The sequence below is a fragment of the Tachysurus fulvidraco genome, chromosome 14 (genome assembly GCF_022655615.1).
Source record: "Tachysurus fulvidraco isolate hzauxx_2018 chromosome 14, HZAU_PFXX_2.0, whole genome shotgun sequence".
Lineage (NCBI taxonomy): Eukaryota > Metazoa > Chordata > Actinopteri > Siluriformes > Bagridae > Tachysurus > Tachysurus fulvidraco.
Genome location: NC_062531.1, coordinates 8,356,817 through 8,500,995, shown reverse-complemented (window position 1 = coordinate 8,500,995; position 144,179 = coordinate 8,356,817). Strand labels below are relative to the sequence as shown.

General features: G+C 36.6%; 7 protein-coding genes across 19 annotated transcripts in view; 5 read left to right on the top strand and 2 right to left on the bottom strand.

Moving 5' to 3' along the window:
- Window positions 1-1,937, top strand: part of LOC113655742 (osteoclast stimulatory transmembrane protein) — a 4,070-nt gene extending 2,133 nt beyond the window's left edge. Inside the window, exons 2-3 of the mRNA XM_027166453.2 lie at window positions 113-1,121; window positions 1,242-1,937. Of these exons, the coding sequence (XP_027022254.2) occupies window positions 113-1,121; window positions 1,242-1,709 (1,477 nt within the window). The 3' untranslated portion in view covers window positions 1,710-1,937. The remainder of the gene's footprint in view (window positions 1-112; window positions 1,122-1,241) is intronic.
- A 3,759-nt stretch (window positions 1,938-5,696) lies between these two features.
- On the top strand, window positions 5,697-13,146 carry LOC113655809 (thyrotropin-releasing hormone receptor). Its single transcript, XM_027166585.2, has 3 exons — window positions 5,697-6,103; window positions 6,277-7,177; window positions 8,701-13,146. The coding sequence occupies exons 2-3, from the start codon at window positions 6,368-6,370 to the stop codon at window positions 9,115-9,117; spliced, it is 1,227 nt and encodes a 408-aa protein (XP_027022386.1). The 5' UTR covers window positions 5,697-6,103; window positions 6,277-6,367; the 3' UTR covers window positions 9,118-13,146.
- Window positions 13,147-42,085: 28,939 nt separating this feature from the next.
- LOC113655787 (transmembrane protein 198-like) lies at window positions 42,086-58,026 on the top strand. Of its 4 annotated transcripts, none has more exons than XM_047800031.1 (5): window positions 42,086-42,108; window positions 50,918-51,203; window positions 53,219-53,797; window positions 55,256-55,389; window positions 56,825-58,026. In XM_047800031.1, the coding sequence occupies exons 2-5, from the start codon at window positions 51,050-51,052 to the stop codon at window positions 56,975-56,977; spliced, it is 1,020 nt and encodes a 339-aa protein (XP_047655987.1). In that variant the 5' UTR covers window positions 42,086-42,108; window positions 50,918-51,049; the 3' UTR covers window positions 56,978-58,026. The 4 variants fall into 4 exon arrangements, with proteins under 4 accessions (XP_047655987.1, XP_027022342.1, XP_027022341.1 ...); XM_027166541.2 differs by lacking the exon at window positions 42,086-42,108 and adding an exon at window positions 44,402-44,529; XM_027166540.2 differs by lacking the exon at window positions 42,086-42,108 and adding an exon at window positions 44,485-44,703.
- Window positions 58,027-59,250: 1,224 nt separating this feature from the next.
- LOC113655786 (matrix metalloproteinase-19-like) lies at window positions 59,251-64,747 on the bottom strand. Of its 2 annotated transcripts, XM_027166538.2 has the most exons (10): window positions 64,673-64,747; window positions 64,442-64,541; window positions 64,248-64,330; window positions 63,367-63,497; window positions 62,844-63,056; window positions 61,758-62,003; window positions 61,537-61,620; window positions 60,544-60,708; window positions 60,100-60,224; window positions 59,251-59,490 (listed from the first exon to the last, which is right to left on the bottom strand). In XM_027166538.2, the coding sequence occupies exons 2-10, from the start codon at window positions 64,523-64,525 to the stop codon at window positions 59,251-59,253; spliced, it is 1,371 nt and encodes a 456-aa protein (XP_027022339.2). In that variant the 5' UTR covers window positions 64,526-64,541; window positions 64,673-64,747. The 2 variants fall into 2 exon arrangements, with proteins under 2 accessions (XP_027022339.2, XP_027022338.2); XM_027166537.2 differs by having other exon boundaries at window positions 64,442-64,741.
- A 3,601-nt stretch (window positions 64,748-68,348) lies between these two features.
- On the bottom strand, window positions 68,349-71,332 carry pym1 (PYM homolog 1, exon junction complex associated factor). Its single transcript, XM_027166428.2, has 3 exons — window positions 71,242-71,332; window positions 70,085-70,178; window positions 68,349-69,667 (listed from the first exon to the last, which is right to left on the bottom strand). The coding sequence occupies exons 1-3, from the start codon at window positions 71,270-71,272 to the stop codon at window positions 69,172-69,174; spliced, it is 621 nt and encodes a 206-aa protein (XP_027022229.1). The 5' UTR covers window positions 71,273-71,332; the 3' UTR covers window positions 68,349-69,171.
- Window positions 71,333-76,671: 5,339 nt separating this feature from the next.
- On the top strand, window positions 76,672-98,160 carry spats2 (spermatogenesis associated serine rich 2). 5 transcript variants are annotated; one of them, XM_027166468.2, is made up of 13 exons: window positions 76,672-76,957; window positions 80,727-80,806; window positions 86,231-86,310; window positions 86,901-87,009; window positions 87,475-87,524; window positions 87,746-87,983; window positions 88,590-88,775; window positions 91,936-92,071; window positions 93,013-93,071; window positions 95,286-95,395; window positions 95,493-95,595; window positions 95,686-95,840; window positions 95,971-98,160. In XM_027166468.2, the coding sequence occupies exons 2-13, from the start codon at window positions 80,782-80,784 to the stop codon at window positions 96,244-96,246; spliced, it is 1,527 nt and encodes a 508-aa protein (XP_027022269.1). In that variant the 5' UTR covers window positions 76,672-76,957; window positions 80,727-80,781; the 3' UTR covers window positions 96,247-98,160. The 5 variants fall into 5 exon arrangements, with proteins under 5 accessions (XP_027022269.1, XP_027022267.1, XP_027022270.1 ...); XM_027166466.2 differs by having other exon boundaries at window positions 76,673-76,896; XM_027166469.2 differs by lacking the exon at window positions 76,672-76,957 and adding an exon at window positions 77,315-77,333.
- Window positions 98,161-101,850: 3,690 nt separating this feature from the next.
- Window positions 101,851-109,183, top strand: zgc:136971 (S9 family peptidase). Of its 5 annotated transcripts, none has more exons than XM_027166629.2 (22): window positions 101,851-101,999; window positions 102,454-102,589; window positions 103,265-103,391; window positions 103,573-103,648; window positions 103,754-103,829; window positions 103,936-104,054; window positions 104,228-104,362; window positions 104,705-104,796; window positions 104,883-104,920; window positions 105,070-105,191; window positions 105,782-105,842; window positions 105,963-106,057; window positions 106,164-106,221; window positions 106,323-106,411; window positions 107,035-107,173; window positions 107,309-107,392; window positions 107,504-107,584; window positions 107,710-107,798; window positions 107,977-108,170; window positions 108,485-108,587; window positions 108,746-108,852; window positions 109,040-109,183. In XM_027166629.2, exons 2-22 carry the CDS (start codon window positions 102,454-102,456, stop codon window positions 109,146-109,148), a joined length of 2,130 nt encoding a protein of 709 aa, XP_027022430.1. In that variant the 5' UTR covers window positions 101,851-101,999; the 3' UTR covers window positions 109,149-109,183. The 5 variants fall into 5 exon arrangements, with proteins under 5 accessions (XP_027022430.1, XP_027022429.1, XP_027022431.1 ...); XM_027166628.2 differs by having other exon boundaries at window positions 101,904-102,075; XM_027166630.1 differs by lacking the exons at window positions 101,851-101,999; window positions 102,454-102,589 and having other exon boundaries at window positions 103,285-103,426.
- Window positions 109,184-144,179: the final 34,996 nt, after the last annotated feature.

Below are 144,179 nucleotides of genomic sequence, written 5' to 3'. Positions count from 1 at the left end.
TTATTGGTTTTTACTGCTGTTAACTCTAATTAGAAGTTTTGTGAAGAGGGCAGCTCTACAGTGTAAGATTAACATTGCAATCACATCCTAACCTTTAAATTTTGCTTCTCAGAGTGTCATTGAGGAATGGCCTGGAGTTCATCTGGTACTCTTACTCAACTCCTTCTCCACAGAGCACCAAACAAGTCTTCACCCTCCTGCTCTTCTGTTTGATTATCTCCACAAGCACTGGTGCTCTACTCTTCCACTGGCTAAGTGGGCTCTTAAGGTACCACCCCCAGACTGCGGGCATCGCCACAGGCATCTACACAATAGCCATCTTGCTCTTCTTAGTTCTTGTACATCCTTTTCGTTGTGCATTCACACTGATGTTTCCAACGCTGGGAACCCAACAGGGACGCAAACTTGTTCTCTCATTGTGCGTGATGATTGTGCTGATTTATGTTCTGCCGAACATTGGCACTAACATAGTTGAACTTGCACACCTCGTGAAGTGCACATCAGAGAACGTCGCTCACAGTGTCCTAAATTTATCAGAATTCTTTAACATTATAAAGAGAGAACTTGTTTCTAAAGTAAAAAATATTCAAGATTCAAGTTTTGGAAATGTTGTGGAGCAGCTAACTAGTTTTAACCACCAAACAGACATTGACGTGACTGGTCTAAAAGAAAATCTGAAAAATTTAAGCAAACACGTCGGGCAGGATTTTTTCAAAGCTATACATCAACTAGATGAACTTAAGCTCCTTTTAAGCAGAATATTGGCTGCTGGATTGGTGATTTACCTGTTTATGGATTCATCCATTTACCTGAAGTCATACTTGACATCTGTGAGATTTGATAATGTCTACATTACTGGGCTGCTCAAGAAAAATGCAGAGAGTAAAGGAATCAAAGTGAAAGCAAAGGATGTAAAAAATGGAGTGAACGTCACCAGTTTCAGACTGTCAAAAAAAGAACTCCTTAAGTGTTTACTTCCCATTCTCATGATCACTTTGTATCTGTTGATGACGATCATGCTCCTAGTTCTTGACTATATAGTGCATTATGCTGTGGTAACAGGTGGGCCTTGGCTTTTGGACATTCCACCCACTGACATTTCCATGAACGTTCATTTTAAGGTATGGTTTGTATTTCTTAAAACTGGTGCTAGTAAGCATGTTTTTAATTAAGCAAGAACTGCCATTATCTATTGAAGTTAATGTAAAAACTGTAATTTTTCATATCTTTTGTCTTTTTAGGTTGATTATAAGCATAGCACCTGTGTTATATTGCAGTGTAAAAGCATTAACACAATGAACTTCATCAAAAGGTATAATGCCACCATTAGCTCTGATGTGACTCAGTGCAAGACCAGGCCAAGCAAGCTGAATGCGGGAGTGATTCTTTTACTGTTCCTGCTCTACTTCCTCAGCTACTGTCTCACATTCGTGGAGGTCTACGCTCGACGCCTTCGTAGAAAAGTGGCCTCTTCTTTCTTCCAGGTGCAGGAAGAGAAAAGAATTACATTTCTTATTGATCAAATTATGACCAAGAAGAGGAAAATGCTGGCCAAACAAGCAGAAACTGAAAGCACCGAGAGCAGGAAGCAGGGAAATGATAAGAGTATATTAAAGATTTTACCACTTGCTAGATTATATGCTTGTTTGCCTGCAAGAAAAGATAATGTGGTCAAACACACTGAGGAAAGCCAGAAGGCAGATCTCTGACCACTGATTGAAAATGACAAGTTGGCCTCATTTTATTTAAACATTTAACTGCAAATTATTTTATGCTGACTTGGTTATGGTAGGAGTGGCACAGGGATGCAGGGTTGCTTACTCTACATTACTCTTTGGTTTGAAATAGTATGCAAATGCAATGACGCGGTGTTCTGTCTCGAGTGTGTTCATTCTTCATGCCCACTGTAGCTTTAGAAAAGAAAGGAAAGAAAAGAATACAGATTTATGCTTGACAAAAGTCAATTTCGTATATTTAAAATATTCTAATTTTATCTAATGATATCCATCCATATATTAATTTTCTGTATAAGTGCAAAGAAAAAATGCCACTTCTAATTAAATGGCCAATGCTATTATTGTTATTATTATGATCAATGATATTATAAAAATTATTATTATTATTATTATTATTATTATTATTATTATTATTAATGATGATGATGATGATGATGATGATGATGATGATAAAATTATAATATGAATTAATATAGTTATTATTTATTATTAATAATAAATAATAATTATATTATGAATTTATGACATGCATATCAATGATAATGAAATAAATTATGAAATAAATTTATTGCTTTTTTTATTACTATTAAATGATAATCATTATTCACAATTGGATACTGAGAATTAAAACATAATACTGTATGTCCTGTAATTTTCAAATCTCTGTAGAACAAGGCAAGGATGATATGTCTCTAAATGTCCACTTGATGTCAGTAGGCTAACAGAATTAAATCCGCTCGGCCGTGCACAAATAATGGTGTCTAGCACTTAGACAAAAATGTAAAAAAACACACACACACACACACACACACACACACACACACACACACACACACACACACACACACACACACACACACACACACACACACATAAATCTATTAGGATTAACAATTAAGAGATAAAACGCTTGTCATTACTGAACAATAATGAAACTACTGTTTTCAATGTTAAACATATAGATACAGTATTTATGTCTGTATGATTGAACAGAAATTAATTGGCTTGTACACACAGACTTTTCAATTTTGTAAAGTATCATCTCTCTGTTCTTTAGCACAGACCTGATACCTTATTGTTAATCATGTTTTATAAAATAAAATCTCAGGTTGCTAATTACTGCCATTATGTAACAGTGAAAGAGAAGCAAGCCTTGTGCAAAGAACTGTACCTGTTCACATGAAGCAGAATAAAAGGATCAGAGAAAGCAGGATATTAATGCAAAGATAATCATGCATTTTTACAGGTTATTTAGTTAATTAAGAAGATGGATTGAATTATTTTTGTAGAGTAGAGGTCACATGGTGGATAGCTGTTTTGATAATGGGTTAGACTGGAGCAGGGGTATTTCCAGTGTTTGATCACTACAGGACCAAACCCACCAAAAATGTAACACTTCAGGGTCTATAGGTGGGTCTGGGGGTTTGCCAGAAAGTTTTAGCAGATGCAGCACCAAAGCATTCAATTCTGGTCACTTCAGGAGTAGATTCACAAAAATATGTGTTCATTTTTTTATGGGTATGCTGGTTTATTGCCTTTGCCATGCCTTTGCCATCCTTTAAAAATCCAGTTTTAAAACGTTCAATAATTTTTCTGCTTTCTGAATGTGAATATTAATGCATGCTTCCTAAAGTTGAGTATCAAGGCCTGGTTTCTAAGATTAACCAATTGAGTTTTGCTTCACAGAGAGATTTGTATATGTAACTTAATGGGATATATAAGATAAGACATATTATAGCCTATATATATATATATATATATAATCATATATATATGATTATATATATAATCAAATCATATGATCATTTAATATATATATATTAAAATTAGATATTATTTTAAATGAACCATGATATTCCACCAAGACAATACTTTCTAAATCTACATAAGATTTGCAGCAATTTTATTCAATGTCTATTAGTCATCATGTTTTATGTCTCAAATGACTGCATGTCTTATTTGTGGTTGTTTAATAATCTTTCTAAGCCACAATAGACAGACATTTGTAGGTTGATTAATTTGATTATTAACAAGAATATGTTCTTGTGTAAATGTGTAAAGCTAAAATGTAGCTTTGTACATCTATAAACAGTTCACATGATCACACAGCATTTAATTGGACTGTTTGGAAGTGAAGACTCTCAACACTTAAGTTCAGATGTTTTTGTCTGGTACTAATGGTACTAAAGACAGAAGAACTCTCTATCTCTCTACCAGACAAAGGTTTATTTATATAGTTAACTCCTAAAAATAACCTTTCAAAAAAGTTCTTGAAACATGCTTAAAAAGATATTCTGTTTCTCTGTATAAAGATTTTTTTTTGGATGCATCCACCAGCTAATTCCCATCACATGACAGCTGAGACGGTGACACATAGTTCCTCCGAGGCACATGAAGTCACTGCATCATTTCAAATGGCTGCTCATGCAATGTCAGAGGACAGCCAGACTTTTTTTTTTAGAATAAATATTTGGACCAATGCACCGATCAGAATCCCTTATTAGCATGATTTGACAGCTACAATTCAGTCCACTTAGTTTATTCATGTTTGTAAATCTGAAACTCGATTTTAGATTAATCTTGAGTTTAGCTTAATATAAGATCTTCTTTGGTTTGAACAACCCTGTCAAACTTTATTAATATCACAGATGGAGGTGGTAACAGAAGCAATTTCAGTTAGTTTCACTTTTAATGAAAGCGAGGCAGAAAGAATCAAAAATGACAGGCAGGTTCAAAGTCAAAAACAGGGTCAGGAGATCAACAAACAATGTTTCAGTAAACATATATTCAATTTTTGTCTCCATAATAGACACCAACAAACCTCTTTTCAACCCACAATGCAATTTTTGGTAAAAGAAAACATTCCACATAACATTTCTCTCATCTTCTTGTGTCCTTCACTCTCTCTCACAAATAGCCTTTCTCTCACTGTCTTTCATATGATGTGTCTGGCTGGGTATCTCACTTGGTTTCCCTCTAATTTTCTATGTGTCTGTTTCTCTCAGAACTGATCCATTGCTGTAATTTACAGCGGTTGTAAATTGTCTATTTCAGAGCTCTGAGTGCAATAAACCAGCAGTCAATTGCACAAAGAGCTCTCTTATTTTATATCAGAGTTGTTTGTAAACAATAGAGTGACATTGTCTGCCCCTCTCTCATCTCTCATTTGGGGTAAGTGTATGTGTGTTAGTTGTGTGGTGTTTCAGGAGAAAAGATACAAGATAAATGGAATTGGCGAGGGCAAATGAAAGGAATCTTGTCATGTCTTATCACTACCAGCTCACACTAAATTACAAACAAAAGTGGTGGCTGGTAGCACAGGGACCCAGAAATTAAAGCAAAATAGAAAGCAAGGGAGACCCACACTGAAGAATAAGGGATAAGAGAATGGAGAGAGAGAGAGAGAGAGAGAGAGAGAGAGAGAGAGAGAGAGAGAGAGAGAGAGAGAAGTAGAAGAAGAAGAAGTAGAAGAAGAAGAAAAAGAAAAAGAAGTTGAAGAAGACAAGAAGAAGAAGAAGAAGAAGAAGAAGAAGAAGAAGAAGAAGAAGAAGAAGAAGAAGAAGGGGACATAAATGAGCTGTAGATGTTGATAAATTAATTGATTCATCATTTACCAAAAAAATCGATTTACATTTCCATTTACAAGGTTCAAATGTGCGATCGGATTTTGGATCATTTACATCAGCTTATAATGATTAATAACTGTGATTACAAAAGAGTGAAAGTACTACAAAAAAGTATATGTAATACATCTTTGCTGTCAAAGGCGTAATGAACTGAAGGTGTCTCTGGCTCACAAATTAGGGTAGATCTTCTGTTCTTCTCTGATGACTGACAATTACATTGGCACAGACTTGGCTCACTGGAAACGAAAGCTGGAGCCAAACTCATTATCTGAATGATCTCAGTTCTTTCAAAGCTATACATTTTCCCTTTGGGATCTGAAATAAAGTCAAAACAATTATATTAATATTATGCTTGAGGTGTATAGTATGTTTAGAGTTTATAGGCTGAGAGTGTTCGGTATACTTGTGATAGAGAGGTTATAATAAGGCAAGAAAATGAGTACAGCTATTAAAGAGGGAAAGGGTGCTGACGGTAAAGGAGTGTGAGGGTGATGAGCAAGAGAGATGGGGTAAAAAGGGGGGCTGGCTATTGGACTGTGAGAGATCGAGAGAGAAGGAGGGAGGAAGGAAAAGGGAAGGCTGTTAGAGAGTCCTGGCACTCTGCAGCGTTCTGCCACCTTATTAGATGCTGAGGAGTGCTGGTTTGAAAGAAATATCTGCATGCACACGTATACATACACAGACTAGTCTGTTCCACAGGACCAAAGGAAGCCGGGTTCTATTAATCAAAATGTAATCATGGTAAGTCATTATTTTCTTCTTAATTACCGTAGAAAATGCATGTAGAAAATTGCAGATTTTTGTTTCTACAGAACAATCTAGATACAGGAGAATATTTTATATTATATAAGAAATTACTATAAGACTTCTGAATAAGATTTTTTTCCCCCTCTCTGGCTGTGTATGATTTACAGGATTTCTGTCACGTCAACTGATACAGAAAAAAAATCAAAAATCAAAGATACCAAGTGATCATTCGCATTTATCCAGTGAATTTAAAAGTGTATGAGGCATAGTCACATAACAATGGAGAATGTGACTCCTAGTGCAATCACTAACTTAACCAATACCGAACCTCTGAGCAATATGCCAGAGAACTCACTGGAAGTCCAAATTATCACCATATTACTGTCCCTGCTCATCTGTGGGGTAGGAATAGCTGGCAACATCATGGTCGTTCTGGTGGTTCTCCGAACCAAACACATGATGACTCCGACTAACTGTTATCTGGTCAGCTTGGCCATTGCAGATCTCATCGTTCTCTTAGCAGCTGGACTGCCGAACATCTCTGAAGTGGTTTCTTCTTGGATCTATGGCTACACTGGCTGCTTATGTATCACTTACCTGCAGTATCTGGGCATCAATGTTTCCTCTTGCTCCATCACAGCTTTCACTGTTGAGCGCTACATCGCTATATGTCACTCCATCAAGGCACAGTTTATATGTACTGTATCCAGAGCCAAAAAGATCATCGCTTGTGTTTGGATTTTCACCTCACTTTATTGCATCATGTGGTTTTTTCTCGTCGATATACACGAGATGGTTTACGCCAATGGTGTCGTTGTGAGATGTGGTTATCGGGTGTCAAGGAACCTCTACATGCCAATTTACTTTTTGGACTTCACACTGTTTTATGTCATTCCGCTGGTTGTGGCCACAGTGCTTTATGGGTTGATTGCTAGAATATTGTTCATGAACCCTTTGCCAGCAAATTTTTCTGAAAGAGGAAATGACTCAATCCACCAGGGACGGACAAACAGCACGGTGAAGGTCTCCTGCAAGCCAAATAAGGGCGCAGTTTCCTCCAGAAAACAGGTGCGTTGATTTTTTATATTATTACTAACATCATAATAGCCTGAAACATTACAGTAAATAGAGTCACAAAGTTGGAATTATTGACAAACCTTTTTAATCATCAGCTGTCATGTGAATAGCTGGTGTTCAGCTTTTCATAAGAAGACTTAACTTAACTTTTTAAAAATAACTTTTATCAAATTATTTGTTGCTTTACTTCTGTCCGTACAGTGATGTCAATGATTTGGTTATAGAGAATTTTTTATTTTTACATGAAAATCCACTTCTGACATTATTTAAATGATATTGTTGACCCATCTCATAATTATCCAATGCATGCAGTGTGATAAAAATATCGATCTCAAGACGATGCAAAGTTCTCTATACACAGCGACACTGAAGTTACCTAATGAATGCAACGTAGACAACATTTTATAAAAAATAAAGCAGAGCAGGTTTTGAGGCAAAGACACAAAATGATGCACTATTCCATCAAGAGCTGCAAGTGTGAGACAAGTATGATCTCGATTTGTTGCCAATTAAAGGAGTACCCATAATACACTTGCAAACCATGAAACACTCAATTTAGCCAGAGATTGAAAGGCTTGCTCTCTGACAAAGAGTCTTTAAAATTACACTGCATCTAACACCACACTTTTAGCTTAATCGTAGAAAATTTTCCACCCAGTGCTTCTATAATTGTGGGTTTTTCCTGTAATTCAATCAGTGAACCCTAAAGCATCATTGCAGTATTCACCCACCTATGAACTTCACTAATTGCTCTGAAATAACAGATGATTTGGTTTGCAGAGTAATAAAAATGCATCATGTTACGAAATTCATAAGGAGCTAATGCCTTTTTATTAGCTTAACCACTACAAATTGTGTGTTCATGAGGCAAAAAAAAAGATGCACAGTGAACATCCATCAGATACCCATTTAATAGAAAACTGATAGATATATCTTTATTTAAAGTATTGCGAATCATACTGAGGCAAACACTTTAGTATTTATTGTCCTAATAAAATCTGAGGAAGCAAGGTGGCACAGCAGGTATTGTCACCACTTCACAGCTCTTGCTTTAATCCTGAGCTTTGGTTACTGTCTGTGAACTGCTTCTGGGTTTCATGATTTCCTATTTTCCTCTCAAAAGCATGACGATAGTCGAGTGACAGGTTTAAATTTCCCTTAAGTGTGAACATGTGTGTAAAGTGCCTTGTGTTGATCTGACTTGCATCCCATCCAGGCTGTATTCCTTTCTCTCAGGACATTTTCCTTAGATAGGCTCTAATTCCACTGCTAACCTGACCAGGATAAATCAGTTAGTGAAGATGAATAAATGAAAAATAAAAAATAAGTCTAGCTCATCCTCATGGGAAATGATCTCATGAAGTAATTTATGGCCTGAAACTGAACCAGGCTCATTTAGTGTTAAGATAAGATACACAACAACCAACCAGTTTATTTCTAGTCTTAGGCACCTTCGATATCGATATTATGTGTACTGTAAGCTGGTGTTAAGTTCCTGTCCTTTCTTATTGTAGGTGACTAAGATGCTAGCAGTGGTGGTTGTATTGTTCGCTCTGCTCTGGATGCCCTATCGTACTCTGGTGGTGGTGAATTCGCTCATGGACCCTCCATACCTCAACACTTGGTTTCTGCTCTTCTGCCGCATGAGCATCTACACCAACAGTGCCATTAACCCCATCATATACAACGCCATGTCACAAAAATTCCGCACGGCTTTTAAGAAGCTGTGCCACTGCAAGGGAGCCACCAGTAAGGAGAAGGCATCAAAACATAATGCTCCAGTCTACTACAGTGTCATCAAAGACTCCTCAAGTCCTGAATACGAGACAGAACAGGAGGATGTTAGCACTTACAATGTCAGTGCCAAGAGGGTGAACTTTTCAACCCAGACTGGAAGAGAAACCACTCCAGGGATGTTCACTATTGCTTGAGTTAAGCTGAGAAAAAGACTCTAACTTTTGTTAGGGTATACATTATGTGAATATAATCAACTGTTTGATATTTCAGTGTCTCAGTGGTCCAAATGTTCCTTTTGAAGCAAGAACAAAATATTAAAGATTTACACAAGCTTCTTGAAGGTGCCAGTAAATATGTTGACAAGCTGACAAGTGTTTTGAGGTTATATACTGTTGAGTGGGCTGTAGAAATATCTGCCAGCTAGGCAGAGCTCTTTCGCTGGCTAACTGCCTGCCTGAATTAACGTGCATGCATGGGAGTCACTCAAGGCATCCATATAGTATTTAAATGTTTAACAAAGCTATCCTCTTGTTTTTTTAGTTCATTTGCTAATTACAATGTAAACCATGGCCACATTTTTTAGTTAAAAAGACAAATATAACTAGCCATGAGCAAATTAATATTTTACATAAATAAATCTGCTGCTGTAACGAACTAAAGTTAGCAAACTGGAGCACTAGACACGACATATACTAGTTTTTCTACTAATTTTACCTCAGGTAAACTTGTTTGGAAAAAATGGATCTTCGAATATCCTTGGTTAGCATCCAACAACAATCCACCTAGTACTGTAGCTTGTGTAGTAGCCTGTAGTCCCTCCAGGATTTTGTGGAGGTTTTTTTTTGTGATTGTTTCAGCCAAAAATGCTTGATTTGCTGCAGGTTTTTTTTTTTTAAACAAAATTTGCAACAAAACTTGTTGGAGACTTTTGTGTGTTTGCAAACTACTTGAATTCTCTTTTAAACTACTATCAGTGAAGACACAGATGTTATTTCTTTCTGTGATAGCTGGATTCATGTTTGACATACATGAATCAAAGAGACTGAATCTTTGGCTGAATGTGTATTGATATCACATGACTTTTTTTAGCCCAAATCTGCAGAAAATCTGCGGTAATTTTTGCAAATCCTGGAGAAACTGCTATATGCATAAGCATCCATTCAGTTTCCCACTAGCAACATTTCTATATATATATCATATTTAGACACTTCAGTTTATAATCAGTGCATTAAAATTATATACATTTTATTAACTGGTATATGACTTCAGAGAACATATTTCATTTTTCAGTAACAGGAAGGTGTATCTGTGAAAGAAATGCTAGGTATTATAGGTACAGAACATAAACAACAAAATAAACATGAAATCTATAAAATGATAGAGATTTGTATGTGATTTCTATGTAAAAACACAAACAAAACTGTAATGTACTGAAGTCAGATGCTGTAGGATCTGTAAAGTTAGTGCTGGCTGTATTAAATTAGCTTCCACCTGCATGACAGGGAACAAATCAGCATGGGATCACCCTATGCTGTTTCTCACATAGTGGTGGAAAAAGATTGCACAGCTTAAAATGTTCACAAAATATTACCTTGAACCTGTGAAGGGAAAAAATCTGAAGGGAACCCAGAGTGAAAAAGCGATGATCAGTATCAATAATCATGAGGAAGCATTTTTATGTTACACATGGCAACAGTAGAAAATACTTTTATTAGTAACTTTCTTTTTTATTATTATTTATTTATTTATTTATTTATGATTTTTAACTGTTATAAATACTCAGTTGGGAAATTTGTACTTTGCTCATGAAGTAGGAACTGACTTGTAGTCTTACTCAAGTTCATCTCAAAGTAAAAATAATCTCTTTTTTACACTTTAGTAAGGTCTTTTCTGATATCTATTTTTTGAGTTATTAATTCATACAGGATGAGATGCCTCTGTTTGCCTTCCATGCAAAATCATCAGCATGTAAAATCCACCATTAAGTTTTATTTAGCTAGCTAGTAAGCTAATAAAGTTTTGTACGTAGGTTTGTTACATTAACTAGCTAGTTATTGTTTGTAATTGGTTTCTTGATTTAGCTAGTTAGCTAAGTTTTGTTTTGTTGATAATATGCTTGGCATTTTATTGCAAATGGTTTTTAAACATTAGCCAAATCAATGACCCAAATGCTTGAAATACCTGCAAATAATCATTAAGACCAATTGCTTAACAAACAAACTAGCTAGTTACAGTATACAGGGTCAGATATGATGCACTTGTCAGTGTTTTTGTTTATTATTGTTTAATTTTATTATTGTGTACACGAGGGTTTATAACTGTGGTTCTTTTTGGCATCCTTGATTTACTTTTGTTGTCTTTGTGAATTTCATCAGATTTCAAGCAGTGAACCTCAGCAGTCCAAAAAGCACTTACACTTAAAAGTTTGCAGTCTGTCTTTTTTTTTAATTATATTTAGTTGTTTATTTATTTTTAAATTATGCTTTGGGGCTGTGTATGACAGTCTTGTAATTCACAGCTGAAATGATATTAAAGTAGGTTCTGTAAAAATCGCTCAGTTTTTAATATTTATGGAAAACATAACGTTTCCATCATTTGGTATTGTTCAGATTCGTATCATTTCTTGAACACTTGTGAAACTGGTGTAAATATTGTGTTACTTAATGAAAATATGATTTTATTTACAAGTACGTATATTTTCATCATTATGAATTGTTTTTAGAGCTAACAAAACTCTCTATAAAATGTCAGTCTGATATCAGAAAAAGATTTATATCATCAGATTAGTTTACATGCTGAAATCACCGTCTTTCTAACAAAGAGGACATTGTTAAGTTTTGGTTGAAACAAATGCAACATAGCATTCAGAATGTAATTATTGACAACAGAACTAAAGAGAACAGCAAAGCCATTAGAGAAGACAAAATCATCATTACAATTATTTGCAATTTTGTTTTAATAAATAAATAAATAGATAGATAGATAGATAGATAGATAGATAGATAGATAGATAGATAGATAGATAGATAGATAGATAGATAGATAGATAGATAGATAAATAAATACCTTTTGGACCATCACTTTTGTACAATCGGCACTTGGGACTCTTCGTGAATCTGTTGAATATGGATTTAATATGCTGTTTTATTTTTGACAATGCCTAAGTGTGTTCATGTGAAATGAAATCTCTCACAATTTCCGCACTGTGCAATATAAACAAAATGAATATGTGGCTAGTTATGTTGCATGAATATTACTTTGTGTTGTGCAACATGTATTTTTATATGCTCACAAAATATCAAATGGTAACCAAATAATCATGCTTAGATGTCAGTAACGAACACTTAATTCTTAGTTAGTTGAGCATTTTTCTGGTTTACTTTAATTATCACTTTGAACTGAATTTTCAATCACAATGAATAATAATAAATAATATACAGTAATGATGGCTTAGTGTTTATCATGTTTGCTTAATACCTCCAGTGTTGGGAGTTTAATTCCCAATTCCTGCTCTGTGGGCAAAGTTTGCATGTCCTTCACATGTTTTGAGGGTTTCCTGTAGGTACTCACAGTTTCCTGTAACCTTTACTAGAATAAGAGTGGATATGCATAAAATGGATGGGATGATGGATGCTCTTTTGGTACACAGACTTTAAGATGCACATATTAGTGATATGACAGTCTATAGGTTGCTTGTTCCAAGCAAATTGGATGCGTATCCCTGCAATAAACTAAATGTATTACATAAAAGGACAAACGAATCCTATAAGCCACCTCACTAACCCGCTCTATCTGCTTTTGAAATAAAGACTAAATGATTTTCTTTACAGTCTATGAAGCCAGTAAGGAGCAATGCAATTGGAGTAATGGATAAATATTAGAATTACCTGTACCTGTTTTGTGATCATGTTGGATTTTAGTTACAGCCTGAATTTTTTTCTTTGCTATAGCCTGAAATCCTGCAATAATTACTAATTTTTATGTTTAAGACTTGTTTCTTTCACTGGTCTTTTCATGTGGTGGGAAGTAAATATTGAATAAAACGTTCAATTTCTGTTTGAAAGAGCACTAACACTGTAATAGTATTATAAAAGGGTGGGACAGATTGGCTTTGAAAATACTTCAAAAATGGCAAGAAGACAAAAACAATGCAGAAAACAGGGATATTTATTATGTCTTATTTGTGGGATATTTGTTCAATATGACCGAATAAAAGAGTTGAAGTAAGTGCTATTTTCAACAATCCTATAAACAAGAGCTTTGCTGTGTAACATTTTTATCTGCAATGTCCCTTGATTTTACAAAAAAATGAAAGTCTTTCTATTAAGATAAAACTGTATACTCAGTAACTTCATTTAAAACATGTTTTATTATAAGAATGGTTATTGTTAGTCATTCATTAGCTTCTTGGTAGAAACTGGCTTTAGTGTGGGCATTCATTATATATTTATAATGTAATTTAGGCAAAAATATTTTTGTTTTCTTTCTATTCTATTCATTCACTTGATCTATTCACTGAAAAAGGCTTTCAGGTTCCTTTTTCCATCTCTGTAACAGGTCTGGAGTTGGAGTGTAAATTAGGCCTCCATTCAAACTGATTATTATTCATTAAGAACATCAAAAAGTACATAGCATCATTTTGCTAATTAGTGGATAGTCAAAAATAATTATTCTACAAGACGTGTGGTCAATCTGTGAATCTGGATGAAGCTAAAGATGGGAGCCAGGTACTGCTTCAGTATATTGGTCCTCTCAAATATATTGTTTCTGACTTGGACACCCACCATGCTCAATGTGGCACCATGGCACACCATGGCTCAGGGATGAATTCGGCACAAACAGCCTGCTGGTTGCAAATGCCCAGGCCTGGCAACCAGAAAGCATGAGAAAGCCTAGAGTTACTCTGAAGACAAATCTATGACTTTGTGACAGACATGGCTCAGTTGAAACCAATAATATACATGATAAGACTTTAAGACCGTGGACTTGAAGAGGCTTTTATTTTTCCCACAGCCTTCTGTTCAATGGCCAGATATCTTTCTCACCCCTTATTAAAAAAAAGGATGCTATGTCTACATTTCCTTGGACTATACTGATTCCCCATTATTTAAACAGAGAGCCCAATCAATTCTGAGACCAATTGGTCATTAGTTATAGAGGAAATACACAGAGACCCTGATGTTTAGGATGGGTTTAAATAAAGCACTACATACATAAATGGTTTTATGAAACTTGGAAAATGTATATTCCAGCAATGTTATGTGGAATATGTGCTGAATCTGCTGGAAGGTCTAATGAAAGATGGTTGGATGGTACATTTTATTTCATATAGTGTTGTGGAAGATTTCAGCATGCACTGTTGTCATGTTCAATTATTTACTAAATGAATTTTATCAAAGTACATTTTAAAAACAGACCTACTGCATTTGCCTGTATTTGCTTTTTTTTTTTAATTGCTGTTATGGGGGTCTCTTTAACCATAGTGAAATTGGTAAAAAAAAAATTTCCCCATTCAGAGTTTTATGCTGCTCCTCATGAAGTAAATGGTCTTGGAAAAGCCAAACACACAATATTACCCATTATATAGAGTCTAATTCATGCCTCCATATATCATATAACTGTCTGTGTTTTTAATGGTGTGTGTCACTTGAAAAGAATATCATGCAGCTACTTTTTTGACATGCCAGTTTGTCAGAGAGCATATCAGAGAGCTGACTCTAAATTAATAAATAAATATATACAAAATATAACAAATGTGTGACAGAAATTATATAGACATCTATATCTATCGCAGCAGCCTTGTATTGCCCAGCCCCATGCACTAAATCATAATTATAAAGTGGTCAGATGAGAGCTATATTATATTGGACAGTTTGTTGAAAATTATTAATTTGGTCATGTATGAAATCTCTCCTACAAAATAATTACAGTCCTGCTCAAAGCACAGGATGTTACTATATATCTGTTTACTAGACACTAGTAAAAAATGGAGATTTTAATCTTTCTTCTTTTGATTCACATTTGCATTATTCTGTAAGCCATAGTGTCTATAGTTTTTCTCTTTCCTGTTAACCTTTGTGCTATGTTCATTCTTTGGACCCTTTGTTTTTTTGTTTTTTTTAATAAAACCCCAGACCGTCCTGCTTGCTTACAAAAATGCAAACATGGAAAAAAAATAGCAAGGGCATTTAAACAGATAATATTATAAGGAAAAATGTACTTCAATCAGTGTAATGATGCCCCCCCATAAAAAAACTAGGAAGCTGGATTTCTGAAACCTATTGGCCAAATGAGCTCTAGTTCTCCTGGACAGTTAGATAAGCCTGGTCAGGGTTGCAGTGGATTCCCAGCCTATCCCAGGAACTTTGGGCACCCTGGATAGATGCCAGTACGGCACTATGCACACACACATTCACACCTAAACTCTTAAAATGTGATGTGCTAGCCTAGCATTTAAGGTGTTGGGCTACCAATCAGAAGGTTGTGAGTTAAATTCCTAAATCCACCAGGTTCCCACTGCTGGGCCCCTGAGGAAGGCCCTGAACACTCAGTTGTATAAAAATGTAAGTTGCTCTTGATAAGGGCATCTGCTTAAATGTTAAAAATAAAGATGCAAGAAAGAACCCCAAAAAACATTTTCACAGTGATGCCATAGAAGAACCATTTTTGTTTCCTCCAAAAACCTTCTTAAAATAACCCCCTTTTTTTTTTTTTTTTGCTATCCCCATTTTTTTTATATATATATCCATTTGATTTGCATCTGGATTTTGTTCCTATGAAGGCACCTGTTTCCTGATAAATATAATTTATATAGCAAAAAATACTATAATACTTTGGTGGCATAAATGTAGAAAGACATTGAAATAGAGCAATGTTTAAATGAATGTTTATTATTTACTATTGCAGTTACAATACTGGCTATAAAACACATCTCTCGAAAATGTATCTGCAAATGCAGATGATTGACAACAAATGCAAAACACTTAGTAAATATATAAAATGGGTCACTTCAACCCAGACACCACACAGGAGTAAAGGATATTTTAAAAATGTATTTGTTTGTTTATTTCGCAAATTAGTGTTTCCACACATTCACACATTTGGCACCAACTGTGAAGGCTGTGCTTGCTACCAGGAACGGCTCTCAGGTCCACCTGAACATGTTTGTGTGTGAAACATACACTCCAAGACTAGGCAGGGAATTAATTTATTGGTGGTTATGTAACATAGTATACTATTGGTGTTTTAAGTTCCAAAACAGCACGGGAAGATTCTGTAAGCCAGTAAATTTATTTAAAAGGCTTCATTTGAGCATGCAATAATGACACATTCCAGCAATCAAATTCCTCTGTACTCCAAGACCAAGTGTGAATACGAATTCATAATTAGTAAAACAATAACGTCAGCTACCTCTTTACCTCGTCCTATTCAGCTCACTCAGCTCTTTGTGGGTCAGTGGCTGCGACTGAAACTCTATCTAGCACCTTTTTGTGCATTTTTTAGTGCTGGAGTTTACACATTGTCATAGCAAGTAGTTCCTAATAGGATTTTTCATAAACTGACCAGGAATCAGTACAGAGACTGGGCTGCAACAAGTGCTGTAAAAGAGCTAGCGATGAGAATTTTGCCTAAATCCACAGTGGAGCCATCAGTATGATAACTGGAAGTGGATAACTTGAAATATGAGCACAGAAAAAGTTCATCCCAGACACACTAAATGTGCCACTTCGGCTCTATTGCAACCTAAAATACAGTTCTATTGTAATCAGTGTACCTCATTTGTTGCTGAGTTGTATAGCACTCAGTCCAGCTCATATATCATTCTATATCATACTTTTTTCCTTTCCTCTTGTCTGATTTTTTTATAGTGCTGGGTAGATTACACCAGGAATTGCTTATATAAATGTGCTTTATGTATATTTATAAATGTCCCTGTTTGCTGATAGACATTTGTTTGCTGTTTACAAATGTGACTATTTTGGATTTTTTGTGATATGAAGAAGCAAGGATGTGGAGGAGTTCTTTCTAGCGCAGACTGTAGATTTCTATCAGTGACAGTCATGTCAGGTTATTACACATCTGATTGAGATATAGAATACAGCTATGAGATTAATAAACCCAAACAAGTTGGATTGTTGACTTACAGTATTCATTTATGCACAAAATGAATGGAAAAGAAATCAAAGTAGACAGATTTTGTCTAGGGTTACAAACGTATGCAAAGGAATGGATGACCGAATTTAGTTTAGAGTATAGCTTTAAATGAAAGGGTTAGAAGTTCTGCTTGCCATATTGGTTATCAGAGGAAACCTTTAAAATCTAACTGCCTTTAAGTGTGTGTGTAATTGTTCACCTCACTCAATTGTTACTACACCATTAATGAATCCTCTTGATATAATGCATTGCTCAACCCTAACAGTTTCATTGTCAAGATCTTGATTAATCCTCACGTCTAATATCATGGCCAGCCATCATTAACTCTCCCACACACTTGCACTTGAGCAGAAAATGTTAGGTTTTTGTAGTGATTAGCTATAATTAATATGTAGTTAAAAACATACCGTAGTTCTTATTTATCTTGATAAGTGTTTATTATGTAGCAAATCTTTTTTTAACATGATGACAAAAAAATTCATTTTCCTCATTTTCCACAACAGATATCATAATGCCAGCAGTGACCAGAGCAGTGAATAGGGACTGACGATCTATTCAGTAAACCTTGTACACACTTATATATAATATAAACTTCTTATATAATTCATCTTTATATAACCTGGAACACAGTGAGAGTTTTCCCTGCTTGAATTGTTATCCTTTTTTCAACAACCCTAACCATTTGCTGTTTCGCTCTTTGTTTTGTCTCTTTATGCGCATCTGCCAGAAAAATGGTACAGAGTAAATAGCGGTTGCCACTGCAGGAGGTTTCGCTCTCTTATACTCGCCTGCGCAGGACTTCTAATGAAGAGTGGTCTGAATGCCCGTGCATGACCCGCTCTCCCTCCTACAGTAATTCTAGTTGCTGGGTGAATCATGAAGAAGCACAACCACCATGAATATTAATGCCTCAATAGCCCCAGGATGAATACTGATGATCATGCTCCTCATCAGATATATGTTTTGGATATAATAAGAGCAGAGAAGCAAATGCAGAATTGATAAATCTGCCAGGGAAGAGAAAAGGACAGGCAGAAAAAGAACTGATAGAATAACAGAGAGAGAGAACAAGGTGGAGAAATGTAAGCAGAGGTTCCTTGAAGTTGTTTACTTATCATTTGCAGTGAAACAAACACATTGTATGCATCCACAGTCTCTGAGTACTCCTTCAGGCTCTCTCTACTGACAGTTCAATATGACTGAGTGCATGTGTGTTTGGATTTCCTATGAAGATGCTAAAAAGTGTCAAGAGCTCTTGTTGATTTGCAGTGTAGTCCTGTATGCATCCTGAACAGATATATTATGCATAGACTAAAAATTACTCATAAACCACTCAAATTTTTAGATTAAAATGTATTTTTCCTGCTCATTGTCATTGAAATTTTGATGAAGGCTTGTAGTGATCATTTCTTTCTAGGACTCTAGAAAATAAACTGGTGGCCCATCTTGGATATATTCCCACCCCAAGCACAGTGTTCCCAAGATAAACACTGGATCTACCTCGATGGTGGTCAGGATAAAGTACTAGTGATGAAATAATTAATTTTACGTTCAAGACTCCACCAAGCTTGTCATAGCTGAGACCACAAGCTAATTACTTTTATTACATGATATAAACTAGGGAATTAAAAAAATAAATATTAAGTAGCTTTTAGATAATAAGACATAATGTGGTAGTTTCCATTTTTTAGCAGTTATCATTTTCATTTTATATTTGTATTGGATTTGGGAAGGTGGTAAATTAGCTGCTCTGTCAGGCAAATGTTGAGGTCAAACATACAAATTTATTATTTATAGTGTTGTTTTTGTTTAATTCAACATTGTTGGATAGTGAAGCAAATGTAGCAAGTGGGAGTGTTGGATTTTATAAATGGTATGGATCTGCATCATGAGCAGATGACATGATAATGGGTCTGTGCCGCTGCAAGGATTTATCTTCTTTGTGCGTGTGTATGTGCATGTGTGTGTGTGTGTGTGTGTGTGTGTGTGTGTGTGTGTGTGTGTGTGCGTGCGTGCGTGCGTGCGTGCGTGCGTGTGTGCTTATTAATATCCATCTTAAAAATGTACACCTGTTCTTTCTTCACTGTTATCCAACCAGTCAAGACATGGATGTGTCTCTATTGACTAGCCAGTCTTGTTGCCCACCAGAGAGGAAAGCTCTCCCTTTTCAAGTGTTCTAGCTAAGTTAGTCTACCTTAAAGAAGTAAAGGATAGCTAGAAATAATTTATGCTGGAAATGTAATAAGATTTATCTACATATGTTGAAGAGTGGTTGGGCTCTATTAATATACCTGTGGAACCATGGCTATGGCCTTTTCTGTACCCAGATGTTTACCTTAGATTCCCATTACCTTAGATTCTTTTATATTGTTTGTATCACAGATGTGAGGATGATTTTATGCAAATTGAATTAACCCTAAAGCCCAGACCTGAAAGACTGTATTGATGGGATGATTGATATTTCTTCATAAGAGAGAATGTTGGGGAGACAACAAAGTGAGGGAGAAATAAAAAAGAAAGAAAAATGAGATCATTTTTGGCAGCATGTGAAAATGGTGTGAATGAACTGTGCTCTTGTATTGTTTCATTGATGGTGACTAGTGGCTGGGAATATTGTGTTAATTGATTGTGGTGGTGAATAATAAATACTGTAATGTACTTAAGTTTTAAATAAATAAATAAATAAATAAATAAATAAATAAATAAATAAATAAATAATAAAAAAAGAGAGAGAGATTACATAAAAAAGTAAGAGGGATTGCATACTTTGAAGAGATCCATTTATCATAAGTGCTAACTTTAGCCAAAACTGCTGACTCTAATGCAAAATAAGATTTTAACTGCTTAGGGCAAATGACAGAGCTGACGTCTTAATTTTTTAAATAGCACAGTCATAGCTGGCTAGAGGTGCTTCTCTTAATGAAGTCCTGTCAGAGCTATCATCAACCATGTATCACATTTCTTGAAACTAGTCATCTGATTCAACTTAGCACCTAATTATGAAGCCTTTATTAATTTAAGCAGATGGTAAAAAACACAAACAAGGATCTCTCGGGACTGAAAAAATTAAGAACTTAAAAACACTACATGCTTCATATATCAGTGCTTTTGCTTCAGTTGTAGTCTGTGCTTCTTTGTATTAAAAAGGCTTAGTATATTTACAGACTGATTACAGTTAGAGTTATACTGGGACCTCTGTAACTGTATTTATAGCCATGAAGAGGTCTGGCATTTTGCCTGTGCAGGAACCTGTGCAAACACAAGCCAGATTGGAAAATGACATTTACTGTGAATAAGCAATCAAGTAAACAGAGAACTCAGATAGCATCTGTCTTTAACAGGATGTATTGTGAGAACTGTGTGTACCCTGGATGCTTTTTTATATTCATATTACATCTCAGCACTGTTGGATTCTTAAATCTGATTAATCAGAAGTTGATGATTATCTTTTAGGTTTACATTTATCCACTTGTTCGAATAACCTATTGTAACAGTTCATTTGCAGGGATTTGTAACTAAACCTAATAGTAAAAGATTGTTTTCAACAAAGAAAACATGTAACCATGTATACGGTAATGTATATTTATTATTTATAGAAGGTCTCCGGGGTCAGGGCTTTAAACAGTAATTTCTTTTCAGGACAAATAATTTTTTGCTTTGTGGTTATGAGAAAAACTGGGAATTTCGGTTAATAGAGATTAATGTAAGTGGTAACATGAACTAACTTGTCTCACAGAATATTCCACCAGAAATTAAAAGTGTATTAAGTGTAAGTAAGTGTTATTTATTAAGAAATCTGAGGTTCTAACCATTGAAAAATTGTTGAGAAAGAATAAAATACCTCAGGATACTGCTATAGGATAATAATCTGTTTCAGGTTAGCAGCAGTAAACAGTAACCGAGATCAAATCACCTTGTTGTTCATTATTTTAATAAAGTAGCAATCCACATCAAGTTTTCTTCCTTATTCTATGTGTTTGAGTCACACTTTTTGGTCACACAATTTCTGGTTCAAGTGCTAGAAAATCAGTTAAATATTATTTCAATTCTATGTTTATTCTCTGAATCTAAGTGTAAGACTAATACAACTGACCAAGGAGCCCAGGAACATTGAACATTTCATGGAAATAGCAAACAAATAGTATCTTGATTGATATGTGTGTGTTTGTGTGTTGGGGAAATACGTTGAACAAAGACGTTTCCTGTATGGATTCAGTCCCATGTGATCGATTTCTCTCTCTGTAAACTCATCAAAATGCTGTTGGAAGTCAGTGTTCAGTACAGCATCAGTAATACACATTACTCCACACTACAGTGTCCACCTGAATGACTACCATGACCTTATGGGTAAGACAAAAAAAAAGATAAGAATCAGCATGGCATTTAAGATTCATCTTTTTTCCATGACTACCATCCACTCCACTCAAGAAAGGCTTTGTGTATTTCTGCCCCCTCTCACAGCTCTGTGTTCCAGCAGAGCAGCTAAATGTCATACCTTAGGTCTAGTCTCCTCTGAGGGCTGTATCCATCCATTTGTGTTATGGCACGAGAGACTGATAAGAGCAGGATGCATTGATTCTGAGGCTTCACCTCCGTAATCACTGTATGTTTTTCACTTGAGTTGGCCATGGACCCTGCACATACGGGCATGTATTGACCACATGAATTAAAAATGGCCACCATCAAACGTCTGGTCATTCCCTGCATGTACATCGTAAAAAAGATAGCTGATCAGATGCTGAGTTGTTACAGTTTAAGTTAGTAAGACATATGTAACATCCATAATGATAAATACCAGAAACAGATAGACAGACACAAACACAACCTCACACAAACCTTACATGACATTTTTGACATTCTTTCGGGAAGTTAGAAAAAAAATGTTTAAGGCAGAGAGAAACATGGCAGGGTTCCATGGCTCTTCATGATTCATAATTTTGATGCTACAGTATTCAGCTCTTGGTATAAACTTGGAGTTTATTATTTTATGCATCCAAATTATGATGATTACTGATGATCAGTTGAGGTTATAATCAATGTTCAACCAAAGAAAGATAACTTCACCTACACCTTGTTCTAACCTCAGATAATAAGCTATAAACTCATGTAGCCCTGCTATGTTCACAGATATAAAACAGGCATTATGCTAATTAAGGGATGGGAGAGCGTCTCTGTGTGTCAGACTCAGACTAACAGCGCTTTACATCATGCTGTTGTGCAGAGTGTGGAGAGAGATTCTGAAGTGCAGGACAAGTGTTCCTAACCATCTCTCATTAATATTCATTTGCTTGTTTTTTCACAGTGTGTCCAGTAGAGTTAGCATACAAAGTGAGAGCAGGGACAGTGCCAACACTAAGGGTTTAGTGAAGAGGAACCTCACTGTGGCTGTTTGTTGATGGAGAGCCCTTCAGCTGGGCTGAAACAGCTGATCTGTTCTTTTTTTTTACTACCCTGGGAACAAAACCACAAACTGCCCAGCAGGAATGCTTGCCATGATTAGGGTTGATAATCATAGCCAGCTAGGATGGAATTGCTTGGCCAGACTGTCCAGGGTTTAACTCTCAATGGCCAAGGATGAATATTTGAAAAGCTATAGACATTTAGGGCAATCTGAATAAAAATGATGGTAGGTGGGTTGGATTTTCTGTTTTTTTTTTGGTACAAAGTCTAACATGCCTTTTAAATATAAATTTAAAATCTGAAACTTTGTCATATTTTATTTAGAATTCATTTATATTTCTGTAAAGTTGTTTTGAGATAATGTCCATTGTTAAAGGTGCTCTACAAATATAAATGAACGCAACTGATTTAAACCTAACCCTAATATGTATTCATACAACGTTATGACAGAAGCATGCATATCTGTACAATTTCAGGTTTAGGTGCTTGTTCAGTCCCTTGTCCATTCAATAAGGATTACATTTTTCACTCAGGCCTTATCAGGTCTGCCAATAAGCACCATCCATCCTCTGTAACTAATCCAGAATGCAACTTCAATGAAACAATTACAAGATGTCCCAAAATTCTCCATAGACAGGAGAAACTAACACTTCCATCATTTTTCATACTTGGTTTATATATTTTTTTTTAAATAGTATTTAAGAATTTGACAAAAGAAGATTGTATTAAAATCACTCATGGCTGGATCAGGTAACTGTTGCAAGGTTGTAATCAATTTTACCAGGAAACATGGTAGTGGGATACTTTTGCCAGACGGGGATCCAAATCTGAGAGAGATGGTTTACAGGGAAACTATCATGGCTATCATGATATTTATATTTAGCGTCTAAAAGCAAAAGTTGACCAATTTCAATTTTCTTCTCCAAGCATCTATCAGTGCCCGAGTTGACCCACACTCTCTCAGATTATAAGATATTTGTTTTTCATAGGGACTTCAAAGCACGTTTCAAAATTGCTCTGGATAAGGACATTTGATAAAAGCCATAAACGACAGCCTGCTCTGTCTCTCCGCTCTAGTTTACACCATGAATTGCAGGTCATGTAGGTTTCTTCTTTATATCATTTGGAGGATATGACCTTTCCTCTACACAGAAGCTAGAGCTTAAGTGCTTGTGGACTCCCATGTCATCCAGCCCTCACCTACCGCCAATCATTCAAAAAAAAAAACCCTGCTTGGAAGCACATTTCTTTAAAGTCATAAGCAAAGCTCGATTTAACTCACCATCCCTTAAGACACAAGAGACATTCATTAAGACTCCTCTTTGTCCTTTCCATTCAGGTGGAGAAATAAACCCCCCCTTGCTGTATAAACAGATGAGTCATATACTGTCTTCAAAGAAAAGACTCAGGTGCTCATTTAAATAACATTTAAGCAAGAACAACAAATCTATGTAGGTTATGAATGCTTAAGATTAGAGCATCTGCTAAATGCTATGTAAATGTGATTGTTTTGCTGAGAAATGTTTGCTATGGAAGTCAAATCCTATCCAAAAAGGATTTGATTAGGTAGTCAAATATGAAATTATCAGCTATCAAAGCAATATTATACAGCACCTCAAGCTTAATTATTGATCTCCTTCATTACAATCAATGAAAACTGTAATCTATAAGTCAATATCGTACCAATCTATAAGTATAATATTGTGTGCTAATTATTCCATAGTCCAAGACAAGCTAAAACATGTTGACAGGAAATACTCTGAGGCGTAAGTGACCCTTTAAGTTTGTTTTCCTGCATGTTTGTTGGCAGAATGTTCTACCTGGACCTCTTTTCTCTGCCAAGCCTGCTGGATGCCAATACAAGAACACCCGCAAAAATACCCATACTGACTTTCCTCAGTTCTGGAAATCTTCCACAAGAAGTAGTTGTTAATGAGTGACAGGAAAGTAGCTAAGTAGTGTGGAAGGGAGGCATGGATACAGTGAACTATGGTTAGGTTTGGGTGAGCCTTGCAAATGTGGGGATTTGGATTTGATTCCTTCATGTAATTTGATTTCTTCCTTCAAAAACATCCATGGTAGGCTGACTGTCATCTCTAAATATTCTCTGTAGTGTGTCTGTGATTGTGCCCTGTGATTTGTTGGCCCCCAGCCTTGTGCCTTGAATCCCCTGGGGTAGGCTCCAGGTTCACTGCAATCCAGTGTAGGAAAAGATGGAGTGATGAATGCTTCTGGAATTTCTCTAGATTTCATCACCTGTTTCACCTGTCCCCGTTAAAAAAAGTTTAGTCTGTCACGTATTTTAGTATGTAGGCAGAAATCTAGAAAAATGTATTGATACAACTAACAGTAGTTCTATATTCACTGTAATATTATATATTAATGCATTCAAAAACATCATATAAGATATCTGATTGTTCAGGTTTGGTAAATAAAATAAATGCTAAAAATGTTTTTCTTTTGTTGGCATTCATTTAAAAGCAAGACACCTACAAATATTAAGAAGAACAAGTAACATCACAGGTACATCATGAATGCAGATACATCAACAGTTTTAGTGTCCTTCTTCTGAGGCACAAGCAGTCTATCTGTCCACTTTAGTCATCTGCATAAGATGTATTATTGTTTTTTTGTTGCTGTTCTCATGTCTCATATGACATTTCTAGCATAACAGATCTCCTGCTGATTTTGTACGTTTGAACACTGACAATGAAACGAGCGATTTATAATCTACAAAAAAATCCAGAAAAATGCATTTTAAAAAGTTATAAATTGATTTGCAACTTCTCTTACCCTTAGCCAGGGCATTGAAAATGGGTCATAGATGGGTATTGCAGCAGGACAATGACACAAAACATGGCCAAGGCAACAAAGGAGTGGCTCAAGAAGACGCACATTAAGGTACTGGAGCTAGACTCCAACCTTAATCCCATAGAAAATCTGTGGATTGAGCTGAAGGTTCGAGTTGCCATACATCAGCCTTGAAACCTTAATGACTTGGAGAAGATCTGCAGAAAGGAGTGGTACAAAATCCCTCCTAAAATGTGTGCAAACCTGGTGGCCAACTACAAGAAATGTCTGACCTCTGTGATTGCCACAAGGGTTCTGGCACCAAGTACTACGCCATGTTTTGAGAAGCGGTCAAATAATTTTTGGTTTATGGAACCAGAAATGACTTGAAATTTGTTTGTATGTGTGCTAATACCCTCAGAGGACGCTAGCAATATTTTGCTAGGATTTCTACAAATCAATTTCTAACTTTTCTGAAATGCATTTTCTGTTTTTATTTCGTTGTTATTCTGTCTCTTACTGGTAAAATAAACCTACCATTAAAATGATAGACTGATCATTTCTTTGTCAGTGGGCAAATGTACAAAATCAGCAGGGAATCGAAACATTTTTCCCCTCGCTGTAGTGGCAGATGTAATTCATTATCTGAATGCACAAAGAAAAACCTGTACAGATACAGTATGTAGGTGATTTCTGCAATCTGTTTTTGAAGACAGAAAAATGCTGCAATCTATTGTTTGTTAATAATTTCCAAATTGCTGTTGTAAAAGAGGAATAAAGCACTTCAGGATGTAGTGATAGACATGAAATAATCAACTCTGAAGCTGTAACAATATACTAATTCTTTTTTTTTTCTTAACGCAATAATTCTATGTGATCTCTATTCCCACATGTATGTGTTTTTTGATGATGGACATAAATCAAGTAATCACCTAATGATTAAAACTGATAATGAAATGATAATCTTACCTTTGATTCTAGTGCTCATGTTGTAGAAATCCTAGCAAAATATTCCTAGCATCCTCTGAGGGTATTAGCACACATACAAACAAATTTCAAGTAATTTCCGGTTCCATAAACCATAAAATATTGCCTGAATTAAAAACTGTCAGTCAGTCAGGCTGTTTATCTGTATGTCTGTCTGTCTCACACATACCTGGGGAAAAACACGGTGGCAAATTCCATTTGTCCAGCATCAGACACCACAGGGAGACCTGGTCCAGACATGCCTGAAGCAAAACACTGGAAACTTGGCAAAATCCTAAAGCACATTTCTGTAAAGTAAACTCCACTTCTACTTTCCTTTAACCTCAACTTTAACCCCTTTAATACTCTTTCACTACTCACACTTTCAACTACATTTGGTTACATTATGGTTAATAAATAATTCAGAATAGTTACTGAATATGAATAAGGATAAGGTTAGGGCCAGGGCTAGTGGTGACAATTTTGTCTTCATTCAGAAACTCTTTTATAAATGTTGCATGAGAACAGGTTCAAGCGTTTGACATGCAAAATAACTTGTCTGCTTTTTTTCTTTTTGCTCATTAAATAGACATATTGTTTTATTAGATTGTATTGACATAAAGGACATAACACTTCATTGTGCATTTTAATTTGACCGAATAATCATCATTGTGTGTCTTTCATTTACATAAACAGCTGTGTAGCAATGCTGTAGCATTTTTGCATATACATGTCTTCTCCTTTGTCCGTGCAGATGCATTCAGTTCTTGGAGGTACAGGACTCAATAGTGTATAAGAGTATATCTATTATCATGTCATATGTGAAACAAAGGCTTAAGTATGTGCTTGAGTATCTCCTTTCAACACCCTGCTGTGTGTGAATAGGTTCATGAGAGTAGTAGTGGTCCTCAGTGACTAACAGCCCAAATGCCTCGCTCATGTCCAATTGGAGAAGGCCAGAACGTCCTTCTCCACCCGCGCCTTGGCCGTCGAACACCAGATAAACCTCCGCCCCAGTGACAGTCCCCGTCAGCCGTCTCGTAGCAACAGCCTCTTTTAGCTCCCCCATTATCCTACCATTGTGATGCTAATAAACAAGCTGAACAAGCCCTCTTTTCCGAGGAGGATATACAGTAGAATTAGTCAGTGATACAAAGAAACTTGACTACAAAAAAAAAAAAAAACAGGAAAATTGAGAGCAGAGCTCTTTGAGAGGTTAATTATTAATATTAAAATCTTTGCTAGTGCACTTGAATTAGGGCTGATGAGCCTGAGAAGAGTGACTGTGTATGCTGTGTTCTAAACTAAGGCTTTTCACATGGTTTCATTGAGAACATCCATAAAGAGGACGGAAATGAATCGCACTCAGAAAACAACAAGATTGGTACCTGCCTCAATGTACTGTATGCTGAAGGTTCTGAAGAGGAAACTCAAAAGATTTAGCACGATGAAGTGAATTAGGAGAAAAGATACATCGATCTTAGAAGAAATATTGTGCTTTGTTTCAGGGCTTATATCCTGCTGATAAGTACCAAACTTAATGAGTTCTATGAATGCTTTAAAAATTTATATTCATTATTAGCCCCATGGCTTCTGACTTCCTTTCCATCACCATCTGTCCTCATCACTGAAGAAAAGATTAAATGTGTGGAGATAGGAAGAAAACCGCCAGTCCTGACCATTTAAGGCATTCTATGCACAGTCAATGTTTCACCCTGTTGTTTTAAGAGTTTTCAAACATTTTCTCAGGCTGTGAAGTGCCAAATTTCTTCCAAGAGGCAATGAAAACTTAATAATCGAGTACTCCACATTCAGATCTGTTGTCTTAATATCAGTGCTCAAAGGCAAATTATAATGCATACTGTTCTTCCCTGACCAATGCATAACTTTGTCACTGTACTAACCTAACATTTATGCATGCATAGTTATAACTTTTGCAAAATACTCATGTTTAAGTTAAGTTGTAAGATATGTGTATGCGAGACACATCCTTACCCTGGACTGTTTGTGATTTAGTAAGCAAGGCACAGGATTTGAAATCTAATGCATTCAGCTGTTAGAAGCCAGCACAGTGATGCTGAATTCGTTTTGTAGATTAGCTTGCCAGAAGGAGTCAGGCCATACTGACAACATAGGCGTCTTCCTTTATTTAGCATTTAGTACATAAATATAACTATGTCTGAATTCATTCCCTGCTCACCATATCATGGGGTGCCGCTGTATAATGTAATTGTACTATCTCTCAGTACACAAATTATATATATCCAGTATACAGTACAATCAATAGACACTAATTTTTTTTTACATTGAAAATTTTCTTGTCACTATGGTTACAGAAGGACAGTCAACATTGTGCCTTTATATTTTTTCTGATTTCTGGTTGCTTGGTAATTTGTAATAATTGAGGTATTTATGTATAGACTGGTCATGATTATGTGTTTACAAGGCACTCATTAACAAGTTCATCCTGAGTTACACCATTACTGCTGACCTAGATAGTGCTCTATGGCAAGGGGTTGTGTGATATTTAGCGGCAAGTCTCAAGTCTCAAGAAAAATATTGAGTTGACTTAGAATTAAAGAATTAGAAGAGGCAGCCAAACAGTACTCATCAATCATACCTCAAAGCTAACTGAATTTACTGCTGCTCGATTGCAAAATAATGGTCTACCTTGAGTTCCACCCAAAAAAGTTCCCCTGTTTAATTTATGTGCTGTATAAGACATTATATTAATCATTGATTAACTGCTTGAGTGTTATCAGTAGCTAAGTTTGTAAGATAACTAAACTTGAGCAACCTTGTATAACTGCGATAACATGGTATAACTTCAGATTTTGAGTTTGCTAAGAAGTTCAACTTTTATTTTCCAACACGAGTTGAGGTTCAAATGTTTTTTACCGCAATTGCCATCCTAGCTACTATAGCAACAAAAATTCATTTACGTGCCAGTTTCCTTCCTGTAAGGTTTTAATGTTGGTATTATTTGATATGCTACAATGCATTTAAATCATAAATTAGATATACATTGTAATTCAAATTACCAACAGGTTACAGGTTTTTTTATATTGACATCTAAAGCCCACTGTGCTTATTCATGACACTGGTTCTATGTAGAGAACGACAACTGATGGTCCAACTTTATACTAAAGTTTAAATTCAGGGCCATCAGATAGAGCTAAAAGAAGATGCATTATCAGAATGTGGGCTTGCATTTACAGGAATGATTAGGATTTAGCTTCAGGTAATGTGCTGACATTTATGATGAGATGTTTGCCAGACATGCAGAGATATGAGCAAATGTTGGGAGGTGGGAGGAGAAGTATTAGCAATGTGAATTTTTTTTTGTATAAAATACAGACATCTAAATTTTATTGACATATTACTAATTAATCTAACCCTTAATCTAAGGGTTTCTATGATGCGTACACTCCCTGATTCCTTCTTCTTGAAAGTTAAAATCCCTAAAGCTGGTTAATCAACATCACCTAGCTCACTTCCAAAACCAATAGATCCATATCAATTAAATAGAGCAGTTACCTGATGAGTTAGTAGGGTGACTAGGAATCCTCTTATTTCTTAAACATGCCGTCTTTTTAAGGCCTAAAATATTGGCCTGGCTGAGATGTAAAGTGTCTTGTATAAGTAAGACATCCCTTTTAACTTTTTCACATTTTAGAGTTTCACAATTTAGAACTGAAATAATCTTAATGTGGATTAAGCTTAATGGGGGATCTCTTGTGCACAGTCCTGTATAAAAGCTTAATAGATTTTATTTTTTGTAGTTTTGCTCAGTTCATACACTATGAATATTGAATAATTGAATATGAATAATTTCTACACTAAATATTTCAGTACAGTGTGAAGAGCATAAAGAAAAAGGGAAATTTAGCAATTTTTTAGCGTGCTGGACAGTTTATGCTCAACAGAGCATGAAGTTGAGTCTAGACATGGGCATCAAGATGGTATGCAACAAAAAGACTGCATAAGTGGACGGTTTTCATTCAAACAAGTAGGCAGACAGATATGAAGCTCAGGTGACAAATAAAAGCAGTGTTCATGATAATATCATCATGCAGCATTCATTCATCCTTAATATCTGCCTGGTCAGGTAATGATTTAAATTAGCCTTTTATTTTATAGCCGTTTAACTTAACCATTTATAGCATTTGGCAGACAATCTTATCAAGAGCAACGTACATTTTATATTTTTTTTTAAATATGCAATTACAAAATTGGGGCCTTGCTTAGGGTCCCAGAGTGGCGGCTTGGACACTAGGATTCAAACTTACAACCTTACAGTCAATATACCAACAACTTAACCACTAGGCTACCACAATACCTACTAGCTGACCAGTTTATTTATGCTTTGGGAAAGATGCAAGTTGTTGTTGTTGTTTTTTTTTAAACAGGCCCCCACAAATCTCTGGTTAAAACTACATTCATTCCTTTGATTTTGAAACAGTGTTCTAAATAATTGCACTAGGGAATCTCCGGGAACACAGCACACAGCAGTGTACTTATAAAGAAAAGTTTATGAGGAAAATTACAAGCTATTTTGTGAAAAAATTTCAGCTGATGGAGTTTTTTTGTTATGAGAAATTATAGATGACAGCAGTTACAGATCCATGGATTGCATGTCTGCTTTGATAAAGATCTTCTCAGATTCTGACCAGATGGAATATTGTGTGTATTTGTGCCAGTAAATAATTAATTCAGCTTTTTCTCCACATGTTGGTAACAGCTTTAAAAGCACTTTACTATAGTCATCTTTGAAGCATCGCAACTAATGGTGGCAATTAAAGAAGCAGTCAAAATTTTCCCAGTTATTGCACAGAGTTTGATTTGGAGCTGATCGAAGTCAAAGCACAGTAAATTAGACAACAGAAGCAAACGCACAATATGGTAAAGAAACGTCTGAAAAAAAAATCATGTCACATCAATGTCTGTAAATTACTGGCAAGAACCAAAATATTTGCTAATTTAAAAAAAGTTTTGATTGAGGTTGAGTGAGATTTCAACATCAATGCATCTTCTTCAGAATCCTCTACCCACACACACACACACACACACACACACACACACACACACACACACACACACACACACACACACACACACACACACACACACACACTTTCAATATGTAGCTGATATTTAATATAGAATTCTCCTTTCTCACAACAAGATATTATGGCTATGTTTGTTCCTATGATTGAGGCACTGCTCAAAAAGTACAATGTGAACACAGAAAGTACTTTTATTGGACAAAATATTAGTTTAGTTTAGTTTAGTTAAGCATTTGAATATAATATGTAACATAAGATGTATTACAATGTTTGTTATTGTTTTTTTGTTTTTTTTTTCATTTTAATTTATGATCAGTGAGCTGCTGGAGGCAAAGATGTGAACCTCAAGCACATAAACTGGGAAGTTAAAACAGAAACTAGAGAAACTGAAAATCTCTTATAATGGTACAGAATTGTGAAACATGACGTGTAACCTTTCTTAAAATGTAACTGAAACTTGTTAAATAAAACTACTACTAAAATATCTATCGATATTTACCTTTCTAAAAGAGTTTACATCAAAAATACAAAATTACACACCAGGAATGAATGTAAACATAATTGTTTGGTTCTCTGAATATCCACATTTGTATTCATATTTAAACCTGAAGTAGATATGGCCTAAACCAGACAGTTGTACAGCATACCTGTGCCTTCATCTTTTTGAATAGCTTTGAACAGCATTCGCGTCTGTGCTTCTCCTCTGTGACATCTATTCAAGACTTCATCAGTGAACAGTTGCTAGACTCCATAATAAACCTAGAATGAACTTCCTGGTTATACAATTGAAGTTTTTGATCATAAACTACACAATTATAGAAGGATGATGATTTATAATTACAGTGTCTGGTGTCACTCACATGAAGATGGATTCCCTTTGAGTCTGGTTCTTCTCAAGGTTTCTTCTGCATATCGTCTCACGTTTTTTCCCCTGCACCATCATCTCTTATTTGCTGATTAGGGACAAATTAATACTTTGGAAATGTATATCCTGAAATTTGAGATTCCTTTATATCCGATACTTGTGACAATGCCCATTGTTAAAGGTGCTTCACAAAATAATAATAAAATTGAATTGAATTGGATTGAACCGAATTGAATTAAGGGTAATTAATAAAGAGATTTACATTAACTTATACTAGAATATACTACATGGTGATTTTTGCTGTTGTTAGTCACACAGTCTGTTTAACTGAAATTTGTAGACATCCACAAAGTGTTTCATTTGCTTCAGCTTTGCACTTGACAACCTAAATTGATTTTCAGGCACATTGGAATTGATTGCTGTTCTCTTTCCCCTGCTTGAGAATCACCGCTTTATCTTCCTTCCGCAGAAGCACGCAGCATTCCTCGACGTATTATCACGAAAGAGGGAAGAAGACGCAGAACTCAAAGCATTTTAGTTTTGGCATTAATCATTTAAGCAAGAAAGCAGCAAGCAAGAGATTACTAAAAGAGTTTTTATTCATTATATTACTATTTCATGTTTGTGAGGATTTACTTCAGCATTGTTTTATACATAATGTTTAGCAGAATAAAAATGAGACCCCTGACCATGCACACTCACTGTTCTATTTTTCCTCCACTTATAATGGTATGAGTCTCTCTAAGTGCTGTTAGTCACACCATCAGCAGCTATTAAATCTGATTAGTCTGGTCCTTTACTATTAGAGCCCTCCAGAATAACTAACTGCTTGTCATTTATTCTGATATTTTTCGAAAGAACTTTTCTAAGAGGCCTAGCATCACATGCATGTCTAGACAAAATTGTCTTTCATTTTCTCCAGTAGCATCTTGGTCCTATTGATTGCAGCCCCTTGTAATGGCTTCATAGAATTTTAATTAACATGCAAAAGCCTGTGTTACAGACCTCACGTGATATCGGTCAGAATCAGAAGCTTTGGATCTCTGTACTTGGGTTTGCAGGGACTAAGATAAGGCTTTTTTTGTCAAAAGAAATTACTAATAAAATTACTAGTAGTTTGTTGATTTGTTTTGTAAACATTACACTACTATGCTGAATAGAGTGCTCTGTATAGAAACTATTGAACTTTTTTGAAAACTATTATTATATAGGTTTATATAGGTTTATTATAAGTTTTATAAGTTATTGGGGAAAAAACTAAGGAGGGCAAAAAGCAGCTTGAAGAAACCTTTTTTTTTTACTTACTGTGAAATTCAATAAAGCACAATAGTGATATTAGAATTTTCAGTTCCTTCAAGCCCTGAGGCTCAAACTGCATGAATGACTTGCTATGAATGTTTTAATGTGTTTCATGCCTCTTTTTTTGCTTTATTACACCCTGTGTTTTATGTTAAAGTGGAAAAAACTGAAAGAGGTGACTGTTAGTGTTGGTACTGAGAGAAGGGGGATTGCTTTCTTTTTCCCCAGTTGATGTTTCATTCATTTGACAATTGAATTCCAGCGATCTGAGTCCTGTGTTAATTTTTTTTACTGATGTTCTGCAGTATCTTTGTTCAAGACCCTAGAAACATCACCACCAACTAGAAGACTCAATATATTAAAAAGGTGGGTTGATTTTTTCAATTTATGTTTTCTGTTGTTTTTGCATTTTGTTCAAAATAAATTGAATTGCACTTTCAACAGTGGCAAAAAAAAAAAAACTCCCTGAAATGACTCAAAATGAAACCCATACTTTTTTCAGTGAGAGACCAGATATTGTCTACACTCTAAGTTTTTTGTAAATCTTAGTACTACCAATGGAAATGGAAAAAAGCAAAAATAGTGTTAATTTCTGCTACAGTCAATATTGCATCCTTTAAGCTGAATATCATTATAAGCCTATATGCCTGTATTTTTCTAAAGAAGATTTTGGTTTAGTAACAACAGATAATGATAACAGAGAATGAAAGAAAGAAACACAGACAATAAAAATACATATTAATACATTATTTAATATGATATATGCTATAGCCTGTGAATAGCATGTGGTGTGATGAGCTGTATAAAGTTCTGTGAAGAAATCAGAAGTGCGCCAAGGTTAAATTGATTCCGAAGCAAAAACAGAGCAAAAGAAAAAAAAATGCATTCCTCTCATCAAGTGCACAACTTTTTTTTGATTAGATTCAAATCTTTATGTCCAGTTTTTGTCCAGTTTGAGTTGTACTGTACTTGGAGAGGGATTTTTGCTGAATCTGGAAAGCCTAACCATGAGCTATACACTATACAGTTTTCTGCTCATTAGTGAAGTGATTTAATGCTACTGTATAGAAATACATTCTAGAAAATAGTGTGATTTCAACATAGCGTTCAACAGTTTAGGGGAAGGCCCACATATGGATGCAATGGTCAGGAGTATATTTTGTTTTTGGGCAAATAGTGTTTACTTTTGGCTAGTGGCCTAATTTAAAGCAGAAGAGGCAGAGACTAGGGGGTTAATACTACTGCAGGTTTATGAGTATAAATTTGATCTTTGTTTGTCTGCAAGCTTCTTGTTCAAGCATGCTTGAGCCCACATAAGATGAAAGTAAAAATTTCATGTACCACTTTGATGAACAGGTTGGTGAAAAGTCCACCTTCTATTCCTATTTGTATTCTATTTGTTCTGGATGCATTATCTGTCCAATATGAATAGAATACTTGTACTCAGTTATTTCCTGTCATTATTCAGATGTACAGTAAAAAGAATGATTAGTGATATTATTCACATAACATTATCATTTAATCTTCATATCAGATGCTGCAGAGAGATTACAAACAATTCCATAGTGACTAACTTGATATATGGGGCTTAAACCAGTTCAGAGAAAGATTGCTTTCAGAGCCTCGTTAGCATGCAGTTGGATGCATCCATTTCAGCAGTGCTCTGCTATTAGGTCTCACATCGTGTCTATTTGTCTGGTGGTTTCTAGCTTTCTGTAGAATAATGACTGTTTCTTTAGTCATCAGTGTTATACTGCAAATCAATTCTTGCTTTACAGAAGCACACACCTTCACTATGAATAGGAACGTTTAAGAAAATCATCTACTTTGCTGGAAGCATGTTTTTTTTGTAGACAATTTAATCTTTTTTTATTGAAAATGCACATTATTCCATTTATGGGATGTTAAATGCTGAAATTATATTTGTATACAGTCTTTATTACATTTTGTTTCAACTGAAGAGATTGCTCTTGATTTGGAATAAATTCTAATCAGCTCATTGATTCAGTAAAAGAATGATTACACCCTCTGGTTTTGTTACCTTGCAGACTCTTAGAAAAAGTCTTTCTTTAATAATTCTAATTGATAGTTAATCATTTTTTCTAGTATTCTGGCTTTCCATTCCTCCAGTGTAATGGAAATCAACTTATCGGGAATCAGAATAAACAAACTATCCTATAAAATTAGGAAACATTTGCTTTCCGTGTGAGAGGTTTTTTTTTTTTACCTCTGTGGATAACATTATACTGTACAGAATATAAATGGTTGAAGATAACACCTTTAAATGTTAGATATTTATGAACAAGCATTGGGTTATTTCATAGAGCAGAAATGGCTTAGAGATAACTATTTGCTTTGAAGATTTTGTAGAAAAGGTAAAATAACAGTTTGGGGGGTTTTTTTTGACTACATTGCCCTTATAATTGTAGGTAAAAACAGAAATTCTTAAAGCAATTTATACAAATTTTCAAAACCCCGAGTGTCTCTGGAGTGGCCTGACAAAGCGATGCAATGTTGAATATGAAAACAGGCACAAAGTCCATGTTTTGGTCTCTGGTTAAAAGAGTTAAGAGCAAGACACCTTATTGCCTTTGTATACAACAAAAAGCAGTGTGGTGACTCTCAAAAAGCAGAGTTAAAAAATAGTGAATAAGTAAAGAATAATTATTATGTAAAAAGGAGTAAAATATACACAAATATCAGCCTGGGTATATTGCACTTGATTATTAAAATGTGAATTTTGCACTTTTGATATATAAAACCATTGGTGGTATGTTAAAATGTGTTAGCCTTATAAAATGGTTCTATTCTGAACCATTTTTTTCTGACAGCAAAACCTTCAGCTGTATAAATGTAATTTCCCCCAAAGGCACAACCAAAGAACCATTAGGTTTACATATTACATTTTTGAAGAGTTTATACATTTCACTTAAGCTACAGCAGTTACTATGATTTTAGAGCTGAGCTAATACAATATTTAGAAAGGAAACTTTGCAGTGATGACCTACCTCTTACACTCTATCAGATCAGCGACAGCTTTTTATGTTGAAATGAGGAAAATTGAAAAGTGAAATATGATCATTGTGTTGTTGCAGGTCATGGGGGGAAACCTTTTCCACTTAGCCAGCAGCTTTGGGATCTGCTGTTAGATCAATCTTCACAGCTTTCTTATTTATGAGTGGAGTTTTCACTTCCCTCTTTGTTGCTGGTGAAACCATTCATCCATGACCTGCCAGATGAGATATATGTCACACATAAATAACAACAGAGAAGTGAACCCTTTGCCACCGGAGTCTCCAAAGGCCACAGCTTGTATAATTGGATTGCCCTCACTGCAAAGCATGCCAGAGGAAGGCATGACCTCAGCATTCAAATCAACTTGATAATGACAATAAGGTCACATGTAACATGTGCAGGAGTTAATAATACCTTTTTCAGACAGTGTGATTAGAGTTACTTAGCTGTCAACCAGAAGGAGAATTACAAGTGGATTCACATTCAGTCTGAAATGCTCTAGATCAGGGGTATTTAAATAAACTTTTTGAAGATAAAGCTACAAAAAATCCTTGCTTTCATAAACATGAATAAATAAGAATCTAATCATTAGCTCAGAGCGAGATGCAAGACATATCATGTCTCATTTAACTAATCATAGCAGTGATGGAAAATAAAAAAATTCTTACTATTCTTGATGCCTACAAGTTAATCGTTCACATAAATGCATGTGATTGGCTTCAACAGAGAATCTGCCTCTTCAACAGAAGCTGTGATGAGTAATGGTTGAAATGATAGAGTTAGTGAACAATCTGGTTTCACAGTATGAACCCAGACTCTGACTAACCAACTTGTACACCTGTCATGTTCAAGTTGAGATTAAATTTAAATTTATTCATTTAGAAGATGCTTTTATCAACTAGAGTCAAGAAGTTGTTTTATTATTTTTCATGTCAAGGTGCGGTAAAAAATGAAACGAAAGGTTCCTCCAGGAGATGCTACAAGAATACATAAAGCTACACAAGACCACAAGGTACTATGGACAATCACAAAGTTTTCTCCAAAGTGACTTACTAATGAGGAAACACAAGCAAAGTGATATATCAAGCGAAGAACAATGCAGAAGTAGTGCTACCATAATAGAAGTGCACAGAGTAAAAGTGTAAGAGCTGGTGCATGTCTTTTATTTTTTTGTATTTATCCAGATTGAGGTTGGAAGTTCATTCCTTCACAGAGGGACAGTCAATGTAGGTTCTGAAGTAGGCACTATGGGTATAAAGATGTGTTTTTGAATGAGAACCTCTTCACAATCTCTGCTGATGGGGCCAAAATATACAGTAAAGAAGGGGAGATTATAGTCCTTTTTTCTGTTCTCATACACGCTTATATTATGTTTATTTAGCAGGTGAGTTAGAGCAGATTTTTCCCCCAAAAGAAAACAGATTTGGTTGTCCTATTTAGGTAGCTAGCTGATAGCTACTAAGTCTTATGGAAAAACAAGACTATTTAATGTTATTTAATGGCTATTAAATGTTATGGAAATGTAATGTAGTGACAAAGAAAACAAAATAGAACCATCATTATTATCAGCAATTTCCTCAGATGTGTAAATTGTCAAGTAAAGACTCCATAGAACTGTAATTACACTTTTTATTTATATTAATATTAATTTAAAGTTTCATGCTACCATATTAGGAAACGCCAAATCATGTGGTCTGCACTGTAAATGAATTGTTTACTTCTAAAGCCAAGAATAGAAAATGAATTGTGTTATATAATTGTTATTGTTAGTGATATACAAGACTGCATCAGTACCAAGTTGGTTTTACATCAGTCTTTTCTGGATTTTAAAGATTGATGTCAAATATTTGACAATGGTTTTCAAGAGAAAGACAGTGAGAGAGAGAGAGAGAGAGAGAGAGAGAGAGAGAGAGAGAGAGAGAGAGAGAGAGAGAGAGAGAGAGATCAGAAGTTTAGACTTAATGCCTCATGACAGGTAAGTTTGAACATCAATTTGGACAATATAATAGACAGTGTTTTTCACATTAAAGAAATTCACTGACAGACCACAATCTTGATAAGAAATCTATCACCTGTCACAGACAATCTGTTCTCTTTCACTGATCTTTGTATCGTTTGAGTTATCGTCTTACTCCAGAAAACCTGCGTAACATTCGACGGGACAAAATGACAGATTCTGGGTTTAAGAAGCCTATTAATTATAAGCCTTACACATTGCCATTTTTAATTATACAGCCTTAATTCCTTTCTACCAGATGAAGCTTAATAGTACTGCATTATTGTTTTTTTCTTTTGTGCCAGACTTCTCTCTATTCTGTTTTATCCATTCAGCCTGAATCCTGTCCCCTCAGGCACTAAAAAAAGGGTAATCATATCAAATCATGAGTTTCACATATTTAGCTATAAAGCTTCAGATACTCTGCTAACACTTTTGAACTTCTATTGTTTTAAAAAAACATGTGAAAACTCAATGTGCCAAAAATATATTCCATACACTAGCAAGTGGAGACGAGAACCAGTATCTTGAGAAAGCTTGCTTCAAATAGGAGCTTGGTTATTGCAGTCTAATTAATCATATGGCTACCGGTGGTATGATTAATGACGACGAAGATATAGTGAAGTTCTGAAATAGTCAGTCGTGTGTTTACCATCTGTGTGCGCCTAATTAAATTCCACAGTGGGGTCGTCATGGATTCACTGTGGAATCTGATTATTTTCTGCTGCTCCTGGGGAGAATATCTCACATGGATTAACCTTTATTAGAGAAGTCTGAGTAATACAGCACAAGTTATCCACTTTCATAAAAATAATTCACAGACTATGACTGCACTCAATATCAATTATATAAATGTTTAATGCACTCAGATGCTTAGATTATCTGGTATGCCAAGGATATAAGTATTTTCTGTAGGTATGCGATCACTTTGAATTGAGGGAAAGTAATCTTTATAAGACCACCGGTCACTAGAGGTTATTAGTGGTGTGGATTTTTTGAACACATCGTTGTGGCTTCTTGGTTGCTGGTCATAACAGCCACAGCATACACTTATCTCTGACCACAGGACTGCTGTGCCTGGATATTTTTGGGAGGGTATCCAGAACTGAGCAATGAAATGTTGTTCCACATAAAACATGTATACCAGAACCACAAACACCATCATAGCACTGCTCTGAAGAATATTAAAAATATTTTTAAAGGGACTTTAAGCAATGACATATGTAACAAACTGAATCTTTCTTCACCCTATTGTAAAGAGAGTTCCTGACATTGTTACAGGTTTCTGTGGTTGGGAGCCTAAGGGTAGAAGGGATAGCATACTCTCTTCACTGTCAATCACAATGATGCAAGCATATCATTGCTGTCTGTGAGTTCATGTATACAGATAAAAGCAGATAGCTTTTTGTCCAAGGTTGTTACACTGTCTTATGATATGAGAATGATCAACGGTGCAAAAATATGCATTTGGTTGGCTTATTGTGTTTCAGAGGAACCACATGTTAGCCTTGACCTCGCCAGACAGTCATTTGATGGGGATACGACGACCAAATTTGGGAAAAACAAACAGGACAAATTAGACTGACTAAATAAAAGCAAAAGAAGACTTGCATTATGCATTATAAGGTAAGCTAACTACACCTAAGGAGGTAGAACCACAGACCATGGCAGAAGAAAGCAAAAAGTCAATTCACACATTCATAGCCTTCAATGCTATCATCCCTACCACCACAGTATTGAATCCACTACAACCCTGATCAACATGTGGTTCTTGCTGATCCATTCATCCAATAATCCAGGGTACTCAGAACATACCCATTCACACATTACAGACAATTTAGTGTGCCAAAAAGTGAACCTACAGCACACATCTTTGGACTAGGGAGAACATGCAAACACAACACACAAAGGGCAGAGCCATTGATCCCTCTACCAACCTTAGAGGTGTGAAGCAAGTATGCTATCCACCAATCCATGCCAAGATCAGATGAGTTTTTAATTGTTTTTTAGTGGTAGTGTTAAAAGTACAGTAGTTGGTTTATTGGTAATAGTAGTAGAAGAATTATTTTTATTATCTTGAATATATGCAATTATTTTCTATACATGTTCAGACTATCCATCAAGAACATTAAAAAGCAGCTATTATATATACAGGAATGGTAAGGCTTCATTGTATTTCATCTGTTCTACATTAGAGATCACAGAAAGAGCTTTCTTAGAACACAAAACAGCCTCTGTGGCATTGGCATTAGCATTCATATCTTTTTAGTGAGAGTGGCAGAAAGAGAGCGACAGGCAGAATACATCTTAATGGTTTTGCTTTGACATGGTTGTATCTATGCCCTCGCATCCTCCATTATACTTATGCAACCTTTAGCCTAAAATGAAGACTAATTCGATCTCTATGGTCGCTCTAGACATCGTGGTTTACCACGGCTGTGTGTGTTCCACTCATAACAAAGCTACAGAATCTCCCTAAGTATCAGTGGCAGTCTTTTCAAAACCCACTCCACTCTGCCTTGCTTATGTGATATTAGTATTCTGCCTTTGGATTAAAAGCACTGTGGTCACTGTGCCTCGATTCGGTTTGATCAGTCTTGCTCTTTGTATTCACAAAAAAACTAGTTGAGAAATGATTAATTGATGATATTGGATGTACCAGTGAGATTAAATTTTTTTTGTTATTTTATAAGATCCCTCATTGAATAATTCTCATCAGTGCTGTGTTTCTGTGAAGAATTAGTTGGTGAAGAAAAAAAACGATCAGATATTAAATTTCTTTCCTTTTAAGTTTTATATTTGTGCTCAAAATTAAACCATACAAAGTTGTACTGTCTGTTAAGAAGTCCTGTAATTATATGCTGTAATCAAGAAGCTCATTAGATTGTCATCAGACTTAAGCATAGTAGAAGTCATGCGGACTTTAGTATAGTGACAAACACAACAATCAATCACACATTAGATATTTGTGGGTCAAACCATTAGCCCAGTAGTCTATGCATAATAATTGCAAATAACACAAAGACATGATGAATATCTATGATAAATATTGATACTACAAGGATTTGAGTTTGATAGTATTTAGGTTTGTCATATGAACATGGGAAGAAAGAAGGGAAGTCAATTTCACCGGAAACACCTTAAACAGGAATTTACAAATACTGTAAATACGCTACTTAATAAACTAGCTAGCTGTGTATCTAGAGTGTTGTGGTTTCTTTGGGATCTATTTCCACTAGTGGACCAAATAATTGCTTACCTTTGTGTTATACAGGTGCATATCAATAAATTAGAATGTCCTGGAAAAGTTTGTTTATTTTAGTAATTCAACTCAAATTGTGAAACTTGTGTATTAAATAAATTCAGTACACACAGACTGAAGTAGTTTAAGTCTTTGGTTCTTTTAATTGTGATGATTTTGGCTCACATTTAACAAAAACCCACCAATTCACTATCTCAAAAAATTAGAATATGGTGACATACCAATCAGCTAATCAACTCAAATCACCTGCAAAGGTTTCTTGAGCCATCAAAATGGTCTCTCAGTTTGTTTCACTAGGCTACACAATCGTGCGGAAGACTACTGATCTGACAGTTGTCCAGAAGACAATCATTGACAACCTTCACAAGGAGGGTAGGCCACAAACATTCATTGCTAAAGAAGCTGGCTGTTCACAGAGTGCTGTATCCAAGCATGTTAACAGAAAGTTGAGTGGAAGGAAAATGTGTGGAAGAACTGAGAAAACCACAGCCTTGAGAGGCTTGTCAAGCAAAATCAATTCAAGAATTTGTGTGAACTTCACTGGGAATAAACTGAAACTGGTGTCAAGGCATCTAGAGCCACCACACAAAGACGTGTCAGGGAATTTGGTTACAGTTGTTGTATTCCAGTGGTCCAAACTCCTCTTTTCAGATGAGAGCAAGTTTTGTAATTCATTTGGTAACCAAGGTCCTAGAGTCTGGAGGAAGGGTGAAGAAGCTAATATCCCAAGTGCTTGAAGTCCAGTTTTACAGTACGTTTCCACAGTCTGTGATGATTTAGGGTGCAATGTCAACTGCTGGTGTTGGTCCACTGTATTTTTTTTAAATCCAAGGTCCACTAAAAGTTGGTTAAATGACCATGGTGTTGATGTGCTTGAATGGCCAGCATACTCACCAGATCTGAACCCCATAGACAATCTATGGGGTATTTTCAAGAGGACAAGAGACCAAAATTCAATTACAATTCACTAAAAATGTTTTTTATTGGTCTTATGAAGTATTCAATTTTTTTTGAGAATTGGTGGGTTTTTGTTAAATGTAAGCCAAAATCATCACAATTAAAAGAACCAAAGACTTAAACTACTTCAGTCTGTGTTACTGAATTTATATAATACACAAGTTTCACTATTTGAGTTGAATTACTGAACTAAATGAACTTCTCCAGGACATTCAAATTTATCGATATGCACCTGTATATTGGATTATACTGTATAGGGTACAAATGAGCAGTTGGATCAAAGGACCAAACCATGATAGCCTGACAGTGTTGGGAGTTGAACAATGTTCCACTTTGGTACCCAGTGCTAAAGATGGCTTAGTGGTTAGCACGTTTGCCTCACACCTCCAGGGTTGGGGGTTCGATTCCCACCTCCGCCTTGTGTGTGTGCCTCAGGGGTTTCCTCCGGGTACTTCGGTTTCCTCTCCCAGTCCAAAGACATGCATGGTAGGTTGATTGGCATCTCTGGAAAAATTGTCCGTGGTGTGTGAGTGTGAGTGAATGAGAGTGTGTGTGCCCTGCGATGGGTTGGCACTCCGTTCAGGGTGTATCTTGCCTTGATGCCCGATGACGCCTGAGATAGGCACAGGCTCCCCGTGACCCGAGAAGTTCGGATAAGCGGTAGAAAATGAATGAATGAATGAATGAATAAATAAATGAATGAATAAATGAATAAATAAATAAATAAATAAATAAATAAATAAATAAATAAATAAATAAAATAAGATGAAAAAGGCAGCAAAGGTTGTTAGATAAATATGTACCTGTAAATACTTCTCATCCAAAACCTGATGATGAAACCTATGGTTGCATACTGTAAATATGCAAGATACCTAACAACATATTCTGATTTTTAGGTCTTGCTGTCAGGTTATGTGACAGTGGAAGGACATCTGGTGGTTATCTGTGACACTGCAAAAATCTGTTGTTTGTTTACTATAACAAATCACCTCTGAATGTACTAATTCATTGCTTGTTAATTTAATAAAGCTTCCAGACTGTTCGTACAAAATCACCTCTCAGTGAAGAACCAGACTCAACTTTCTGAAAAGAAAGAAAGAAAGAAAGAAAGAAAGAAAGAAAGAAAGAAAGAAAGAAAGAAAGAAAGAAAGAAAGAAAGAAGGAAAGAAAGAAAGAAAGAAAACAGTAGTTTGTTGTTAAAATTGCACTGCTGTATTTCAGTTCGATCCTCCCGCAGGACTAATGACAACACACACACACACACACACACACACACACTCTCTCTCTCTCTCTCTCTCTCTCTCTCTCTCTCTCTCTCTCTCTCTCTCTCTCTCTGTCTGTCTATATTACATTCAACAGCATCTGTAGCTGTGACGGTTATCTATCCATCTGTCTAGCTCTTTATTGTAAGATTCAAAAATAAATAAAACCGTTATTACAATTAGGCGCACAATTCATATGGAAATTAGATGGTATTAACTGCTGGTCAAGGTTGCCAGGTTTAGATTAATTATCCTTAACGAAAATTTTCAATTCAAACACTTTTTACTATTGACTAGACTTTACGTATTTATTTTACTATAAGTTTGGTTGAACAAGTAAAAACGAACAATTACATCCTGATTAGTTATCAGAACAAAGAGCAAATTTTTTATCCCACTGAATTAAAATTGTGTGTAAAAATCTGTTGGATTTTGTCGGAGGTGGGTTGCCAAATCGCACTAAATCCAAGAAAGTACAAAAGAATGAACAACCCTTCATTAGCATAAGACGGGACTTCGATATCGCTGTGTGTGTAGCAGATGGCCAGGCTGTGATGTCAGTAGTTGTCAGATGGTAAGGGTTTCAGTAGTCGCAGATTCTCAAAGCTGTTTTCTGGCCCGTTTTGTCCATTTTAACAGTTTATTCATCACAGCCATAAAGATCTTTATCTAATCTTCTACACTTTCTTGGGGAAAAAGGTTTATAACTCATTTCATAACACTACTTGTATGTGGACTGTGTTTCAGGGTAAGTGGTCAATTTCTTTTTAAAGGGTAGTTTTAATTAAAACTACTTACTTACAGTACTTACAGTATTTACTTACTTACTTACTTACTTACTTACTTACTTACTTACTTACTTACTTACTTACTTATTTACTTACTTACTTACTTACATTTAACTGATTGAGGCACTGAAGAGCTTCAGGTTTGCATTAACTGACCAGAACTAAGTAAAATATGTGATTGTAGGGTTACAATCTGAAAGAAGAAGACACAAACAGAAAGTTGAAATATTTGGGAGTATACCAGACAGGAACCCTTTCAGATTTTTATTAGTGGTTGTAGTTTTAGTTGTAGACGTATTTGTTTAATAAATCATTGTAAAAGTGTCTACTGGTGTTAAGATTGCAGCCATATTGCAGCTAGTAGCATATTGATGATTGACTTTCCTATTATAAACCCTGTATAAATATTAATTTTAACGTCTGTGTTGAACTTTTTTAAAGCACATTTTAATCACTTTCACAACACATAAGACTGGGCGATATGACCTACATTTACATAATGTAGATAATCTAATAAAATAATGCTTATTACAAGTTATTAAATATGCATATTAAAAATATCATGAAATCTTTTAATATTTTTGTTTTTTAAATACCTTTAATGTCTATTTAGAAGAATCTGATTTGATGCTGATGTATTTAATCTTTCAAATCGTAAAATGTTAGTTTTTTTTTAGTTTAAGTAGCTTTAGTTTTAGTTTTTAGTAGCTAAAGATTTAAAAATATTCTTTTCGTGTTCTGTTTATTTCTTGTAAATTTTGTAAATTTACTTTTGTAAACATGACATATTTACTGACTTTCTTACTGTATTGCTGTGTGTATGTAGATATGTTTTGGACAATTGTGCTCTTACACTTTTATCAACCATCCCATAACAATATCTATATGTGAAATTCAATTACATTTATTTACTGTATAGCACTTTTAACAATTTGCTCTGTGTCAAAGCAGCTTTACAGAAGTATAGAAATAGAATAATCATTTTTTATAAAATGTAAAAAAAAAAAAAAAGCTAAATTAGGCACAATATTTAGGTTTGTTTTCAACTTCTATAAACTGTAATAAACTTTAAAATAAACATTACACCTTTTTAAGTATCATTGAGAATTAATATTTCATTTTAATCACTTGAACAGAGTCTAGTTTGATCCTGATGGTAATAGTATATCCTAAATAAAGGTTATAATATTATTGGGTTATTATAGTGAATTATAACTTCTGTAGGTGCTCTGGTTTGTTTAATGTTTTTCCTTAAACTTTTAAATACATTTTACATAAAAGAATTATGTAAAACTGACTGGGATGGAAGTGGTGTAGGTTGTCTGTTTTGTTTAACTGCACTTACATAGAAACAAGGCAGTTTTTGCACTGTGGGGATGTTTGTAGTCTTACAAGTGCTGTGTGTGTGTATGTGTGTGTGTGTGTGTGTGTGTGTGTGTGTGTGTGTGTGTGTGTGTGTGTGTGTGTGTGTGTGTGTGTGTGTGTGTGAGCGTGTAACAGGATTGATGCAGCCTATTTTAGTTTTTACTAACACCTTTGGTAAGTCCATTTGCTGAGATGCTGGAAAGTTAGTTTGGGGCTGTAGTGGGGCTTAACAAACAAAACAAATGTAAACACATATTTCACAATTAAAAGCTGTTTAAAGTGTTGCAAAAAAAGATGAAAAAAATGCTGTCTCTGATATTAAATGTCATTAGAGCTACAGGTGGTAGTGTGTGATGTTGGCTGAGAATATTTCAGCACCAACACCTGGTTGCCTCTGTCAGGAGGTTATGGTACTTCCAAAACAATGCAGAAAAAGTTATTTTAAATTAGCATGGATTTGAACCCAAAAATGAGCTATGGATTTGAACCCAACTGAGAATCAGTGTTCTGAACTGAAGAAAGAAGTAAACAGAAGAAATAACAGTTTACAACAGCTAGTTTGTTGGAATTCAGCCACAGCAGCTTCCAAAATGTTTTACCAATAGTCTATATAAAAACTCATGGAACATATAAAGCCCAGCTCACATTCTGCAATGAAGCCCAGCTCACATTCTGCAATGAAGCCCAGCTCACATTCTGCAATTTTTCATATTCATTTTACATCATCAATCCTTGACACGTTCAGACCAGCATTCTCTCACTAAAATGGCAGGTAGCAGCAAACAAAATCTGTAGCATTCATTTTGTTTATGACAATACTTGATCATAAAAACAGAACTTCCCTGAGGTGGTTTGAAGTTTTTGTGCTAAGTGCTTCATCAGGTTTGGCACTCCTATTGGTTCTTGGTTTGATGGTCATCATAGGAGATGTCACACTGCAGGTAAATGTCTGAAATCTTCTGACACTACCAGAACATAATCAGAGGGACAAAATGATTGCAACAGCCATTAATTGGCTGTCGATCACCATGTCAAACTAGCGATCAAAGACTACAGATTTTACCCAAGGATTTTCAAAATTCAGAGTGAGGTAGACTTAAGGAACACCTCATTCATGCAATTACCTAATCAGCCAATCATGTGGCAGCAGTGCAATGCAGATACAGCCAGCATGTACAGGTAATGTTCACATCAACCATCGGAATGATTTGACTTTGGCATTTCTATAAGTGCTGATCTCCTGGAATTTTCACACCCAACAATTTCTAGAGATTACTCAGAATGGCACGATAAGAAAAACTTCCAGTAAGTGGCAGTTCTGTGGAGGAAAACTCCTTGTTATTGAGAGAGGTCAACAATCAATGGGCTGACTGGTTCCAGCTAACAGAAAGGCTACAGTAAACAGATAACTACTCAGAAAAGCATCTCAGAAAGCACAACATGTCAAACCTTGAGGTGGATGTACTATAACAAGAAAAGACAACACCAGGTTCCAATTTTGTCAGCCAAGAACAGAAAACCGAGTCTACAGTGGGTAAAGGTTGACCAAAACTGAATAGTTGATGACTGGAAAATGCAGCCTGATCTGATGAAAAGACAATTTCTAATGAGGCATAAAGATGACAGCTTCAGAATTTGGTGCCAATATCATGAATCTATAGAATCATGCTGCCTTGTATCTACAGTCCAGGTCCAACCAGTCTGTTCTCCCCACCATGTTTTTGTGCTTCTGTCAGCAGGATAACGCACCATGTTTCAAAGCAAAAGTTGTCTCAAACTAGTTTCAAGAGTTCAGGGTTCATCAGTGTCCTTCTCAGTCACTAGATCTAAATCCAATAGAACACCTTTTGGATGTGATAGAACATAGGATTCACAGCATGAAAGTGCTTTTAAAAGATCTTTCTGAATTGCATGATGCAATCATATCAACATGGACCAGAATCTCAAAGGAAATGTTTCCAACATCTTGTGGAATCCATGCTACAAGCCATGCTATTGAGACCCTACCCAGTGTCAGTACAGTGTTCTGAATAAAGTGTTCAGTGTGTGTATATTAACAACATTAATGCATGTATTTATGTAACGCATCACAATAAAGCCGTTTTCTCCTTTAAAATACTAAATAGATAAAGACTAAAGATTTCTAAATTCTATGCAGTACAGGAATGCTGACACATCAAAGAATGATCTCAGGGCGTTGAACCCAGCATGAATGAGTTTACTCTTACAATTGAAAGTTGTTGGTAGGGCAAGAGGAGGAAGAACTGAAGAGAGTGACTGTTGAACTGTGGTTTCCTGACAGTGGATTTGTGTCTGTGTATTTCTAGAGGCAGCTCTCGGGTAGTTTTTAAAGCATCAGCATGCACACACACACTCTGCTGGCCTCTTCTGCTTTTGTGCCGTTTCATCCTCAGTCAGAGCATTTCTAAAAGATGTAACCATGGCAGGGAATGCCTTGCCAACTGTGGGAACTGTGGGAAAAAGGTTTATTGTATGCACTGTGTGATTATATAATGATCTAGAGAAACTAGAAATAACATTTTATTACCTTTTCAACATGATAAATGGAGTATGGTTTGGGTTTAAATGTGTTTTTATTTCTGGAATGTAGACCACAAGATCAACAGGTTATACCGTAGATTAATCCTAATACAGGATACCTTGATATTAAAGCAATTTATTCTGAGCCAGGAGATGCCATTATTATTAGCACAAACGTTTGCACCCCCTTTGACATTCTCTATATGTTAGCTATGTTATCTGAATGTTATTCAGTGGGATTCAGCCTGCGAAGCTGACACAAAAGACACAAAAATATACAAATTTATCATTAAATACAGGGTATTCAATTATAGGGTAAACTATACTCTACTAACTACATAAAAATGGAAGAAAGAGACACTGAGACACAAAATTACCAGAAAAATGGCACAGATATTTGACCAAAATCCAAAAGAAGCTAGTCAAATAGAGTCAAATAGAAGTCTACATTAATATAAGCAGTAGCATTTCATTGTTACAGTATTAATATCTTAATCTACACATCTGTACTGTTTTATTTGTGATATTGAATGAGTGCCTATAAAAAACATTATAACAATTTGGATCAACTTCAAAACAACAGTAGTATACAATAAATGTCTCCAGTTGTGTCTACAAACCACAATGTAGTGATGGGGGCAAGGGCATGTTAATTACTCAGGGTGTTATTTTTAACAAGCTATTTTCATCTACTAAGGTAGGTACTAAAATAGAAATCCCGACAATTATGTTTTCTAAAAGCTTTAAGGAGAACTGGCGTCTGACTCAACATTTCTTGGATATCAGGCCCTGAGTATAGAAAAAGAGAAACTGGTGCTGAGGCGGTTACGAATAAATAGAATGGTCTTAAATGTTTAGGTAATGTTCTTAGTTATTATAATTAATGACTATATTTTTAATGTCTTTTTTCATGATCATGTATATTGTACTATTTTTAAAACATCCCGTCAAATTATTTAAAGCATCCCATCAAAGCCAATGTGAGGATACATTTGTTTAGTTTTCAAAAATGAAATGATCTTTTCTCATGAAGAAATCATTCAAATTTCTTTCTTTTTTTTAGATTTAATTTGAATGTACAATAGAGTGCTCTTCAGAATGATTGGCCCCCTTCAAAAACAATGAGCTAAAGGATAAAATTAGAAAATAAACATTAAATAAATTCATCTAAAATTTGCTTAATATGAAAAAGTATTTATCTTTGTTATAACAGAGAAAATCATTAGAAACACTTTTTAATAGTGTTAAAAGTGTTATATTTTCTTAAGTAAAAAAAAAAATTACAAAAAATTTCCAAAGAAAGACAAATTGTCATTCATCTTTTTTTTCCTAGAGGTTGATGTACTGTATAAGATTAGATTAACAATGAACATTAAAAAACTATTAACATTATAGACTATTAACCATGAATATTTGCTGTTAATTTCACTCGACGGACTGTTAATGGACATTCTGACCTGATGATGCTCCTACAGTGTGTAATGTAATTTTAAAGGAAAAGTTTTAAAAAATAATGATTTTAGGAAGTACATATTATATATAACTGAAGTTTCACTGCTTTACTTGTATTGTAAAGCAGACAGCCGTATGTGTAGAACAATGAGACATTCAAGCAGAGGCTCACTTCCGAAACCTGCATCCTGTGTTTGAGTGAAGAGAGCTAGTGGAAGGCAGTAAAGGCAGAAAGATGGTGGCAGAAGGAGGGGCAAAAATCCTGCTTCCCTCAGACTTGCCAGACGGGAACTTGAGAGCGGGGAGAAAGGTTACAGGTGTTTCCAGCGCTATTGCAACTATTGTAATAAATTTTTTGTTTAGAGTTTAGTGGAACCCAACAAAGAATTAAATGAATTCTGTTGAAGTGGTTGGAATTTCTTTCTCTTTCAAGGCTTTACACGCTGCTGGTATATAAGAATATGAACACGATCAGATGCACCGGAAATCCATTCATGAAAAGCTTAAAGCCATGTTGAAACAGGAAATGTTATTCACGTAATCACACTGCACTGTGATTTTGGCTCATGATTGAAATATTTGCTTCACTCTTCAATGATAAAACACTTGACAATAGAAATTAATGGGTGTGTGTGCCCTGCGATGGGTTTGCACTCCGTCCAGGGTGTATCCTGCCTTGATGCCCGATGACGCCTGAGATAGGCACAGGCTCCCCGTGACCCGAGGTAGTTCGGATAAGCCGTAGAAAATGAATGAATGAGTAGAAATGAACCATATCTGAATGATCACTTTTTTCTCTTCTCTTTGGCTCTCCAGATGTGCATTTGGACTAAGGATTTTACGGCTACATGCAATGAACGTTACAGGAATGCATTCCCTGTGAAGATGTACAAGGACAACATGTAATTCGGCTAATTCTCCATTTTGGGTATTAACTCTTGATCCACAATGCCAGACCCCTCGATGTTGGTGACAGAGGGGGTGATTCCCACAGTGGTGTCAACACACAGCTGTGTTCTGGAGGTCAGGAACAATTATGAGGTCATTCCTTCAATAGCCTGCACTGTGTGCTTTATACTAGGGACTTTCTACTGCTTCTGTGGTGAGTATGTGCTGAAATAATGACAGTGAAGTCAATCCTGGGGAATAAATTCTACCTGAGCTCAAGTTTCTGGCTCTGTGGGGTTTCACTTTCAATCATCACACTCATCTTCTTATCGCTATGATTTCCTTGAGGTACCTGTATGGTAGATCCTAAAGGGTTTGTTTTTGATTGATGCTTAATTTGTTTTTTATTACTATTTGTCATTACTATGTCAACTTGGCCACAGTGGATGTAAACAGGTTTAATGAAACTTTACAAGGCCAGAACTAATAGGAAAAATAACACTGCTAAAGATTATAGCTGTGCATGTGATACAAAAAGATATAAGATATAAAATCACCAATTAACAATAAAATACCTGTAAGTATACTAAATGTACGAAAATACATTATATATTTATTTCTTTGTATTTGTTTCTTTCTTTATCAATGAAACATAAATGCAGGTAAATACCCATAAATGTATGAAATGTATAAACAATACATTCACTGAAATAATTTTTACATTTTATGTATTTCATTGTTTAACATTTAATAGCATTATTTTTCATATAATTCAGCTCAAAATATTTTTGTAAACTTTCATTTACAAAATTTAACAATTTTTTAGAAATCTTACCTTCCAGATAAAAGGCTAAATCTTGGAAAATATGCCCAGTGGAATTTTTTTTGTAGAAAATAAGTATATATTTAATCTATTCCTCAAAAACATAACCTCTGTGCAGACATACATTTGTTGTATTTTTAGTTGTCCCTGTTTTTTTTTTTGTTTTGTTTTTTTGTTTTTTTTACCAGCTTTGCTATAGTTTTGTGTTTGTTGTTTGTTTAATGAGTCAATGCTGGGGTATTTCCAGTACTGCTCATTTCTTTCAAACGTTCTCTTTGAATGTTCAGAGCTACATGGTTACCAGAATTTTCTTGAGTAAAAAATTTCCAATGACATGAATAACCTAACCTAATCTAGACTGCAATGACTTATCTGCTGCTCCATGATGTATATGTTCACCGCACATGTCACAAAGAGAGCAACGGTGTATACGACGGCTCATTTCATAAGACATCTTAATAACTGTTGGTTGAACATTTCCAAAGTTAGAAAGAGCGTAGAGAGATTTATGTCACAGCAGCTGCTGAAGGGTTTTGTATTAATCCAGGTGTGTGACAGATAAACTATAACTTAATTTGGCTTGCCTATTAATTTTAGTTAAATTTAAAGTAAAAAAAAAAACACCTCATTGTAGTAATTACAAACTCAGAATGGACATCTTAAGTTGGTGCTTCTCTTAACCTCACCTCCTGAGACCCGTATGCTACTGTTGTGTACATTACAATTTCTACTGACTGTTTCTCTTAATTCATAACTGATAACTATAAATTTAATCAGTGTTTTCAAGGAAGCAGTTTCGCTAAATAATTATACCTAACAGTCCTCATATAAGGTTGGTACAATAAATATATATAGACGAAGTTTGTCACAGAAAATGAGGACATTCGGGTCTCAAGAGGTTAAATAAAAAAGTACTGAACTAAAAAACAACACAAATACTTAACCCAGTTGGAAGCCATGTTTGGTTTCCTTACATGCTCCGTGCTGACTACCGCCCATTGTAGACCTTGACTTTTTATAGAGCATGCTTCCTGTTTTCTGGCCTTCTTCTTCTAAAGGAGGGGAACTTTTACTGTAGGGTGCTGTTTTACTCTGTCACGAAATATTTTCCCCATCACAGACAGAATAATGTCTGGTGCATGTGCTGACATGGGTACACTGTCCAAAAAAATGTGTTCTTTAACATGAACCTCAAAGGATTCAATTTCAAAGTGAATTTCTTGCCAGTACAATGTTCCATGATGACAATTTTATAAGAGAATCCAACACTTGGCTTGTAAATGTGTTCTTAGGAGGAAGTCATTACATAGCTATGTTTAATGCTTACTTTGAAGCTTTGTTTGTACTAATTCTGCATAATTATGTGGTAGCTTATCTTGTATGACAAGTCTCTTCCATGTTTGCAGGATACCGCTGTTTTAAATTAGTGATGTTCCTGTCTGGGCTGGCATTTGGGACTGGCATAGGCTACCTGCTGTGTCTCCGAGAGCAGCTGCTGGACTCGCCACTGGACGCAGAGACACGGGCAGGCATCTCTCTAGGCATTGGCTTACTAGGAGGATTGGTGAGCATATTAGTGCGTTGTGTGGGGCTGTTCCTCACTGGTCTCCACCTGGGCCTGCTGTTCTCCATCACCGCTCTGTTGGCAGCAGGACAGTATTACCCCGTCCTCAGTCCTGTGTGGGTACCTGCAGGAACAGTACTTGGCACTGGTGTATTTTTCGCTGTACTGACACTCTGCTGGCAGAGAAGCATGACCATGGTGGCTACAGCAACTCTTGGTGCCGCCATTGTCATGTCATGTATGGATTACTGCATGAAGACACCAATGCTGGTGTGGAGAGCACATCTGGGGCTGCAGAGGAACCAAGAAAAGGTGCTGTGCTGGTACAGCTGGCTGATGTTGGGCATCTGGATTGTGGTAGCAGCTTTGGGAAACCTAGTGCAGCATAAATTCACTGCCAAAGGAATGTCACACACTGAAGGTAAGTGGATAACCATGTCATTGTTTAGTCCTTAGTAGTTGGACTTAATTAAGGTAATTCAAATACTTGAAATTCTCAATTTTCCCACCAGTCTGGCCATGCTTCCTCTGTTGTTGGTGTTATATTCCTTGTAAATTGCATTATAAAGGATTGTGAAACCCTGATTTTTTTTTTTTGATTTTTTTTATGTGTTTCCTCTGTGTACTCCCGTTTCCTCCCAAAGTTGAAAGACATGCATTGTAGGCTAATTTACATCTCTATCTTGTCTGTAGTGTATGAAACAGCATAAGTTTGTGATTGTGCCTTTCAATCAGTTGGCATGCCCTCCAGGGTATCCCCTGTGTGTGTGTTTAGTTGTTTCACTGGGAATGGTTTACTGGTACGGGGGACCATGATTAGAAAGCATTGCAGTACAAGGTTCATTAAAGAGCTGTTATCTGTGTTACTTATTAACTTTAGAGATTTGTTGGGTAAAAAACATATTTACGTAGAGAGAGAGAGAGAGAGAGAGAGAGAGAGAGAGAGAGAGAGAGAGAGAGAGAGAGAGAGAGAGAGAGAGATATTTCAATATAAGTAGTTCTACACCTTTGGTTTACTTGGACTCCTGTTCTTTAGGTTGGTACACAGTCTTAACATATCCAGCTTGTTAGGCAGTTTAGGTCAGACATGATACAGAGCCTCTGGATCCAAGAATATTAAGAGATAAATTGTAGAATTAACATGTCTAATAGAGAAACTGAACTGGTCAGGAAGAGTGGTGTGAAGCTGCAAACCTACGTTATCCAGATTGTTGTCAAAGAATAATGAGGCAAAGTTTTAGGCATATAATCAGCTTTCCCTGCACTTGCAGATAGTTGTTAAGAACAGTTACTTTTAACAAGGAGACAGTGTGTTATACATGTGAAGTGCTGCATGTTAGCACACTCATATAGTGCTCATTATAACAAGCTGCCTGAAGTACACAGATCTGTGTACCTGACCTGCCTGTGTACTTGAACTGTCTGACCTGATTATTTTTAGATTACATAACTAAACTTTTCAGACATTTTCCCCCATTTAACATTATGTTATAATAAAAAGTAAGGATGATTGACAGCTTTGTATTTATAATGTATGGAACATTCTTGTTTTTTATGGTGAGGTTCATTTAAAGGTGATTCAGATCAGGTGTCGTGCGGGTTTTATACTTAAATTTACATACACATTTACAGCATTTGGCAGATGCCCTTATCCAGAGCGACGTACAAAAGTTCTTTTAAGTCTCTATCATTGAATACATTAACTCTGGTTCACTAGGTTCTTTGTTCATGTGTTGTTTTATCCTTGGCAATTTGCTCCCCTTTATGGAAAAGCTGACTCACTGACTTACAGACCAGGACCATAAGGTCAGGTCTACTGTGGTAAGTGTCCTTACACAGCTATACTGCCCACCTTAACCTTGTCCTCTCTCTGTGGCAGTGATAGTGAGTGGAAAACAAAAGCAGCTCCAGCTGATGAAGATCAGACAGGCAAATGCACGTCGACTTCCAGCCGGAAAATATCGCCGCAGACCTCCACCTCTCAAACGATACGCAGGAGATGTGCTCGCTCCGGTAATCAGCATCCAATTTCACACTCACAGAAACAAAGTGTTTTTAATCTATAGAGCTACTTATCTGTCAAATGTAATCGTACATATGCAAAGAGATGTATTTTTAAGTCACAAAACCACAGCTGTATTCTATCCTCAATTAAGAAGTAACTTAAATCTCGCAAAGTCAAACCTTATATAAAAACTTCAGCAGTTTTGAAGTCTCAAATTGTGTTTTACATGCTTACAAATTTCCACCAATCAGTGGACAAACTTCCAGAGCACACAACTGAAAACAGTAGTGGGGCGGAGCCAAGCAGAAACCCACAGAAAGCTAAGGGGTCTTGGCTCAGTATACTAGCACAGCAATGCTAATTAAGACGAAATGTTAAAAATATGGTCAAACTCACAAAAGTGTCCAATATTGCTGCAAAAGTTATAGGTCTTCCTACACCTAACCTTATAGAACTCAATAACACAGCTATCGGACACATTTAAGATGTACAGGGCTCTAAGGTGCAGAAGGGCCCACTTTGGAAGAAGCCTGATTCCCGTATCTTATCAATAGACATCGCTGAGTGTTATTCTGAATGTTTTTGACATGTGTGTATTATGATTGTTCATGTTGTGTGTGTCGAACTAGTACAGTGTTGTGGAAAAAAATTTCCCCTTTGATGACAATAAAGTAAGTAAGTAAGTAAGTAAGTAAAATGTACAAACTGTGTTAATAATGGTTCTTAAATATCACAGCATAAAGTCAAGTTGCGGATTTACAACATTAAATGTGTCTTTTGCATTAAGCTCAAGAACTCATACTTCTGACTTAATATTAACTCCATATGTTTTTCCCCAAAGCCTGAAACATTTAAACATGGTTATGTATGATATATTTCGGCTCATTGCACACAGAACTTGTTAAGCGGATTTTTTCTCAGCACAATCAGTTGAACGAATAACATTCTGCTACTGCCACCTGGTGGTGAATTGTGTGTATATACTGTACATTCCATAAGTAGGTTCTACTTATAGAACCTTACTGTTTTTGTTTTAGCTTTTAAACCTAAATCTGTACATTTTGTGTGTGTGTGTGTGTGTGTGTGTGTGTGTGTGTGTGTGTGTGTGTGTGTGTGTGTGTGTGTGTGTGTGTATAATTGTTTAAAATATGTTTTTGGAGCAACATGTTTCAATCAAACCAACCAGAAATGAAAAATAATTAAATATGGATAGGGTAAAGATGTAAATAGATTACAACAACAACACTGTAAGGAAAAATATTGTAAGAAGAACTAAAAATATATTTTACTGACACTTTAGTGGCATTTCACCAATTAATATCCATGGTACTGTTGAAAAGAAAACCTTTATAGAACAATATTGACCATAAGTCTTAAGAATTTTTTTAATCTTCATTTAACATTTTTTTAAATGTTTTTTCATTTTATTTGTTTTGGTCACAGAGCTACTTGGCGAACCTCCGCGAGAGGCAGACGAGCACGGGCTCGTCTATGAGCAGTCTGAGCACCGTCTACCACACCATGATCGACTTTGACTTTGAGACAGGATCCATGGTGCCTCTCACAACCTCCTCACCTGCAGTGATCAGGGTGTAAATGAACTCAGAAACATGCACAACCACAACCACCCAAACACCCCCTCATACACACACTTGGGAAGAGGATTCGACAGTGTTGAGTAGCAGCTGAGGTGAACAGACTAGACGAGTGCTTCAGAGAGTGTGTATGTGTGTGCTGACAACTTGGACTCTGATTTGACTAATAACAAGTCAGTGGAGTTTACTGAAGAATTAACACCGAATCTTCTCAGGACTTCAGGGTGCATAAACACTTAAAGCCACAATTACTCTAAAACTCTTACTCGTTACTTTAGCTTGTTACTTTAACACAACCCTAACTAATTTGCATTCACCTTTGAAAGTCAGATAGGCTATATAACAAATATTTGTGACCTGTCCTGCCTGCCTGCTCCTGCTGTTATTTTTGTTAGTATCAACACACGGTATTTTCTTATGAATTCAGTTGGTTCTGTTTCACTAAATTGTAAAGATATTAGTGATTTTTGAGTTATGATTGAATGAGTGTAGTAATCATGTGATATAGTGCTGCATAAATACTATACTGTCTCCATTACTCTCTTCTATTAATGTACATGGCCTTTCTTTCTTCCTATCTGGCTGATTCCACCTGCATGAAAGTTAAAACTATCCACTTCCACAAGATTTCAGTAGAGGGCAGGTCACATCGCAGTCATGATAGGTGTTTTTACTGATATGTCTGTCTGCTGATTTCAATTTGGGTTTGTTCTTTTGTTTGGTTTCCAACTGAACTTAATTAAACAATATTTTTAATACTTTTAATGCTGAGGGAGATATAGGGCTGAATATGGAAGAATGGATAAACTAAACACTGCTTTATGGTGAAAGCACTGATTATAACTGTAACACGACCTTAGTTTGCATTCAAACCAAGCACACATCATATCTCTCTCCTGAGCTGTGGATAAGAGGCTTTATGATCACATTTAATCTCTCTCTCTCTCTCTCTCTCTCTCTCTCTCTCTCTCTCTCTCTCTCTCTCTCTCTGTCCCTTGAGAACTAGTCAAATTTACACAACTGCACTATTTTTGTTTTATACAGTATGTACTACATTAGAACAATGTGTTTGACACACTGAGCTTTATATATATATATATATATATATATATATATATATATATATATATATATATATATATATATATATATATATATATATATCAGCCATCCTGCACGCTATTATTGTTTTCAGGCCAAAATGCATTTCCTCTTTCCTCAAAGAAGTTTTGTCTATGAGCATAGACAGGGAGTGTTTAATCTTATCCACAAAAGGGCGGTGTGGGTGCTAGGCTTTTATTCCAATCAAGCAGGAACTACACCTGATTTCACCTGATTAATTAGTAGCTCTTGCCTTTCTGTAGACTCAGGTGTGGATTCTGTGTGATTGGAATGAAAGCCTGCACCTACAGTACACAAAACCGCCCTTTCCGGAACAGACTGGACACAACTGTAAGTAAGTAATGTAAAGAAATATCACTTGCATATATTATCATTAAACTCTATAAGACTTGTGAGATTACAGTCACCAGTGGCCTTGTGTGGTCCTAAAAACAACTGAGCTTGATTTTGTCTGTCAGTGACAAGCAATTTGTGCTGGAAGTAAAAACATTGATAAACGTGGAATTCAAAACAGGATGTTCAGCTATTCATTTAAAACACAACAGGCCCTACACCTAATGCTCCAATGTTGAAAATGTGTGCTTGGGTTAGTAGTATTAGGCTCTCGATAAATGGCATATTTATTAAACTCAGCAAAATAGCCACAACATTGATACAGAGTATATATACACTGCATAATTTAATATATTGTTAATATATTCCTAAAATATGATATATTTCTTTTTCTAAATAAGATTTTTCCCTCGTGAACAAGCCAGAGGCAATGGTGACAAGGAGAAATGACATGACATATTAGGAAGAAACATGAAAGGAATCAGAGTCCAAAGGGAACCCATTCTCATCTGGGTGACACCGGACAGTGTGATTATAAATAATTTCCTTTCTATAACTGTACACTATATACTTAAGTGCAATTGTGTAACCAGAAGCTTTTGAGCAACTTATGAATATGAGTGTCAATGTCCTTTCTGAATTCATTACAGTTTTGATATAAACGTTTTTGTTGAAGTTATTAAATGTTCAATAATTGAGACTTGATTGCAGAACTGATTGTGGTAATTGCAGTCTACAGCCATCTCCATGGTTTCTAATTAGTATTATCCACAGTGTTTAATACTAAGTGAAGATTAAATCATTACTGTTGTGTTTGTGTTAATTTCCGCACTGCATCCAGCGCTCTCTCGTGTTTAGCGGGTAACCTTTCTCGATGAAGCGTCTGGGGCTTATGCACCAGTACTGGTCTCCTTGAAAAATGTAAACATGACCATTAGTCCAGGTGAATGCTGCGTCTGGATTGGATGGTAACCCAGAGATGAGATGGGAGAGGGGTTTAGGAAATTGTTTCAGTTCATCAGGGGAACCCAGTTCATCCCACTGCCAGTATTCGAAACCCTGAAAGACCAACAACATTCACTCAATGAATCAATCAATGAGCTATTTATATGTAATTTGAAATCCTAAGAGGCCTTTTTAAATGTTTGAAGTATTTGAGAAATCCTTTTAACATTTTTATATTTATTAATTATTATGTACTTCCAGAAACATATTGTGGATATTGTGTCTCCAATGGCAGAGATGAACTTTAAAAAATGTTTCTAAAAAGTAAAGAATTTTTATTTCAGTTTGAATTTTTCTAACTTATTGTACTTTCTGCATTGTGTAACATCACAACACACATTCATCCAAATCCCTCATCGACTCACATGTGTCCAACATGTGTACAGCATCATAGGAAGTACTACAGAAAGGACAACTGTGTCTTCACTGGTAAGGAGTTTAAAAGAAGAGTCTTTCATTTCTCTAGTTAGAGCACACAAATCTTTGTATTTTTAAAAATCGGGACCGATTGAGGGACCGATTGAATGTCTGTTTCCAGAATTCTTTTAATAATTTAGATACTGAAATATGTTTTTTAAATAAAACATACACATACACATGTATATAATGTGCTATAAAAAAAAATAAAGTGAATGGTCTGGGTGCATGCTGTGGGTGCTTTACCTTAATAAAAATGAGTTTTTTATTGGTTTGAAAGTAAAAAGCGGCGTCGATGTTTGGTGGGATAGCAAGCAGCTGGGGATAACCATGGTCCAACTTAAAGCCAGAATACCTCCAAACTTTATCACCTGGAAGAAAGGGATGACGTGTACTCATGTAAGACTAAACAATCACATTTAAAAGCAGATAAAGGGAATGTTTAATGTATTTTTTGGAGCTATTTTTGCTATAAATTAATATTAGGTGATTTTCTGACTAACAAGATGAGTCTAAATCCTTCACTCAGATATGAAGCTGAACTGCTGAATATCTGAATTTGCTTTGCTGGCCAAAGATACAGTATGCATTCCTAATCAAGTCACCATTTAAGGAATTTAATCAAATGAATGCAGGTCAAAACAGACAAGCAGTCCAAATCAAAGCTGAGGGTGAAAGGCGATGCTTTACCTTTAAGAAAGTAAGACTTGTTGGTCCTTTGCGAATGCACAGCAGCATTTAAATACCCAGGCAGTTCCTTCCACAGGATGTTAATCCGTATCGGTGTGTTATAGCCATCATCAGATATCGTCCATACATACTCTCCACTGAATGCAAACGTCTTGTGGAACGGCCCTAAACAGAAGAAACTTTTAGAATGATTATATAATATTCCCTTGTGCATCTGATATATCTGACTATGATAGCACAACTCACATAGTAGTTCCAGCTATATCCCAAATCACCAGCTTAGCTTAATGTGCACACTCTAATATAATATTGTTCATATAGTAATATCATTCACAGGTACTTGGTTAAAACAATTTAAAAAAAAAAAAAAACAAGTTGCATTATTAAACAAACAGAAAGTATAATCCTTGATATGGTGACGTTTATGCTATGAGACATTTCTTTCATTTTCTTTCACTTATGGAAGAAGTTTCTAATAGCATGTTTTCCATCTCAGGACTTTGAAGTAAAGGACTTTGTACTTTCATGGCAATATGACACGCTGTAGTGTTTTTGTCTTATCTTCAACAGAGAGAAGAAAGAGAGACTAGAAAGAACAGTGGGTTTTAGCTGCTCTACTGAAAGTCATAACAGGAACTAAAGTGTTCCGTGGGTATTCCACAACATCAAAAAAACAATAAACATAATGACGTGTCCTTCATTAATAAATTCTATTGTTACTTGTTGGTATGTTCCTGTGGTATAAGTGGACTTAAACACTTCTTCTACATGACATAACCAAATAACCAACTTTAGGATGATAGCAGTAATCTCACATAAAACCTTTTTTCTATAAGATTACAAGTGTTTTATTTCTTAATTGATGAGCCAGCAAGGGTAATGGTCTTAAAGTTTCAAGTTTAGCATCATTACCAATGTATCTGTACAATAAAATCTTTGAAATATGGTGGAAAATGTTAGAACACACTGATGTCAAGCAAAACATGTCTTTACCAAGCATTATAGCATCCAGTGAGTCAGTGCAGGGATCAGGTGGAGGTGAGTCTGAGGACTCTGGAGGTTGTTCCTCTGGTTTACCTTTAACAGAAAGGAAAACCTGTTGGGGCTTTGAGAAAATTTCAGATAAAATGTCAGATTCCTAATCCTCCATTTGAGGAATTAGTGCTTTGAAGATTTCAGCAACATGTGGGATTAAAGCCGGACCATGTTCTCACCATACAGTGCCTGGATTCCACGGATATCATCTGGATGGAGCTGAAAGTTGTCACGGTAACCAGTGTACACAGGGCCCATGAGAGCACTGGAATACTGCGAATGGTCTAAACCGAGAGCATGGCCGATCTCATGGGCTGCTACAATTCTCAGATTTGCTCCATAGTTTTGCCTCTCAGTCCACAACTCCTCTGCATCAAAGTGCACAATGCCGGATTCTGGACCATCAGCGTGAGCCAGAACATCTCCTGCAGGAACAAGACAAGATGTTTGTCTTACACTGTAATGAAGATCAGTCAGCCAAATTATCCAAAGAAACTACATTTACATAGTATATACTGCATAGTATACTGATATATTGTATTGTATACTGTCAGTATATACATTTACATAGTATATACTGCATAGTATACTGATATATTGTATTGTATACTGTCAGTCATTTAAAATAAAAATAAAAATAAAAAACGAATATTAAAAATTATTCAAATTAGGGCCAAGAGAGGAATTCATATTTATGAAAAATAACTTCTTATCATCCACCAAACTACTTCCTGTCAGTTAGCAGTTACTATGAAAATAATGCATTAGAATGAGTACATTAATATATACCATGCAAGCAGAACTGCTGTTAGAAAATAAATCACCTTTTGACCAGTCGCTTTCAAAAATTCAACATTACGGATCATTCATTCATTCATTCATTCATTCATTCATTCATTTTCTACCACTTATCCAAACTTCTTGGGTCACGGGGAGCCTGTGCCTATCTCAGGCGTCATCAGGCATCGAGGCAGGATACACTCTGGACGGAGTGCCAACCCATCACAGGGCACACACACGCTCTCATTCACTCACGCAATCACACACTATGGACAATTTTCCAGAGATGCCAATCAACCTACCATGCATGTCTTTGGACTGGAGGTGTGAGGCAAACATGCTAACCACTAAGCCAACCTGCCCCCCCATTACGGATCAAAACACTGTAAATAAAAGCAATAATAATCCTCCAACACAATAATGATTGTGTCTCTGCATCAATCAGTCCCATAAATGTGCATTTTCTCCATTTGTCTCTGACACACCTGGTCCATCAAATGGCACTGGGCAGACACTGTCCCTTTTGTGAAAGGACATTTTGATGTCAGCGTTTCCCGTAGTGACCTCGTAAAACTGGAGAGGTGTGACGTCACTCCAGTACTTGAACGCTGCCTTTATAGCTGTCCGGGTTTGAGCCATTCCCAGACCCTGAGCATAGTCAAAGACACGGTAAGTCAGCTTCTTCTTATGCCAGGAACCTGTTACAACACAAAGTAAAAACCTTTCACTTACATTTTAACAGCTGGGGATTTTTGCTAATGATGTCCTTTATAACAAAAAAATCTGATCATTTCCAGATAATCCTGTACATGAACTGTCCTGAATTGGTGTCTAATCTTATCCTCAAATGGCTGATGTGGGTGCTGGTGTTCACTCCAAACAAGCAGGAGCAACACCAGATTTCACCTGGTTAATGATAATCTTGGCTTTTTTAGACCTTAATATCTAAAACTGGACACCTGCATTAGTTTATATCAGGTTCAGAGTTATAAAATCCATTTAACTCACCCAGGATACGATATCTAAGAGTTCTGCTGTTAAAGGGATCCTGAAGGCCACAGCGCGGCTTTTTCATTATGGCTAGCGTAGCATTGTCCAGCCTGCCTGTGATTGGTAGGGCTGTCACTTTCTGGAATATTCTAATAAACACAGGAAGGAAAACCAGAAAAACTAAAACGCATATAGTTTAATAGGCATTATAGGGCAGTGGTGGATCAACAGTTAATTCTCTGGGTTGTAAACAGGAGTATTGAGGTTCAAGCCCCCAGTGCTGAAAAGCTGCCACTGTTGGGCCCTTGAGCAAGGCCCTTAACCCTCCCTGCTGTAGGGGCGCTGTGTCATGGCTGACCCTTTGTTCTGATCCCAAAGCTGAAATATGTAAAGAAAGACTTTCACTGTGCTCTAATGTATGTGTGACAAAATAAAGTTTTCTATTCTAAAATGTTAATCTAGCTCCAGACTAACCACACTATCAAAATGGGCAGTTGTATACATTATTAAAAAAAAAGTTTCTCTGATTAGTTCTATAGCTGGAATTTAATCTTTATTTTTTTCACATAATGAGACAAAACTTGAGACAATGAACAGTATTTAAAAGGCAACACAAACATCTCAATGAACACTTCAGACAAGACTTTGTTTTGTGAAACTTTACAGTCGGAAACTTTACAGCCAGATCTGTGAGAAAGTGCCACATAAAATAGATGGATGGAATGAAAACGATTATGAGAGCTATTGATGTAAATCTCTTGATAATCTCGTAATAACTCATGTGATAATTTAAAACATGAAGCAGTTAAAACTTGGAAGCATGAGTGTGTGTGTGTGTGTGTGTGTGTGTGTGTGTGTGTGTGTGTGTGTGTGTGTGTGTGTGTGTGTGTGTGTGTTACCCCAGTGCTTCAGTTATTTTTTCCAGCTGTGGTTCTTGCTCTTGCAGAGATGTAGACAGATAGCCATATCGTTTTAAATATCTCTGAAGAGCAGATATAAGATTTCATAAATTACAGATTACAATTCTATTATTTCTGACACAAAATAAATACAACCTGAACGATGTAGTTGACATATTGGCATTTGGTCTTACTATAGCCTGCTCCAGTTCTGTTTGATGCGACGCAGTAAATAGTGGCATCCCGATCAGCATCAGGAACATTACGGCATTTCCCATCTTCAGCACAAGACACCTCCACATATTTAAAAGAAAACCTTCACAGCTGTCACTCGTCTTCAGTGTCACACTATTAACCCACCATGCAAATGAGCTAAAAAAAAGAAGTGCAGTTTACTAAAATACTTGTGCATCAAATTCTATTACCATAAGCTGTTTGACTGCTGTTATCCTTGTTTGTGCGGATTTTTCGAAGGGCCTAAATCCTGGAGCGCTTTGCTTAAGCTCTGCAGCTTTCCAGGGAGTATTTTTGAATTTATACCCTTTACCAAGGAAGGCGTCGTGGGCAGTCAAATCCGGCTTGTTAAATTTATAGAGAACACCATGCCAGCACAAGTCCATGACCAAAGGCAAGGTTAAATTACATTGCAGTTTTCAAAAAACCTGAAAGAAATTGCATTCAAATTTCCCCAACTAACCAAAATGACCGTTAGCTATTGTAGTGCTTCAGTTACATTGACTTCATTTAAGACTCAGATTTTCTATCTGGCTGGATATTTAGAGTTTGTTTATTAAACAATGCAATCATTTGTGACAACCTGTGGTTTATTGAGTTTATTGAGTCTTGAACATATAATTTATTATAGGTTTTTGAATATTTTATTAAATCTATAAATCATATCATGGTATGCACTGTATACTTTCTGAATAATAAAAAGTAAAGATAATTATTCAGGTTTTTGTTTCTTTAATTCTGCAGGATTTTAGATTTAAGGATTTTACTCTTTTGATTTTATTTACATTCAGACATTTTGGTTAATTTCACAGGAATTTGTATTAACCAGCTAAATCTGATTATTTGCAGTAAAAAATTTTTTTGTTAAATCGAGTAGAAATCTGAGAATAAATACATTAATAAATAAATCAATAATTCACACCACTACATTACTGATTGTTTTTCAGGTGTATTCCACCGAATATTTTGAATTATTATGATTTTTTTATTAAATATGTTCTATTTAGTAACATTGTAGAACATTCATAAAATAATTTAATCCCAGTTATCACTTACATAGCTCTTTTTCCTGGGTCCAAATTTACAGCTTTACCTAACCAATTTTTTGTTTGTAATGTAGAATCAAACATTCAGGTCTTTATGTAAGTTACTATAGAAACTACAATGTCTGGCATTTGAATTATGGCATTTGGCAGATGCCTTTGTCTGAAGCGACTTATGTTTATCTTACTTAAACTGCTGAGTAATTGAGGGTTTACAGCCTTGCTCAGGGGCCCAGCATTGTCAGCCGTGGGATTTGAACTTACAACCTTCCAATCAACAGACTAATCAGAATTAAACTGAACAATTTAGATATTAAACTGAACAATTTATACAATATTCAGCAATTAAATGCAGCAATGGCTTTTTTTTTTTCAATATAAATTATTGCTTGTTTATAAAGTGTCTAGTCTCTACTGTCATTCCTACATCATTATTTTATTGGCAGACGGTATTGAGCCACTGGAACATTCTGTTCTGTTTACTACATGATTTGTGACAGTTTCTGCTCCGTCCCTTGTGGTTCAGTTTGGGGACAGATGGAGAATTGTTTCATGCAACTTACATAATTAGAAAATAAAACCACAGAACAATTTGGATCGTGACAAATAGAGATTTTATATAGCAATTGATTCTGTTGTTGGCTCTATCGTTTATTTAATTTGCCTGTTACATAGCTGTATATAAATGCTTTGTTAAACTTTATTGAAGTCCCACTGTGATTTTTGCAGACGTGCTGTCATCTGTACACCTATTTATTTCCTCTTTAAATTGTAATGCAGTGTCCATCCTTTTGTTCTGTCTTTTCCTATTTTAAACAGACCACTGAATGGAAAAAAAGAAAGAAATCTAAACCTTATCCAATCATTGACAGATCTATATATTTGTATTATATAAATCTCGTAGAAATAGACAGACAAATATAGAAATAGCAGTAGAAATACTCTAAATAACAATAAAAAACTATAAAAAAAATTAAAATATAAACAATAAAAAAAAAATACAAACATACATAGCAACAAAAATGATTGTAATTAATAAATTATTATTTAAAAAGGTGTAAAAGAGTATTGGGGTTCAAACTGTATTCATGAAAAACATCTACCCAATTTTAATGGATTTATTATTTTTTTATGTAGATCAAGGAAGTGTTAGAATGTCCTCACAGACAGCTGTTTTTATGGTAACCATTATGTGTCTGAATAAAATCCAGCTGTTTGTATGACGTGCTGAGTGAAAATCCTTAAATGGCTGAATGGCCCTGACAACATCTTGAATTAAATGGCATCACTACAGGAAACCACAATGGGTTCAGAAATCCTGGTTCCTTCGCTGGTTACATTTAAACTGCCTCATTTTTGTTGTAGATTCACCTGATAACCAAATTCTCAATCCTTTATTGTGCTAGAAAGGAATAAAAACTTTGTTTGACGTGTTTAACGTGATGTGAAGTAAATTTCTCCTGTAAGCAATATGTCATTTTTTCCTGTGTGTTACCTATTAAAACTTCAGAGAGCTTTGAACAGATGTGGGGGCATGCTAGGACCATGACAACCGAGTATTTACAGCATCTCATCAACCCTCTCTGCTTTAAAGATTTCATCCAGATGAGTTTCCCAGAACAGAAGCAACATTCAAGAATATTAAACTAAATATCAGTCATATTTAAAGACAAATATGCTCAAAACAAGTTCATGGTGTGACCAACATCTTTTGGGGTATTCAAGTGTACATTGGATGGGTAATGGGTTCAAAACATGTGGTAGTCTAGTGGTTGAGAATATAGATTACTAATTGGAAGGTTGTGGGTTTGAATCCCAGATCCACCAAGCTGTCAGTACTGGACCCCAGAGCAACCTCTTAACCCTCAGTTGCATAAAATGTGTGTCTGCCAAATGCTGCAAGTTTAAAGTATTTAAAGAACCCACAAAAACATAGAATGATTTTATATTAACAATTTGTGCAAATCTGGTTGTCAAGTGGCTTAATTGTCATTTTAATCTTATACAGCTGGAACAGTACAAAAAAATTACTCAACCAAATAAAATATATCTGTGTATATGCATATTTTACATGACGCATGAGATAATAATTGTTCTTGCATGACATGGTGGTGAATTGGGTAGAGTTCCTGGATCACACCACCATGGACTACAGTTCAGTCCTTAGCCCAGATTGCAGCTTGTGTGAAGGTTTTCATGATCTTCCATGTTCATTTATATTTAGGGCATTTGGCAGGTACGCTGTGTGATTTATGTTTATTGTGTTTGTACAACTGAGCAGTTGGTGGTTAAAGCAGTAGTAAAACATCTTAAGCACTGAGATACCACTTCTCGCTGTATGTGTAGATATTTCCAGGTTCACCGGTTTCTTTAGTCACTGGTGTGCCCTTGAGCAAGGTCCTTAACCCTCTGTGCTCTCTACAAAGGCTGTATCATGGCTGACCATGCGCTCTGACCCCAACCCCAAGTTTTGAAATGTGAAGAAAGAATTTAACTGTGCTGTGATGTATATTTGAAAAAAATACAGGCTTTTATTCTTTGTGAATTTTCACTTGCTCTTACTGTGTCTGTATTGGTTTCTTCCATGTTTTCATCAAAACATGTTAGTACATGAACTGGTGTCTCTGCATTCTCTTTAGATGTGTGCGTGAGTGAGTGTGTGTACACATACCCCAGCATGTATTTTAAAGTCACAGAATAGACTTCAGGTCCACCCTGAATACATATCATCCTCTTATGAAGATATCCTGTGATACACTACTGGCATTGGGTTCAGATGAGTATTGTGTGGTAGAAGATTCAAACTCATTTATCTGAAACAAACTGAACGTCTTTCATTCTTTAATGTAATACAACAACACTGCTTAATATTTGACAACTACTACTATAAAAAAAGGATCATACATATAATAAAAAGGCCTTCTGAAAGAAAGAAATGACATGGCTGACTTTTGAAATACTGTCTTTCTTAATCAGTCCAAAGATGGCCAATCCATACGAGTTTTAGAAGTAACCTGTGGAGGTACAACATGCTTTACATTGTTTAAGATCATTACTGAAATCACAAATGTTAAAATTAGGAAAAAATACTGCAGCCATTCAAGTCCTAGCACTGTGTCCTCAGAGTGGCTTGGTGTTCAGTTCGTTCTTTCATTTCAGTCTGTGTTATGAAGAAAAAGGTAGTGTCAACAACGCACAGCGTCACGAAGGAAATCCTGCCATGACGGATCCATCACGAGGAAACTGAGGCGCAATTCTCAATGAGTAAAACGAAGGCTTCCTCACTCCTCTAATCTATTTTGGCAAAATTCATCCCACATGAATGCATAAATGTCATTCATAACTAAGCTTTACACAAAAAAATGATTAGTAGTAATGGTTTTATGGGTAGGAGTGAGAAGCACTAACTGCACGATAATGTTTAAAAATAAACCTGTTTTAAATATTCCTGTATCACAGATTGGCAGAAGTGAAAGGAACAAGGCTGTGGGATGGAGCTTCACAAAACTGGAAATACACCAACTGGAATAAATGAAGATCTATTCTAAATTTTGAAAAAAAAAAATAATAAAAATAAAATATATATATATATACAGAAAGAAAACACTACACCATGGGCCCCTCTGCTTGTAATACACCATCATGCTTTACGAATCCGCCTCCAGCTGCCTCAGCTCTTCGCGTAAGGCTTGAGCCCGTCCTAATTTTTCCAACTGATCCTTGGAAGGGTTTTGGAGCTCCCCCGAGTCTACTTTCTGCTGCAGCTCCTCCACTTGGCGCAGCTTCTTCCTCACGTTCTTGATCTTCTTGGCTTTGTCCGTGTTAGCGGTGGACAGCTCTGTAGAAGCGCTCGCGCTTGTGCTGTTCTGCTCTTCAGCTACAACTGCAACCTTCTCCAGCTCTTTTGTTACTGTCTCCACCTCCTTGTTCACTTCAGGGTGGCCCTGCACCTGCTGCTGCTTGCGTTTCTCTTTGCGTTTCATGTTGCGTTTGGCTGCTTTGGACAGGCCAAATGACTCGCTCTCTCGTTCTGTTTTCACTGCTGCCTGCTGCTGTTGCTTGGCTGCAGCTGCATCCTCTGGATTCATTCCGGGAGGCAGATCCGGTTTGCTCTTAAAAAATTTCACGTATTTATTCTCGTAGCTGAGCAAAAAGAAAGAAGAGAAAAGACAGAAAGAAAAGTAAATAATCATTCACTTGATTTTTGTAGTAAATGATAAGTTAATGATTATTTTCCAGTAACAGCACACTTTGAAATGCTTTTTCTTTCCTGTTAAACACTGACCATTTTATTTGCATCTACAGGCCATGTTTTTTTTTTATCTGTTTCTTTTTATATTTAATGTCACATCTCTTCAGTACATTTTGATCAAAAATATAAAACTGTGATTTTAAGCACACTTGGCAATGTCAGAGTTGCTGTTACACAAAAATGATCACCTGACCAATCAGATTTTAGAATTTTCCATACAATAAAATGATTTATTTCAATGCTGATTTACAAGACATCATGATTGTTCAGTAAGGTTCAGTGTGCAACTAGAAACGCATGACACTTACACAGGCACCTCCTCCTGAGGAACATATCCGTCCTTCACTCGCCGAGGTTTCCTCCATGTCCCATCTGGACGCTGTGTAGCAGCAATATACTTTCCTGTAAAAACATGTAAACAACAGCAACGTCAACGCTGTGAGTTTGTTAATGATTATGGAGTGTTTTTTATTTTTGCGCATTGCGACTTTGCAATGCAAATATTCTATTTGTATTGTGCATCTCAAAATAGACCAAACATCAAGTGGTATATTACACTCAAGTCAGGAGTGGACAAATCTTTATACAATCAAGACACAAAACAAACTGACTGTGTGTGTTAGTAACATTTGCCGTTATACACCAGTTCCTGTGCTGCACTCCACTGTATTTTGTCAATTAACATCAACATAAAAATCCTTTTTATGCTTTTTACACATTTAAGCAATAAAACAAATAATTGTTTACTTATTCTTTTTCTCTTATTGCTACTTTTAAACAACAGTGTGCTCATGTTTATGTCTCCAAATGAACGCTTTAGCAACGTGAAGCCACTTTTTTTCCAATTAAGCTACTACTTGAATCTGAATTCTGGAATTTGTGCATTTCTCACCAGGTCAGAGCTAAACTCCCGTTTATGCACAATATAATTATTTATTTTTATGTCATGGACACAAGGGGAAAATCGCTACGTTTCGTTGTGTGTGTGTGTGTGCGTGTGCGTGTGTGTGTGTGTGTGTGTGTGTGTGTGTGTGTGTGTGTCACTACAACAGCACTACCGGTAACCGCCTATTCGTTGTAGACAGTGAGCTTAGCTTAGCTTATTAGCTTAGCATAAGGGGATAAACCATGACCACTTATGAATCCAGTGAAATAACCAGTACCTGTTAAATGTAAACGTGTGTAATTGACACAGTGTGTAACACAATGACGTGTACAATGCGACTCGGTGCTATTTCGGGACTTAAGGCAGGAGGTTCATTCAGACTGCGGGACTGACAGCTGGCTAAGCGCTAATGCTAAACCGCTAACCGACTGTCTGCAGGGATTCACGGTTCACTATTTTTTACAGTGAATACTGCTCAAATCCAAAGCTTTTACATGCTCTGCGTAAACGAGTCTACTATATTCTCAAAGAGGGCTACTATAATGATTTTAACAATGACAACAAAATCATAAAGCTCACCAGACTCATCTGTTACATAGGGAGTCGCCATCTTAACAGATGTAGCACTTCCGGTCACGTGGCGGAAGCTGTCTTCGTGACAATTTCAAAAGAGCGAAAGATGTGCGGTTTTTTATTGTCATTTATTTGTTTGTTTGTTTGTTTGTTTGTTTTATTTATTTAAATATGTGAAAACCTTTTATATACACATGGTAATATGTGATGGTTCTGCCGTGATCTATTATATATAAAAACTTCATAAATGTTGAATTATGTTAAAATCATGACTCAAACTAGTGACCTATTATTCTGACTTTCTTAATAAATCAGAATCAGGTTTATTGGCCAAGTGTGTTGACACACACAAGGAATTTGGTAACAGCTGTTAATGACTCTCAAAAGTGCAGATATAAATAACACTATACAGCTGTATATAACTATACAAGACAAAAACAGACTATACAAGACAATACAGACAATGTGAGACAATATAGACAGTATAAGTATTAAACAGGAATACAGAATATATGACAGATCAGTACATAAAGTGTGAGAAGTGCATGATAGTGCAATTAACAATATTGGATGTCAGGTACGATAAAGAGTTTACTTTAGAACTTTTGTACAATATACAGCAGTAGTAGTGTGTAACGTATACGAATGATGTGATGACTGACAGTTCTGATATCGCAGTACTTATAGATATGAAATAGGGAATATAATTATGGTGAGTTGTTAATCAGGGTGAGTGCCTGGTACCTGGGGTAAGAAACTGTGTCTGGCAGTTTTGGTCAACATAGCGCTTGCCAGATGGTGATGGATGTGCACAGGACAGATTCAATGACTGCAGTGTAGAACAGCATCAACAGCTCCTGTGGCTGACCGTACTTCCTTAATTGGCGTAGAAAGTACATCTTCTGCTGGGCCTTTTTGAGAATGGAGTTTATGTTGCACTCCCATTTCAAAATGCTCACTTTGTACTCTGGTAAACAAACTTTAATCTAATCTAAAATTTTCTTGTTATTATTGCAAGATTATGTTATTTGACATTTCAATTCACTTTCACTATTATACTGAAATAGATTAGATGAAAATCTTTAATTGCCAAATATTGTTAAACAATGTTTTATGATTTGTTCATATGCAGTATTCCCTGATGTTTTGAGATCAAGATTGATCATTGGGTCCACATTCCAGTCACAGAAATAATTATAGTAATGTTGTGACCTGAAGAGGCTATGTTTACTGGATGGTGTATATTAAAAAAGTTTATTATAAACAGGAATAGCAGGTTGTTTAATAAGATTAGGATTCACTATCGGTTGGTGGTTTAAAATCGGAGAAGAAAATGTGTCCGTTATTAAAGTTTAATAACTATATATCTATGTGTGTGATCTGGCCTCCTGTTTAGCCACAGCCTTTTTTCAGTCTTTCCTAATAAGTAAAACCAGGGTATCATAATGATTCATCTCTGTCATGTTGTAGATTGCAGGCTATTTCTGCAGACTATTGTGTGAGATGTTTCCTTTAATGCAAAACTCAACTGAATTTCTTGAAGAGTGATAAAAAAAAATAGAAATATTTGACTGCTGCATTTTAATAAGTGTTTAGTGGAAGCTTCCCATTTAAAAAGCATATTATAGCTAATATGATTCCCCAAATTGTACATCATTTGAACAGCTATCTGTGTTTGCTCTAAAGTTAGCATGCTAGTTACGATAAGGTTATGCTTCTAAACAGCTATGCACTAGATATATATTATTTTTATATTATATTATATATTATTTTTTTACATAGCCCTTTTGCCTTCTGTAAGCTTTTTGAGATCATAAGTAAGAATTTAGAGATATCAAGCACGGAATGTTTTACACCCTTACTGCTGCTGTTAAAAATAAAGAAAAAAAAAATCCATCCTGCAATTTTTTTTTTTACAACTCAGCAGAAATTGGGCTTGCATGGGTTATTGACTGCAGTTTGTGCTAACACACACCAGTTCAAGCTTATGATGTAAATCAAACAAGTTGAGGGTGTTGGAGTGTTTGTCCGTGTTGTTCCTGATGGATTTTAAAAACATAACCTCAACATAACCTAAAATTAACATAATACCCATGACTATCATCAACACTATAAAATCCTCAGCTATATATTTAGACAATTCTGTTTGTCTTTTGTTTGGAAGTGGTTGTTTCAATTTCAGCCTGTATAGCCGAGCCATCGGAGAGCTGAAGGCCACGGAACAGAGATGAATAGTTGCAGTTATATACATTTAGTTGTGTGGCAAGCCACTCTTATCCAGAGTGGAGTACAAAGAGCTGAAGGTGCAGTCATGAAAAGCACTGTAAGCAATTATATCCTGCAAGGCTAGAAGTTCATGCTGTACAAAGATGGTGTACGAGTACCAGAGTGGTAGCAAAACAGGACCATTTGAAGGTAAATGCAATACAAAGACTATTCTTTGCAAAGTGTATGTGAAATTCAATCTTGAACATGATTACCTGTTAATTACACCAAATAACCAACATATTTGATATGTTCAAATTTGCAGTTGTATCAAGAGAAAGTGAACATAAAACCAGGTCATCAGTTCGAGTATCACTATGTTTATGTGCTGTCTGTACGGGTTTCCTCTGGGTTCTCAGGTTTCCTCTCACCCCACAAAAAAGCTATACAAACTGTTCACTGCATTGAGGCCAATGACCCTACCCATCATAAAGCATTTGCTAAAAATTAATAAAAGGAATGAATGTAAAAGAAATAGCCTACATTCCTAGAAAAAGTAGCCCCTCAGGGAGTGTTTAAAGTGATGTTTCTAGGTTTCTAAACTTTTTTTTTTTTTTTTTTTTTTTAGTTTCTCCCCAGAGAAACAAACACATGAATCAATAAGATTTTTTTGATGCTTTTTTATTTTACAGTACAGGCCAACGTTTCACAATGTTATTATTTTATAAAAAAATATTATTTGTTTGTTCATTCAATGCTACATACAGCACCACTGTGCCACCCACAACTAAACATTATCCTAGATATTGCCCATGTATTTGGCCCTTCTAGTAGGAATGCAATGACCCCTGGGTTGTTCAGATACTGAAGTACTGAGATATTACCTTTTGAGCAGCAGTCGTGCCAACAGCCCTAAATTTAAAGACCTTGGCCGGCAGGAAAACGTGTCCAGTTAGCCTGTACAGTGAACTCCATTCAGGGTTTCTTGCATAGGCTTTTCATGCCACAAACACAAGGTTGTAAATTTGATCCTTGCTGCAAAAGGCAGCCAGTGGAGTGATCACAAACGGGGATAATCATACACTTGAGAAGTGATCAAATGGAAGATAATGAGTCTCTACTCTATAAGAAAATGAAATCAACAAGTTATAAGCATTAAAACAACAAAATAATTTGATGAAAATAAACCTAAAAACTATTCTTCTTAAGTAAGGAAACACGTTTCATATTCATCTGAGTGCACGTTCCCCTGGGGAGGCTTAAAGCTCCTCTGCTTTTGGAACAGGTTTGTTTCTTTAGTCATGGACTCCAGGATGAAAGAAAAACATCCCTCATACAAAAAATTTGCAAAAGGCAACTAGTCCAAAATCAGGCTTCTTTGTAAATAAAGCCCAAGAAACAAGTGATGGTGCCTCGGATCTATAGATTTGTGCTTAGTTTTCTGCTCAGATGAATGCTAGACAGGGAATACTACATCTGGAAACAGATCAGCATGGAGCATTTCACAGATGAGTTTTCTCCACAATTTATGATTTCTTTACAGTTTTAATCTATAACATATATCATTGAAGGTTAATTTCACTAAAGAACCAAAATTCTGAACGACTTGATACAACCTGTAGTTCTAAAAAGAAACAGATTTGTGATAGAAGTTCCTAAGGATTATGGAAAATTATGGTTCTAGCTTTAGAATTTAGATTAAACTAAAGATTTAGATTTACTTGATTTAGAAGCCTTTGTGAGAGAGAAATCATTTAATCTGCAAAGAAGTTGAAAAACCGTCACAAAGATTTTAAAGTGTTTCTAGCACTGTTAGTGCACTCCACATTATTTTCCCCATTATGTATTTGTTTGTTTGTTTGTCTGTTTGTCTAATGTATTTTTAGTATCTTTAGTATTTTTACTTATCTATCTATCTATGTAAAACCGCATTATGAACAATAGTATCATCTACTCTTGTTAGATTTAGTATATCACTCAGTGACAGTAATATGTCCCTCAAGATGATGTTCATTTACTAAACGATATAATTAAAAGGAATATTCTGTCGTTGTAGGACTCTACTTTAGCTATGACATATTGCTGTTAGTGTTTCTTAGGTTACTAGCCTTTAAATAAAAATGTGTGTTGCTTGCAGTGAGTGTTTTTTTATTGTAAATATCTGTAGATCACCTAGCCAGACTTAGCTTTATTATACAAAACTGCAAACAAACGCACAGAAGAACACAGTATGATACAGCATAATACTGCTACTACTACAACTAATACTATTATTATTAGTTGTAGTAGTAAGTAGTAGCAGTATTATAAGATGTGTATTAAAGTTTACATAATTCATAACTAAACAAATTGTTCTGTGATATTTACAAAGTGTTTCAGAAAGGCTGAACTTTGTTCATATTCCTGACACGGCTCATTTGCATGCGGTGACACCCATAAAACCATAAATGTTTAAATGCACAACCAGATGGGGGCATGAAATGAACAATCAGAGTAAAGGCTAAAAGACAGAAGCAGTATTTACTTTGAGTAAGAGTGAACAATGAGGGTAAAGTCTGAAAGGTAGAAGTGGAAGTTATTTTGACCTGAAATGGACAATGAGAGTAAAGGCTGAAAAAAGTCTTGAAATGAAAGATCAGGGAAATGGCTGAAAGATAGACATGGATGTTATTTTGACTTAATTCTATGGCAGTAAAAATGCTTAATAATATAGTATACTAACAATAATAAGTGAGTGCGTGAGTTTTGACAAATTTACAAGATTTTCATGAATACCATTTCTTGACGAAACACATAAATCCAGCATCATAACCGAAGCCCAGTTAAAGCTTTAATAAAAAAATAAATACTATATATACACTATATAGTATATATTTTTTAAATATATAAAAAATATTATATATATATATTTTTTTATTAATTTTTAAAAATATACTATACCAGAGATATACTACCTCAGAAAATAGTGTTATGTTTTTGTATGTAGTATGTTTAGTATTTGTCTGAGGTAGAACAACAATACATTTCTAGTTTCAACAATAGAAGTCTGGTTTTCAATGCCAAATTTATACCACAACATCTTAAAAAACCGTGATGTTTTTTATGAGCAGTTTATTGTATCGTGAATATATCAAACCGTAACACCCATACAGTAGAGGAGAACAATATCCAGCTCAAGGAATGAACAATAATCGCAGAATGTAGTTTGAGAATCGTAGTTTAAAGGGCGGGTGTCCGCGTAATGAGACTATTGTCTTGGGAGGTGATTAAAAAGCTGTGAATACAGTGTAAAGGCGACTGATAGCGGATGCCCGAAGACCGCGGTTTTCGGAAGTGACGCGTCAGACCGGCTGTGAGAGACGTTTGTTTGTGGATAGGGGGGGAAAAAAAAGCAAGCGCGATTCGCAAGGCATCCAGACGCTTCAAATTAACCCACAGGTTACTCCAGACTGAGAGGTAGGCTCTTTTCCGTCTGCATATATCTTTAGGTTCGAGGATGTGCGTACAGATAGGACACGTAAGTGAATTTAGCTTGGCTACTTTAATGAATTGAAGACGATTTCTGCACATAGCGCAGTTCAGCAGACACACTGCAGCTTGTGCGACACAACGGGTAGTGAAAAGCTAAATAAAATATCAGTAATATATACTGAAAATAACAAGGTGTATCGTTTTATCGTCTTGTCTTGCTTTAAGACGTGTGGAGAAACATCCATTTTGTTCATCACGCAACTCCATAAATCTAGCCGCTAGCAAGGAAATTTATCCGATTAGCCAGCAGTAAAGCGTTGCTAAGATACTGCTTGCATTGTACCAGAGGTTGTGCAAGCTAGCCACTGAGCTATGAGCTAGCATAGTTATCTAATGGTTGTTTTTTTTTATATCATCTTTAGGTAAGCTAACAGTTACTTTATTTAACAGCGGTCTTATTACACATTGAAACACAGTTGGGAAATATTTATATTTAGCTTTTATTAGAGAAATATGTATTGTTTATTAAAATGTAATTCAAATGAAATCGCCAGCCAGTCAGATAGCCAGATTAGCTAACATGAGCTGCAGTACTGAACTACGCACTGGACAGAAATGCTAGCTTGCTAGCTTAGCGCGCTAAGATGGCGAACCAGCATGTACTTCACAGAGTTCTCGTCTGGCTAGTTCAGTCAGCATAATAGAAGCAAATAAATGCTATAAAGATGTTGTTGTTGTTTGATTTTATTTATATCTCAGTTTAGTTAGCGCCGATGTGGGTTGTCTTGCGGGTGAGACATGCAAAGTCTGTTCTTTTTTGTTACAGACATTTACAGTTTATTGATGTAAGAAAGCTTGGAGTTTTAAAACCAACTGCTATCTTTAGCTATTTAAGTTTCGTTTTTACAAAAACGATTGAAAAAAAGGCGAATCTCTTTGCATTTAAATACATGTTTATTGTTATTTCTGAGTAGTTATGAGTCATAAGTCTAGCAGGTCGACTTAATACGTAAAATCTGTCTAAACGTGTATTAAACCCTATATTACTTTTAGCTGTAATTCGGCGTGCTTTTTCGCATCATGGAATTCGTTTGTTCATTCATTCTTTTGAATGTATTGGTTATGTGGAATGCAGGAAGAAAAGGTAGTGAAGTGTGATTGTGATCCGTGCTGAGTTGGCAGTCTCAGGGTAACAGGCTAAAGCAGAGTTACCAACTCTTTCCGGGAAAGAAGCTAATGCATCCTGAAAACGTCCTACAAATCTCCAGGTGGCGTTAAATATGATATTAAGTGTATGGTCAGGATCCTTTGCATATCACACACATGATACATGAAGAAGGAAGGTTCTCTGAAGACACACAGAATGCAATAGGATGGAAACTTGTCTTATATGAAGAGAGCATGGCAACCCATGATTTATGTATTTGGTAAATTTGGCAACCTTGGGCTGATGTTTAGCTCTGATGCTTTTGGTTTAAATAAAAAAAAAGTTTGGTTGCTTTCTTGAGGCTGTTTAAATGTATCCTTGGTGCTCAAAAACTTTTGGAATCTTTAAATGCCTCTGTTTGAATGATCATAAAGTGATTCCACAGTATAGGTTATTTCCTGTGTGTCCAGGAATAGTTTTTTCCCCTGGATTTTGAAAGTTAGAATTGGACTAAATTGTGGTTTTGAAATGGAATTTCTGTTTATTTCGGATTTTATAACTGAACGTGTACGAATATTCATTTAGACATAAATCACACAGGGCAAAAATAAGGTGATGCATTTCCAGCAACGGTTAGTATAAGTCCTTTCAAATCAAGAAAAAAGAAAAGTAGGGAGAAACACCGGCAGTAAGCTGTAAGTAAATTTCAAAATGACTTCTTGGTTATGCGTGATGAGTTTATCAAGAAATTTGTGACCAATTATTTAATCGTTCATTAATTTTCTGGTTTTCTTGGAGGACTCTGCAACCGTTTTTGGATTTTGCAATGGTGTCTCAATTCAATTCTATCTCAAATAGTGGATGAACAATTGTTGGTATATAAACTCTTTTAGGTAATCAAATATTAAATTTCTCATTCACTTTGTCTAAAGATAACCAGAGATAGTATCAAGCATGCACAACCCATTTAATCTCTCAGGTGTTCACAGGTCTGCTGTGTGTGTGTGTGTGTGTGTGTGTGTGTGTGTGTGTGTGTGTGTGTGTGTGTGTGTGTCCGTGTCCCTGCAGCCATCTAGAACTGCATTCCTCAAATCTGCTACCCTTCCTTCACGTTGCAGTGGGCCATTTTTCAACAAATAACCACCCACCCACTTTTTTTGGTTGCACTTTTCACACTGTCTCAGCACTTATGTCATATTCTACATTGAAACAGCCATAGGGATCTTATATAATTTGAATAGCTCTATTTTATCAAGGTAGGTCTGTGGATGTCTAATTTGGCGTTCACTGTTTTGAGTATACAACAAGGTTTGATTTGTGTGTTCCTCCTCCTTGTTAAACAGCCGGTTCATTTTCCTGTTGGTTTAAATATAAGCTCCGTCTCTGACGTCACTTGTTCAGCTGGGTACAGGTGTGTGACGTGCATAAAGGTGTGGTGCCGGCTTCATGCTGGTGGCATGCTGCACAGAGCACATTGGAATGTAAAGCCGGGACTCAGCAAGGGCGTGCTTAAGTTTCTTTTCTTGCCACAACCAGAGTGAGGAGGAAAGAGAAAGTTAATCCCAATCATGCCTGGATCATAAAGGAGGCGGATACCTTGTTTCTAGTTGGTGCTGGTTTGCTTAGGGAGTAGGTGACGTGGGAAAACACAGTTTGGCTTTAAGCACAGACTAAAAGGAGCTCATTGACAACTTTTGATTTGCATGAGAGCAACTCTTTAAAGCTTGGAAGGGAAAGGAATTGGCAGTTTTTGCTGTGATCCTCAATTCCTAATGTCTTGAGGTATAGTTAAACTCTTTATTTGTGGGTTTAGTGGATGTCTAGAAATGAAACAGCCTTGATTAATTGCCTTTTTCCCTTCTTTCATTTTTGCAAAAATGTGTTAGTATTTACCACTTTGCTGTTTGCTTTCTGTCTGTTTGTATAAAGGAATTAAATGAGCTCATGATTAAAAGGTGGTGATGAGTAAAACATTAGCCTTGTACAAAACTGAATAACGTGTGTGGCTATAGTGCCACACAGACAGTAATTCAACTATGTTGGATTTGCAGTGTGGTCATTTTTAATAAAGTAAAGAGAAAAGGCCTGTGAACATACTTTACTCGTTAAGCATACGCACAATTCCATGCTGAAATATCCCAGTTTCTGAAGTCCAGCTGTAGGATTTTCCTTAAAACAGCTTGCATATTTATCTGAAGAAGTCATTTAAAAAGCCCAGACTGGATCAATGACTTCTTTTATATGTCATGGACATAAAATACTCTTGGAATAAGGAAACAGGAGGAAGGCCGTTTATTCACTTTCCAGATTCTTCTAGCAGTGTTTCTGGAAGCAACTGTCAAGAGAAAGATGGAGTAAGTGTAAGCGTTTAGGAAATTACCATGTCCAAGTGTGGATGTGGAAGTTTGGCGTCTGTGTCCTTATGTGACCCTGTGCTGACAGAGGCCTCATTTTGACACGCAAGCATTTGCAGAAGGGGTGAGAGGAAGAGAGGGAGAAAAGGAAATCTGGGAAAAGTAGAGAGAGAGCTCTAGAAATAAAAAGTTAAATTTATTTTTTTTTGTTCAAAAAAAAAATCCATGTCCAGAAAAACTGCACATGTTCCTAGCGTCTTTGTGATGAGTATTAAATTGCATACAACATGCTGACCTCATTTTATGTTTAACAGAATAACAAAGGAGTCTAAAGACTGAAGTCCACTTGAACCGTTGGAGAAGTGGATTATGGCGAAGAAGAACAGTCACAAGGGTAAGTCGTGTAAGCACTATCATAAGGTTTTCCCTGTACTTGGTACTTGTGTAGCCTTCACACAAAAACCCTCCTAACCCTAGCTATTTCTCTGAATCTGGTGTGTCATTTTCCTTTAGAAGAGTATATTTCTACTGTGTATTTCAGACACTAGGCTATTAATAATCAAGGGGCAAGAGGGTACTAGGTTGTGTGACTTGAATTAAATTGCATGTTTCTCTCTTTGTCTGTGATGCCCAAGGGCATCCACATTCTTCTCTCTGTACAAACAACTTTGACATGTTGACTTTTACATGTTAGCACACTGTTATCACATGGCCCTGACTGCCTTGATATGCGTCCCAAAAGTTGTCTCCACAGAAACGATAAAGTTCATCTCTCACCTCCAATTAATTAGCGCCTTCTGTATATTTTGTTCATAATCCTTCAGCCGTAGGGGTAGTGAGTCTGTAGAGATTGGAACTGGGATGCTGCACTAAGATCAGCAGTTTACTTGGTTATCTCTGTATATGTTTAACTCCAATTTGTAAAACAGAAAATGTGTAGTAAGTCAATCTTTTTAATTTGGGCCAAACTTGCGCTGCGATCTTTATCTTTTTCCAGTGCACACAGACAAACACTGAAATCTACCCTGGATTACCACAGAGACCCTACTTTACGACACTGACTATACATGCTATTTAACCTGGAAGCGCATGCTGTAAATTGACGGGGGTAATAAAATGGAGAATAGCTCAGATGGTCTGGAAACCAAATGCTCAGAGGGCAGTAATTCCTCCTTTTTTTTCCTTTTCCATGTTCTAAAGCATTTACTTGGTCTTCTGGTACTTAGTAGTACGGCTAAGACATTAATCACAATTTGAAATATGACCTCCATCACAGGAAACTGGGCCCTGGAGTACTCGCTGTCCTGCACAGTGTAGTGCTTTTCCTGCTCCAGCAAACCTACTGCAACACAAAGTGCTTTAATTATTTGAATCAGTGAAAACTGTAGTATATGCAGGGCAAGTGTGTACACCAGAACTGGGATTAGAACGTGTGCTCAACAATTATTACAGGGGTGGATAAATCACTAGCCTGGTTTTCTATTCATTGTTGCCTGGCAGTCAGGTAGCTTTAACAAACTGAAAAGAAAGACTTGTACCAATGTTTCGAACACAGGTTAGGTTGAAGTACTGCTCTTAATAGAGATGTGACGCACCTTGATAAGCTGTACAATTACATTTATGGCATTTGGTAGACGCCCATTTGCAGAGCGACATGTGTTATGTAATTTTTCTCGTGCTGTAATTATGGCACCAGTATAAGCTGCTTCTCAATCCCACAACCTGCTAAACCACACAATGCCCAAAGTACAACCTGGTTGACAGTTTTTATTAGCTGGAATAATTTGCATGCAGGTCTGGCTGGTGTGACCGGCAGATGAAACCAAGAAAAGTAAAGTTCAATATAAAGCCATCAAGAAAGGGAGAGAAAATAAAGACAGACTTAAATAATACATTTATGTTGGATGTGAGACCTGAAAGACCGGTAGATTTTTTTTTCTCGAGGGCACAAATGATGTCTTATGTTGGAACAGGATAAGTCTGTATTCGGTCTCCTAGCCTGTATTAATAAAAAGTTAGCATTATATTATTTTACTGTAGCTAGCACTTCATAGTTGACTAGGCAGCCTTTAATTGTCCTTTGGGCTAGCTAATACATCTATGATAAATTAGTTCAGTCCTTTTCTTAACAGTTTTGTCTAAATGGAGTTATGCAGCAAAATTGCAATCAGTGCATGATGTGACATACGCGTGCTAAACGATATAACCGACACATCCACCACCTGGATGATCTGGACCAATTTCTGAGATTTTTTCTCTCGTATCTGGCTCGGGTGATCTATCTAATCTCTCATATTCTCACCATCATTAGCAGAGAGCACTGATATTGTGACTGCTGTGCTTAATGATCATATATCTTGTTATTCTTGCTATGTCAGGAAACTCCTCTTGCTTTTGAAAACACCCTTACTGGTTTCATTCTCAGCCTTTTTTCCGTAAATAACAATTAGGACGTTTTCACTTGATTTTGTTTGGAAACGGAGCATAAATGTACCATTTGTATGTTGCATTTTATAGTATACTGTAAACTGAGGGTTTTGGTTTCCTCTGTCAGATGTTTCAGATGTAGAAATAGATTAAAATGTTCCGTTTATCAGATCAGGATTTTTCTATTTATAGATTTGGATTTATTCAAGCTGGGAGACCATAAATAGTAAGATTTTGTGTTAAGGTCATTATATTCCATAACTTTATAATGTATAGTAGGCACTACGAAGCCCATCACTTTCCGATTATAGTATTCTGGCACACAATTGACTCTCTAATCACTTTACATTCACATCATTTAGTAAATTATAGGTTTTATTGAATTGAACCACTCTAAATAGTTGAACTTTACTTCCGATTGAGCTCAGTTTTAACGTAAATTGCCTTCATTCTGACTACAGAGCAGGAACAGTGTGTATCTGATTCCAAACAGAATTGATTGTGCATTTCATTACAACATGCATCTCTCTAACCATCAACCTGATCAAAGCCTAACATTCTCTGTGTGATAAAATCACACACTGCTAGCAAACCCATTAGGGAGATTATATTTACTGCTACGTTTGTTAAACTGGCTGCTTGCACACAAATGCAGGAAATAAAGTGCAATGCAAATAAAAACCATTACCACATCAATTTGGTAAAGTATATTTAGATCTAAAAATCAAAGTTATATATAATTAAATAATTAGTAATAATTAGTTTGATTAAAAACTGATTGGTGTGGCACTTCTGTGTGTTTTCTAGAATTCACCAATGCTGACAGTTGTTGGGACTTTATTAATTGATCATGTATTTATTTATTAAATTTGTGTGTGTGTGGGGGGGGTGAGACTCTTCAGTGAAAAGGTGAAAATAAGCACCTGTGTTAATAACTTATGACTTAAGTTTCAGTTCAATGAAATAGAAAGACAATGTGTACAAATGTCTTCAAGGTCGGCTATAGGTATGGCTAAAGTTGTAATACTTGTTTTATTTTTGTTCGACTTTACTGTGACCATCACTCTGTTGTATATCTGAGCTTTGAGCACTTGATTGAGGATCTAGCACCTGACTGCTATAGCATCTGACATCTTTAGACTTTACTCATTTTGTTAGGCAAATTGTATTTAAATGCACTTGCAAATTCCTCTAGACAGGAGTTAGGGGTGCACTGCAAGGCCACAGCAAGCTTTTGTTACTCACTTCCTAAAAGATTGCAGTAATCAGGTCACTGTGCTTTATGTGAAAGGGAAAACAGTGGTCAAAAGACCACAGTGTAACCTCATGCAGTGAAATAAATAGGGTGTTTTCTTTTTGTGAATGCTCTTTGAACTGTTTTGCGCCTACGTGCGTTTCATAACAGCCCAGACGATACCTCTGTAACTAAGTATTTCTTATCTTTCCCTTTTACACAGTAAGCATTCTAAAGGTTTACAGTGCCTCTAGATTCCTTTTTCCCATAGATGTAATGTAAATTAGCAGGTTTGCCACAGCTGTACAACTTTTTAAGAGCCCTTAACAGCTAGCTTGGGGGTGTGTTCCTTTCCTCCAGTCATGTATAACACATATAAATTATGTTCATTATATAATTATATATAATTAATTACTATATTAAATATATAGAGTATGTGCATATGTGTATAAAATACAAACCGTAGAGAAACATTAAACATGGCTTGATGTAGGGGAAAATTGAACAGAAAATGCAGATCTCAATCTCAAGGAACAATTCATGAAAATAATTTAAAATCATTAAACCTAATTCTGATGACTGAGGCTGGTTGTATTCAATGCCTGGATTTCAGACTGTGAAGCTGTTCACCGTTTAACCTAATAATGGATCTCACAAAGCATAAGATATTGTAACTACGACTTCTCATAAAGACTGCTAACTGAAATACCTCACCACACAGCAGATGGCATGAGGACAAACTAGGAAGCAGCTTTATCTAGACCCACCAGTGTGCTGTCTGCATCTGATATCTGCAATTGTAAGATATCCACCTAATAATTATCAATAATACAACTGTCCTAGATATTTGAAGCCTATATGTGTATTTGCATATAAAATATTGAAACGGTTGATTAAAGTCTGCACCTTTAAATATTTTAATATTTGTGGTTAGTTAACACTTTGTGACTTTCAGTATGATGGGCTGAACTGCCAGCTCACATGTTTCATTACTTGTTCTTTATTATTTTTGCTGTGATTTTAAGTAAAATATAGTTTACCCTCATATAACTCAAGCCGATACAACATGCATACACTAGCCAGACATAAACACTGTAATTTACATGCGTTGCGAGAAGAAATCCCGGCTTGTAGCCAGAACGGTGACTTAATGACCTTTTGTCGATCACAACGTGCTGCATTAAAAAGATGCTCAGTCTGTATCAATGCAAACTAGGTCAGCAGGTCACTTGCAGCAGGACTGCCTACTCAACCTCAACAATTCTGACCTACTTTTAACTGTTCTTCATATTTTTTGCAGGTTTAATTTTAATTCAGGGGACTTTAAAAGTTTACCTATACTTCAGTACTAAACTAAAATTAATACTCCTGTGGAAAATTACTCTAATCTTGCGTCTCAGCAACTGTTTCATTACTAGAGAAACACTTGAGTGCTGGTAATTGTAATCAGTCTTCTCCCATATGCTTGTTTGGGGGAAATAAGCTTGTTTAAATAGCTCCTAACCATAATCCCAGTGCATTTATGTCTGCTTGTGTTAAGGATCTATCTACATTTAATCCTGTATGAGAGACAGCTTTGGCTCTGTGTGGGGAAAATAGAGAACAAGCAAACTAAAGGGAGGGAGGGGCGGAGGGGAAAAAGGGGCGTCAGGAGGTTTAGGCTGGGATGGGACTGCGTTTGTGGATCCCTACGTTTTTGATTTTGAAGTTTTGTCTGGATGACTCTGGCTAAGTATAGGCTGTGCATGGACTGTTCATGTCTTCGGAACATGCCTACTTGCTTTTCTGCTGCAAAAGTAAGTAAAAAGCTTTGAATAGAATTTCTGCACTAGAAAATGTTTTTGGAAACTGTCCCATAGTTAGCATTTAGCAGTTTAGTGCGGTTACCAGAGTAAGTAGATACATGTGAAAGACTACAATTTCTATGGTATTATTTTAAATGAATAACCTAAGATGTTTTTATAGTGGTTTCTTTTCCCATTCTTCTTCTCCCTCTTTCTTTTTTGTCTCCCTGGGCTGTTCTTCTGACCTACATATATAGAGGAAAATCCCCCACTTCCTTGTGCCAAGTCATGCAGAGTTCTCAGGCTGCAAATGGTATAACTCAGACCGAACTTTTAACTCCATGCTTTCCATTTGTTTTGTGTCCTATAATAGATACGTCAGGGGTGGAGTTTGACACGCACTCCAAAATGGTCATGTCCCAAGGAGGAACATTTGAAAGGATGAAAGAAAAGGTACTGCTTGGATTTCCTTTTCTATTTATCATTTCCAGAAGTCACTGAAAGTGGCATTCCGGAAGCTCACAATAAGGAAAGACTCATTGACTTTTAAGTGTTTTGTTTTTTCCACTCTGTATTTGTGCTGTGGTGTAGATTCTCTGCTGCATTTCTAAATGCACCTTAATAGTTTTCAGGCTTTGTGACTGAATTATTTTTGTGAGTGGCCTAATCATGATGATGCATATGAAAATAGAAGACCCAACCATCCTAAACAGATAAAAAGAATACTGCATATATTTTGTCTTGGTCATATGCTGTTTAACTGCCTGTTTTGAGTAAAAGTCATGTATGTAGTCAAGTTTTATGATATCTAGTGCATTGAATATTGAGGTTCACTGCACAATGCTGTTATGAATTATCTAATATAATTAGAGGTGTGACATTTCTTGGAAGTAAATCTAGAACCATCATGTGGACATGTGTATTCCAAAACTGACGTGGCTTCCAAAATGTAGGACAGAAGTTAATAGTCATGTTTCTGTGGATTATTACTCTTCATGGACACTGACCACATCATTCTGTTACTGATTTCTGTTTTCCACCAGATCAACGCAGTGAGAGCGGTGGTTCCTAACAAGAGCAATAACGAGATCGCCCTGGTCCTGCAGCACTTTGAGAACAGCGTAGATCGGGCCGTGCAGGCTTTTGTCGAAGGTACGACTCCTTTCACAGCACAGTTTCCGTATGTTTGTCTTGGAGCTGATGTAGGATTAGTCCCACATGTTGTAAATGAGTATTGATGATTTTTTTTTTATGTTGTTTTTGGAAAACTATTCCTAGATTTAAGTTGACTGACAGTAGCGTCAGTTTGCTTGTGTGTACATGTTTATCTCTCACACTCATAGACAACTGGAATGCGTGTCAGGAATTTTGACACAGTTTTAACCTTTTTTTGGCCTCCAACACACCCAGACCTACCATTTGTAAAGCTTTTATGATAAGCTTTTAATCACTGAAAGGCAAAAGCAGCATCCCAACAGTGCAATTAGCGCACAAGCTGTGCGGAGACAATGATTTGGCATTTATTCAAATGCCATAGGTGTCTGTTGTGATATGTGCATCGTGTTTATTCATCTACAAGTGCCTAACATGTTTTTCTTCTTCTTTGTCTGCCCCCAGGCAGTGCAGTAGAGATCCTGAAGGAATGGAATGTCACCGGTAAAAAGAAGGTGTGTGTGCTTATGTAATGACGCAGAGTGAATGTCTGCGTCACAGCTGGACTCTAAAACACTTTAGTACTAAATTTAGCAGCAAAGGTGGTGCCTTGTTAGCCCTAAAGTGTGCTTTTTTTTTTTTTGTAAATGTTTTTTTGCAGAGGTTTTCATGTTGTATTATTACTTTATTTGTTGTGTAGGTTAGTAAGTCTGTTAATTAATATATGACTTAACAGCCTAAGAAGAAAAAGAAGCCCAAACCCCAGCCGGAAGCCCCGGTAGATCCCGCCCCATCTGAATCTGTCTCGTCCCCTGAGGTGGCATGTGCAGGGGCTGTTAATGGTTTCCATGCCAACGGTTCAGCTGGTGCTGATGGTGAGTCTCTGGACTCGCTGAGCGAACAGCTGGACTCAGCCTCGTTGGATGCAGCCGAGCTGGAGTTGGAACCTGCTATGCCTGAGATCTCTGTCACAAGTAAGCATGATGTTCACCGAATATAAATGCATAGCTTATAGGTGCTCATTGTGATAACCAATACAGAGAGAACTATTATACCGCAGCTCTGCTCTGATTTGTAAAAAGGTGTCGATTAACTTTATCCAACATTAGCACTGATTGTGCTGTTTGCTGTAATTCAAAGGATTATATTAGTGCACATGTTCTAATACATTGACGTTTCTCTGATAATAGCTCATTCAAAAGGTATTGTGTGGTTGATGCTACATATTGTCTAATGATAATTTGGTCAAAAACATGTAGAAAAAAACAGAAATGTTGATATGGTAAAGCTTTCTGTAAGGAGATGTTCACTTTTCAGTTTTTGGTCTTATTATTTTTAAGAATGAAATGAACTTGAATGACCTTTTTTGTCCTCTTAACTTGAACAATTAACATGAGCTGCTGAGCGTTTCAAATATTCATTGCACCATAATGAAACCCGAAACCTGTGGTTCACTGGGCTGAAACTGATAAAGTAAAAAGTGTATACACCAAATGCCAGGACACCGTTTAAGAAGCAGGTGTATCCTTTATTTGTTTTTCTTATTAGTGTGTTACTTATCTGTTTTTAAATTTTTCCAGGTGGAGAAGCAGAATCTCAGAAAAGCTTAGCCCCAGCCTCATCCCAGCAACGCACTACTAATGGAGCTCGACAGAATCAACACAATCGAGGCAACAAATCCCGCCAGAGACCTTCTACCAGTTCTCACAATGCTCCTCTTTTTCCACCTGATGATGGCCAACACGGTTCCTCAGCCAAAAAGATTGGTAAGAATGCTGCCATACTGCATGAGGTTTGAGAGATATGACTGGTTTGGGTTCATTTTTGACTCTGACTATGAAAGATCTTTCTCCCATCGAGTACCTAGAAACAAATCTTAGTAGTTTTCTTTTTTGTCCCACACTTCTTCTGATGCCTTTATCTTTTGTGTATAAAGTATTATTTCCACTTAATTCCCATGTTAAACCAATGATGCTGTTTGCAAACAACTTAAAATTGTTTTCCAGACATTTCCCCACTAAAAAAATAGTGAAAATGCCTTTGAACTCAGTGAGATACTAGAAAATTGTTTTTCACTTACTTTTTCAAGGCCACAAAACCACTACTCTAAATTTATCCTGTCTGAAATTTCAGATTGGCAGAAGTGGAAGACTTGGGTAATTTGAGCGTGGCAGAAGGACTTACTATAGGAACGCAACAGATTTTGTTAAGTTTCTTTATTGTAGGTGTCAATCTATATGTTTAACTAAAAGCTGTATTTTTATAGTGTCAGTGCAGAGACGAGGTATTTTAAAGATCCAAAGATGATGAGGATGTAACTGTAGAAAGACTCCATTTATTTATTTGGTTGTAGAAGCTAGCACACAGCTGAAGTGGGAAGAATATTTACGTGCCAACTTGATTCATTTCTGAATCTTCTCTACATCTTATTTAATTGCAATGTCGTATTTCTAACACTACTCTAAGCTCCTCTATCCAGTGAGTGAATGGATAATGGGAAAAGCATAACTGCACTGTAAATACTTTCATTTTTGTTTCTCTGGCTTGAGGTCAGATGACATTGTCAGGTGAATTCAGTGAGTGTGAAGGAGTTTTGTTCCTTACTCAGTGCTGAAACATGATTATTCTGGGTAAAGTAAATTAGAAAAATTGTGAAAGTGAAACAAGCAAATAAGCAACCATTAGGAGTTCAGAAACCAAGACTGTTAATGTTCTGGTTTTCCTACTGAGCTAGAAACCCACTTTTTATATATATACGTGTCTTCAGTTTCTCTTATGTGACCATCTGGTAAACGTCCCACCATCCCATGGCCACTAAATTATACATTTCTGAACCATGATTTTCTGTGACCTCACCAATGGTGGGTAGATAAACAGGCTCGTGTCAGATCGATAAGCACCCGTCCTTGTGATATGTGTCCTTGTGCACGTCTGTTTTTGGAACCCCTATCCCCTGTTCTTGTAAATTGCGAGATATTTACTTTATTACTCAACTTTGATCAAATAGAAGCAATGTAAATTCAGGTTGTTGCACCTATTCCATTGGATTAAACCTGTTGCTAAAATAAACTGGTCACAGAAAAGAGGTTACTTAAAGGGTGTGTATGTGTGTTTACTAATGGGAAGAAGGTATTGAGTAAAAGGTTTTGATGCTGAGAGACCAGCTGTTTGTGTGCTTCTGTTATTCACCACACACCTTAGCCAAGAGACCGTAATGCTCTCATGGGTATTTCAGAGAGAGAGACTGAGAGAAACAGAGACAGGGAGAGGGAGAGAAATAGACAGGGAGAGATGGAAAGAGAGAACACTGAGCCCCAGCAAGCCTCAAAAAGGTGTAGAGATGAAGTATTCATTTAGCATCAGCTATGAAGTTTGTCAACACACAGACCCACCGGCACATTGCACAAGGGATCCATGTATCACAACAGGGACTCTAATGTCCCTGACAGGGTCTATCTCTGTAATTCTGTGGATAAATCTGTGTACTTCTGGACCTCCACACATACACACAATATAAAATATATAAAGTACAGATACAGACGTACATTTTGAATTTTTACTTATGTATGTAGCTGATTGTGTCCCTGTCTAACACTCTAAACAGACCTGATTTCCATCTGATCCTGGGTGTCCTTGTGGAGCTGCCATGTTGTCCCCTGCCTTTTACTCCTTTAGTATGTGTTATTGTTGCTGTATACATGTATATTACAGTTCTTTCAACATTGCAGTTTTCAGTCAGATCAACCATCTAGTGAGCATCAGTTCTGTGGCCAAAAACACTTTGTAAAAAATGGCTGCAATTCATAAATGGTAATTAACAGTCTTGATACTAAACACTCGAACATAGTCGTCCCCCCCCCCCTCGTGATTATAAATATAAGGAGCATATTTAATACTTGTATTTCTTTGTAGTTAATGATTGCCTATAATCTGTATCCCATAGACCACCAAATGCCAATATGCCTCCCTTGAGGTACTTTACCAGGCCTTCACTTCAGCAGCCTTACGTTTTTGATTGTTTGTGGGTGTTTCTGCATTTAATCTTTTCTTCAGTGAGTGAAAAACATGCTGTTGGATTTAAGCCAGGTGATTAACTTGTCCGTTTAATAATGGCATTCATTTGAAATCTGTTTGTTTGCTGCTGTTGCATGTTTTGGGTGAACATCCATCTGTACTGTGAAGCGTTATCCAATCAGTATAAATGAATCTGAACAGAAAGTATACCACTATACACTAGGTTTTATCGTGCTACTTCTCTCAGCAGTCGCATGATCAATAACATCCCCTGACCAAGTTCCGTTGGCAGCAATACATGCCCAGACACTGCCTCCATGATGTTTGACAGATAATGCAGTATGCTTTGGCTCACGAGTATGGATGCTCTTTTCTTCCTATCATTCTAGTACAAATTAATCTCCATTTCATCAGTTCAAAGAATCTTATTCCTCAACTGGGAAGGCTTTTATTTTAAATAGATGATTATAAAAATCCAATCTGGCCTCCCCCCCCCCTTATGAAAGTTACCACTGGTTTGCACCTTTAGGTATTTACATTCTTGAAGGCATCTCTAGGTTGTGGACTTTGACAATGGTACACCAACCTTCTTGAAGTGTTTTTTTTCCCTTCACCAAGAAATGAATAGGTAACAGCTAATGAATCTACTTCATTCAATCATGCAATTATTTTTAATCCTGTGGAAGGTTCAAAGGGAGGGCTATGTTAAACAAAAGGCAACAACGTTATTGATTGCTTGATTTCAAATCCATTATGGTGGTGAACAGAGGTAAGTTTATGAAAATTATTTCACTCAAGGGCCATCAGTGTCTGTGCATAAACATAGATGTACCTAATATAAATGTTTTGAGCTGTTAGCCATGTTCTAGCAATTCAGTTTTGTGCTGTTTTTCCACTTGATTTCTTTCTTAGCATCGAACATCGACCGCTCAGTGAAGGATCTCCAGCGGTGTACAGCATCTCTGACACGATATAGAGTGGTAGTAAAGGAGGAGATGGATTCCTCCATCAAGAAGATGAAGCAGACCTTTGCTGAGCTACAGAGCTGGTAAATCTGTCATACACACTTCTACCAAAGATCTCTACTGGCATGAGCAAGATTCTGCCATGTTCTTTGTTCAAGAACTGTATAGGATTAAGAGCTTGCTCTGCTTAGCTATGTTTAAAGTTTCAGTGTAAATGAAGACTTTTATGACCCAACCTATTTGTTTTGTGGGTCATGTCAAGATCTCTGGTTAACCACTTGTAAGCAAGAACATTAATTTTAACCAACCAGAAGCTGCTTTTTTTTCATGGATTAGTGAAATTGTCTGGAAGTGGTATTTTGTCTGCCCTTACTGCAGAAAAATGTGCATCTACATTTGATTTTAATTGTGATCTTAACAGTCATATTGCTGTTTGAGCTTAATTAGCTGTACTGTCCAATCTCATAACATAACCTACATGTAGGTGCATGACACAGTAATGAACGCAACCTTTTTTGATCACTAATATTGACAATACTGGCAATGTTAAACATAGATTTTTTTCTGATCGTGTCCAAGTGCATAAGGTACACACATTTAGGCAGAATTATATAAATATTGTAGTTTATAGTTTTGTTTTTGTACTGTGTTATATTTAAACCTTAACAACTGCAGGACAAGCAAATGAAAACATTTAAACATTAAGGAAATTGTTGGAGTGCTGTGACGGTAGGTCATAAAGAGTAACCCACAAATGCAGCACAACAAAAAAGTTTTATTATTTTGATTAGGATTTCTCTTTTCATTGTAATGTTTTGTACAACAGACTGTTGATGGCACCCTGAGACGGGTTTACTCATTTATTTTAACCTTAGAAGCGCTGAATGAGAATTCTGTCTAAGATTTATATTGAGTGGAACAAATGATGCCACAATTTAGAGTTGGTCACCTCCATGAACAGTGTTTTCCCTCACAGATAATGGTGACCGATTACAAACACTGTTTTTCTCTTTCTCTGTCACAGTCTTATGGATCGAGAGGTGGCTCTGATGGCTGAGATGGATAAAGTCAAAGCAGAAGCCAGTGAGTATATCTAGTTTCTTTTGGACTTCATATTAGTAAAAAGAGTTTTTTTTTTTTTTTTTAAATACACTTTCTTTGGAAACAAAAGTAGTATTTTTAGACTTAATTTAGGTGTAAAATCAAAGGCAATAATCTGAAAATGGTTGCTAGGCAAATATTTGCCGGAAGTCCTAACCAGAGTGACTTAAAGAAGTCCTTTGGTGTCTCTTTTAAGGACATGTACTTATGTTATCAGTGTAAAACCCTGTTAACAATGAAGTCTTCAGTCATTATTGGAAAATAGTCAGTGACAGACAGCTGCCATTTCTGACAGCTAGTGGAAGTTCTCAGCGTGCTGTAGTCTCAAACTAGACATGGTGCAAAACAAGGTTTGATAAGTGCCCTCAGGTACTTTTGATGCATCCCTAATTTCACATCCAGGTCGGTGGAGGGCACCTGAGCGTAACAGAACTCCCAGTGAAGAAACACTCGAGTCATTCTTTTTCTTAGACACTATGCTCTAAGGCACACTCAGGTCAGCTACTGACAGAACCCATTAATGGTTCTGCACTGCTAAACCACAGTCAGCCATTTCCAAGCATTTTCCCACCATCTGGACTGTGCTGTGGACAGTAACGGAAATTAACAGGAGCAGCACCATTTAAAAAGTGAAGACAAGATTTATTCAGTGCTATTCTGGTTTGTATGACTCGGGTGTGTATTGGTCAGGGGGCAGTGTAGCTGTGCAGGAATGCATACCTTACAAGGAGTCCATTATCCAGGTCTTCGCCCTGAGAAACACTATCAGGTGTCGCGCTTCACTCAATGGCTCTTTTGTACGTGTGCGCAGTTAGGAGACAGCAGCCTACAGTAATCCTGCTTTCAGCTTCTATGCTCAGTTCTCTCTCCTTTCCTTTCCCTGGCTCTCTTTGCCAGTACTTTTTATTAAAAAAAAAAAAAAAAACGACCAAAAAAACAAAATCCTTTGTGTGTCATCCTACCTGCTGGATAAGTGTCTCGGTGTGGGTACTGTGCATTGCTGGAGAGCCCTACAGTGCTTCCAATGTAGAGCTCAATTTCTCTGACACTTGTTTGTGTGCTGAACTTAATGGTTTGTGTGCTTAATGGATGTCTTTCTAGTCTTTTCTACATAAAGTTGTCTTCAAGTTGTTTAAATGGTCAAATGAAACGGATTGAAGATCAGTGTAGTGAAAGGTGATTTGTAAGGTTTAAGTCTTTTTCGACCTCATAATCTATATCTACTGTAAGAAAAAGTGACTTACAATATTGCTGTTCATTACCTATGGTGACACTTCCTTTTGAAACAGGAAGCTGGAGAGAAAGAGATGACCTCCACCTACAGAATCGAAACGGACTCAAGGGTTGCTTAGCAACTGGTTAAATTATGTAGAGAAGAATATAAAGATAGCTTGTTTCCAGCTATGTAGAATTTCTCACTGCCAGTTGGCGCTTTGTGGCTTTATCATGTTGCGTATCCTAGAACAAAGCTTTCCAACCAGGACTTCCCTTGGCGAACAAGGAAATAACTACATGGCAGTACATTAAAACCGCATTAATAATGAGCTCCCTAACATGCTTCATTATTTCCAGATCCATGCTTGCTGATCATTTCTCACTCTCTCGAACACACACATCCTCAAGCTGTAGGTATATTTAACTGTATGTGTTTGTTTATGCTAGAGCATCACTATCAGTGTAGCCGTGGTGTTTGAGGTCAGATATAACTTTCCTGTGGTAAATGAACATACTTGCACTCAGGTATAGCCCTGTAAACTCCAACTTGGCTTAGTGGTTAGCACGTTTGCCCCACACCTCCAGGGTTGGGGGTTCGATTCCCACCTCCGCCTTGTGTGTGTGGAGTTTGCATGTTCTCCCCATGCCTCGAGGTTTCCTCCGGGTACTCCGGTTTCCTCCCCCGGTCCAAAGACATGCATGGTAGGTTGATTGGCATCTCTGGAAAATTGTCCGTAGTGTGTAAGTGTGTGAGTGAATGAGAGTGTGTGTGTGCCCTGTGATGGCTTGGCACTCCGTCCAGGGTGTATCCTGCCTTGATGCCCGATGACGCCTGAGATAGGCACAAGCTCCCCGTGACCAGAGAAGTTCGGATAAGTGGTAGAAAATGAATGAATTATACTGCTCAAGGGCAGTTTAACCATCTTCAAATAGTGTTTTTGTGTGATTGTGACCACTTTTTTTTTTAATCGTCTGGTGTAGTGTCCATCCTGGATAAGCGTCAGAAGCGAGCGGAGGTGTTGAAGAGACTCACTGACAAGTCTGCCTCCATGTCTGAAGAGCAGCTGTCAGAACTCCGTGCAGATATCAAGGTACGAGCATGCATATATATATGTGTGTGTGTGTGTGTATATACGTACATGTACATACAGATACAGCTAACCTTGATTTCTCTTCTCTTTATTTTAGCATTTTGTGAGCGAGAGGAAGTACGACGAGGATCTTGGAAAAGCTGTTAAGTTCACGTACGAACTTGAACCGCTTAAAGCTAGCGTCATGACCTTTGGATCAGGTAGAACTTTGACGTATCTGAATGTAGGAGAGTATTGAAATTCTGTTTGACTTGTTAACATCCTGTCATGTTTTTGGTCTTCCTGTGTAGTGTATCATCCGCAGACTGGCTACTCCAATCGCTCTCGCTGTAATTCCACTTCTTCTTCCGTCACTGGCTCTGCCTCTGTAGAAGTCTCTGCTCCACCTCAAGCTCAGACCCAGGCCTCTGGTTACACAAGTCGCCCCAACGTCCCCCACAAACAGGTAACGCACACACAAACACAAAATTCCATACTCTCTCTCAAAAGTAGGTATGGTCATTATTATTTTTATGTTTTATAACGAAAAGCGTGGCTGTACTAACGTTTCTTTTTATGTCTTTGTGATTGTGAAGGTGTTCCAGGGTAACAGACGTATATTTCAGAGTTTTCCGGGTCAGCGCCATAACGGTAGCTCCTACTACGACCGCAATTCCAACCGAAACACCTACCGCTATTCCGGAGATCAGCGACACCAGAGCGATCGTAGCCAAGGCGACCCTTCCAACTCGCAGTTTTCAAACAGCACAAAAGGCCCCGTCCACCCCACTGTGTTGTCCTACCAGCAAGACCGTCCTGCCCAAAATGGGCTGCCACAGAGGCAACCTCGGACACCCCCAAAAAACCCCTGACGCACACCCTAAATGCCCTGGGCCCTTGTTCCAGTTCACCATCCGTTCCCATTTCCCTCCCTTACTGTGCATCCTTCGTTCATTGTCTATCCACATCCATCACCTTCCTTAAAGCCCCACATCCTTGTTAGCTCAGATTTTCCATACACATGAAGAAGAAAATTCAAAGTTTACATTTTTCTCTTTTTTTGCCACCTCTTACTCCCCCTTGCCCTCCCCCTATGTCCAATTGATTTGTTCACTTGTCCCTTCATCTCTTACCCCTTCGTTCAATCATATTCCATATTAAACCTAATATGAATGTTCCTCAGATTATACAAAGATTTTTTTTAATGGCAGTTTCTGTTGTTCTTTCTTTAAGACTTTTGTTAATTTTTGTTTTTCCTCATTTGGGAGAGACCTATGATACTTTATTTCAGTAAAGGTGCTAAGAGCTTTTACTGATGAATCTTGTTTAGTTCTAATTTGTAAACATGTAGTGCACTATTCATATTTCTTTCTTTTAGCTTTAGTTTGTATTACATTTTGCAATTGTTTTCTTTCTATCACTTTTTATATAGTGCGCTAATCATTTTTCAAGCTTTCGAGCTTTAATATATCGTCTGTTCTTAAAATAGAACATCTCTTCTATCCGTTTCTTTTTTTTTTTCGTTTTGTTTTAATGCTTTTTTCCTTGATCAAAGTTGAAAAGTATGGTGTTTAGCTGATGGGCTAATAGATTTTTACATTGATTCTGAAGTCAGATGTTAATTGCAGTGTTGAAGGGTAGATATGGTTTTAAAAAAAAAAAAAAAAAAAAAAAAAAGAAGAAGAAGAAATTGAAACACGACCCTTAGTCTCTGTAGAAATTATGAAGAAGTGCTGATGACTGATGTATTGACTGTCCATGGGGCTAAATGTTCTGATCACAGTCTGCCATATTTAAGGTCTTGCAACCTAATGGCCATGCCTTTTTATTTATTGATTTTTGGCTTTTGATTCACAGCCATTTTCACCATTTCACTTCTATTTAAAGGCCACAGTGGGTGCAGAGGTTAAACCTGTCTGTCCTTTCCATTCTTCCACAGTTTGCCTGCATTTAATATACCTGCCTTTGATCACAGAACAACCTCACTTTAGTCTTTATATGAAGTGACTGTGTGTGCATACATATGTACTACTAATTCTTTCACAAATACATATGCTGTATTACTATCGGTCTACACTTGTACCAAGTAAAGGAATACTCAGCTGTTTGTTTCTCAGACTTTTGAAGTTTGTTGAATGCATGTCATTTGACCCCTCTGAAGGTGCTAAAACTAAAATGTAGGACATCGACTTTTTCTTGCTTGCATACGATGACTGATATACCTCAGATGTCAGCCGTTATAACTCTGATAATCTGTACAGAAAACCTGGGCTGTGCTTTTCTTAATTTTAGATTTGAGAAGTGCATTAAAAAAACTATACGTACGAAGTGGCCGTGCTGCTATCCCTTAATCGAAGTCTGGTTTAAAATAAATCCCCTCAATGCCCTGATTGCAAGTCTCATTCCACTGCCTTAACAGCTCAACCTGCAGCTTACGTGGCCGTTCTCTTTCTGAGTTGAATTTCTAGAATTAGCTTGTTCTTCTCTCCGTTTCAGTAAAAAACAAAACAAAAAAAACTCTGTAAGAGACCAGGAATGAAAACCACAAAGGAACAGCTAATTGAAACAGTCACTGCATGCTTAGTAGTACTGTGGCTACAGTGAAGTGTTTGCATCCAGTTGTGCATTCTTGTCACAATGACCACTTATTTCCTTCTGAAGTCTGCTGACCCTCCACCAAATCGGAGTGGAAAAATAAATCGGCGACATTACCTTGTTGTCGTCTCTCTCTCTCTCTCTCTCTCTCTCTCTCTCTCTCTCTCTCTCTCTCTCTCTCTCTCTCTCTCGGAATACACATGAAATTGGAATTCGGTTCATTTTGTTAAATTGCACCTTTGGATGTTCGCCTAGTATACAAAAAGATTGGACACTAACACACACCACACCTCTAGCCCGTTTTGTTTTCATGTAAATTTCTGCCAAAGAAAACACACACACACACATTCTATATACTATTCCTATTTCTGATTTGAGCCTCTTCTTTATGGGTCACTGATTTCACTTTATACTCGACCCCATTCTTTCCCTTCTCTCTGCTGTTCTGTCTGTACATATGTATCTATACATTGTTTTTGATGTCCCTTCAGTGGGACATGTATACTGTATGTTGTATTGTTTAGGCCTATGGTTTAAATACAGAAAAAAAAAACTAAGAAAAAAAGTCTAGTGTAGTTCAATTCTTCCTGATGTATACTGTACAAGAAAAATTCTGTCCTTTTCATTACTTTGATTCCAATTATGAGACAACTGTAAACTCAAGTGCCTTTTGTAGTTCTTTACCTACATTGTCATTCCTCCCTTAACATTTTCAATTGTGGACCAAAGACATCTTTAGCCCTTTCTACACTCTGTCTCAACTGTATACAGGATATTTCCCATGTCTGGCTACAGTACAAGCAGCACTTGGACAAGTCTCCATCTTCTTTTGTCACTGATTGGCACACTTCTCATTTATTATGAATAAAACAAACAAAACCAAAACAATAATTGTTGGCAATTTCATGATTTGTTTCTGATTGTAGAGTGAATGGTCATATAGGTTTGGTTTTATGTTACTGGTATTTGAATTGCTTACTGAAAACCCTGCCTCGTGCTCAGCGTTCTCAGGACAATCTCAGGATCCAGCATGAACCTGACCAGGATGAAACTGTTGCCTCCTTGGGCCAGGTCCAACTTTTAATGAAGAAGCAAAGTTGTAATTGGTACTTAAGTGTTGGTGAATCTAGTTAATAGTCCTGGCAGTCTGAGAGAAGAAGCTTGTGCAGGTTCTTGTGGAACGGGTCCAGATACTGTCATGCGTTTTTATAGGGAGCTGGAGGGCAAAGCACCTATAGGAGGGGTGGGAAAGGTCCAGCACTATTTTGGAGGAGTGTTTGTGGTCAAATCTTAAATAATAAGGAGGGGACTCCAGTGATCTCTCCGTAACTTCTGTGGTCATACAAGTTGATCAACACAAGAGCATTTGACAGACACTCATCCAGAGACCACTGCCCATTTTGAGAGTTAAAGGGCTTGCTCAAGGTTCCAGTCATTATAGACTGGTGGTTCTGGGATTCCAGTGTCATAAGCACTAAGCTACCACTTCAATAAGCTTCCCAATTCCCTGTATAAAATGATGAGGGTGGTTTTGCTGTCCTAAGTATCTCAAAAAAATCAAGGTGCTACTTTGTATGTAGAAACACAGTACTGATTGTCTAGTTGGGGTCATTTTTGATGTATGGACTCCCAGGAACTTGGCGAAAGTTGGTGAGGTGCGAAAAGCTCAAATTTACCATCAACCTCCGTAGGATTATATTGATCTGGGAGCTTAAATCAATAAAAAGCATTCTTACATAAATTAGAAGTGGAACAGGGCCAAGTAACAGATACAGTGTCATCTTTTGACTGTTGGGAATCCAGTTACATGGGAGGGCTGTTCACCCATGACTAGTCATTTGAGGCACTTTATGATGAGTGATGTAAATACTCCAGGTCAATACGATTTATGTCAATTGAGAGACCTCTTCAAGATTTAAATAAGCCAGGAAGTCTATCTTTGCAGTTTAAAAAGCACTGGTTCAGCAATACAGGCACCTGTCTGATGGTTGAGACTTAAATCACCTACACCACCTTTAACCCTGTGTTATGAATTATATTGTAGATTTTCATCACTGTAGGAGAGCATGAAGGATCAAGTATAAGTATTTATTTGTTCTTGGTCATATTTCAGTTTATGAGGCTGGTAAAGAGTTACATAAGGTACAGTGAGTCATTGTCTATCATGGTTGCTTTCTTGTCTTCCCTTTATCTTGTTTAGAGCGAATGTTCCCCAAGAGTGTTTGTCCCTACAGATTGGACCGAAGCCTTTGTTACCATAAAGATGGTTCTATTGCTTATTAGCTTCTTGGTCCCTGTACACATCACTTATAGTTCACAGGAGATCTGACAAAGCCTGCAGCGGTACAGGTACGTTTGTGTACCAGTATATGCTAATGATCAGGGTTTATGTTTGTTATTGTGTTAGGAAATGGACATTCAATGAATTAATCATAAGAGAATTGCTTCAAGAAGTCCAAGTGGGCTACTGTTTGTGATGTTTCTCACCTCGGGGCTTTTTCTGGGCTCTGAATTTTCTCCAATAGAAGAAACATTCTAGTCGGTGGAATGGCTATGCTAAACTACTCCTAGTTGCACGAATGTGTGTGCGCACATATTTTCCTGTGATGGATTTGTGTCCTGTCCATGTGAAGGCTATGGGATAGTCTCAGGATCCAGTATAAACCTGATTGGAAAGATGCAGATACCACCAAAAGATAAGATACAAAAGATAAAAGCAGTGCAGCAGAAAAAAGTCCAAAACACAATGTAATAAATTAAAAGGCTTCATCCAGAAAGTTTGGACTCCTTCATTTTTGAAGCACTCTGAGTGCATTAACCAGAGTGTATTTTGCTAAATAATTGCCATTGTCTGGGGAACTGGTGCACTGGTGTCATGGGTAAAACAAGCCACAGAGTGTAGCTGACATTGTGGCTTACAGCCATATGACAGAAATAGACCAGAGAGAAACATGTAGGGGAATTAGACAGTCTTTGTTTTTAGAAGTGTGTTTTATGTAAAAGAGTATTGTTTGTCTTTATGCAGAGGAAACTAATGGTACATGAAACCCAGCTGTCTGTTTTCTGTAGCAGGTGATCTGTCACCCAAAAGCTAATTCTTCCCAGCTACCCAAACTGCTCCCATATTTGTTACTCGTGTAAATGTTGAATAGTCAGTTAACATTAAAGCAAGTTACTGCACTTCTCCATTCAGCTGTTTTAACAATGGCTCATGGTTGATTTTCTTGAACTTCTAGTGAGTTCCTAAATACAAAGGAAACAAAGACGATTATATTAAACAAGCAAGAAGCTTAAACGTATTTAACTTAATGGTTTCGATAGTCAAACGTGGTGCAGAGATTTAGACTGTCCATCATTGCTTCTCTAAACGAATGAGCTTCAATCCATTTGAATTGAATGAGTTTTGTCAGTTGTTCGAACTAATCAAGTCGTTTTCCTAATTAATTTTGTATATGGGGGAAAAAATGAAATGGCAAGTATGGGATAGAGCTCCCCCCCCCCCCAAATAAATATATGAATAAATAAAAACAAACAATCCAATCGCTTTAGTCACTTTTTGCAGAAATACAATTGCGCCCCCTAGTGACTCAATTTAATGAATGTACCTCTTTGTTGTTCAAATATATATATATATATATAAAATTTATTACTTAGTAAAAGGAATAGACACTACTTTTTTAAGACTGTCCACTTTTAACATACATGTATTCAGGGTTGATCTTTGTAATATTATGTCCCAATTTCCACCCTTTGTAGAGCATCTAAATGAGACTTCTCTCTCTCTCTCTCTCTCTCTCTCTCTCTCTCTCTCTCTCTCTCTCTCTCTCTCTCTCTCTCTCTCTGTGTGTGTGTGTGTGTGTGTGTGTGTGTGTGTGAGCATCATCACTTGAGCTTATATGTATATGAATATACACACCGTCTCCACTAGGGTCAGTAACGTGCCACAGAACGGGCTGTGTCCATAACAAGTGGTAGCAGAAGAAAAACGACTACAAACAAACAAACCGCGGCTGAACGACACCACCCTGCTGTATTGCGTCTTTATTGACATTCTGTGTCACGCTTTTAATTTAATTTCATGTTCGCAGTGTATAAACTTCATCTGTGTAAGTATGGGCTTTAATGTAACTACCGAAGTTTCTTTATTGCTAAAGATCCTTGGTTTAGTAATAAAGATGTGTCCAAGTCTCTGTATCATCACATCAGCAGCTCCATCCACATTAAGGATATGATCAGTGTTAAAAGTTTACTGTCAACTTCTTATTAGGTGAATATTTCGGATCTTTTGGCGTGCTGTGTGATGTGACATTATTTATGATGTTTTGCATGACTCCTTATTTAGTGCAGTGTTGAAACACACACTTGTACAGTTTCAGGTCAAGCTAACAGGTTAAATGTAACTGCATGCGTGTTGACAGGATTTGGTGTGTTTGTAAGTAAATCCCCTGAACAGTGTATTTCATGGATGTTGTGATTTTCTGCAGATGATGATGGAGGAAGGTTTGATCAGAGATGTGTTCCAAAGCTACAGCAGATATCCTGTTCCTGTGTCTGCGTCCATCACCACGGAAAACAGCATCTGCTCCGACACAAAGACTCAAAACTTTACCATAAGCACCGGTGAGCTTATGGCCATTGTAGCAGCCATGAATTGGCCTTGTGTGACATTATATAAATATATATAATGTGTGAGTGTGTGTGTGTATATATATAGAGAGTTCTTATGCTTGTGTACATTACACAAAGAGACTCGTTACTGTGATGAGACCCAACTCAAAGTGACATACGGCTAAGTACGGTGACCCATACTCAGTATTCGTTCTCTGCATTTGGCCCATCCAAAGTGCGCACACACACAGCAGTGAACACACACACAGCAGTGAACACACACCCGGAGCAGTGGGCAGCCATTTATGCTGCGGTGCCCCGGGAGCAGTTGGGGGGTTTGGTGCCTTGCTCAAGGGCACCTCAATCGTGGCCGGCCAGAGACTCGAACCCACAACCTTAGGATTACGAGTCAGACTCTCTAACCATTAGGCCACGACTTGCCCCAAATATATATATATACATTGAGTCGGGTCTCGTCACAGTAACGAGTCTCTTTGTGTAATGTACACAAGCATAAGAACTCTTTAATTCCACATCTTTGCATACTTGATCTAGTGAATGATTTACATTGTGTGGGACAAAAAGATGCATGTGTGTGTTTGTTTCCCTCCCGCTCCCGCTCCCACCCCACTCCCTCTCTATCCCCCCCTCATTTTAAAAGCCATTTCTGAATTAATGCCATTTCAGAGTGGAGTCAGTGTGATGTTGGCAGAGGTGTTAGATTGCTCTTTAGTCAACACTGGACTCTTCAGTGTAATGAAAAGTCTCTGGAGAAGTTTGTTTGTTTGGGACCTTCTATCAGCACACATGGAGAGTAAGACATTGGCACATGCACCAAAAACCTACAGCGTATGACACTTTCAAATACATTTTTAATTAAATAAAAATAATTTGCAATAAAAACGTGTAAATTTTGTTTACATACAATACAATAGATCAGATATCAATATTTATTATTTTTTTTTATTAACCCACATGTCCTCCTCTTATTGCAGGCTGCTGAGTAGCCGCGCCCCCTCTGGGGTACGTCGAGCGGTCATCCGAGATGCCGGGGGCCGTCAGTACCTTGAGGTATTTATGGCTATCCAATCATAAATTGCTAAGTGATTAGAGTATGATTTTTTTTATATATATATTTATAAATCTTGTCACTTTGTTAAAATTGTCCCTGCTCAGGTTTGGGGCTGCAATGGACTGGAGAAAAGCTTAGACCTCACAGTCCTGAACAAACATGGAAAAGTCTATGAAGATGGTACACAGGCCTTGTTTTGCACAACTTTTTCTGCTATTGTTTTGCTGTATTAATTTGGGATATTGGTTGAACATCATTGTTCAGTTGTATGTGTTTGTGCGTTTAGCACAGTTCGCATGTCTGGCTTGGTCTCCGTGTGAAGAAAGGTTACTTTACGTAGCAGAGAAGAAGAGGGCAGGACCATCAGCCAGTGACAGCAGAAGCTTGACTGTGCTTGAAGAAGAGGTAAGTAATTTTTTTTATTATTATTAATATTATTATTATTATTAGTTTATTTATTTATATATTTTTTACAACAAACTAATTCTTAGGTAGTTGTCAGTGACATATTCTAATATAGAACTAATTATAATTCTGTAAGAGTTTGTTACTAAGATTGAGCTGTGTGTGTGTTTCAGGATAAGAATGTGTATGTTGAAGACTGGGGTGAGGGTCTGGTTGGTAAAAGTGCCCCGGTGTTATGTGTAGCAAATCTAAGTAAAGGAGACGCGAGTGTGTGTCCTGGGGTCCCACCTCATGTGTCACCGGGACAGGTAAGCCTTTATTGCTAGTTCATACAAATTGTTATTACTAAAATAGTTATTCTAATCTGAGGAATTCTCAGCCAATGACATGTACAGATGTTAATTATGCTGCATTTACATGAATGAACGAATGAATGAAAGAGATGTATTTATTTGGCTGGCACCCAACAATCTTACTCTGCCATTAAGTTGTGTTACTAGCAGTAGGGCTATACTGAATAACTGTGAGATAAACACTCTCTTCTTTCTATTCGACCCTATAAAAATACAAGTACTCATTCCCAACTCGAGTTAGCAAAACCGAGAATGTAGATCATTTGCTTTCACTCACCTGTAAGTGCCGTCACTCAGGCCTTGTGGACAGGAGACGGCAAGGCGGTGATCTTCGTGGGCTGGTGGCATGAACCCTTCCGACTGGGCCTGAAGTTCTGTTCTAATCGGAGGTGAGGAGACAGCTAGGTATCATACTAAATGACTGCTACATCATTTCTATGTGAATGAACTGAATTGTAGATTTTTCTTGTTTTAGATCAGCTGTCTTCTCCATTGACCTGAAGGACAGTTGTGGTACGATTGGCTAAATGTGACTGACTACAGCATGGACTGAAAATAATTGGTTGAAAATAATAGACACATGTAGAAATAATCTAGACATTCACGATTTATAATACATGCTCCATATTTGAGCTTTCTGTGTGACCTCTGACCAACGTTAGAGCTCCTGTCATGTGATTCTGACTCGGTGATGAGTCCTCGGCTGAGTCCAGACTCTCTCTGGCTGGTCTACCTGCAGGGACAAGTGTTTGGCCCACATCAACAATGTCTCCGTATGATGCTGGTAAAGATGCACACTGTCACTTCAAAAAAAGAAAGAAAAAATCTATAGACAAAAATGTGACCAATGAAATATCTATAGGCAAAAAATGTGTCCAATGAAACAGATGTAAAAAAATGTAAGTGCATCTGACACCCAGATGAGACATTTGACATACTGTATGTCTGGAATATTTGACAGTTGTATATGCTGCAATACTAACTTCCCCATCTCACAGTAACCTATTGTCTTGTTTTGCACACAATTGACTTAATAAAAAAAATAAAATGTAATAATACTTGTTTGACAGTCAGATTAGAGAAGTATAATCAGCATCAGTTAACGCATCATATATGCTGTTGAAAGTATTTTTACCCAAAATGTCTTCGCAAAAATGCTGATGAAGATTTCGAAAGGGATTAAATTTGCTCTCTATCATTGTCATAAATGATATTGGTTCATCATTGCCCAGCTCTACACATGTAAATATTCAGATGTAAAGACTTTCTTGTGTACACATGATACACAAAATGCTCTCTCTCTCTCTCTCTCTCTCTCTCTCTCTCTCTCTCTCTCTCTCTCTCTCTCTCTCTCTCTCTCTCTCTCTCTCTCAGTATGACATGAAGAACAGAACTACCTCAGTATTAGTGGATGTAGTGAGAAGAGCAGAGAAAGGTACAAGCGTGCCCACACACATCTCTCTCCCTCTTTTCCTCTAGCTTTCACTTTATTCATGAGTTTATTTAATCTTGTGAGTAGGCGATATGACACCAGAATGTGTACACGTGTGTGCAGGTCAGTTTACGGGCTTGTATGAAGCACTTGCTCCTCATTGCTGGTCTTCAGACAGTGAGAGAATCTTCTTCAGCAGTGCCTGTGAAAACAGCAAGGTACCGAGACGTGGAGGATGTTAGGAAAACAAAAACGTTGGTTTAGAATTTGTGTATTCTCAGGCTGAATGTCAGTCAAATAAACTCGTGTTTTCTACTCTGCTAGTTGCTGTTCTTCGTGGAGAGACGAACTGGAAGAGTTACAACTGTACAGGATGATGAGGGTATGTATGTGTGTTCGTTGGTGCTGTGTGTGTACTCGAGTTATCGACTGTGTGTGTTCGTTTAGTTTGGGGTTCGATTTTATGTTTGTGTTTGTCCTCAGGGAAAGAGTCTGGGAGTGTTAAGCTGCTGACAGTAATGAAAGACCTGATGGTGATGTCCTGCTCTTCTCCTAATCGCCCTCCTAGTCTGGTACACTCAGCCACACACACACACACACACACACACACACACACACACACACACACACACACACACACACACAAACCTGTAACACACATTTTACGACTTGGCTCTTGATGTGATTGATTGTATCACGTTGTCCACATAAACAGGTCCCACAGTCACATAATTCTTACACATCGTGTATCAGTATAGACAAGAATTTCTCTGAACAAGAGATGAATAGAAAACTTGTTTATAGGAAACATGAAACACATTCAATAAGAATTCAGGGCAGCATCTCAAACCACATTTTGCGCACTAATGTGGAAAATGTACTATACGGTTTGTGAAGTCTTCTGCACTCCTTGGATATAATTATTTGTATTGCATGAAATACCGTCTTGTTTACTTGTCGTACTGGATTAATCAGAACAGACGAATAAAAAGACACAAATCTGCCAGTGGTACACAGACAATGAACTAAAGTATGACTTGTTTAGCAGAACTGAACAAAATGTGTCTCGTGGAACAGAACTGAACAAAATGTGTCTCCATTTGATTGACTTGTTGCTTTTGATGCAGAGGTCATGAAATTGAGATTCCATGTGTGTGATCTGTATAAATATTGAAGTGTTTGTGTACATACATAGAAAATAGGCTTTGTACCTGATGGAAAGCGTACACACAGTGTACAGTGGTCTCACGTGGGCGGAGCTAACACATACGAAAGCTTTGATTGGGAGTCAGTGATAATCACCCCAGTACCAGAAGAGGAAAACCATCACTTCTGTAAGTAGCATGTCTATGTATGTGTAAAATAAACCTGCTTAATACGAACATGCTATCATTATTCTCTCTCTCTCTCTCTCTCTCTCTCTCTCTCTCTCTCTCTCTCTCTCTCTCTCTCTCTCTCTCTTTTATTAGCTGGCATAAGTTTTGGTGCCATACTGTTGAAACCATCAAGCTCTTTCAAGGCTGTGAAGCTTCCTCTGGTTGTCTTCATACACGGTGCACGAATATCACACACATTTTACAGTACTATATATTTCCCAGTAGCAACAGATCTTTTCCTTTAACAAATCATCCGTGCTTCAGTGCTAGCTGTGTTTGTGTGTGCAGGAGGGCCTCATTCACATTTTGCTGCTGAATGGAACGTCACCTCTGCAGCTTTGACTAAACTGGGTTTCGCTGTGCTCATGGGTAAGTGTGTACTAAATGCATAAGTTACATTTCTGTGATTGTTGTCTTTGCTACTAAAACATGGATATGGATTTAACTTTGATAAAACATTAAATGAATATCTGGATGATTGTACGTGCGATTAGTTAACTATCGAGGATCCACTGGTTTTGGTCAAGATGGTATTGATTCTCTGCTTGGAAACATCGGCAGTCAGGATGTGAAAGACGTGCAGGTTTGTGCAGTGACACACCATAAAATATTATCATAGCATCATAAAATTAGTCAAAGTTGGTGAATAGATGTTACCAGCTGAAATAATTTTTTAACTGAGATTAACTGTTTTTCTATAAAGATTATTTTTTCTCCCATTTTTGGTCTCTTCTCCTTTCCCATTTATTACTCTTACCCAGAGGGCCGTGCTGCATGTCTTGCAAAGTAACAAGACTCTTGATCCTGATAGGGTGGCTGTGATGGGTGGGTCTCACGGCGGATTCCTGGCCTGTCATCTGATTGGTCAGTATCCTGAGTTCTACAGAGCATGTGCAGCACGAAACCCTGTCATCAACGCAGCCACACTGCTTGGGACCAGTGACATCGCAGACTGGTAAACATTACTGATGTATGAGAATATTTTTCAGCACAAGAATCATAATGAGAAGCATGATTGAAAAGGTGTAAATTTTATACTTGTATTGGGTTTTTTTTTGTAAGCTTTTGTGTATTTTCTTAAAATGGTCAGAATGGGCAAATCTTATGTAACACAGTTGTATATATTCTATTCTTCCTGAAACTGTCCTCCTTCCAGTCTTCACTTACGAGTGTAATAGTTTGTTCTGAATATAACATTTACACACAGGAGACGATGTAAATATTGTCGTTGTAGTAATGAGCTGCTATGTGTTCTGCTGCATGCTACAGGAGATATTCTTCTGTTGGTCTGGAATACAGCTTTGACCAGCTGCCCACTCCACAAGCCCTAACTACAATGCTGGAGAAGTCACCTATAGTGCACGCAGCGCAGGTACACACACATCCACACTTTACTACATGTTTGTGACACAATGTTATTAAACGAGGTGACCATTAACTCACCTGTGTGTGTGTGCCTGGTGTATGGTGTGTCTGTGTGTGTCTGTGTCTGTGTGTGTGTGTGTGTGTGTGTGTGTGTGTTCGGAGTAGATCCGCACTCCAGTTTTGCTTATGTTAGGTGGGAAGGATAAGAGAGTTTCACCCTATCAAGGTTTAGAGCTTTACAAAGCCCTTAAGAGCAGGGACTCACCTGTCAGGTATACATACACACACACACACACAAACACACGCACACTCACACACACAATCAAACTTATATGCTTGTTTTTATTAACTTACTCTGTCTCTTACTGTTTCTCTCTGTTTTTGTCTCTTTCACCCCCCCCCCCTTCTCTCTCTCTGTCTCTGTCTCTCTCTCCCCGTGTCGCTCTCGGTGTCTCTCAGGCTGTTGTGGTATGACAGTGATGGTCATTCCCTGTCTAAAGTGGTAACTCAGTCAGACTGTTTCCTCAACATTGCACTCTGGTTCAGTCAGCATTTAAACATGACCTGAGCTTTGGTGCTTGAATAATAAAATTTTTAACAATCTGTTCTTTCTCCACTGACTCCTATGTTTCTAAATAATAGATTCAGAGCTCTGACTCATGCTCACTGGTAGCTGGTAGAAATAAGATGAAGGTGGTATGTAACAAAACAAAGAAACTATATGATCATTATGGACTTTAGCTATTAATGTATATGGAATATTTTAGAACATCAAGTGTACTATCTCTAGCTGTCAGTTATTACTAGTGCCAACCACTAGGGGGCAGACCTGATATTCCCTTTACAGCCAGAAGCATTTCGAAAAAAAAAAGAAAAAGGCAGAAATGCTGAGGCTGACCTTTGAGATTAATACTAGACTAGTTTTATTAATATTTTTTTCTTTAAAGCTCCTCCATTCAATTAAATGAATGAGTTTTTCTTTATTGAGGCCGAAACTAGACGATGCATTACTTGATCATGCTCAGTGCAGAATAGGGCATTATTCACAAAATCTGAAACTTAGGACTGAATTAGTCCCTGTGTTGATTTTATTTATGATAACTGTGACCCAGAATGGCTGTGAAAGATCTGTTCACATGATAAAACTAAACAAATATTGTTATGTAATATAATAGTTCAACAATGTCTCTTGTTAGACTCCTAATTAATACTAATTAAAATAAACAATAGCTAAACAATATCTGAAATCTTATTCAGTGCACGTTAGGAAAGAAAAGAAAAGGGTTTAGTAAAGCTGCACTGTTTGTAAAGTGCATTAATGAAGTAATCTGCTTTTCCATTTCTATTCCACAAGAAGAATTTAAGACATGGGAAAGGATTCGGTTTGAGTTTGGAATATACCAAATATATCAGGGGGGGAAAACTTTTGGCAAAAAAAAAGGTTTTATCATTAAGCGATACTGTCTTCATAAATGGAATGGAAATGGAAAATGTGCTTTAAAATTAGTTTATATACATGGAAAACTCAAAGACATTTACCATCTATCAGTGGACCACCTCAGTGGTCTGTTTCAAAAATACTGCTAAAAAACAAAACAATTTCAAATCCAGAGCCGATTTAGCCGACGATTTTGTGCCTGCTGATTTATCAGTTCCCAGAAAACCGTTTACATTTAGTTAAATTAACTCCAGAAAGGCTGAGTCAGGATTGTGTGCACATTCGAAAACCTGGAACTTGAAAAGACTTCACTTCATAAGTCAAGCTCTGTGAATGTGCTCACATCAGTCTGCTGGGCTGTGAGATTGTAGAGTCTCATGAGAGATTCATCAGTATTAGCATTTTATTTGTTCTATTTCCCTTTCAGGCAACATAAGTACAGTATAATGTGGGTGTTTTATCAATTCCTCAAAATGTAAGCATTTCTGTCTTTCCCATAATTATCTTTAAAGATGAAGTACCATGTTTTTGATTGTGTTGAGGGTTTCTGGACCAGCCAAGCCATATGCCTGGTTGGATTTAATCAAATTTAAGCTAACCACAGCTGCCATGACAGTATGCTGTAAGGAATGTTGTGTTGTAACTATCTGAATCTATGCAGCAGCTTTTTATCTCTAGAAACCTGCTATTATAAAACACAGACACAGGCTCCTGAATGCCTGAGCTTTAATACAAAACTCCATATTTCAACAAAACGACTGTTTTTTGTTAACGTGGTTCTTTACTGTACATTTTCCCAAAGCATTAGAGGTGTCATGTTTTAGAACATCTAAAGATTCCCATCTCGGCCAGGTCTCAGTAGCAGCAAACTTTATCAAAAGGGAAACACGATCTTTTCCCTTTTTCTCAGTATTTGCTTGGAGAAGTTGTTCACTGTGGTGCACATGCGTTTACAATTTGTAATATCTGCTATACATCTTTTAATCATCGCTTGGCGTGGCCATTATCCACTTTCTAATCCACTCCATAAAACATAAATGGTTCTCAGTAGTTATAGATGCTGTATAAAGATAATCTTGGGATCAGTGCCTTTTTGATTAATCTGATCATTTTCCCAACGTTTATAGATTTATGGGTTTCTGTCATTTTAAATATTAATCCTTGGCTCTGCAGTATATAAATCTGTAGCACAGGCTTTTCTACACAGATCATTTCTTATCAGGAATTCCAAACTGACTGTATACAACTGTAGAATGGACATTATTTATAATCCCACTTTCCAGTCTTTACAGTAATTTATACTCTCTAGTGTTTCTAATCATTTATAACTTCTGGTGCCACCATAATGAGGATAGGTTCCATTTTCAGTTCCTCTTATCATCTTACTGAGTTTTTCTGTCCTGTGAAGCTGCTTTGAGAGGACGTTTATTGTTAAAAGCGCTATACAATTAAAATCTGATTGAATTGAAGACCCGCTAGATGTATTTGTGTTACATGTCAGCGAAGTGATAGAGATCAAGCGTATCTACTTATAGGTCTGTTATATTTATAGGATCAGTTATATTTCCCTAATGTGGTTCTTTTTAATCTATAATGCCACAGATGGATACCAATGTAAAAAAGCAAGCAAATGCAAATGGTACGATAAACCGTCAGTGTCTCAAAGTTGCATGGATATAATAACGTTAATCAGTGAGCAATATATACTGATGTTTTCTGACATCTCTAACGATAAGTTTATTTTACACTTCTCTTAGTTTGTCTTAGTCTATATTTACAGAAATGTATTAGGTTTAAATCCAATTACTTTTCATGGCAGCTACACACTACTTTTTAACTAGCCCATACAATGCTACTTGCAGACGTCTTTCCCCCATCATGACCCTGTCGCCCAACAGTGACCGTTCAATGCTTTTAAAACCCTGGGTTACTGATCTGAAGGTCCTTGGTTCAAGCTTCATCACCGCCAATGGCACTGTCAGGCTCTTAACCCTGTCTACTTTGGGAGTACTGTATCATGGCTGACTCTCCAAACAAGTTGGAGTATGTGAAGAAAGTAATTCATTTTGCTGTAATGTTCATTTATATTTGACAAATGAAGCATTCTTCCACTAAACACTGCTACCCTGGCATCTACCAATTCCACATTCTTATTATATTCATTCTATGTGTTTGTGTGCTCTGTTTATCCCTTTTTATATAGTTGTTTTCTCTTATATTTTATTTTCCAAGTATTTTCTTCCCAATATATTGTAAATTCCTTCTTTTGTGTTTGATTTAACTTTAATTTGTTTGATTTCAGTACAATCATTTAGATCATTAAACATATAAAGATTCCACAGCTCCAATGTGTGTGTGTGTATATATATTTTGTTATATATATATAATATATATAACATTTTGTTATATATATATAATATTCAATCTGTTCAACAGCCACAGACATGCTGTGGTTTTACTATAAATCTCTAACTCACTCTCTGAATTTTGAAGTAAAAGACTGAACTGTTTCTTGTCTCATTGTCTCTGCTTTATCCTAGAAACATTTCAACTGTGAGAAATTGTTGCCTCATAGTTGCAGGGTCCAGGGTTGGATTATGGGTTACTATGTGTGTGCATGTACTCCCTAGATTTCCTCTGTGTTCTCCTGTTTCCTTTTACCTCCACAAAGCATCCTAGTTAGGGGATTTGCTATGCTAAATCAACCACATGTGAATCTATGTACAGCAATGAATATTTAAGTTAAGATATTAGTACATTTTTACACTTGAAAGGAAGGGTACATTTGTGTTTCCAGCTCTCACACACAAAGTACAAAGCACAAGGTGCCCGTTAGTAGCTGTGGTTATTTATAAAATGACAAGTGATAAACACTTCTGAATTACATCTAATACTGAAGTACTGTACATGACTCCTTGGCTTCCAAATTCTTTCAGACAAATATATCAAAGTATGAGTTTTGTCTGAATTGCTACAGTAAAAACCTTTGAATGATGAGAGTTATTTCTAAGAAAGCTCATAGCATGTGGTTTTGATTAGTAGCGTACTTTGTGTGACGCTGAATGTTTCTGGTCAGCGGACGATGATGCTTTCTGGCATGAATGCATCACTGCTGGAAAGTCAGCACAACATATTATGGATGAATAGCTGCATGGTGTCAGTACAGAGAGAACTATTTATAATAAGGATGACAAACTTGGCTCTTTTGCACTTAATTTTACAGTTGGCAGTGTTTTGTTTGCTCCCAGTGTCAGATGAGACTGTATGCTAGAGAAAAGATGAATGTTACTAATGACATAGACAGTCATGGAGCAGAGGTGTAGGTGATTCAGAGAGCACAAAATGGATGATGCTGAGGTTTTATTTTGCCAGAGCCTCAACCTCCGAGCACAAATGTGGTATTGATTATGCACAATATAGAATGTAATATTTGATGGGCTACATCTTATATAAGCAGTGGAAAATAATAAAATATTGCAGAAGGGTTCTTGTGTCTATGAACTTCACTTTTGAGGATCGGGGCTCAGCCCCAGTGATACTTGGGCCCTTGTATAAGACCTTTGAGATTGATGATATTGTCTTTATTTCTTTGCTTTGTTGCAAATTTAGTTGTGTGTTAATTTAGATTTTTAAACCTCTTCTTACCTAAATAAAAAAAGGAAATCTTGTTTGACCAATCAGACTCTTGTACAATGTGTTACACATTAATGCTGGCATCAGTGTTACTTTTAAAAGTTGATATGGATCTTAGGGTTTTCACAGCACCATTGAAGAGTTTTTATCGTATTTTACTTAGTTTGTTATTGTTAGAAATTAGTCTAAATCAAAATACCATAGCATGTTTAGTCACCAGAAATCACACCACCTTAAATACACACTTGAATACAAGCAATAAGCTTTAAAATGTACTTAATTATACAGCTAATGAGAGAATCTCCAGAATCTATCTAGCATTGACAGGTCCAGTGTTACTGTGAGGGCCAAACAGATCTCAACTAATTTCTTTATAATAGCCTTTAAGACCTGAGTACACAAAGATGAGAGGAAAAATATTCACTTTGTTCCTTGAGGAATCCTTTTATTTATTTTTTTGTCATGGAAAAACAGACTTCTTTAACAGACTATATTTTCATAGCTGTTGTATTTCCATGATGTCAGGCCTATTCATTAACCACTCCAACCTAGTAGTTCCTTGTCCTCGACTCTCAATGTTAAATTTCGAAAGCAGGATCTAAAACGGACCCAAAATCTTCCTCAGCAGTGTTTTGTTTAGTGGAATTTGCAGTGGAATCTTCAGCACCTGAAAAAGATCTGTACATGTCTCGGGAGCCCCACACCCACTCCAGATGTGTCCAGATATCTCATTTTTTATCAGACGTCCAACACAGGAACCCATAAATCTGCCACACCTGTAGGAGAACCTCAGAGCAGACCCTAACACTTACCCAATTCCCTTATAAACACCAACACACTCTCACTTCTTCCACTTAGAATTCCACTGGGTATGTGAAAGAGTAATGGGACGTAATGTGGAGAAATTGCAAGAAAGATGTTGAAAGAATAGAAAGAGAGCAGAAGATGGAGCAAAAGAGGTGATGAGAGAGAAATAATTTAAGAACCTGTGAACATGGATAATGAGAAGTGAGGAATGATGGTCTGAGAGAGCAAGAGGTAAAGACAGGGAAATAGAGGCGCGTTATCACTGAAGCCTCTGTGTGTGTGTGTGTGTGTGTGTGTGTGTGTGTGTGTGTGTGTGTGTATGAGGGAGAGAGAGAAATAAAGTTGATATCATTAGCTTATCATTAATCTACACAATGTGCTGCATAAGTATTCACCCCTATAGCTGTGACATTCCTAAACTAGTCTAAATTATTTCTGGTGCATTCAGTTGCCATGAGAAATAACCTAAATAGCTGAATAGAGTTCACTTGTGTGCCATTAAAGTGTCATATGATCTCAATATAAATACACCTGTTCTTGTTCCCCAGTGTTTGTTAGAAAACATATCTAAACACAATATCAGTAAGTCAGGATTTGGTAATAAATATGTTTTTCATCAGCAGAGATTAAGAAGCTAATCAGGGTTCAGCACAAGATGGATGAAGTCATATATATATAATCCTATTTGTCTGCAAGAGACGAGACTAGTGTGAAGGTTCACCTTCCAGCTGGACAATGACCCTAAGCACACTAGCATTGGAGGGGTTCAAACCTGAAAACATGAACGTGTTGGATTGGGCCAGTCTACAACTAGATTGGAATTCTGCTGTTCACTGACCTTCTCCATCCTGTCTGACTGAACTTGAAGAAGAAGAATAGGCAGGAAAAAAGATCAGGATCCAGATGTGTAATGCCAACAGAGACATGTCCATAAAGACAGAAGCTCTAATTGAAGTCAAAGGTTCTGCATACTTGTGCAACCAAAAAATTATGTATATTTGCTTCTTTTTTTTTCCTTCAAAAATATGCTAATATTAAATTAAAAGTAAAATCCCAATTTAACCAATTTTATTTCTGAGTCCTAACACTGACTAAAAAAAAACTATTACTTAAGGCATAAGAGTTTCCTGATGAAATGCACACACTATAGTAAATATATAGTGAACCACATGCATGGAATAATGGCATTATTGGACTTGTATAATGAATGTGTGGGTTTTCAGAGGGCAGAAAGTGTAACAGTCTTGTGTTTTGGATAATTAGGAAAGGAAGCAGTTGCTGAAAACTGTTCATTCATCTCCCCTGTTCTGTCACATGCGGGTTGATCTGCAACCCTCATCGTAAGAGTAACCGTAATGGATGAGTCCATTTGATGCCCTTAGAGGGAAAGACCATTGCTCAGTGTCTGACCTGTGAAAAAAGTGCTAATCTATCATTTCACAACTTTAACTAAAATGCTCCCCACTCCTAGTGTAATGTACTTAGCATTCATTTTAACATTGAATCTTTGTTTTTTTGTACTTTGGTGTAATTTAGTTATAATACTACAGTCAGGTTTACAGAATTACACAGCTATTCTTTCAAGGATTGTGAGTTGAAAACCTCAAGGGTGAAACTGGGTGCTGAAATGTAGCGTGTAGGCATGTGGGTGTATTCCACGAGGAATAACAAACCATGTAGTGTTTTCATCTGCTGGTTTATAGCCAGAACCATAAACACGACCCAGTGAGTCAATGAAGGAAAGTGATTTGTGTGTATGCTCTTTCTGCAGTTTAAAGTACAATGATCGTTGAATAGAAACTGACGTTTTTCATATATATATATATATATATATATATATATATATATATATATATATATATATATATGTATATATGTATATATATATATAGTTTAACAGGATGGGCTTAAAACTTGTACCATTGTTATGTTTAAATGGAAACTAACAGAGCCAAAATTCACGAATCAAAACTTTTAGAAAAATAAAGAGTCAAATAACTCTTTGAATAACATTAAGGAATTCTCATAAAACTTGTTAGAGTCCTACAAAATGTGTTTCTCAAGCAAAGCAAACCAAGGAGCCATTTCATTTCTTCATCTTAACTGCTTTCTTAACTGCTGCCATGTACACACACATTCACATATTTACATTTCACAAACCTTGGGGTCATTTAGTGTGTCCAGTTTACCACCTAGGATGTTTTTAGGAGATGTGAGTAAGGTAGGGAACCAAAAGGAAACCCACACAGATAGAAATTATACTGAGGTTCAAATCAAATTTCATTCGATATTTAATAACTAGAAATATGATCAAATCTTATTAATTCAGGATGGTTCGATGCTTAACACAAAAGATATCAAAGATCTATTCTGTTTGCATGGTGTCTTTAACAATAGACTTTGTAACAAATCCGTTTCTAGTGAAACAAGCTACGTTAGATAAAAGCTATAGTGATTTCATGTTCTTTTATTATAAGCAGCTGTATGTGACATAAGTATCAGTAAAAGAACATTTATTGTTAGTATAGTGAAAGATACCATTTTGGTACAATTATCTGTATCTTATTTCAGCTCTAAGGGGGTTCCACAATATTTTAAAAGCAAAATAGGAATAAATAAAATAAATTGCATTAAAAAACTCTTCTTCATGGACAAAAATGTATATTTTCAGTACATACAAGTTACTGTACCATTACAAAGTGATGCTTTAAGAATGACCAGAGAATGAAATTGGCTTCATCTTTGTGTATGTGCAATTCATCCAGATTTATTAAGCGCATTATTTACCCTTTGCATTTGATATAATAATGCGCTTAATAAATCTGGATGAATTGCAGAAACACAAAGATGAAGCCAATTGTCTCGATTCAGAAGATTCACAAAAGTCTACAAATAAGTAGTCAAGTAGTTTTTCGACATCATTTATTATCCCTCAGGTAAATAGCAGCTTTTCCCCAAAATCTATATTTCAGACTATAATCAAAAGGGAAGATCTACTAATTATTGTCATGATTAATACATTATTCAGTGTTTTTGTTCAGTTTCATTTTGTTCACATGTAAAAACATTTAGTCAGCTTTTAAAATCTGAACACTTATGTTCATGAACTTTTTTCTTTTCCAAACAGACTTAAGCTGTTAAAATAATCGTTAAATAAACACGTTCAGACACGTGCAGATCTTTGTACATAATATTTACCACCTGTTGTCTGCACAAGGTTAAAACAGTTTTACAGACAGAGATTAAGCCTAGTTACAGGCATTCCACAGCAAAGGCTATGTTTAATTTGTAGCTTGCTGTGCTCCTGTCTGTCATAACTTACAGGGGAAAAATGCTGAGTATTGAAAAGATTGCCATATGGGATTTAAATGAGAGAAAAACCAAAGTGGTTCGCATTAAATGTGTAGAAATCTATGAATAAATAAATAAATATAGAAAACATGAACGGTTTAATTCAGATTGTGACTAGTATTGGGGAAAAAAATACTAGCTCCAGGGTCCAGGGTTGAACCTTAAGATTGGATTACTGCCTGTGTGGAGTTTCAAATATTCTCCCCATGGCTGTATGGATTTTCTTGACTACTCCGGTTTCCTTATACCTCCCAAAATCATGCCAGTAGGTGAACTGAGTAGGTGAGGGAGTGTGTGTACAGTGTCTGAGTCCCGTCCAGCCTTCCCAGGTTTAATTCGTATCCATTTCAACGCTCACCAGAAAAAATGAAGATGAATACTGAAAAAGTGTGTCTGAACATGGATGGATGAAATTCATTTATTGGTTTCAGATGGGCATTCAGATGTTTTTTTTTTTTTTTTTTAACCGTGCCTCAAAATTGAAAGGGGATACAAGTCTGGGATTTAGTTAAGCAGTTCAGGGTTATAGCAGTTATAGCCTTTCTCATGGCCACAACAGTAGCTCTTTGACTATACTGAGAATTAAACACATGCCTTCAACTCAGAAATGTGACCACTGCAATCCCAGCCATCCTTAAAACTTTGAAATATTTTGAAATACAAGTGTGTGAAAGAAACTGACCAAAATTAATGACATAATTGGACTAGATTGTCATTTTTACCAATGATGTCTGATCAAAGCAAAATATTACTTACTAAAATCCTCAATACAGAGTGCACATTTATGTGTCACTAGATAATTCCTGAAAACTAAAGTTAAACTAGCCTCATTCATGCCACAGACTTATTGCAGAGCATGCAATATACTATAGGGAGGGAAGCTGGGACTTTATACTAGGCTAAGAAGCTCCTTCAGGATTTCACTTGTTTACTAAAATCACTTAGATCATCTGTCTTTACACCATGCTTCTGGGAATGTTGATATATATATCACTGGATAGATATTTGCACAGTTTTTGCAAGCTCTTGACACCATTGTATTACTATTGCAATAAAATCGTATTGACTTTGCAGTGCTTAGTCCTGTGTTGTATCCTGTAGGTCTGTTTTGTGTAGCACCCTGATCCTGGAGGAACACTGATTCATTTTGTTTTCTTCTTAACTTGACTTATGGCTTGACCATTGTGCCAGAAAATGCAAAACAATTTGCAGTTTTTGAATTCATACCAGCCACATTGGCACCAAGAAACAAGCCACTTTTTTCTGTTCTTGAGCTGTACCTATACCTGTTTATACACCATACTTCTGCCACATGTTTGGCTGATTGTATAAATGAATGAATTAGATAAAGTGGCTGGTGAGAGGCTTTTTTTTTTTTTTTTTTCCTATTTTTGTTAGTGTTGTAAAGAATGATCAATTACTTAGAAGCACAGAAGTGGTAGCCATTTTAATCTGTTAGGAGAAAAAAAACAATAGATACCAAAAGACCAAAGACACTTTCCACGCTATAAAAAAAAAAACCTTTATGTTTATAGCATGTAGGAGTACGAGCACTGCCACAATTCTTGCTGATGCAACATTGAGATTCAATGTTAAAAGTATCCAGGCTATACACATCACCACACACTGCTCCCTCCATCACTCGTAGCCTGACAGAGCACTGATAAAAAGGAGAGGAATGACGAGCGGTTGGTAAATGAGTATATAAATGCCCCAGCAGTAGCTGAAGTGATTATTATTTTAGGGAAGTGGGAATGATTGTCCTGGAATGTTTAAACATGTTTAAACAAGGCGAGAGAGAGGCTGAAACATGTACATGTGATGAATAAATGCACTGCATATCTTCTAAAGATGAATTATATTGCAAATTAGTTTGAGATTATACTTCTGCTCTGATCTTCATAATTTCGTTTTCTCCCACTCTTCCTCTCCTTCTAATTGTTTCATTTCCCCCATGACCCCCTCCTTTTTGAGCACTGCTTTTTCTGATCTGTGTAGCACTTTCATGTCTTTATATATCTCTCTTTCTTTGTCATTCTCTCTTTTTCTTTAACCCTTTGTCACATTTCCTTAAAAGGGGCTTTTTTCACTATCACTCGAGATGCTCCCCTCTCTCCGCCCCTTTTAACCATGTGTCCTATTTTCTTACTCTCTTCTGAAAAAAATGCCTTTTATAATCAGAATATTTCCTTCCACTATTACACTCCGAAATGAAATTTTTACGGGAAGAAGGAAAACTGATATCTTTGGCATGCAGGTGCATCATCTAAAGTAAATGTTAAATCCGTCCTCGCAAGTGACCCATTTATTGTGTATATTCAGCATGTTTAGGACTCATTGCGAGATTTTACGATTGTATATCAGCCAACTTTGCTATTCTAACTAAAATCCCTTTGGTACAGTAAACAGTGGCCTTGTCCTAAATAAGCCTGTGGTGCATAGTATATTTACTGTAGGACAGTCCTGAAGACTTCATCGTGTTCCTGAACATTGCCTGTTCAGATTGCCTTGTAATGCAGTGATACCTGTAGATGTTCTCCTTTATTCCTCACACAAATGCTTGCAGCTGTGATGATCATCTGTCAGTTTCCCTTCAGAGACTTGAAATTCAGAGGCATTTCTTCACCCAAAATAGAAATCGCACACGATCGAATAAGAGTAAAGTTATGTGCTGTCACATATAGCTTTCTCTAGATGTAGCCTAATTTTAACAGGAAAAGGCCATTTGACTGACGTTGCAAATGACCCGCCATATTTACTCACTGCTAACAGATGTATAGTGCCTTGGGAAAACCCATTATACGTTTCTGCGACTGGCTGCTGAGAAAGAAAAAAGACAAATAATTTGGCCACTCTGAAAAGAAGATATATATATACAGTATATATTTCACTGTGGTCTGTCTAAAGATGTCTAAAGTCTTGCTAAGTGAGTGTAATTTTCTCACACAGTGAATATCATGAAAGTCCTCACACTGTGAAGTGTTGCTTTGTGAACGTCTTTTTTCAGGCCACCATAGAGATCTCAAATAAAATGCTGGAAACACTGATATCCTGTCATTGAGAGTCATAGCGGTAGGTATTCTACAGATAGAATCAGGTGATAAAAATGAATTTAATGACAAATACACTTCCAGTCATTAATACTATAGGACATGCTATTTCTGATTGTAGCTAATGATCACAAAGGGATTTGTACTCATACTGCTGGTGATGTAATCCTGCACTGATGCAGGTTTACAAGGCTTAGTAAGGGAAGATGGGTGACACTCATGAACGTCATTTGGTCCCCAAATAAAAGCTGCGTTCACACATACAGTGATTTCATACTACTGGTTTCCATAGTAATATCTCTTATCAGTGAGTGGCGCAACTTGAATTCCACTTGACAACAAATACATTTTCTTGCTAATAAAAAGAAACATTCTGGAGGGAGATTTGTAGTTTGTATATAAAAGTTATCAGTTTATATACATGTATATGGATCATATCATATGGAGAAGAAGGGTGTGCTCTTTCCCACAGATCACATGCTCTACTTCCTTCGCTTCAAGTGGTCTTTGCTGCACTAAGTTGCTCCTTATTTGCATACATTTCTGTAGTTTATCATGTCACACGACATGTTACTCATATCGCTGGAAGTTTCCATCTCTCAGTAAAAATGAATGACATCCCGTTGCTGCATAACACTGTTTTAATGTTGCATAAGAACTTTGTTTATATTGGAAATGTGTGTCATTTTAGCTGAGATATGTTTCTGTTTCATTCATTTTAATTCTACAATTCTTTTACTAATTTACTGCTATAGTCCCTAGAGTTATTGCAAAGTTTAGGAAAACATGGATAGGAAGTTGTGAAGCATTGCTGAATCACTCCAGTGCTTAGTGTGCTTTTAACAAGTCATGGATTAGCTGTTACATTGGTATCCTTGTATCCTTTGCAGTTACATGTGTCTGGGGTGAGCTTAAACTCGGCAGGTTAAATGTAATGTTAGCAATGACCAAATGTTCCCTGAGCATTTTTGCAGACACATTGGGGTTGTATGGTTGGTCAGGCAATTATATACTCCATTAGAAAGCTCCCTGAGGCACAGGAGGCTATGTATGTGTGGAGTCTCTTAAATGCATCTCCTGTTTCTAATAATTATACAAAAGGGAGAGACACAATAAGATTTCACAAGAAAGAGGAATTTTAAATTGGTTGGAGAGGCGAAGGAAGATAAGAAGCCTGAAGGTTAAATAAAAAATGATTAAAAAAGATATTATGTTTCAGAGGAAAGAAAGAAGAAGTGTAATAGTAGTGAGAAAAGGCACCCATCTGATGCAACTGAACACAATATAATGAACATTTCTACCCCCTCAACCACCCCATCCTCATTTTTTCTCTCTAATTAGAAAGAAATTGGAAAAATACCCAGCAATGCAAAACATGGAGTTTGTGATCAAAATGAACGATTATAGGATTAAACGATAGCATAGCAGCCTATGTGTTTTCATTTAGCTTGAAGTGTGCGAGTGAGAAAAGATTCAGAGGAGGCTCAGGAGGGTGAGGAAGTGTGAAGAGATGGTATGTGGCAATTTGCTGTTTTGCTTAGTCTTAAAGAAATACTCCGCCTAATTTCTATCCACTCCATCTGTAGTCTATGTATGATTGAGATGGACTAGAATTCAAAATGCTTCCCTGACCGTGGGAAAACAATAGAAGGTCTGTTTATTTGAAACTCGTGTAGATATTAAGCAACATGCATATTTTGTTAAAAAAGGTAATGAATGTATAATCTGTACCATTTGTAAACACAGATGTGTCTTAGGGTGCTTTCACATATGCGCTGTTTGAATTCAAAGCCGGTATGTTTCACCATTGCTGGTATGTTTAGTCAGAAACCTTGGATTGGTGTAGAGTCAGAATTCACACATGTGTGAGGACTAAACGAATTAGTTGGAAACCAACCAAACATACCATGCATTCTTGATTGCAGGCAAATATGTATATATTTTGCAGATGTGAGCTGCTAAACTGACCCTTGAGGCAGAAACTGAGCTGATAAGAGGTGTGGTGCTGCAGGATGTGGTGTGCTCTGGATATTTAGATCAATGAAAATAATTGATATGAGACACAAATTACTTTTAACTTACCTTTTAGGTTTGTTTAACTAAGTACATTATAAAATGATTCTAATCCAAATATCAAATAAAGTAACAGTATCAGTCACTAGACTTTGGTAAGACCTTCTTACATGTCTGTCAAATTCTAGTAACTATTATTAAAACGTCCATTAATAATTCAAATTTGCTGGTGTTTTATCCATAAATGGAAAAAGTCCACTTTAGTCAGTCCATCTAGGATTTTGTGATTTTGCTACCAAAGAAAGTAAAGTAAAATCAAGCAAAGCAAACTCATTGATATTCTAATGGGGTTTGTATTTTTTCAAAATGACTACAGGTTTTCTATAGATTTGGTTGATGCATTCAGCGACAATTCTTTTCAATTTATGTGCATCAAACATAAGTACAGCTATCACAGATAGATAATTGCATTTGTGTCTTCACTAGAATGCGTTTAACAGAAGAATCGTATGCTTGCAAATAGTTTTCCATGGAAAAAGCACAAAAAACTATAAGTTAACACGGCAGCTGTAAAGAACAGGAAATGTGACTATTCTAGTCTCTTCTCTCACCTGCTGTTTCTTTATTTTTTCACTCATTCATCATTGTTTCATTCAAGTTCATCCATCATTCACACCTTCTTTGAAACCTGTTCACATGTTGCTTTGGCTCAGTGTTACACACCCACACACCGTGCATTGTCGGCTCCATGGCACACACACTGCATACATCCATGGAGGCTTGACTCAAAGAAAAGTTTCACGGATCACGTCTCCATTCAAGCCGAATAGTGGCCGACTCACAATTTGGCCAGTCTGTGCAAACTGTTTTATTCATCTAAAAGAAGTGCACAGGACAAAGGCAACTTCCTTTCTGTTTCCTAAAATAAGACTCCATCTAGATGAATGAAAAGAAGAGGAGACATTTGGTTTGAGACAACATTTAGCTTAGATCATCATATAGCTTAGCAAGCTGAATGATTACAAGAGTAGAATTTCTGGAATAGTATCTTGATTTAAATGTCCATATTCTCAAAATGCTTTTTTAATATAAAAATATTACAGTTTGATTTCTCCTCACTGATAATAGGTATGTAGTTTGTTAGTGGCTAACAAACTAGCAAGGTCATTTTGAGTGAGAGTTCAGTACCAGAATGTTGATTAGCATTTAATTAGGGTTTGATTCATTCAGTTAGGGTTGGAATAATTTGATAGTGTTTGATTGATTAAAAAAATATACCATAGCTATTTAAATCAAATTCAGTTAAATTGGTTAGCTAACTAGCTTAGCACACATGTTGTCTTGAAAAAGTTCACCCTGAAATAATTTTTATTTTGTTAGTTTGCAAAACAAACTCATATGTTGTGAATCGATTTATTTATAGAAATACAGAGAAAGTTCTAGTTTTAAATCAACAAGAAGATTTCATTTAAAAATGCACTTTATTTACTCAGTCTAATAAAATTAATGTACACATTCAGTGCTCTTTTTTTGAAAAATGCCATCATGCCATCATTCCTGCCATAGCCAGCCTCCCTTGACACATTAAAAGCTATGTTAAACACACTCCAGCTACAAGTAAGCATGCATCATTAGCTATGCCATCCAGCTAATTTAATGCATCTCTCATTTCTCTTCCTGTCAGCATGTTAAATGTGTGTCTGTGAGTGCGTGGAAGAGAGCATGTGTTTGTTGTGTGTGTATTTGTGAGTGTTGTGAGGGTTGGAAGTGTTGAGTTATCTTTCCTCAAAGATATCAGTCCAAATGTCTAAGGAAGTTTTTGAGGTTCATATAAGTGCATGTGAGAGGTTTATTTTAAGCTGGACAGAGGGTTTGTTGTATGGTTTATGGACTAACTAATGAAAAGTTCATGACCTGTGACCTAGGGGCTATCACACTTGTCGTCTCCTCCTTATACAAACAGAAGTGGAACACTAACGAGCCTTGTCCATGAAACAAGTAAACAGGGTAGCAAAAGAAACATGGGTCTCTCAAACATGGGGCTTTCTGATGGCTTCAAAGCATTGGTTATTTCCATTGTCTGAGATTTGTGGTAGTTATTGCAATGTTCTTTGTATTCCTGCCAAAACACAAGCTAGTTTGCTTGTGCCTGTTTTATCTATTTCCTGTACACTTTATTGTGGACAGTTTCAATTATGAGTTGATAGGATCCTTTCAGATGCGAGTCACTGACCAGCATGAACTTTCAGACTAGTTGAAAAATAAACTCTTTGATACAATCGTTATCTTTGACAATCTTGATGCTGACTGCCACCAAACAGAATCCTGTGTATAATCAGAATGAAAGACATGTAATGTAAATCCAGTTTTAGAGACTAAATGTAACAGTCCTGGTGTTTATCTGGTCTAGAAATGCCCCAAAATTGTCTAAATAGTTGAAAGTGGAAGCAGATGTTTTATATCAAAGGAAACAATAATGGTAGCATCTATTCTGAAGAGTTAAAGAGATGAAGCAATGATGTTTTATCAGTTTTTTAATAGTAAATTGTAACTAACAGGACAAATCATTCATAGGAAACATTGCAGGATGAACACGATGAACATTTATAACATTTGGCAGATGCCCTTATCCAGAGCGACTTATATTTTTATGTATATTACATTTTCATATAATACTATATTACATGTCCATTTAGTGCTAAGGGCCTTAACCACTATGCTTTCTTTCTTTCTTTCTTTCTTTCTTTCTTTCTTTCTTTCTTTCTTTCTTTCTTTCTTTCTTTCTTTCTTAAATTATTTTTACCTCAAGTAACAGCGTTGGTGCCTTTGCATGTCTTTGTGTTGGTAAAACCACATGAAGTAAACTCAGTGATTGATTGACTGATAGATTAATTGATTTATTCCTTTTATTCATTCACTCATTTTTAGAAACTACTTTATCCCGATCAGGGTCGTGGTAGAAAAGTCTATCTACGACGGAAACACTTGACATGGATAGGGAATACACCTTGGTTCGAAAACCAGTACATCATAGGGCACACATTCATTCACAACTACAGGCATGCCATAAACAAGTCACATACTTTGACAACATAGCAGTGTACTGAATCAGGTGTAAGATATTACAACAGTAAAACATGAAGTGTCTTTCAAATGGTCTTTACTTTTTACTATATACTTTCTAGGAACCCTAGGGATTTTCACTGTTGAAGCATAGCCTTTAGACCCATGATGACCTTAAATGGATTGAATTTGTTCAGTGTAGATTTATTCCAGGCCTGGGAATGAGAAACAGGACTAAACTAAACTAAGTCAATGGATATTAAATTTAATCGATATCAAAATCGGTGATCAGGCAGTCAGTGATCATGGATTGCAAGTCTGCAAACATTGGTTTAGGAGATCTGTTCAGATGTTTGTAAGCATATTTCACATTGCTGTTTTGATAGAAAATGTTATTTAAATGTTAAACAAACTTGAGATTGGCTCTTGAAATTACAAGCGACGTTTGTATCTGAAATGTTCTAGTCAAGACTTGTTAGCCATGATGTTGATGTCATTGCATGAGGTTTTTATCTGCTTTATCATCCCTTACTCCTCTCATTTACTTCAAAACTCATGTCAGTATTAGTCACTGTGGGGTTTTACTGGTTTCTACAGGCCTTGCTCACTGAACTGTGCAGTAAGTGCTGTATTGCGTGACGATCCGTGGCTCAGTGGTGCTCGACCCCTGACGCCTCTGACCACATCATAGGGGCCAGCAACGACCCTTAGCGCCAGGCAACACTCTACGGCTGCGGGCTTTGAACTCGATGCCAAATTCCATCAGTAGAAGAAGCTAGTAGTGAGAGAGATAATTATAATCACATATTCTAAAGGGAGTAATTACATAGAAAAACAGAGAGTTACAAAGGGAAGTAAGATGTATGAAAGAAAAAAAGAAAGACAAGATAATGAGTAGAACATCTCATCTCTGTCACTTTGTTAATCTCTCATTCATTTTTTCCTCCTCTCATCATGCATCTCTCCCTCTTCTCTTCTTTAAAATCTCCCTCTTTCTCCCCTTCATACCATCCAATCTCATTCACCATCATCCACTCTGTTGTTTTCTCTTGTTTTACTCCTACACTCTACTGTTTTGTACCCATTCTTTTTTTTGGAACCTACTTTTTTCCTTTTGCTCTCTCTGTCCTGTGTGTTGTAGTGTTGATTGGGGACATTGGGCTTCCTTCGTGGAGGTCTGTGGCTAGTGCTGTGTAACTACATTTGGGATTTGGGGATTTTGTAAATGCATGGGTGGTTCGAATGGGGGTGTGTATGAGGAAAAGGTCAGGGGCAGCTGAGGTTTTTGGAGGCTGAACACATGTTACGGGGGACTGACCTACACAAACGCTGATCTGGTTTGATCTGGGTTTGTGTATATAATCTCTTTGTATTGACATTGTTTGCTAGCCTACTCTATATTCAGTGTATGAAGTGTAAAACACATCATGGACATATGACCAAAACAATATTTAAAACATTTTTTCACATTTGCATTGAACTAGGTCTTATTATTTGCCATAGCTTTACTGCCATTTTACTTTGATGTATATATAATACTATAATTACAATAAGAATTTAGATTCTAAAATAACTGGCTTTGTTGTTCTATTTCTATTTTTATTTTGTCTTCATGCAAATATTATTAGTCTAATTCTTGGAATATAGAATTAGTGGAATATTTTAAGACCATATAATGAATGTCATGTAGGAAAAAAATCCTTATTTTTCAAATTATTACAAATCTGATACATAATTTTAGTTCAAGTAAAAACTTAACCCATTGAATTTCTTTTATTTTCACCATCAAATGAGTTAACTGATATATTTAGGCTATGAAAAGTAAAGCAACACATTTTGAAATTCTTAGATGTAAATTCTTTTTGTATTCCTTTCCTAAAATTCTAGTAGGAATTGAACCATGAAATTCATTCAGACAGCCATAGTGCATAGTTGCCACTGCAGATTTAGATTATTTCTGCATTAATGCAAATATGCACAAAAAAGTCTTTCTCTTTTTTTGTACATCACCCAGATGTGCACATGAACTACTAACAGCTGGCTCTACTTAGGAGCCTGGGTTAGGCCAAAAACTGTCTCCTAAGTGATATGCCTTCTGTGCCTTGTATACTTTCTGTGACAGAAGCAAGAAGTGTTTCAAATGCTGGAAAAAAAAAAAGGTAAACGGTTCTGTTTCTTAAAACTCAGTTTGTATATGAGAATTGATCAATGTTACTTACAAAACTCTAAGAGCATCAGATGTCAGTTACACTCTCTGGATTGTGGTTCACAAACTCCACAAGCTTAGTTTTGCATTAATTTATTGATTAATCAGTCTGTTTGTTGGAATTAAAGTTTTGTGATATGCAATGTCAAATTCAATACTATTACAATGATGTAATATAGCTTTATATACAAAGATTCATTTAAGTGTGTGTGTGTGTGTGTGTGTGTGTGTGTGTGTGTGTGTGTGTGTGTGTGTGTGTGTGTGTGTGTGTGTGTGTGTGTGTGTGTGGTTTGGACCCTAATCTGCAAATTAAGCTTGGGCAGCAGGGGTCACTACATCCCAGTTTGTCATGGCATTGCCGGGACCATCATGCAGATGAACCAGGGAGTATAGAGAGATATTGAGGTTGGATATCTATTCTGTGCTTTTCTCTGATTAGTCATTGGTTGATTAGGGTTATTAAGGGGGTGTATGAGGTCAGACTGAAAGGTCATTGAACAGGTGAAGTCTGTCTGATGTCACGTGGCAGAAAAAGTGATCGATGTGTGAGGGAAGTGTTATTCATTTAGAAAGAGTGCAGGGAAGTATGTGTGGGACAAAAGGAAAGGCGAGATGCTCACAGTCACACACATGTTTGCCATGTGTGAATTGATGGATGTGTATATATGAGTGTAAAAGACAGAAAGTCAAGTACATACCCACACAATATACCCAGACTACTCAACTATCCAAAATCTGAAAAACCTTTGGATTATATTGGTGTCAAGACAAACTCTTGGTACTCTGGTTGTTCCAGCGGCATTTTTCATTGCCCTTGTCAGCTTACACAAGAAGCCAAAAAGAAAACACAGGCATTGTTGTTGATGTTAGTGCTGTCAGAAATAGCATTTTGCTTAACCTGAATAAATATTGAATTTAAGACAAACACAACGCATATAAACAGAAATACTTTGTTTTATTCGTCTCTTTTTTCATTGTAACGTGCTCTCAGTGCAGAACCTACCCTAACCGGTTGAGTTGCTGCTCTCAGATATATTTGAGTAGCTGAATTAACACTGGTGGTGCTGCATATAGAAACACTGACCTTTTTCTGTTGTCTGTATGACTGTTCCAGTCATCTCTAATGAAATGAATTCATCTGGCTTTATGGTTTGGTTTTCCATTTTAAATTTGCATAAAATTTTTGTTATTACACTGTGTTCTCATTTATGTGATGCTGTTCATTTTAACTGCTTAAATAAAAAAATAAAAAAATATAATAAATAAATAAAATAAATAAATATTGATATAATATCTAATATAAAATAAAACTGATATACAGTGCCTGGCACAAGAATTCATGCACTGTGTTAATAATTTTAATTTTAAGAAGCTTCTTTGAATGCATTCCAGTTTCCCCAGATCCTAATAATGTTGCCCATTGTTCTTGTAAAAATTTCCCAAACTCTATAAATTTGGCTGGAGGTTCTTTATGGAAAGTGATTTTTAGTTTTTGCCACAGATTCTCAATCAGATTGAAGTTTGCAGTTTTATTGGGCCATTCTAACACACTCAGCTATTAGTTTTGAACCACTCAAGTGTAGCTTTGGCTGTATTCCTAGTGTCTCTCCACTGTTCTAAGGTGAACTTCGCAAATCTGTTGCAGACCTGAACTAGTTTTCTGATAGCATTGCCCTCTTTTTGTTTTTATCTAGCTTGAAAAGCTTGTGCACACCATGCTTCACTGTGGGGAACCACCATGCTTCACTGTGGGGATGATGTTCTCAGGCTGATAAAGAACACTGAATTTCTCCCAAATGCAGGGCTTTATGCTAAGACTAACTTTGGTTTGACTTTAGCCTGGTTTTATCAGACCAGAAAATCTTTTTCCATGTTTGCTGTGTTCCCAACATGTATTTTGGCATACTTCACCTAGCATTTTATATAGCATGTCTTTAATAATGGCTTTTTATTTATTTTTATTTTTTTATCAAACCACTGATTTTTTGTCCTTTGAACTGACCCCCCTTCTAAACTGTGGATCTGTCCAGCTCCTTCAGTTTTACCCTCAGAAGCAGAATGAAAATAAAATCACATAAAAATACAAAACTTTATAGTGCTTTAATAATGTATTAAATGTGTGTGGCTGCCTTTATAGTTTATAAGCTGTGTGTGTGTGTGTGTGTGTGTGTGTGTGTGTGTGTGTGTGTGTGTGTGTGTGTGTGACAGAGAGAGAGAGAGAGAGAGAGAGAGAGAGAGAGAGAGAGAGAGAGAGAGAGAGAGAGAGAGAGAAAGAGGAGACCTGTTGTCTGTGGAATGTGGTAGAGCTGTCATTACAGGTGCACTCATTTCCCTGAATGACCCGTGTATGATGTCACGATAGCATCAGTGCACCTATCAGTCTGCCATTTCCTGTGTTTTAACCCCAGGTGCAGTTGAGACACTGGAGACACTCAGACAACCCTCCTAATTAACCTGCTTCTTAACCTGCTCATTATCTGTCAGTCAGCCTCCACACACACACACACACACACACACACACACACACACACACACACACACACACACACACACACACACACACACACGTATGCCAAATGTCCTTAATAAAGTTCTCAGCATAGATTAGAGAGCATAGATAGGAGTGGCCACAGGCAGAAAACTGTGTGTGTTTCTGTGTGTGTGTTGGTGTGTGTTGGTGTGTGTGTGTGTGTGTGTGTGTGCTCCTTTTTAACACAGCAAAAGGGAGCCCAAAGTTTGTTTAACTATGTGGTTAAACTTTGCTGCCAAGTCAGACTAACATAAATCTAAAACAAACCACAAACCTCAGAACACTTACAATGACAATGGAAAAGAAGTGTGTGTGTGTGTGTGTGTGTGTGTGTGTGTGTGTGTGTGTGTGTGTGTGCGTGTGCACCCTCTAAGTCTAAATAGTGTATTAGTTCCTTGTCGAAAGACATATAGAAATTTAAGGAAGCAGTACAATTTAAATGTTAGTTGGTGCAGATATACATGTGGACTAAATTGAATTTGACTGATTTATTCTGTATTCCTTACCTGTATTCATTTATGTTCAACCTTCCCAGCTCTCACAATCAGACATGGGTTTGATTGTGTATAATGCATAGAGATTAAACAAAATGTGTAAAACAGTAGCATAGACAAAGTGTGAGATAAAAGCTCTTTTCTTTCTGAATGAAACCATATGTTTCCTCACATGTGTGGTCCAGGTTAATTCAGTGGTGCTTTTGCTTTGTATAGAGATTCATTTTGAAATACACACTGGCACAGAGGCATTGTTGGATTCCAAATGTTAACAAAGGGGACTGTGGTCACACAGTGATACACTCACGTACTGTAACCTAAACCAAACCAACATCATGCTGTGTTCAGTGCCTTGGCTGGAGATTAAGGCACACAGTCAGTGGCTATTGTATCATCTGTGTATATTATGTCATTTGGGTGTACATTAGTTAATTTTCGTGAACTTGTTTACATTTTTTTTCTTCCGATGTTTGGTTTGTTGTGTGTATGTGTGTGTGTGTGTGTGTGTGTGTGTGTGTGTGTGTGTGTGTGTGCGTGTGTGTGTATGTAAACTTCTTTTCACATTTCAGTATTGTGCAAGATGCCTGCTTCAACCTGCATCCTTTATGATAGTTTTTCTTGTATGTGAAGTAAGATATATAGGTTTTTGTAAGTGTGTGTGTGTGTGTGTGTGTGTGTGTGTGTGTGTGTGTGTGTGTGTGTGTGTGTGTGTGTGTGTGGTGGTTGGGGTTTATGCAACAGAGATATTTGCTCTTAATGGCTGAATTGCTCTGAGTAAGCCTGAATGAAAGAGGAGATGGCAGAAAACGGATGGTAGGAAAGAGTTCACTTCTTTCTGAGAGAGAAAAGAATGAAATAGGAAGAGAAGTTAAGGTTTGTCACCATGGTAATGGTTACACACTAGAGAGAGTGAACGGTTAGACGTCACACATGGATGGACAGAGCAGGAATAGAGTACAAAGAAAAGAGCAGCTCTTGAAAGCAGGAAACGTGGACCAAAAGAGAAGATGGAATTTCTAAGAAAAGGCATGGAATTGTATGGAGGAAGAATATATCATAAGGATATAGAAGGATAGACATAGAGTAGCAGGGGCAGTCGTGGCCTAATGGTTAGAGAGTCTGATTCGCAACCCAAAGGTTGTGGGTTCGAGTCTCGGGCCGGCCACGACTGAGGTGCCCTTGAGCAAATTCTGAGTATGGGTCACTGTACTTAGCCGTATGTCACTTCACTTCACTTATTTTTATTATTTAAGAAATACTGCAGTATTTATTTACCATCTCTAGCATCACTAACATATGCATGATGACCTCAAAGAAGAAATTTAAATGAAAACTAAATAAAACTGGGGTTGAAAGTAATTATGAAATGGAATGGTGATGGAATGATGGTTTATTGTTAAAATATAACTGATAACGAATATGTTTCTATAAATGGAGAAAAATTAATCGATAAAAATGTTTAGTGTTAACAGATGTCTGTGAGAGAAAAGCAATAAAACACACTGGGGCATGTCGTCATTAACTGTATCTTGTTGGACCATTTCACACCACACCATCTATGATTCATTTCCTATATCAACACGTTCTATCCTGTTGTGTTCTTTATTTATTCGATGTTCAAACACTGGAACAATGCAGAATAAAGTCGTTACTGTATACTTAATCTTTCCCAGAGGTTTTGTGGTATCATACAACTATGTTGAAAAAGTCCTGAAGGGACTAATTATGCTGACTTATAACGTACATTTACAAAATTCGACTGAAGAATACATCAGAGAGATCTACAATAATACATATCTCACATACTGTTACTGAACTGCCTCAACAAGTGATATTATAGGTTTTAGTAAACAGTTTTAATTTGTTTTTAGGGAAATGTGTTATTAAGTGTAAGAGCTGCTAGCATATTACTTTAAAATAATAGATGCACACCCATTGGGGAATGAGAGACTTATTATAGAAAGATTATATATTGCAGGATTGAAGTTAAAGATAGAAAAGATACGTACAGAGGTTATTGATAACTTGATATGCCTGAGGCAGGTGGCAGAAATAACCCAGTAATTTGTACCCCGGTTTCTGAGTGGCTTTGTCTCTGGGGCGGCTGCTACTTCAAACCCCAGGCTTTTACACGGCCTTCATTAGTAAGTGCGCAGAGCCTGGGAAAGGTCGGATACTACAAACTACGGAGAGTCCAATTCATCCTCCCCTCTGAGAGGCCAAGGAAAGGCCAGTCCTTATTCACAACCTCTCCACATGTAGGGGTTGAGTGATGTGGAATATGCCAAGCAACACACATGCTAGTGTTAACATCAAGCCTAATAACTAATAGCTTCATCAGAATCTATAATTTATATAACTTCACTTTGAATATAGCTGACCTGCCATCTGAAGTATTTTTCTATATAATCTAAGTTTTTAGTTTACTTTTATACCGGATTGTTATCCCGCTTCTTGCATACGCTTCAATTTGACCAAACAGAGATTTTCAGCAAAAGGTCATGTTCAGTGTAAATGCAAACAGTTCATTCTGAATCTGCAATGCCTAACATTCATACAAATTGTCTAAAACCTTTTCTTGTAAATGCAGCCTCTGACTTTTTTTTAGTAATACTGTATTCAAGAAATAATAACCCTGCATTTGAAAGAACTCTTTCTCCTCTTTAGGAAATTAAGTGTCAGTTCTGAGGTGCAATAAACAGCCAAGTCAAATATGTCGAAACATGACGTCCATCAACACACCCTAACCAGCATGGTCGGATCTGTCCCCATGGCTCCACCACATTCTGTTACAGCTCATCCACTTGAAAGGGAACAGGAGACATGGATTAGGCTTGGATGAATTTTTGCCTTCTTCATATAATAACCTAGATTTAATACAGCCCGAGAGGAAATTGAAAATGACTGGATCTCAAATAACTCGATTGAATGCATGGCTTAATGATCTTTTTTTTTTAATAATGAAAGGTTATTTCCACCAGGTCATATGGGGGTAATTTTGAAAGGTGTATTTGGAGAATATGTGGTTTTCTCATTTGTGAAGATTCATCTTTTGTGTTTTAAAGCTGTGTGTGTGTGTGTGTGTGTGTGTGTGTGTGTGTGTGTGTGTGTCTATGTCTATGCATGCGTGTGTTTGTGTGAGTATTTATATGACTGGGTACCAACTTAACAAATATTTGGTGACATCTTCCATTCTTTTTTCTTCTATTTAACGGCTTTTGTTTAATAAAACATTTTTCCTTTTGTTATTATGCTTAAGCTGTATATAGTAAATTAATTAATTGCATAGTGAACATGTGTGTGTGTGTGTGTGTGTGTGTGTGTGTGTGTGTGTGTGTGTGTGTGTGTGTGTGTGTGTGTGTGTGGTTTGTGGTAAATAGTAAGGCCAAGATTCCTGATTACAAACAGATCCACCAGTGAACAATGGACAGTGGATGGAGCTGGAGCAGTACCAACACACACACACATGCACACGCACATGCACACGCACACGCACGCACACACACACACAGAGAGAGGGAGAGCATCAGAGCTAGCCAGAACAAACCGACACACCCAATTAGAAGGCCCATATGACCCCCTATCTATCCCACTGTCTCTCTCTCAACTTCTTTCACTTTCTGGAAAAACAAACTCATCCAAAACTACAATGTGACTATAAATGCTTATGTTGTCATTCAGTGCTTCATTTGAGCACAAATCTCCCCTCTCTTATTCTCAGTGTACTTAGGTCACTGTTAGCAGGAGGACAGGACAGGACAATAGAGCTATAAATAATTGGGATTGTGTGCATGTTTGTCGTAATCATTTCCTCCATATTCTGATCATCATTGTAAACAGGACTAATCTCTATACAATCAGTGTAGTCAAGGTCACAGCAGTGAGCTTCATTTCTTGTTTCTTCTCTCTTCCAGTTATTGGTAACTGGGTACAGTACAAAGTTCTTTTATTTGTCCTCTTGGTGAACTCTTAAACAATGTTTATAGAACCACATATTAGAGGTTTTCATCGCAGAGAAGATACCAACCAGAGCACTCACACATTAAATTAAATCTAGTATCCGTAAGTTGCCTCTTTGGGGGAATCTTTAAAGATACAGTAAAAGCCTTCAATACAATAGTCTGCAATCAATAGTGTTCACAGAGGATTACAAACCATTCAGTTATCACTTTTACACAGAGTGTATGTTCTCTCACACACATCTTCGGTATCCACTATCCCGGTCAGGGATGTGTTGCCTACCTGTATACTCTATACTGGTTTTACTTGTATGGATATGTTAAATGCAAAATATTAGGCCAAAGCTTAATATCTGGTGATAGGGTCATTGTTAAACATCAACTACATAAAAAAAGGACTCATAGTTTCAGCAGTTCCTGTTAAGTGGCTTCTAATGGCTATTTTAAGCAGGGTTTTTTAATACAGACTGTCTCAGATCTGGGAACTCACAAGCACTAATTCATACATGGCAATTCAGCATAGCCAATTCACATATTAACTTACTTTAAGAGGTAAAGGCAGTCGGATAACCTGGGGGAAACCCAGCCTGAGAAACTCACAGTAACCTGAGATAAAACCAGGGACCTTGAAGCTGTGAGGCTGCAATGCTACACCATTCCTGCAGCAATATGGCACCGATTTAATGAGTCGTTTGGGTCTAAAAAGCAGTTCCGTACACTTTCTGCTCACTACAGGTCAACAGTTTATGAAGCACATGGTTTTCTAGAAAGAGGTTTTAGAACTGACAAATGTTCTGCTATCAAAATCTGAGCTTCAACTTGATTTGCAGGAAAATTGCATGTATTTGATAAGAGTGAAAAGCCTTCTTCAGTACCAAGAGGGAGAGAGAAAAAACATGACATGGCATAAATCCATTTTTAAAACACATAATTTATTTTCAGATGCTTAGAACTACAACTTAAATTCTAAGCAATCTGGATAGGTGGAATGAACAAGTGGGCTGAAGATAAGATATTCAGATTTTGAACTGGATACTGTTACTGGATGTTTTGTTTCACACGCTGTTAAATTTTTTTTCACAACATGTTTTTTTTTATTTGTTTGCATTATCACTGCATTTAATTTAGACATGTGAGTACAATCCTTTCTCCTCCTCTGCTTTTCTGTCTTTTGCTAATCCTCCTTTGAGACATCTTCATGGTTGGTGGAAACACCCACCTTTTTCCAGGGAGATGTCTGGAATGAGGAGGAGTGTGTGTGTGTGTGTGTGTGTGTGTGTGTGTGTGTGTGTGTGTGTGTGTGTGTGTGTGTGTGTGTGTGTGTGTGTGTGTGTGTGTGTGTGTGTGTGTGTGTGTGTGTGTGTGTGAGTGCCAATTATGCATGAGTAGGCTGAAGAGAAATTCTAATGCAAAGGCTTGCTGTAAACATAATACAAAATCAAAATCTATCATCCACTTCCATCAGCAGCCAAACTGTCAATAAAGGCAAAAAAGCAGTTTCATTGAAAGTCGTACATACCGAAACTGTGATATATCCTCCATCATGTCTCATAAATTCACATCATTTTTTTATGTAATTTGTAGGATACTGTAACATGGCCTTTTTTCTACAGGTTTGCCTTGTAGCGAACCCTCTGAGGATCTGATCATCACATCCATATGTAACATTGTCCCCAGACTGTTGGCACTGCTTGACAATGCTTCTGTGCACAAAGAAAGTGGCTTGAACGATTGGTTTGCTGATGTTGGAGTGGAACAACTCCAGTGTCCTTCACAGAGCCCTGATTTGAACCCAAATGAAGATCATGGGAATTTGAACATTGACTTTACCTCAGGCCTCCTCACATCCGTGTTTGATCTCAGTAATGCGCTAGTGGCTGGATGAGCATAAATCCCCACAGCCACACTTCAGGAAGCCTTCCCAGAAGAGTAGAGGTTATACCAGCAAACAAATCATACCAGAAATGGTAATGTGGGTGGGCTAATCTGGATTGGGGTGATTGTATGGGTGTGATAATTAGGTGTCTACAAACGTTTAGCTATATATAGTATATAAATGTACTGGGGCCTTCTTCATTTCAATGTTCTTCAATCACTTTCGTTTATATTTATTCATGGTAGACTATTTGTGGTAGGCCAGGTCAATTTCTCCTGCTAATCTCACAATGAGCACCACACTTCTTAACAATATACTAGCAAACAATAAACGTATTGTCTCTCATGTTCGAGTTCCACGGTGGTCTGCTTTACTGGTATTGGCACTTATTTGGTCCTTATGTTGAGAGAAAATATCAAAAGCATCCTTATCCCAAAGCCACATCTAGCACAAATTAGTGCGGGAATCTAGCTGATGTATCCCAGCTGGCAAAAAAAAATCTAGAGCAAATATTTGCCTGATTAGTCATTCAGAATGGCAGACTATAAAAATCTGAATGCCTAGATTACAAAATAATTCATGAGATATGCATGTACATGCCTCAATCTTGGACTCCCGTTTGCATGATCATGTACTCTGTTACCAAGCATCAGAATGTGGTAAACTGTTTCCTTTGACAGTGGAAAAATTAATAGTGTCAAACAGCATGTTTGTATGAATCAGAAACTGCTGGCATTATAGCACAAATGTGTCTTGAGTTTACCGTGAGTACCTGATTCACCCATTCTTTCATCTTCAGTAACTACTTCATCATGGTCTAAATTGCAAAAGATCTAGTGCATATTTTTGTGAACCAGGAATACACCTTGGCTGGAATGTCAGACGATCTCAAGGCACTTGGGTTGATTTTACTAAAATCAGTATACTCACTGGCATATTCTTGGGATTCTGGAGAACCTGGAGGAACCTAGACACAGGAGTTTGCAGAGAATAGTTTAAAATGATATTGAATATGTGGCAGCTTTCTGAGTGAAAATTTAGGAAGTTAGAGGAAACATCAAACTGGTGCATGGAGTCAGCAGATAAGAATGTGTTGCATTGCTGTGGCCTCATAATATTGGGTTATAGATTACAGCAGCAGCAGCAGCAGCATGAGACCACACCAGGTTCCACTTTTTTTTTTTTGAAAACTGAAGATAACCACTAGTTATAGAAATCTCAATTTTTGGTGCTAGGGTTATCATTTGGCTTAAAATAAAGAGTCTTCTTTCCTTGCATCAATGTTGCTGGTGTGCCTGTGAACAGCAGCTTAGAAATTGAATCACAATAATGCACATCCTTTAGTTTCTGTCTATTCCTGCTATGACAGAATAAAGATTTTTTTAGGGGGTTTACACTGGCACAAATAGACTGTTTGCAATCTAACATCCCTCTGATATTTTAATATATGGTATAATTTGTATACGTAATATAGTACTATTTATACATCATCAGCTTATTTGTGCTTGAATAGTAAAATAGATCATTCTCTGTAAGTTACATCCTTACAGATGGCATTGTACATTCAGCCTAACTGAACAACAAAAATGATTTCCTCTGACCTGAGTATCCAAAAAGATTAGATTTAAAAATATTCTTGGACATGAGGTAACACTGTGGAATTTATCCATACAAGGACAACTTTGTATAAGCAAAGGACTTTTTCCCTTATTTCCTCTGACTTAGCTCAATCCAAGTAATTTCCTGCACAGCTAAAAAATGTTAAGATATCAGAGAGACACTGTACAGCATACTTAAAGGTAAACAACTCTAAAGGCAGATTAACAGAATCTTTTCAGCAAATAAGGAATTAATATTCAAATGTCTTTCCTTCGTCTCTGTATCCAGCCTTGTCAGTTTAGGTCATGTCAGTCCTGGAGATGATCTACTACTGTAAGTAGGTTTTTGAGATGTTTGTAGCTAATGCATGGGCCCACACAAAAGGATTCATTCAAATCTCAAAACAAAGTGACATAACAACTAGTTTACAGATTTTACTTCAGTCATGATTATGATCAATGTTCCTGATTCTCCAAACTGAGGATCTTGCAGATGGAGGACAGTTTGGCTTGGCTGTCAATAGTTAGCGGTCTTTCCCCCATATGTGCTAATATTGGGGTATCTTTTGGGAATAGTGAAGGGTGAAGCCCAATTATCTTCTAATTTGCATGAGGCATAAGTGAAAACCTCAACACAACAATCAGTAATGAATTTGGCCACAAAAGAGCACTTATCAGCTTTGTCTGGACCTAGAAATTCGTTAATTTTAGAAATGCATGATTTTTAACTTCTAAATTAATGCTTATATTTGTTCAAGAATTTTCCATTGATTGATTACACACACCACAGACCAGAAATTCACAAGTGCTGAAAATACATGTGGTGATTTTTAAAATCACTTAATCATTTTTCAGGATTTAGTATAACCTATATTTGCTACCAAGGTCATTGTGTAAGAAGCCAGTTAGCCTTCTGCCCAGAGGGATTGTTATATATTTAATGAAGCATAATGTCTTGCCTTTGGCAGCTGATTGGGAAACGTAAGAAGCAGGTAAAAATTTAACTTACTCAATTACAGTAAGATCTGAGTGAGATTAAAAAGCAACAAATGCTTATCTTGTAGTTTTTAAAATAAAAAATACACCCCAGGAGAGCTTACAGACTATGTATAGTTCACATAAGGCCAAATCATTAAATAAAGAAATCAAACAGGCTTTGTAATGGAATCTGAAACGCAAAAGAGCTTATCAGAGTAGGCTGTTTTTAATCTACTGTACATACTTTTACATGACATCATTCTCTTCCCAACTGTGTATTTGTTTGTGTGTGTGTGTGTGTGTGTGTGTGTGTGTGTGTGTGTGTGTGTGTGTGTGTGTGTGTGTGTGTGTGCGTGCGCACTATTTTTGTGTATCACTTTGGGATAGGATCAAGATTACTAATTATCAAAACAAATGATCTTGCAACACACTTTATCTGGAGTGCCTGATAACTGACTTAGTGTGGTTTGTTCCTTTCCCTCCATAATTCGCAAATTTAAAGTAATAATTTGAAATAATATGATAGCATCTATTTAAAACATTAAACATCTTTAGCTAAGATGCGATTCTGAGTCCAAAAATCTTTCAGGCTTCAGAAATGCATACATTTACACAATTATACATACAGTATTTGTAGTGGAATAAATAGGCTTTATATATACATATGCCATATACAGCACTTTGCTATAAGTAATCCTCAATCATAGCAGTCCACAGCACACAAAAAAGGATCATTTTTCTACTTTAATGATAAACACACTATGGAAAGCAGTTCTCCTCCTTTCCTTTTCATTCTTAGTTAGAAATCATAAACATTATATGAAAGTTGTTCCTTCTTTATCAGCCTCTTTTCCTTTTATTTGTGTTTTCACCTCATGAATAGTATGATTCAAATACTTTGTACTTGTATATGTTGTAACTTTAAGGGCGTATCCCACTGCTCCAGTTAAACAATATAAGCGGACGTGTACAGGAAGTTTCCCTGCCCTCAAAGGAAAAAAATCCTAGACAATACAAGCTTGAACCCTGAATCTTTTATAGTCACACATTGTGATAGGAAACTATTGGCCGTCTGCTTGAGCGTAAAAGAGGTGAAGTAGGATTATTTAGTTATCAGGATTCACAAATAGGAAACGAACACATTTGAAAATAGTTTAGATACTTAAAAGAGCTTCCGTTAAATTTAGTGTAGCTGAACTATCCATTTATCAATAGGTTTACAGGGAACCTGGAGCCAGTCTGTCCAAGGGGACAAAGGGGACAAGTGCCACAGTAAAACGAGTCCATATCAACTTTTTTAAGGTTTCCTTCTGTATTTAAAAGGTGTTTAATTCTCTGTCCCGTGTATTAAAATGATTATGATAATGATGAGCTCCATGCTAATGACCTCAAACTATATCGTTAATCAAATTAACATTTATAACACTCCTAAGAAACACTCGTCTACAACTTTTTCCAAGTGTCATGCGTATTCTGTTTAGAAGCACAAGCTACACATATAACCATACAAACATATGGTTTTTAAAAAATGACAGTAACACAGTCTCTCCATTAGCAAACTTATAATGATAATTTGTTTTTTCCATTATCGTGTTACATGTTTGACATACAGCTTTCAGAAAATGCTGAGCAATGCCTTCTAAAATATCATGCCTTGTGTCATAAAGGTATTATTAACCGCTGTGACATTTCAAAAAGGGCGCAGTAGCTAATGTACACCAAATCAAAGAAAATAAGAAAATAATAAAAGCAAGTAGTATAATGTAAGCAAAGAAATCAATAAGTAATTAAGTAATTAAGCAAGAAAGAAAGTACAAAATAATAAAAGTACTATAAGGAAAGCAGTGAAAATTAGGAAATTAAGGAAAGCAAGTCTAATTTAATCTAAATGTATTCGTAATCAACATACAATGATAAAAACACTGCAAAAAAAATCATAGCAAGTAAAAATATCTTCAACCCGGTCAAATTTAATAATGTGGACATATTGTTAACCATTCTACAGTCTACAGTATTAAGCTTCGCGTTAGTTCTGGCAGGCCACGTCGTGAAGCGTGTATCAGCTGTTAATCAGCAGTCCACAATGCGCACCAATCCGGGTACGTCATCCATATTACCCATGATCATTATGCATGATCATGCATTGATCATGCATACTGTATGCATGATCAATGGTTCTGTTATAGGGGGGTCTATTCTATTTTATAGCGCTGCTCTCCCCGCTCGGTCCATGCATGCGCACGGACGGGCGTGTGGATGGATTCCTGCCCCAAACAGAAACATACCACCAACACTAACTGTATGCTAGTTTCTAATTAGTTCTCATTTGACAAAGCGGTCCTGACAGAACTAATCTTCTGTTACTAGACCGTTCAGCGTATTTTTAGATTTTTTTAACTGTTTCTAAGAAGAAGCAAATATTTTTAAACACAATTCTGAGCTTGAAATCTCTAATCTGCAATAATAAATCTGTTTAGGAACAGACTTAATGCTGTTATATTTCTTATACAATAATATAATTATGACAAATATTATATCATTAGAATTTCTTTTATTCTATAAAGCTTCACTTGCGAACTTGCTATGATTTATGCAGTGTTTGTTTGGAATTAAGATAAGTAAGAAAGTATGCTGGTATGTTGAAATATTTCCTTCTTTAATGCATCAAAACACGTTTCACAATGTGATCCCTGAGCCTTCTAAAGTCTTTGAAGTTAGTTATCTGAACCAGTGGGAAAAAAGTATTTTCGCCTCGCTTGATGAATTAGTGTCTTGGCAGTCGAACACCAACTTGACGTATGTACCTGTATGTAGAGACAGATTTTAGATAATTCTATACACACAACATTTGGACTTTTGAAGAGATACAGCTTAGGAATATCACTATGACACTTTAATAACTCCATTGGAGTTATAAGTTGCTAAAATACAGTATATACTGTATGAGGTGAACAAACTAGTTTTTATTAGTTTAATATTATACAAAGATTACTATTATATAAAAGTTCAAGATGAATATTAGACTTGTATTTAAATGTGTTTGCAAGCCTGAGGTGACTGAGGCACCTGTGGTAATGAAAAACTCCCTTACATGGAAGAAATTATTTGGGAAGAAACCTTGAGAAGAAAACAGACTCAAAAAGGAATCCATCATCATTTGGGTGACACTAAAGGGTGTTATTATAAATATAGAGTCCGGCAATTGTGTATTAATTCAGAGGTTGTTGTCCTTAAAGACCACATGTAGTCAGCATCTTCTCTTTGACTGTTCGAAATCCTTATGAAGCAGAATCCAACTGGAGCTGGTACATCTCTAGATGCCTGAGGATCCTCACAGGCCTCATCTTAATGAAGGTCCAAAATCATGACACGGGGCACAACTAGAATGGGTACAATCTAAATGCAACAGGATGGGTAGAAAACGAGAGGTGATCAGAGAGGAATTTGTGTAGCTGCTGTTCATAATATTAACCAGAACTAGATAATAATGTGCTCTTTGTTAATAAATGTCTCTTTGTTAGACTTTTTTAAAATAAAATAAGACAAAACATTACCTAATCTCTGCAGTAAAGCAAATTATGATTAAGTTAATTAATGCAAATAAACAAGTTAAATGTTTTAGTAAGTATTTAAAGCAGCCAAAGTACACAGCAAATTCTGGCCTTTGGAATAAACTCTCTGTGACTTTATTCCAACTACATTTATGTGTACATGCATGACCATCGAATATACTCTAGCACAATGTTAAATTAACTCATTTCTGGGAGTTAATTTTGCAGCTCTTTTCAGGAGTTAGACCTAAAGTTTTTTTAAATAATAACCATTTCATTGTCTTAAAAAATCTAAAACACCAAAATGGTTTCAGGTGAAAATAATTACAAAAAACAGAAAACAAAAACACAAATATTTGGTAGACACCATCATCCAGAGTCACTTAAATTTATACAACTGCCCAATTGAGGGCCTTTCTTAGGGGCCCAGAAAAGGCAGCTTGATGGACCCAGAATTCAAACTCCCAACCTTTTTTTGTTAATAAACTAACACCTTAACCAATGAGCTACTACTTCCTACCATTAAAAATAGTTTAATAAAGTAACATGGCTCTTTTACCTTTCTCACAACAAATTGCAAGATAATGCAGCTGGGCACAGGAAAGATGTAGACCAAACAACACCAGGGGGAGTTAAATAAGGCTCCTCAACACCCAGTGCATGAACACTAATGCACTGTGTGCTCAACACTGCTCTAGAGTACTCTTAAACACCAGGAATAGAATGTTTGTACCTGCATGGAGATATTTCTCCATGACAGAGTTCTCTCCTATGACAGATTATGGTTAAACAATGTCACTAAGATAATCTTTTGTATGCAAGGTGAACAAATGTTTCATTTTTTTACAGGGGAAAAAACAATTACTGTATTATTCACACATTTCATACATTTTCTAACATTAAAACATTATTTACTCTGTGTAATCTTACACTAGGTCATTAAGACTGCTGTGTGAAAAATGGGCAAAGAATGACAGCATGTCTAATACATTATAAAGGTAAGTAAGTAAGTAAGCAAGGCAGAAAAATAGAAAAACCCTAATGTAAACAAG

Excerpts from the sequence above, each read along its gene's own strand:
- LOC113655809 (XM_027166585.2), top strand. The coding sequence starts at position 6,368 with ATGAGGCATAGTCACATAACAATGGAGAATGTGACTCCTAGTGCAATC. Across the intron at positions 7,178-8,700 it reads CAGTTTCCTCCAGAAAACAG|GTGACTAAGATGCTAGCAGT; the intron begins GTGCGTTGATTT and ends TTCTTATTGTAG.
- LOC113655787 (XM_047800031.1), top strand. The coding sequence starts at position 51,050 with ATGCCAGACCCCTCGATGTTGGTGACAGAGGGGGTGATTCCCACAGTG. Across the intron at positions 51,204-53,218 it reads GACTTTCTACTGCTTCTGTG|GATACCGCTGTTTTAAATTA; the intron begins GTGAGTATGTGC and ends CCATGTTTGCAG. Across the intron at positions 55,390-56,824 it reads CAGGAGATGTGCTCGCTCCG|AGCTACTTGGCGAACCTCCG; the intron begins GTAATCAGCATC and ends TTTTGGTCACAG.
- LOC113655786 (XM_027166537.2), bottom strand. The coding sequence starts at position 64,549 with ATGTGGAGGTGTCTTGTGCTGAAGATGGGAAATGCCGTAATGTTCCTG. Across the intron at positions 62,004-62,843 it reads AGTGCCATTTGATGGACCAG|GAGATGTTCTGGCTCACGCT; the intron begins GTGTGTCAGAGA and ends TTGTTCCTGCAG. Across the intron at positions 60,709-61,536 it reads ACTGGATGCTATAATGCTTG|GGCCGTTCCACAAGACGTTT; the intron begins GTAAAGACATGT and ends TCTTCTGTTTAG.
- pym1 (XM_027166428.2), bottom strand. The coding sequence starts at position 71,272 with ATGGCGACTCCCTATGTAACAGATGAGTCTG. Across the intron at positions 70,179-71,241 it reads CTATGTAACAGATGAGTCTG|GAAAGTATATTGCTGCTACA; the intron begins GTGAGCTTTATG and ends ATGTTTTTACAG. Across the intron at positions 69,668-70,084 it reads CCTCAGGAGGAGGTGCCTGT|CTACGAGAATAAATACGTGA; the intron begins GTAAGTGTCATG and ends CTTTTTGCTCAG.
- spats2 (XM_027166464.2), top strand. The coding sequence starts at position 85,830 with ATGTCTTCGGAACATGCCTACTTGCTTTTCTGCTGCAAAA. Across the intron at positions 92,072-93,012 it reads TTTGCTGAGCTACAGAGCTG|TCTTATGGATCGAGAGGTGG; the intron begins GTAAATCTGTCA and ends TCTCTGTCACAG. Across the intron at positions 95,841-95,970 it reads CCAACGTCCCCCACAAACAG|GTGTTCCAGGGTAACAGACG; the intron begins GTAACGCACACA and ends GTGATTGTGAAG.
- zgc:136971 (XM_027166629.2), top strand. The coding sequence starts at position 102,454 with ATGATGATGGAGGAAGGTTTGATCAGAGATGTGTTCCAAAGCTACAGC. Across the intron at positions 105,843-105,962 it reads AGTGAGAAGAGCAGAGAAAG|GTCAGTTTACGGGCTTGTAT; the intron begins GTACAAGCGTGC and ends ACGTGTGTGCAG. Across the intron at positions 107,393-107,503 it reads TCTGGTTGTCTTCATACACG|GAGGGCCTCATTCACATTTT; the intron begins GTGCACGAATAT and ends TTGTGTGTGCAG.